We start from the raw sequence: 131,811 nt of genomic DNA on the forward strand, positions 1-131,811 counted from the left end.
CTTATTACAGCACAAAAATACATCAGCGACAGCACTAGCCAGAGCTCTAGAAGCTTTCAATTCATAACCAAATTTGAACACCAAGCTCCCTCTGCCCTTCACATGTTGATGTTTCAGGACTATTATCCCACAAAGAGGGGGTGGAACAACAACCAAAGAGGATCCTGGAAAGCCCTCTATGTGCTCCCAGGCTGCATTTCTCCAAACACGCAGCACTTTTGAGCGCCTGCAGTTGGAATTAGTAAAATTATTTCCAGAAGAGGAAAACTCTCCTATAGCAGCATATACCCTGCACCAGTACACATTACACTCTGACATGCTACTGCATAAGGCTCAGTTCAGTATCATGGAACTCCAGAGCTGGAAAATGTTAGGTGTTTTCCTTTCACAAGTTTATATCGGAAGAAAACATAACCCAGGGTCACTGCAGTGAGAGGGGAGGGCTCAGCTTCTGCACAGAAGGCATAGCCAAGCCCAGCAAATATAATGCAAAGCAATGCAGACAATACCTTAGGCATGCTAAGCATTGCAATACCATGTTATAGCAAGCTTCATTCTCTTCAAATAGTACAGGTGAAACTTTCACCAAAGGAAACACAGAAGCTCTTAGAGACAATATTTAGTTCCTAAAACACTCTGTAAATAAATAGGTAAATACTCTTATACACAAATGATTCTTAGACACATGTAAAGCACAAATAACATCACTCAGTGCCCAGAAGTGTACCACTGCAGCCATAAAGGCCTGTACAAGATAGTCTTGTGCAAAGTTCCTAACAAGCCCTAGACAGGACAGGCTGTTCTGAATACCAAAGTATTTTGGGCATCCCCAGGTGATGTCATACGCTGACTAGGACATGGTTTCATTCTTGTAGGATGAGGTTTCATTCTTGTAAGGCTGCTGAAGCTGAAATTTCTGTACTTGCCACAGAGTGAGGCAAATCCTGAATGGAGACAAAGGCAACGATGAAGTCCAGAAACCAGTGCTCCCAAAATGCCCCAAATACATAGTAACAAGTGTGAAAGCATGGAGGTGGCTAGTTTCAGATTAACGGAAAACCACAGGGAGCCATTAGTCAGCATTGGCAAGAGCATCCCCTATGAACACACATAGCACACAAACACCATTGTCAATCATTTAATCTCCACTGCGGCTCAAGAGAAGACATGTGGTTCCCACCAGGGTCAAAGAGCAGCACTGATGGTGGGGACATGTCAGAGTCCACAAACCAAGGTCCACGAACCCGTCAGGCACAACATCTGCAGGTCATACTAGCAGAAGGGGCACACTGCAGCCTCTGGAAAAGGGCCCACACGTGGTTCCCAGTGGTCATATGGAGTCTGCAGGTCACACTTGCAGAGGTAACATATTACAGCCACATACAGTGGCCATGCACTGTCTCTAAAGATCACAGCAAAAGGGACAGGTCACAGTCTGAGAAGTTGTGCCCACATCAGTGCCTGCTGGTCACACACTATCTCTGAAGACCACACTGGCAGAAAGGACATGTCACGGTCTAAGGAGCTGAGCCCAGGCATGAAGTGGGTGCAGGGGCCCTGCCCACCAGTGAGCTCTGTTGTCCTGTTGCAGTGGTGGAGCTGGGCTGGTGCCCACACGTTACTTGAGGCTGTAGAGCAGGACAACGCCCAAGAAAAAGAGGAGCCCAACCGAGAGGTCGGAAACGAGTCGGAAACGGCCTTGGGCCGCAGCCTCCTCCCGGCGGAGGCGCAGCTGCTCCCGCCGCGCCCGCAGCATCCGCTCCCGCTCCAGCTGCTCCCCGTAGTGCGCGCGGTAGAAAGCGTCGAAGTCGAAGGGCGGCGGGACGGGCCCCCGGCGGGAGAAAGAGGAAGCGGCGGAGCGGGCGGGCGGCGGCGCGGGGGTGAGCGGGCGGCCCGAGGGCTTGGGGGCGCCGCGCACGTCCTCGCGGCTGAGGACGCCGCGGTCGTACTTGCGGCGCAGCGCGGCACTGCCCAGCACCAGGTAGGCCTCGCTGACGGCGGCGAAGCGCTCGGCGGCGGCAGCGCTGCCCGCGTTGCGGTCGGGATGGTACCGGAACGACTGCTCGTAGTACGCCGTCTTGATCTGCGCCTGCGTCGCCGTGGGCGGAACGCCCAGCACCTCGTACAGGTCGCGGCGCGGCCCTAAGGCCTCGCCGCATCCCCGGTGCCCGGCGCGGCCCGGCGCCAAGCCGAGGCCCGGCGCGGCGAGCAGGAGGCGCCGCAGGCGACCGAGCGCCGCCGGCTCCATCGGGCCGCGCCGCCTCAGCGTCCGCGCGCCGCCATCTTGGATGCAGCGCGCTGTGCGCCGGCGCCTGGCGGTGACGTCGGGCAGTGCCGGCACGCAGTAGCATGGCGGGCAGCGGGCGCCGGCCCGAGCACCGCGGGCCGCCCGAGCTGGTGAGGCGCCGGGGCCGGGGCCGGGGCCGGGGCCGGGGCCGGGGCCGGGGCCGGGCCTCACGCCTTTCCCCTCCATTCTCTCGTTGCAGTTCTACGATGAAGTGGAAGCGCGGAAGTACACGCAGAAGTACGACGGGGCAGGCTGGGCTGGGCTGTGCTGTGCTGGGCTGTGCTGGGCTGTGCTGTGGGGCCCAGGACTGGGCCCGGCGTGCGATTTCCTGAGCCCCTCCCTTGCTCTGTATTGCAGCTCCCGGGTGATGGAGATCCAGGCGCAGATGTCGGAGCGGGCCGTGGAGCTGCTGGGGCTGCCCGAGGACCGGCCATGCCTCCTTCTGGATGTGGGGTGAGGGGGGCCCAGCGGCAGGGTGCAGCACACAGGCATGTGGGGATTCAGCCCGGCATGGCGCCGAGGGGGGCACTGGGTCCCCATAGCGCTGGTGTCTGCTGCGGACTAACAGAGGGGGATGTCACTGTTGTGTGATGGTTGTCCTAGAGCATTGTTTGGCAAGGCTTGTGATCTCTGTTACCACCCCTTCCTCCCTTCAGCTGTGGCTCTGGGCTGAGTGGGGATTTTATCTCTGAAGAGGGGCACTACTGGATTGGCATGGACATTAGCCCTGCAATGTTGGGTGAGAGGCCCCTCCTCCCCTTAAGCTCTCACTTCACCTCAGAGGTGATTGCTGAAGGCATGAGCTTGGTACCATGAGGTGTCTTCTGTGCAGATGTGGCTGTGGAGAGAGAGGTGGAAGGAGACCTTCTTCTTGCAGATGTGGGTCACGGCATTCCCTTCAGGCCTGGCATGTTTGATGGCTGTATCAGGTGAGTTTGTACACCTAACCAAGCTCTTCTGATACTCTGCATAACTACATATTTTGTATTGTATACATGGTCTGCTTATGTTGCATAACAGATGACTGACTGTCCTTATCTGTCACTCTGTTTGCTCCACGCCAACTTGACTCCAGCTCTTTAGGACAAGCTGCTGAGATTCTAGATTGTAGAAGCAGCAGTTTCCAAAGAGATGCTTGTATGTGTTTTGTGGTAGTGAGCTGGGAAGAGTATTGAAATAAATAAAGTGAAGTTGGGGATAATGTCAGGAGAGTTGAGACATGCACCTAGGATGAAAACCTAAAGTATTCCTGTGACATTGACCTAGGGACTGACCTCACAGCTGAGCTTGATGGTTGATTTTGAGGTGAAGGGGAAAGAAATAGTTCTCTTAGAGAATACCTCATAAAGGTACTGGACAGGAGTAGGGGCTGTCTGTTACTGATCTGAATCAGTTTGGGATTGCTCATTGTCAAAACCTGCATGGTTGCTTGTGGGCTATGCCAGGGTCCCAACCAAGCATTGAATTATTTGAGCACCTGGACTGGGGGAGATATCTGGTGTTTCATTGCGCTTGAATAAGCTTGAATAACTGCTGTACTATGTTGGGTTGTGGCATGGCTTAGGGAGTCTCAAGAGGGATTCCTGTAGTGTCTTGACTGCAGAGTGGAAGGCAAAATTACATGGAGAAAATTAATTAGTTTCCCTGATGCCTAACACGTGTTTAACACTGAAAGGAAGCTCAAAGGGAGGTTATGGGCTCTGCTAAAGAATTGATGGCTCGGTGTCTTGAGGGTCTTGCTCTCTTTCTCAGTATTTCCGCAGTGCAGTGGCTTTGTAATGCTGATAAGAAGTCGCACAGTCCTCCAAAACGCCTTTATCAATTCTTCTCAACTCTTTATACTGCCTTGGTAAGTGTCATGCTCTCTCAGTCAGGCCTCTGCCTATTTTTGTGTCGTCACTGTTGCCTTCTAGGAAGACTTTTTAAGTAAATGCTACTGAAATATAAGACTAGCAGGAGCACCTATTTCCTGTCTGCATTCCTTTTTGCATGGTGCCCTGTGTTTCTGTAATCCCTGCTGTTAGCTTCGTGCCCTGCTGTGCTGTGGAGAAGCTGACTCTGCAGTCTGAGCAGCTCTGCTGGGAGAGTTCTCTAGGAGGTTTTAGGCATTGGAGGCTAGGGACTGGGTGACCAGAGGGGAACCCTGTCTTAACAGGGTTGTGACTGACTTTATTTCCCATAGGCCCAAGGATCCCGAGCCGTCCTGCAACTGTACCCTGAGAATTCAGAACAGGTACAAGATATCACTTGGTGGGGAAAATGAACAGGCAGAGCAAGGCAGAAAACCTGTGCTGTTTGAGGCTTTGAATGCATGGTATTGGCCCACATCAGGTCTGTGTCTCTGTCCTTCCTGCCATCCATAAAGCTCTGCAAGAGCCAGGAAAAAAACAACAATAAGGAGAAAGCCCCACACAATTTCTGCCGCTTCACAGTTTGTTTTGGGCTGAGCCTTAAAATCAAAGAAACTGACAGGACTTGATCTAAATGTGCTGTGCTAGATTTTTGCCTGTGTAACTGGGTTTGAAGACTGGACTGTACTTGTCAGCACTGTACTATGATTCCCAAAGGCTGGAAAATCCAGCCTTGTATAACTCTCCTAGAGAGTCTGCTGCCCCACTGAATCCAGGCAAGGTGGAAGAGCAGGGAGAACAAAAAAATACTGCAGGCTGCTGCCTGGACGGAACTGCAGAGCTAGGGGCTTGGTATAGGGTTTAATAAAAGCAGGGTTGACCTGTCGTGTGCATACACAGTTAGCTGTGACTGAGCCTAGAAGTCTCTTGGGCTTTGCTTGTGGGTGAATAATGTTTGCATGTGCTTCTTTTTCCAGCTGGAGCTCATCACGACCCAGGCCATGAGAGCTGGCTTTACTGGGGGAATGGTGGTAGATTACCCCAACAGCACCAAAGCCAAGAAGTGAGTCCTGTCTTTCTGTGAATGGGCAATGTGTGGGGTGAGGCATAGCCTCAGCAGTGATTTTTACAAGCTGTTTTTCTCTTTCCCACAATTCAGTCCTGGGCAGAGGTGACAGTTTAGATCTGACTCAAAAATAGAAGAACTCGGTCTTGCTTGGGGACTGGGAATCACATGCTGAATGTCAGCTTCATGTTCCTCATATTTTTTTTCCCTTCAGGTTCTTCCTCTGTCTCTTTGTTGGGGCTTCTGGCACGTTACCAAAGGTGAGGAACTCTGCCTAGCAGCAGAAATGCCTTCCTGGCTGCTGGGTCATGTGGAAGAGCTGTGGGTGAGCAGGAGTCACACCAGACAACTGCATATGCAGATGTGGCTTCACTCTTACGTTTCTTTGTTCTCATCTGGTTTCTGTGCCACAGTTTCTGGGAGATCTGTTTACTCCTGTCCCAGTCCCTCCCCTTACAGAGCACTGTGTTTCCCTTAATTTATTTAGATGGCAGTGAGCACTAGCTCTGTCTGCACCAGGTGAAAGTTCCTAATTTTGCTCTTCAGGGCCTTGGTACTGAGTGTGCTGATGGACAAGAGATACAACAGGCAAAGTTCACCAGTGAGAGGTATTGTATGTGGGGTGAAGTTTCAAGTCCTCCCCAATTTCAGGGGATGTAAGTGCTCAGTTTTGCGGACCACAGTGCTGCTATGTGTGAAGTGGTGGGAGGGAAGGGACGGAGTGTACTGGGAGGACCGTTGGCAGCCCAGATGGGCACTGCTTTATCTTACTGAAGGGCCCCAGATACAAGGACTGTAACAGGTTGGTTTGACTAGAGGGCTTTGCTATGGCATCAGGGAGCTGCTGTTGATGCTTACCCTGGAACTTCAGCTAAGCATTCAGATTGAGGTGCGCTTCCTGTCCAGCACTCAGCTCTTTGTCTCAGCACTGTAGTATAGGTTGTTGGTGGTGTGGTGTTTTGTTTTTTGTTTGTTGGTTTTTGTTTGTTTGTTTTTGGTTTGTTTGTTTTTGTTTGTTTGTTTGTTTGGCGGGGAGGCAGGCTGCTGTGCTTGAAACCTGGTGTTCCCATCCATCCTCTGTCAAGTTCTTTGCTGTCTGACTGCGCAGCTGTGTCCTGTGTGGTTTCTCCTGCTGGTGAGGTCTCCTCCTATAGTAGTGGTGCAGGGAAGAGCCCCCCCCCTGCAGCCAGTGGGAGAGACAGAGAAAAAAAACAGAGGAAAATCGTCATGGCTGCTAGCAGCTGGTGGCTGCCATGTTTTCCTGCCTCTTACACTGCTGTGCTCTGCTTGCTTAGTCCAGGGGGTACTTCATCTTGGAAGGCAATAGCAGAACTGGCAACTTGTTGGGAAGCCAGAGGCTTTGTCTGCTTTGTTCAGAGTAGAGCAGACAAGGGGAAGGTGGCTGTGCTTAAGCACGCTGCTGGTATGTCACACGTGGCACAGAGGAGTGCTGGTCTGCTGCAGCCTGTGGAAGGTAGGTGTCCCTTGGCTCAAAGCTATGGTTGGTGGTAGCCTCCCTCCTTCTGTGTGTCTGGAGTTGGACTGTGTGGGCCTTGTCCACAGTGCTGCTGAGCCTCTTTTATCCCTGGGGAGTGGGAAAGCACCTGCTGTTTTTATGAGGCATGCCCAGGTCTGGGTAGAAATCTTCCAGGGCACAGAAGTGTTCCTCCCCAGCTGCTGTCTCTGTAGGACACGGTTCAGAAACACCAAGGGGAAGTCTGTGAAGAAAAGCCGGGACTGGATTCTTGAGAAGAAAGAGCGCAGGCGACGACAGGGCAAGTAAGTTTATTTGGGTCCTGCCTCAGCTGAGGTTGACTGTGCTAGACTGGCTTGCTGTCTGTCACCCATTCAAACTCCTGCCATGAACTAGCTTCCCTTCCCCTCCCTGTGTATCGCACTGAGTTGCTCTCTGCTTTTCTTCACAGGGAGGTACGAGCAGACACCAAATACACAGGTCGAAAGCGCCGCCCTCACTTCTGAATTGCTGCGGACACTGATGATGTGGAAGACGGTGTGTTGGCCTCTCCAGTGAGCCTCCTGTGAATGGCACAGATGGGCACCCCAGGCCTGGGACTTGTTGGAACAGGTCACTGTGGCTCTTGCAGGTGTAGACTGGCTCAGGTGCAGCCAAACTGCCAACTGCAAAGCTGCCAGACCTGTTTTCTCTGAAGGCAGAGTGGCACAGAGTTCTGTCCAATTGGTGTCTGCCATGCCATTGCTTATCTTCCCAATGGAGCAGTGAGCCAGAACATTATATCCAGCTTCTTCACTAAACAGTCAACAAGTAAGAAGTGTTGCTGGTCTCCTGTGTTGTGTTCTTAGTGCAGGGGAGCTGAGGTAGAAAACAGCACCAGGTTTACTATCAGCTTCCCCTCTGCCTGCAGGCAGGTAGCCAGGCAGCATAAAGGTGTGTGTCCCATGAGGGCCAATCTTCCTCTAGGCAGAATGGCAGAAATGTTATCTGAACTGTGGTGATTCCTCCTGCATCCACTTCAAATCAGGTCCACCCTGTATGCATTAATGCTCTGAGGGTGTTGGAATCTAAATTGCAACCATTGCTGCCTGTCACTCCCTCCCTTCCCTGTAAATAGAGGTGCCAGCCTAGAGCTTTACAGTTACAAATGTTTATTCTACATAAAAATTCCACAAAATGGGAAGCTGTTTTGCACCCAAAGCTTTGGGAGAAGGAAGGGAGGTTAGCAGGGAGGGAAAAGGGTGAAGGAAAAAAGAGGCAACAATACAGTGTCATCCAGCCCAGTGAGACAGAGCAAGCCAGGGTCAAGATCCACATAGAAAACAAGGACACTTAGCTCACAGTACAGCAACAGTACAACTCCACAGAGGGCTTAGAAAGCCTTCAAGTACATTACTAAAAAACAAACAAACAAAAAAAAACAACTAATAAAAATAAATCCCCAATCCCCAATTCAAGTGCTAGCTGTGTGTGCCCCACACTGCTTATAGAATACTGCATCAACATGCTCATGGTGCTAGGAGGGCAGGTGGCACTTGGAACAGAGGTGTCATAACCCAAAGGATAAGTGGTCTGAGGTTGGGGGCTAGAAAGAAAAAGTGAAATGTTACCTCAAAGCACAACCACGCTATTGGTGATTCAGTCTGTACATGCAATGACAGGCAGGTAAAAAGGAACTGAACGGGGCTTCCCATAGTGCAGGGGTAATTATTGCACCAAAACACCCTCCCCTCACAGCAAGGACAGTGAGAGACAGCCTGCAAGGCAGTGAAGGCAGCATGCTCCTCTGCCTCTATCATGTCAGAGCATGCAGCCATCACTGCCTGCATGAGCCCAGCAAAGTGCCAGTGGCAAAATCACAGTGCCGTCTGGCTCCTGCTGCTGGCAGTGGTGGTATCAACAAGGAGCAAGGGTCAGTAACCACACCAGTGCTGTTCTTGGCTTTGTGCCTTGACGGGGGTGGGTACTGACATCATCTGAGCTTGTATCACAGAAACCATTTCTTGGAAGAAAAAAGTCCCCTTGAGCTAGCAGTGGGCATTGCTGTGGGGTCAGAGCCTGAGATGAACTTTCTTGCCTGCCTGCCTAGGAGCAGTCTTACCAGTAGTGTTATTGCTTCCCAGAGGAGGGGGCCTAGTGCTCTCACTGGCTTATCACAGCAGTGTTCAGATTGCAGTGGCAGGCACCAGCACTGGGGCAGAAGCAGCAGGCATTGTACATAACCTCCACCTCTCTCTCCTGTAGCCAGATGTGCCCACAAAGATGTGCCACTGGCTATGCCAGTGCCTGCTTCCTACTCTGGAGGGGTCTCCAGAGCCTGCCTTCCCCTGCTTGCAGGGGTCCCAGTGCCCCAAGATATTGTGCTGAACGCAGGCTGCAGTGATGTAGCTAATATTAGATGTCACAGGACTGTGAAAGAAGGGGACTGTGGTCTTGGATGTTCTCATGGCCACAGGTGCTGGGGGCTTGGGCTGGGCAGGATGGGGGACTGGGCTGGACGCGCTCCCCAACAGTGACCGAATGCAAGCAGAGTTGTGTTGTGGGACCTTTGGTAATATTGACAGGGAGGGCTGTGCTCAGGGAAAGCAGGACTGTGTCCTGGCTACAGCCTGCTGTCCTGCACCCTACACCTGTGGGCACACTGCACAAGGCAAGTGCCAGTGCTATTACTAGCCAGGCAGGATGGCGGAGCGTGGGGTGGGAGCAGGGCTCAGCTCCAACCAGGCCTGCCCTCGCCCTTCCACTCCAGCTTGCATGCCTTAGCCCTCAGGGAACATGGAGGTGGGGTGCACTCAGCTGCCCCTGATTGGAACAGTGAGGCAGCATGCTGCCTGCAGCTGGAGTACTCACTGCCACCAAGTGCCCCTTTTCTGCTACCAGCATCTGGGCTCACGTCCAGCCTCCACCCTGGTGCATGTCTGCAAGCTTGGCACCAGCACCTACACTGCTCGGGCTCCTCCACAGTGCTTTGGGATTTCATGAGCCAGCCAGAGCACCAGACTCTCCTGAGGAATATAAGGGCTGACACCTGCTGTTGGACTGAGGCAGCAGCATGGGAGTAACAGGATGGTGGCAACAGGGCCCCTCTGAGCTGCCAGCAGGCAGTAGATACCGCTGACAGCATGGGGCACCTAGGTGCTGGCACAGCAGCCCACAGTGTACAGGTGTCTCCCAGATGGTCCCGGGGAAGAGCAGGCAGCAGGACACTGTGCCAGAAGGAGGTGGCAGGCAGATGCTCAGATGTGGCAGAGGTGGAAAGAGAGGTCTGGCCCTGCCCTGCTCAGGAGCTGGTGACGGAAAGGAGGAGAAAGAAGGCTGCTGCTCTTAGCTTGCAAGGTGTGGATGCAAGCCTTTGCTGCTTCCTGGGACTGTGATAGGAGAAAGCCCCCCTGCCTCCAGCCCCCAGCCCAAGGGTGCATATGTGGAGGAGTCAGGCTGAGTAAAGCCTTGCTCCCAGGTAAACACCACCTGGGGCTGTGGGTGTCAGAGCTGTCCTCAAACTCTGACAGCCTAAGCCCAGGCCTGGGGACAGCAAGAGCCAGGGCCACTGTGTGCCACAGCTGATAACAGAACAAGGAGGATTTGGAGCAGGGTAAGCAGCCAGTGGAACTTGGTGGCCTCAAACCACCTGTGGCCTCTTGCCCTGCCTGAGGTGCAGCACTGAGCCCCATGTGACTGTCCCCATCCCTAAGCATCAGAGATGGCCCCAAGCAGCACCACTGGCCAGCAGCAGCAAATCCAGCCTGAGGCACCTGCACTGGGGCAAGGGCTTGCACAGGGCAGAAGGCAGCTCCACCACTAGCAAAGCAGCAGGAATGGAGCACTGCAGCCAGGCATGGGCATGGTGGGGGGGGGGGGAGGCAGAGCCTGGCAGAGTGTACCCCTGGGGAAGTGCCCCATGAGTGAAGCAGCCTGAGGAAAAGTGTTTTGCAAACACTGATGTGGCTGACAGACACAAGAGCTCTGGCTGAAGGCGATGGGAAAAGCTGGGGAAAGTTGATTGGGCTCTGTGCTCCTGAGGACTCTACCCATCATTGGTCTCATCTTCAGGTGTGACTAACACAAACTGTCTAGCACAGGAAGAGCAGCAGTGCCCAATGGTACCTCTGTCCCCACCTGGTCCCAGCCAGCCTCTCAGGCTGGTGCAGTGATGAGAGCTCAGGTTCTCCCCATAGGTCCCCCTCACGCCCATCACTGTCCCCTGCACCCCGCCTGCACCCCAAGGCTGGTGCTCCCTCCACACAGACGTACCGCACACACAGCATCACAAACAACCATGCATTAGAAACTGAAATGCTGCTGGGAGGCTCCGGGGGCTGTGTGGTTCGCTCCGGTGTGGCTGCAGCCCCATGGCACGCGCGGCTCCATCCATCACAAACAGTCCCGTGGGGTGAGTCTATCCAAAAATACCGCCAAAGGTGGAGGCAATGACAATACCCAGGATCACACAGCAGATAATGATCATGATCTTCTTCTGCTCAGGTGTTGCAGCACCGGCAGGGAGAAAAGGGAGAGGGAACCATGAGTGCCAGGGGTAAGCTGGACCCAAGAGCTGGGGCCTGCGATGTGCCCCATCCCTGTGTGTCTGTGGTGGGCTCTGATCAGCACCAGGCGAGCCAGACAGGCTCTGGCCATCGCTGGGACATGGCTGGGTACCCAGGCTCCCTCTTCAGCACTGGACTGGCAAACCTGGTGGCCCACTGTATCCCCTGAGCTGCTAAACTGCTGCAGAGACATAGGAGCATGCTGGTAGGGCCAGGCTTGGGGAATGGGACAGGCAGCTGGCACTGCGCTTGGGGCCAGAGCTGTAACATGCCTTTTTCTACCACCTCCACCTTGTTTTGGCAAGGGACATGGATCCCACATCTAGCCTGGCCCATGGAATCCACCCTGTCCCTCCTCTTCCCACCAATGAGCACTCCTGCCCCATGACTCATTGACAGTGCTCAAGGAGCACCCTTACAGAGCTCTGCCTCAGTCCATGTCACCAGCAGGACCCATGCTGCACCCAGCGGTGTGGAGTAAAGTAGTGCTTGAGTACCCACAAGGCTGCACTTTGCTGTCTGCTCCTTTGTGTAAGCAGCAAGGCAGGCAGGGGTGCCAGGCTGGGACCTGGTCCATGGACAGTGTCAGAAGTGCATGCAGAGGAAGATATGACCCAGCCAGTGCCATGACTCACCCGTCTGGCTTTGCTCTGGTACTTCACTGCTTTTTTGGTGTCAGACACAGCCCGCTCCACGTAGTCCACAGAGTGTTCCACGTTGTACTCAATGCGGTCAATCATCTCACCCTGCAGAGTAGGGACAGAGCCCACACGCCCATGTGCACATACGTGAGCTCCTTCCTTCCCTGCTGCTCCCCGGCACCGTGCAGACATCACCCTGCCCAGTGGCCCTGCATGGGAGATAAAGGGATAATCACCTGCCTGTAGCAGGCACACAGACTGTGGACACCCTGGGGTGTGGGTCCAGACCATAGGCTTTGTCCAAGAGGGCTGGGACCTCTGTACACACGCCAGCAGAGAGGCAAGTAAGAGTCAAGCGGGTTCCCCATCCCAGTCCTGGCCTGGTGGCCACATGTCTTATGTCCCAGGTGAGCATCACAGCCACAACAGGATTTGCATCATCACGGTGCTGCACACTGGAAAAGCAGGAGGAGTGGCAGGGGAGGGCAAAGACCATACCAGCAGCACCATGTGGGGTACTCAGAAAGCCACAAACATGCACAGGTGACTACTTAGATCTGCACAAGCACCCTGCCAAGAGCAGAGATCCCTGAAGCAAGGCTGGTCAGTCTGGACCACTGGGTCCTGCAGGGACTCCTGCCCCACTCCTCTTCCAGGATACGGAGACATGGCCTGAGGCATCCTCACCTAGCCAACCTTCTCCCTTCTGCCCCCTCTTTACTGCCCACCAAGCGCATCTGGGTCCTACAGCAGATGGAGACTGTCTGATGGTTCATGTGAATGACAGGCTTTCCAGGGATGGGCAGAGGCTTGAACCCCAACACCCTTCTGCACAGCACAGAGAGAATCTGGGCTGCAAAGCTGAGGATCATGGCCAGCAACTCTGCAACGCTCTTTTCTGAGCTTTAACACCTGGCAGCACCAGAGAGGACAAGCCTTGCAAGCCCAGGGATGTTACCCTCCCACCCAGGTCAAAGCACTGACCCTTATCAAGCACCCTGCTGCTCTTGTCCCATGCCTGATATGCTGGCCTGGGTGCTGTGCCTAAAGCTGATGCTTCCCCTGCCCACTGGTGCCACTCCTAGGGCAGAGTAGACAGCTGCCAAGCACAGCTGTGAGTCTGATACCCCTCTGCTCTCTGCCTTCCCTGTGCCAGCAGCTCAGAGACTAGCCCCCCTCTTCTCCCCCCGGGGGTGTTGCAGGATGCTGACATGGTCTAGCAGTTACAGCAGGGCAGAAGGCCGCAAATCCTCCTAGAGTGCATCAAGCCTCCTGCACAGCTTCATGCCTCCAGTTCTCCCAGGGAAGGCTGATAAGGGATGGTGGTGCCCCTTCCCACACAGGGACCAGTACAATGTAGTGTCCTCAGGTAACTGTGCCCACACTGCCCTGACCTGCTGGGCTGTGGGGTGGCAGCATGGGTGCTGGCTGCAGGCAAGGCCACAGCAGCAGGCAGGGCCAGAGACAGTCACAGTGGCCTGTCACCCCTTGCCTCCACCTATGTGTGTGTATCATGGGGTCTGTGCCACCCATGGGCCCTGTGGAGGAGCCGGACATGGCCATGTGACAGGCTGTGACAGGCAGGTCTCCCAGGAATGGTGACAACTCCTGCTGGCAGAGTGGCATAAGGAGCCCGAAGAATGTGAGGATAGGAAACAGGACCTAGAGTCTCTGAACAAGGTGGAGGTGGCCCTGCATGGATTGGCACCTCCTCCCCCTTCCCCCCTACTGGGGCCAGCCAGAGGGGACAGAAGATGCGAAGGCCCTTCTCTTGGGAACAGCATGACAGCACTGCCAAAATCTTCTGACCCTGGGCCAACTGTCCCAGCCTGTCCCAGGAGCTGACAACCCAATGCCCTGCAGACATCAAGGGAAAACAGAGGAGACACACAGGGCCAGGTTTGCCAGCTGGTCAAGGGCAGGCCAGACAAACACCTCCATGCCACAGCCACCCTCACCCATTTTCCAAGGGCCAGCCCTGACGCCACACAAGAGCCACAGACATGCAGAGTGCAGCCATGCAGAGCCAAGCATGCAGCACTGGCAAGGGCCAGGCGGGGCTTTACCTGCCACTGACGTCTCCTCAGCCGCGACAGCATGGCAGGCAAGAAGGGGGGTGAGCAGAGACACCGAAGAGCATGCCCATCTGAAGGGCCATGCCCTGCAGGCTGGTGGCACAGCCTGGGGCTCCCCAGGCTCTGTCAGTGGGGCCCAGTGCTCACATGTGAGCCCACATGGGCCTCCCCAGAACTGCTCAGGCTCTGGGGAAGAAGAACCCATCCCCACCTGGGTGCCAGCCATCAGCAGGTGCCCTCCTAAAAGGCAATTCACTTCACCACCCGCCCTGAGCACACAGCAGCTCCTGTTCTGGGGCACACGACAGATACCTCCAGCCCTCGAGAGCTCACCTCAGCCCTGCTGGGAGCAGTGTAGGTACCAGGTGGCCAGATGCAGGTTTTCACCTCAGCACCCACCCTGAAAGGACGCCAGCACAGAGGTGCTTTCATGGGCTCATGGCTGCCCTCCCAAGCTATCTGCCCCAGTGCCCTTTCTGTGTCCAGGCAGAGCACATCAGTTTCTCTCCAGCCATCCCCTCCCCCCTACCGCCCCCACCCCCGCAGTGAGCTGGCATCTGGGCTATGGGCTGCAGGTCTCCTTACCTGGCTCTCCACCAGCATGGCCATGTCCATGAACATGTCATGCAGCTCTCGGATGCTGTTCTCCAGCTTGATGATCTCACTGTGCCGTGTCTCAATCTCATTCAGTGCCTGCTTGGTGATGTTTGAATCCATAATGATCTGCAAGAAGACAAAGCCAGTAAACATGCTCGGTCCTGCCTCTGTGCCCCAGATGTTGTCCCTCACCTCTGGGACCAGGGGAACCAAGAGAGATAGGGGAATGGTTTAAATGGGAGGTATCTTCTGGGGCAATGGAGAAAATGGAGCAAGATCCTGGAAGAGCACTCTGGGGTTTGGCCTCACAGCAACCATGAGGCCATAGCCAGGCCCCATGGAGCCACACAAAAGCCTTGGAGGCTGGCGCTGGACTCAGAGGGAACATTGCAAGCTGGCACCATCTGCCTGCCCATGAGGCCACTGGGCATGGCAGGGATCTGGGCAGAGCAGGGCCTTGGTGCAAGCCAATCCTCCTTGGGGTTGTGGCTGGTGCCAGAGTGTGAAAGGCTTGGCTGCCATATAGTCTCTAGCCCACAAGTACCATGGAGCAGGGAGAGCCTCTAGCCACCCCAGCCAGGCAGTTTGCAGCAGCCACCCCCCTGCCCTGCCCCAGCCCAGAGCTGCCCTTCCAGCCAAGACATAGTCCCTGCTCATGCAGCATCCTGCTGCAGTATGGGCAGTACTTGTCATTCCTGTGCTGGGAGCACATTAAACAGACAACTCCCAAGGGACAAGGACTGGGTTGGCTTTTAACCATGCTGGGCTTGAAGCAGGGCCAACCCATGGTGCTTACCCCAGAAGAGAAGATGGCTGGGTTGCCGCTCTCCAGCATGTCCTCCAGCTCCTCACTGGTGGTGGTCCTGCCAGCTGCAAGCAACATACATGGGTCACTTGTGAGCTCCTATCCTGGCCACAGGTCCAGCAACCCTACCACAGGGCTCTGTTGTCTCTGTGACATCTCCTAGAAGCAGAGCCAAGCTGCTCTTCTAGCCCTATGAGCTCAGAGGCCTGCTACAAGGATGCTGGCAGCCAGCATCCAGGAGGGATGGGAGAGCAGCAATCCAAGAGCAAGGATGGACTGCAGGGCTATCCTAACAAACTCTATCCCAGGACAGTCAAAGCCCACAAAGACATCCAGCTCAGCAGAGCTCACTGCCCTGACACGCCCTACTGCAGCTACTCAAAGCCTCATTAATGCCCCAAGGGTGTTTTAGCCCTCAGGGCTGCCTGAGTTTTAGCCCTGCAGCTGTTTAACAGAGAGATCAGACTCATTCCTTCTCCTGCCCTCATTCTTGGCAGCACACCTGGCCCCACTGTGGTACTTTCAGCCCCACAGCTCCTTTGCGGGCAATTTTCTCATCCTTTGATCACAGTTGCCTCCCACTCCCCACAGACGTATTCTTCATAGCTACAGAAGTGAGACATAGTAGTCATTCTGAAGGTTACAATAGTCCTCCAGAATAAGTTACTTCATTCTTATAGGATTCTATGATTCTAATAGCCAGGTGGTACCCATGAAATTGCAGTGCTAAACAGAGACAAACACTCTGGGCAGGCTTTTACCAGGGATGACACCTCCATAGAAGGTAGAGGACATCCCGTTGGTGCGACCAGGAGCAGATGGGGGCAGACAGGCAGGAGCAGCTAATCATAGAAACATAAAACAGCTTGGGTTGGAAGCGACATTGCAGATCATCTAGTTCCAAGACCCCTGCTATGGCTAGGGATGCTACCCACTAGATCAGGTAGCCCAGTTTCTCGTCCAACCTTGTCTTGAACACCTCTAGGATTGGGACATACACAGCTTCTCTGGACAACCTGTTACAGGGCCTCACCACCATCTGAGGGATGAATTCCCTCCTAACTTCTAATCTAAATATCCCCTCTTTTAGTTTAAAACCATTCCCCCTTGTCCTGTCATTATCTACCCGAGCAAAAAGTCGCTCTCCATCTTTTTTTTATAAGCCCCCTTTACATATTGAAAAACTACAATAAGGTGTCCTGGAGCCTTCTTTTCTTCAGACTGAACAGTCCCAGATCTCTCAGCCTGTCTTCATAGGACAGGTGCTCCTGCCCCCTGCTCATCTTCAGGCCCTCTTCTGGAACCTCTCTAACAGGTCCACATCTCTTGTGTATCATCTTGCACATCTCTTGTGCACATCTCAGGTCCCCAGACGTAGATGCAGTACTCCAAGTGGGGCCTCACAAGAGCAGAGTAGAGGGGGACAGTGACCTCCTTCAACCTGCTGGTCACATCTCTGGCCACATTGATGCAGCTCAGAATGCAGTTGGTTTTCTGGGCTGCAAGCGTGCACTGCTGGCTCATGTCAAGCTTTTCATCCAACAGAATCCCTAAGTCATTCTCTGCAAGGATGCTTTCAATGAGTTCTTCACCCAGTTTGTTCTCATGTCTAGGATTGCCCCCACACAGGTGCAGCACCTTACACTTACACTTTTGAACCTCATTCAGTTTACATGGGCCCAGTTTTCTAGCTTGATCACATCCCTATGGATGGCATCCCTTCATTCTGTTGTATCAACTGCACCACTCAGCTTAGTGTCACCTGCAAACTTGTTGAGGGTGCACTTGACCTCATTGTCCAAGTCATTGATAACAACACTAAACAGTACCAGTCCCAAGACAGATCCCTGAGGGATGCCACTCGTCACCAACCTCCACCTGGACATAGAGCCATTGACCAGCACTCTCAGGGTGTGGCTTTCAAGCCAATTACTTATCAACTGAATGGTACACCTATCAAAATCATCTCCTTCCAATTTGTTGTCCAGGATGTCATGTGAGACTGTGTCAAAGGCTTTACAGACTTCCAGGTAGGTGACACTGGTCACTTTTCCCTTTCAAATGATACAGTCACTCCATAGAAGCATTAAAGTTGGAAAAGACCTCCAAGGTCATCTGAGCCTTGATCCTGGATTTCACTTGGCAGGTAGAGGGGAACCAATGACAGGATTAAATGCAAGAAGTTTGCTGCAGGTTATATCATGTGTGCACCGAATAAATTTAAAACACTACATTGGTTCTCAATGCATTCTTTTCTTGCTGCTTTTCTGTAACTCCTACTTTTTGAGTTTCTCTTACCACTTATTTACATTTGTCTCCATTTTTTCCATACATGGTTGAGGAGGAGGAGAATACATCCCCATCGTCTCCCAGAGATGCAGCTGGGACCTGGGAAGCCCAGCAAACAGCATCCTGAAGGACAGTCTGATTTTTTGAAATCATAGAATCATAGAACCATTAAGGTTAGAAAAGACCTCCAAGATCATCTGGTCCATCCATCCCCCTACCACCAGTATGACCCACTAAAACATGTCCCAAAGCACCACATCCAACCTTTCCTTGAACGCCCCCAGGGACAGTTATTCCACCACCTCTCTAGGCAACCCATTCCAATGCCTGACTGGTCTTTCTGAGAAGAAATGTCTCCTAATTTCCAACACGAACCTCCCCTGGTACAACTTGAGGCCATTCCCTCTAGTCCTGTCGCTAGTCATTTGCGAGAAAAGGCTGACCCCCAGCTCCCCACAACTTCCTTTCAGGTAGTTGTGGAGAGCAATAAGGTCTCCCCTGAGCCTCCTCTTCCGCAGACTAAACAACCGCAGTTCCCTCAGCCACTCCTCACAGTACTTGTGTTTCAGGCCTTTCACCAGCTTTGTAGTCCTTCTCTGGACACACCCCAAGGCCTCGATGTCCTTGTAGTGAGGGGCCCAAAACTGAACACAGTACTCGAGGTGCAACCTCACCAGAGCAGAATACAAGGGGACAATCACCTCCCTGGTCCTGCTGGCTATACCAGTCCTGACACAAGCCAGATACCCTTGGCCTTCTTGGCTACCTGGGCACCCTGCCGGCTCATGTTCAGGTGAACATCAACTAACACTCCCAGATCCTTTTCCTCTGCACAGCTTTTGAGCCACTGTGCTCCAAGCCTGTATCATTGCATGGTGTTGTTGTGACCAAAGTGCAGGACCTGGCACTTAGCCATGTTGAACCTCATGCCATTGGCCTCTGCCCATCGACTGAACCTGTCCAGGTCCCTCTGTAGGGTCTTCCTACCCTCCAGCAGATTGACATTTTCCCCCAGCTTGGTGTTGTCTGCAAACTTACTGAGGGTGTACTCGGTTCCCTCATCCAAATCACCAATAAAGATATTAAAGAGGATGGGCCCCAAGACTGACCCTTGGGGAACACCACTCATGACCTGTTGCCAGCTGGATTTCACTCCGTTCACCACTACTCTTGACCCAACAGTCCAGCCAGTTCTTAACCCAGCAGAGTGTACCTGTCCATCATAGAAGGCTACCAGATTTACCATTGGTAAAGCCACGCTGGCTGTCTTGGATCACCTCCTTGTCTTGAATGTGCTATGATATTGCTTCCAGGAGGATCTTTTCTATGATCTTCCTAGGCACAGAGGTGAGGCTCACCAGTCTGTAGTTCCCCAGGTCCTCCTTTCTACTCTTTTTAAAAATGGGAGTGATGTTTTCCTTTTTCCAGTCACCAAGGACTTCACCTGGCTGCCAGGACTTTTCAAGATGATGGAGGGAGGCTTGGCAATTCCCTCTGGACCCTAGGATGCATGTCATTGGGCCCCATAGACTTGCACCTGTTCAGTTTCATCGGGTGTTCTCAAACTTGCTCTTCACTTACAGTGGGAGCGTCTTTGCTCCCTCAGCGCTCACGTACAGGTTCAGGGAAAAGAGAGACATGGGAAGCCTGACTGCCAGTGAAGACTGAGGCAAAGAAGTTGTTGAGTACCTCAGCCTTCTCCATGTCTGTTGTTACCAGTTCACCCTTCTTGTTTATCAGAGGGGTTACGATCTATTTGGCCTTTCTTTTCTGGGCAGTGTACCTACAAAATCCCTTCTTGTTATTTTTTGTATCCCTTGCCAAGCTCAGTTCCCTCTGTGCCTTGGCTTTCCTGATTTCATTCCTGTATTATTTCCATGCCACATGTCCCTGCTTCATGCCAATGCCTTTGCATTTCCTTCTTGCACCTCATTTTGAGCAGCAGGTCCTTGCACAACCATCCTGGTTTTCTGCCCTCCCTGCTTGCTTTCTCACACAGGAGAATGGAGAGTTCTTGTGCTCTAAGAAAAAACATATTTAAAGAGTTTCCAGCTGTGTTCAGCTCCTTTGTCCCTAAGGACAGTGTTTCAGGGGCTCTTGTCCACTGGGTCTTTAAATTACTTGAAGTTTGCTCTTTAGGAGTTCACGGTCCTGACTTTGTTCTGCCAGGCCAATATTCCTTGAGATCACAAACTCAATCAAAGCATGGTCACTGCAGCCCAGACTGCCTCCAAGCTTAACCTCTTTAATGATTTTGTTTGCACTGGTAAGCACCAGGTCCGGTAATGCTTCTCCTCTGGTTGGTTTGTCTATTACCAGGAAGTTACTCTCAACACACTCCAGGAGTCTTCTGGATTGCTTACAGCCTGCTGTCTACCTTTTCCAGAAGACATCCCGGTGGTTGAAGTTCCCCATTAAGATGGGAGCATGTGAATGCGATGCTTCTTGTAGCTGAAACAAGAAGGCCTTGTCAACAGGCTGCCCTTGATCAGAAGGCTAGTAGTTGACCCCAACCACAAGGTGCCCTTTATTGGTCCTTAACTTTTACCTACAAGATCCCAAACCTTTGAGCCTTTTTTGTGATACTGTTTTTTGTGCAGGTGATAGACTGAGCCAACTTTGTATGGTTGCCCTTTCCAAGGTCTTTACCATTACTCACACAGTCTCTTCTCTCCAGCCCTAGAGCATCGTATCTGTTGTGCAGGGGCATTTCACGGGCAAGGGGAGACTTATCCTGCTCCAAGAAGAGGTGAGGATCCAGTCTCCTTTGTCTTGTAAGTCATTCCAGTTTGTTGGTTCAGGGCTGGAAGCTTGTTTAACTTCCTCCTACCAGGACTTAAGGCAGGGCTGTTGATCAGCCTATGTCAGTACATAATAAAGCCTGTTAATCTCCCTCTCAGATTGCTGGATGCTACATGGCCTGGTGTGCACATATTGTAACAGAGCCACCTGTTTGAAAAGTTCATCCAGCTGGGCACACTTACACCTATGACATCTACCTATGCCTTCAGGACATAGTGGAACTTCCAGAGACTGGAGTTCCCTGTAACTGAAGGTCTAGGCAGCTCTTTCAATCCCCTTTTTGATCCTCTGTTTGGGTGTAGGCATCTGCCCAAGGAGGTTGCGGCCCCTCCATCTGGGTTTCAGCCTCAGACTGGCAGGTTCAGTGGGTGGACACAGTTTCTGCTGCAGTAGAAGGCCCTTCCTCTGCTGCTCCCAGAATAAAAAATGACCCATCCTGCGCCCTCCCATGCAGACTGCTGTGCCAATGGCCACGCCTGGCTGAGGTGCCGCACCATGGTTGCCTGCCCTGGGTGCTCATGCTCCCCAGAGGCAGCCTTTGTACCTGGGGTTGGCTGCTGCTGCTGCTGGCCCTGCCCAGCCCTCATCAGCTGCTTTTGTGAGGGCTGCTGGGTGCTGGCAGTTCCCTCCACTCCCTGGGTTGCTTTCACGAAGGAACCCCTCCTGAATGCCGTGGTCCCCCACTCCACTAGAGAACGTGCCTGCCCTGGAGCTGATCGCCTTAGCAAAAAAATGATATGACATAAAAAAACAGCGAACTCATAGAAGCCAAATGAGGTTTGCTCAATCTAGAAGAAGCCCTAGATAAGGCCAGTAGCTGCCACATGGTTACAGAGAGGCGAGGCAAAGGGAGTGCATCACTACTAGCACAGCCCCACTGAAGAGAAACCCCAGAAATGCAGTGAGTTCCTGCTCCTCCAGCCATAACCATGCACCAGTCCCTTCCTCTGCAGCATGGCTGAGGAGACAATGGGGCTATTTGGGGCTGGCTCCAGTATCATAGTCCAGGATGGAAACAAGCTCTTCCCTGCAGCACTCCTGACTCTGGAGACTTTACATTCACTGCTGTGTCAGGGCTGGATACACATAGGTTTATACCCAATTTCTCCCTTCTGGTATTTCCTTAAGGAAAGAAAGGAGCTTTAAGCCATGCTGCACAGCAGCATAGTGAATGCTGCTTCCCTGCCTGAAGATTTTCCACAGAAAAGGACACCTCCACACTTAATTTCAGGTCTCTTTTTCTTGTCATGAAACACAGAAACAAGAAGACCACCTGGAGCTCCTGTGCTTACTTCCTGAGGCCCTTATCACATGTAGGTGCTCTAAGCATCTGCAATGGAAGTGTGTTTCCGGCTTTGCTTCAAGAAACCAATGCCATATCAGCAGATGTTGATGGTGACAGCAGTCAGGAACACATTGGAGACTGCCGGCTCCAGGCAGTGATATCCATGCCACATGAAGGTTGTTTGCTGTCTCCTGGCAGCAGAAGGTTACTGGAAGAGAGAGCGAATAAACCCAACCACACACTTGGTGAGCAGGAGACTCCAGAAGTCTTAAATTGGCTAACACTCATTAGCTCTGATTCCCCATCAGACAAATGCGGTTTATGTCCACAGCTGGAACAGCAATGTGCAACCTTCTTACAAAAAGCAGATAAAGTGGGGAGCTTTATAGATGCTTTCTGGGCCATATGAGCAACAAGAAAAGGAAGGACAGTAGGATGCAGAAACATGCTGGGGTCTCTTGCAGACACTGAGTGGGACTTGAAGATTTAGGAGTCAGGAGGGCACACACTGATGTGTGCAGTGGGTAGCTGGGATAACTTTTCTGATCTTCCTCACCCATGCTCCTCTTTTGCCCAACATTATCAGTGCTGCACAGCTCCTTGATGCCTGCACTGAATATGTTCCTCTTCCTGGGCACACAGGCAAGTAAGAAGTGAGACAAAGGGAAGGCAGCAAAGGGAGAACTGAAACTCATCAGCTCTTCCAGAAGCCTCAAAGGAGCAGGTGGAGGGCCGTGAGAGTGCCCCAAGCATGGGGAACAGAACCTGCATATGACATGACAAGGCCCAGCACCTGGTGACATCTAAATCCATATCACCCCAGGAGTATCTGGGCAGAGCTGGATCCAGTGCTCTGCCAACACCTCCAGCAAGTCATACAGACCAGCAAGCAGCAGAGGAGACATTGCAGGAGGGAGAACAGGAGCTGCGAGCTGCACGTTGAAGCTGATAGAGATTCTAAAAGCTAGATGTAATTGAGATGGACAGGTGGAAATAGAAAGGAAGACTTTTACTGGGATGTCTGAAAAATACAGTTAGAAGACAGATAGATAGAAAATAAAAAAGAACAAGAGAAAAAACAATAGCCAGGAACGAAAAATGGAAATTCTTTAGAAAGAAATTTCTCTTTTACAGGTTTTGTTGAAACGAAATACTTTATCTTCAAAGTTAATTGCCCATGGCCAGGAAAGAATTTTATTTGTGACTAACAAATAATCTAAAAAGTTAATAGGATTTTTATTTTAATAACCAATAGGCATGGCTCAATAAGCCTGCAACAGTGCCCAGCTGGCTCTTGAAGTGGGAAACCAAGGCATAGACCATAATGGGACACTCTTCTTGGCATGTCTGGGGCTTTTTTGGGACAGGCAGCCCATGATTTAGGCGAAGAGAGAAAAATGGATTGAGCTTTGCCCCACTGTGCCTGGCTGGACACCAAGCTTTCAAGAATATGGGACAGTTCCTGGGCTATCATCAGTCCAGGTCACAGCAAGCTGTGCTGCTATGTGGGGGACTGGAGCATTCAGACCTCCCCAGGCCTCCACACTAAACAGAGAGAGCAGAGAGATGCAAAGTATTGCAGCCCAAATCATGCACTGAGAACCTGCTGCTGAGCTCAGTGAGCAGCACACCGGTTCAGCAACACTGATTCTCCCAGCTATGAGCCTCCCAGTAGTCTATTGCTCTACCACTTGGGGTCAAACGAATTGCATTTGATGGGCTCAAGGAGCCTAAAATGGAGCCTGCATCCCTCCCAGCGGTTCTGTAAGGAAGGACTACACTGAGCCAAATGGCTCAAAGGGGAACATAATCCACAGCTCATCACTTAATGGAGTAAATCTTCAAATCTGACTGCATACTGCAAGGAGACAAAATCACAAACTGAGCAGATGTTAGATATCAACATTAAAAGGTATAATAAAGATTATAAAGAGGAAGAAAAGGGACCATATGACAAAGCAAAGAAATGCTCCACCCATAAGACATAAGCACAAAGAACCATAGAGGGTGAGGAGCAGCAGACTGCTCCTCCATGTTTGGTCTGCAGCCCCAAAAAGAGAGGCAACCAGAACCAGACAACAGAGATCACCACCCTGCAGCAGAAGTTGTTCCTTAACAGAGCTGGCATGAGCTCATCCAGTGGTTCCCCGTTCCTGGAGTTGCTTGGGCAGGCATGGTTCCTTGTCCCCACATCTCCCCGGATGAACAGCAAGAACAAGCCGACAGCCCTTACATAAATGGTGGGTTTTAAATGTTTTCTTCAAGTTCTGGGCAATGTGGTCACAGGCATTCCAAAGGCTTCAGAAACCTGGGGAATGCTGAAATGCTGGTATGCCATCCTGCCTTGGCAACCTCCCCAGGGCTGTGCTAGAGAAGCAAGCGTGGCGTTGCTCCAGGGCAGGGTCTGAGACAGGAGCTGGAGTGACCCCAGCACACGTGGGGCCTTCACCAACTGGGGTGCAATCCCACAGCATGAAAGATGAGTGGTGATAACAGAGTCCAGCAGTGGTGTCAGACAAGGCAAGCTGTGAAATCAGATCTGGGGTAGCTCCAAAGTGTCCTGTCAGGAACAGCAGGAAATGGGACTGGAGACAGGACTGGAGACAAAGCTACAATGTAGGGCCAAGGTCTATCCAGGAGGCATGGCCAGAGAAAGACTGGGGACATGACTAAGACAAAGATCCAAAGTCCCAGGAGACAGAGCTGGAGACAGGTACATCTGCAACACATCTCAGATGTGAACTGGGTAGCCCAGGCCTGATCCTATACAGTTGCAGGATCCATGGGCAGAGGTGGAAGTCCTGGGAGAGGCTTGTCTTGATGACTAAGAACTGCTAGTGGCCCCCAAAGCCCTGAGAAGCTGCTGCTTTGCAAGTCCTCCTCCTAGCTCTGCTCACACCATGGCTGGCAACTCCAAGAAGCAAAATCTTTTCTATTTTAGCCCAATGGAAATGGAAATTTCTAATGGAAATTACCCATGGTAACCACACTCTGCTAGAGTCCTTCACCACTCCTGCTGACATGTTCCGACCCCCTTCCATCCTCCTGCAGGAGGGCTGGGAGCCTTGGCAAGAGGCTCCACCACCTCTGCATACTGCTCTGCCAGCATCTGCCACCTCTCCTCATCCCCAGGTCTGTGAATGGTGAAGTACAAGAGGATCTCCAGGCATTCAACATTTTTTTATACCAAATGTGAGCTCAGTGAAGCCTGTTCAGTAACTACAGATCAGGGCTTAACTCTGCAACCTGTGTGCTTGCAGGTCTGAAGGAGTTGTGTAATGCTGATGTGCCCCTGGGTTGAAACATCCTCCTTACCTCCCCAAGCTCCTGGAAGGCCTCCACAGCCTGCTTCCAGTCACTGCTTCAAGTTTTACAATCACCAAGGGCAACCCATGACATCCCCTTCCCAGCCCCACAGGCCATTTCTGCCACACTGACTCTCAGTGGGCAAAGCTGAGTCCCGTGTTCCGCTGCTGGTGGTTCTTCATGTTGTGCAAGTGCCATCAATCAGAGAAAAGTCTTTGTAGTTGCAAACAAAACTACCTCCAAACAAAACTTTCCATAACTCCAAAGGACAGTCCAAAAGCTTTTTTTTTTTTGTCAACTGGAAAATTTCTGGCAGCCAGAGATTTCTGAAGATTCATATAAATTAGGACAAGTTATCAAGCCTTCCAAAAAGACATCTCCAAGGACAAAAGCTCTGCAAGCTTTTTTCTAGCTTTGGTGGAAGATCATCCAGAGCCTGCTTGTGCCAAGCATGACCCAGCTTCAGCCTGCACAGATGCTTGTGTCCGACACACAATCCCAGAGCCAAAGGACCTAAATTCTTAATCAAAACATCTGACTTTTGTCAGATCTTGTCTTGTGTTTGAATTAATACATTCCTTTTACTGCACTAGAAAGATTAATTGGTTCATGTAACAGGGCCTGTTTTGCAGAAAGTCATGCTGGCTTCTCTGGTTGCTATTGGCTCCTTGCTCATGGCAGCCCTGGACCCAGGAAGGCAAAACAAGGCACAAACAGCACAAATTTACTAACCCTCATGTTGATTATGCTCAGCACTGAGTGGTCACTGGCACAGTGACAAAGAGGAGTGTGCTGAGTACGGTGCATCTCAAGGACCCACTGCACTGTCCCATTCAAGTCCCGAAGAAAGCTCTGAAGACAAGCAGCAGTATCAGCTCCAGGGGTTGCTATGTCTTGCAGGCAGAGACAGGACAGAATGCAGGATATGTGCCCTTGCCCTGTCTCTCACTGCCTCCTTGCTGTCCCATTCCACTCTTGCAAAGCACAGAGCAGTTAAAGGCCTCGAAGCATTCAAGGCAAAGAATGAGAGTACAGACATCATGTGGGTTAACAAGGAGCCAGGCAGTGCAGGCTTGACCAAAGGATGTAGCTGGTCAGAAAGTTTGCTTTAATGTTAAGACAAAGCATGAGGCCTGGAAGCTACACCTTGTCCACACCATGCAGCACAGCACTCACCAAAGACTTCCAGGGAAGTCTTCTGGGGTCCTGCAAGTCCACTGCCTTCTGGCTAGGTTTCACAGTTTGGAAGGCTATTGTTAGATGTTCAACAGCAACAAAAACGGATAAATGTGTGTCAGATACCTGTTTGATCCATTGTCTTTCCACATTACCACAAAATTACTGCATAACCACAAATGGGATGAAAGTGCTGAGTCAATGGAAAGTGCCTATAAAGCAGGAAGAGCCCAGGAGAAAATCTATGCCCTGAAATTTGGCAAAATACTGGAAAATTATGATAACTGGTCCTCTGCCTCCCTAGAGAGCTCCAGAATGCATCTTCCTCTCTCCTGGCATCTTTAGAAATTAAAGCTTTCCTGAGAAAAGCCTCTGAGAGTTGTCAACAGACAAAGCAGCATAGAGCTCTGCTATTGACTGTGAAACAGAGAAAGAAGCAAACTCAGCCCTTAGCTGGAAGGGGGAGAATGGCACAAGACAGGTCATGAAGCTCTGGGACAGGCAGAGACATGAAGCCATTAAGGAGACTTGCCACCAAACTCCCCTCAGTGCCACTGCAGGGGTTGTGGCCCTCGCAGGGATCAACTAGCTTCCCAGAGAGAGGGCAGGGGCGGCTTCCTCCGGGATGTGCAGGGATTTGGGGAAGCTCCATGGGGAAGGTGCTGGTACTGCAGCTTGCACTGGTCATACAGCCCATGCAAAACATCAGTTTGCAGAGTTCTGCACATCACGCTGTTTATAAATAGTAAAGACTGCCAGGTAGGTGCCTCTGGACTGCAGAAGTCCAACATGCCACAGCTGCATTAACTGTAACAAGTCAGCTGTGCTCAAAGCATCCCTCCTCCCCAGCAGCAAGGCTGCATGAGCACCCACCGAATGACACTAGGGCTCAGGCTGGACACAGAGAGAACCAGACACCTTCCCTGGAGGCTGGGATCCTCTGTCTGAATCAGACTTCCAAGCTCTCTGTAGATACAAATCTATACAACTCCCACAGGGATGGATAACGCTGTCCTGTCTATCTGTGCATGCAGAGGCAGCAAGTGCTGGGGACCCAGCCCACTTGGCTGTCCCCCAGCATAGACAGGTCTAGCACCGGCAGCAGTGGTATTGAGGGGAGCAGACTTCAGCTGTAAAAGCCTAAGCAGGATGTCACAAACTGCTGCCTGGATCCCTGCCCCGTGACCCCTTCTGCTCCAACAGGGAGGACTGCAGGTGCCAGCCTCCAGAGCTGTGTAGGCATTTTGACCCAAGAGGACCTTTGTAGGGTAGATGAATGAGTGGTAAGTTGTGAGATGGAAGTGCCACAAGGAACCCCATGTGAATCTGTTCAGGCTCCCATGTAGCACTGTGCATGCAGCTTCTCCTGCCCTGCCAACCCACCAGCACACATGGGGAGCACCATGGCCTTTCAGGCTGCTCAGGGCTACTCAAAGGAGCTACCTGCGTTGGACCAGCCCCAGGCTGTCCTACATCATGGGCAGTTCATGAAGCATCTACAGCTTGCACTTCTGCACATCAATTAACCCCGTCTCACATAGTGGGGTGGGGGCTAATTAGTTCTCTCAGTGCCTTTGGAGACAACAGATTCTTTATTTTTGGATCCTCGGTCTCACACATAACTTTTTGTTCATAAAAAACAGTCTCTATGCAGTACCTCCATGGCATCAAAGCTACACAAGTGCCATAGAAAGCTCCTCCAGGCCTCAAATCCAAATTCTCTGGGATCAAAACCTAATCACTTAAGATGTCATTCCTCATAATGGCCAAAATCGAGAGGAGAAAACAAAGGAGCAACACCTCCTGTTGCATGCAGCAATGACACTCAGGTTCCAGAAAGCACTAGTGAAAGCACGGCTCCAAGTTGCATCCGTGGGGATGCCACAGAGGGGGGACACATCTCAGCAAGAGGTGGTTGAGCAAGAACAGCCACCAAGGATCTGTCCAGCACTCAGCAACCTAAGGACACTGCATGCCTCTGTGACATCCTCTGTCTTGGTGTGCTTGGAAGCAGTGAGTGGGTAGGCGAAAAGGGGACAACTGCTAGGACTAGAACAGAAGCAGTGAGAGGAGAGGATACCCACTTAACCAAGTCAGACTCAGGGACTCAGCACACACTGTATGTGCAAGGTGACAGTAAGGACCAGAGGCATAACCTCTGTCATGCACAAGTTGCCTACACAAGGAAAAGAGGTAGGTCCTGAGGGGGCTGTGAAGAGCCCCAAGGGTTCACTAGTTAGTTGTTCTTTGTGAAAAACAGCATTGCCCGGGCCTATGACCCACTGCCCATGAAAGTGCCATGGCAGTATTCCTACATCATCGTTTCTTCTGCAACAAGCACATTCTGAGCTTTTCCCACTCATTATGTCCCTGCAGGCCCTGTCCCCAGACTTTACTCATCACCATGTCCCAACCAGCCATGACACTTCCAGCACCAGAAAGGAAAAGTATTCCTCTGCAGACAGCAGCACTTCAACAGAGAGCTATTTCTCTGCATGCCCACTACCATCTCTGCACCACACGGAGAGGAGGCGTAAGGCTGCCACGTACAGAACAAGTATGCCACAAACATCAGACCAGGAAAAGAAGCTGGAGTGACTATCCCATTTCCGGAGCAAGATGTAGAAGCAGTTAGGACAGAGAAGCTCACCAGCTGCCAGAAAGCCTCCACAGAACAGCTGATAAATCCCTGCTCTCATACTTTCAGAACCTTAGTGATTTACTGACTTTGCTGTCAGAGCTCCCAGCACTTCCATCAGTGGAAAACGAGAGCTACAGATTTCATAGATTTTTGTGCAGCCACCACTTCCCAGCTGAGCTCAGTTCAGCAGTGCTGGCTGTTACATGCAGGGAAAAGCACAGCTCTCTGTCCAGACAGCACTCCTGACAAAACCCCAGTAAGCTTGTCACTTCTTTTTGCCAACAGGGATTTTCTGCTGTCACCAGCCAAAGGAACCAAGCTTTCGCAAAGGATTGTGCACTGGGCTGTGCACAACACAGACTCCCATCCTCCACATGCATCTGCCTTACATCTCGGCCCCAAAAGGGAAGGCAGGTTCCTCACTGTCACTGACTAGGACACCTCCTCTGCACCCAACAACTGCACCACTGTGAGCCTTTTCCTCATGCCCTGTCAATGCTCTGCCAGCTCTACAGGCCAGCCCAGTTAGGATAGACAATGCACGGACAACTACTGCATAACTTAAACAGAGCAGCAGAGTCCTTCTAAAACCTGACAAACAAGAGGAAAGTTTCTTTCAGGATTCTTTCATGGTTTCTCTGCAGATGATCAAGGACCTGGCTAAATCCTTTCAAACCTTCTCCTCTCTTAAAAGGGAGGAATAGGGATACTTTAAATTCCTGTTATGTTGTAAGACACCCCTGTGGCTGGGTATCACCTACAGAATGACATTAGCTAACAAATTAGTCACTGTCAGCTGGAGCAGTGACACACATTCATCATCCTGCTTTACTTTAAATGTCAAGCTCTTGTTGAGCCTCATGTCAATCAATTCAGCAGGTGTGAAATATTCTTCTTATTATTATACATTATAAAGAATAATCTTAACAAAGGAAAGATTTGCACAGTCAAGTCTCCTTTTATCCTTCCACAGAAGCTACCCACTGCATCCAGATTCACAGGCATTTGCAGCTCACAAGGGATATTTCCACAAGTGACCTTCAAGGAAACCGTTAGGACTCAGAGATCTGCCTTTTTATTCATGCTGAATCTTGAAACGAAAAAATAATCATTTGTTTGTGAGAAAAAAATGGACTGTGTTTCAGACTTTTACATTTTAATCACAAAAACTCATGACACATGTCTGCTCATGAAATTATTTGCAAAATGTCTTTCAGTATCTACTCGCCCTAACTTCCCTCTTGTCTGCTTATGCCCCTAATTATGGTGGTGTTAAGATTCTTCGTTGCTGGGAGATGACCACATTTCTCTGAAGCTAACCATGTATCACTGATTCTCCAGAATAATCACTAGGAAAGCAGATTTTGTGGGCAGACAAAGACAGACTTCTCAGTGATGGGCTCTGAATTACACAGTGAAATCTTAAGGAGATCTGAGCGCCACAGTGGCTAAATGGCCTCAGAGGTGTCACCTGGGGCCCACCTTCAGCCAGAAGACACCACCACTGCAGAGAACTACCACCATCCTGGGGCAAGGTTGCTATAAGGGAAAATGTTGAGAACATAAAATGCCCATATCTCAAGAGCTCATTTGTCTGTTATTATATATATTTCAGCATACCTGAAATGAAAACCGCCCAGAGGAAAGTCAAGCACTGCTACTACCTGGGCAGGGACTGATGCCACAGATATACATGGGAGTCAGGAACTCCCACAAGCCTGTTGGAGTTCAAAATTAGCTGCAAACAAGAGAGAGAGAAATTTCTCTCTCTGTGGTCTCTATGCAGCATTTAAGAAAACCTTTGCAGTTTTTGTGCTTTGCAGGATGAAGACACACCTTTCCAGCCCTGCAGGTGAAGCAATGCTCTCAGTGCCTGGAGCAGAGGTGCAGTCTGCTTGCAACACTGGGAGGGATGACAGCATCTAGGACAACACCCACCTTGTGCAGACGCTAGATGGATGGAGCCAACTCCCCAGTAAGGCACTGCTATTTGCCTTTCTTAACCAGGGCAGCTAAATAAGTTTGATATGATTAAGCTGAAAACCTTTGGGCTAATGGTGGCTCTCCTCACTGCCCGCAGCCCACGTGTGCTCCTGCCAGCGCCCAGCAGTGCATGAGGCTTGCTGCCAGCTGTCTTAAGTGCCCACACCAGCAGCATGCATGGCCAACCTGGGGTGCTTCAGAGCTGTGCCGGGTGTGCAGTGAGCAGCATCCTGCAGTGGGGCATGAGCTCAAATCCAAATGTGATGAAAACCCAAACAGCAGAAGTGCCCAGCCATGTCAGCTGTAGGGACTGCACAGGTGTGGGAATCACTTGTTCCTCAGCTCCGGTGGGCACACCAGCATTACTGACTATATTTTTAACAATGAAACACAGCAAAATACAAGGGACTGTCACTTGTCTGCCCTGTAGCAGGAGCACATCCTAGCCGCTCCTGAGTGCATGCATAGCCCACGGGCACTTGGGCTTGGACACAGAAGCGTGTGCAGGTGTGGGCACCTCTGGCTCTGCCACAGTGTAGTGGGTTTACGTGGCAAGGTTTTGGTAGCAGGGGGCTATAGGGGTGGTTTCTGTGAGAAAGATCTAGAAGCTGCCCCATGTTTGGGAAGGGCCCCATTGTTTTCCAGGTCTGAGCCAATAAGCGATGTTGTTTGCGCCTCTGTGAGAGCATATTTAAGACAGGGAAAAAAACGCTGCGCCAGACAGCAGCTGGGAGAGTCAAGGGAGTGAGGAACAACGCCAAGGTCAGTGTATGAGGGAGGGGGAGAGGTGCTCCAGGTGCCGGAGCAGAAGTCCCCTGCGGCCTGTGGTGAGGACCATGGTGAAGCAGGATGTCCCCCTGCAGCCCACGGAGTACCATGGTGGAGCAGGGCTCCACGCTGCAGCCCGTGGAGGAGACCACGGTGGAGCAGGTGGCCCTGCACCGACGGAGGCTGCCGCCTGTGGAAGACCCCTGCCAGAGCAGATTCCGGGCCGGACCTGTAGCCCGTGGAGAGGAGCCCACGCAGGAGCAGGTGATCTGGCAGGAGCTGCAGCCCGTAGGGGAGCCAGGTTGGAGAAGTTTTCTCCTGAGGGATGGACCCCGTGATACAGACCCATATCTGGAGCAGTTCTGGAAGAGCTGCTGCCTGTGGGAAGCCCACGCCGGATCACTTCATCAAGGACTGCATCCCGTGGGTGGGACCCCACAGCACAGGGGACGAGAGTGACCGAGAAGGAGCGGCAGAGAAGAAGTGCTGTGGACTGACCATAACCCCCATTCCCCGTTCCCCTGCGCCGCTCGGGGGGAGGAGGTGGAAGAGGGTGGATGGGGGGGAAGGTGCTTTTGTTTTTTTTTTTTCCTTTGTTTTCTCACTTCTCTCGCTTGTTAGTTGTAGGCAATAAATCTTACTATCTCCTTATGCCGAGTCTGTTTTGCCCATTACAATAATTATTGCATGATTTTCTTGTCCTTATCTCAATCCTTGAGCCCTTTTCACATATTTTCTCCCCATTCCTCTTTGAGGAGGGGGAGTGAGAGAGCGGCTGTGGTGGAGCTCGGCTGCCCACTCGAGCGGAACCACGACACACAGATAGTGCAGGATGCAGCCCCTGGCCGCCCAGCTGTACTCCCCACTGCATTTACTCACTGATCTCCAGCTGTCTCTGAATCCTGCCCTTGCAGCGCTCCCGGTAGTCAGTCTGTGTGGCGTTGTACTCAGACATCACTTCTACGAACTTGCGCGACAGCGTTGAGTGCTGCAGAGGGAAGAGCAACAGAGGGGGTTCAGAACCTGGCTGCTTCCAGCATCCAAACACCATTTCCAGCCTGGCAGCCACTCTCAAACTGTATGAGAATTCAAGGTGGGCAACAGTGCATGACAAGGCTAGGACTGACCCTGAACCCTGCACCCCAGTCTAGGCTTTTTTCTCAGCCTCCAGAGTTCACTGGGGGTTGTGGCAGGCAGCAGCCCCCTTGAGGCCAACACAGGTGACTGGGCTGATCCCATGGCAGCTACCTGGCAGGGGACATTTGCCAACAGATAGCAGCACTGGAGTTGGAACCCCAGTGCCACCCAGCCCATGCCCCTGACTGTTCCTACAGCAGCACCGATCTGAGAACATTTTAGTGGGCTGTCAGAAGAAATGGGTAATGTGCTGGTAGAGAAGCAGGTCTAGTACAGCAGACAGACAAAACATCGCCCACCTGGTTCTGAACTTGTCTGTCCTGCTGGGAGTGGGTAGTGCTGCTGCCCAGCCTTTCCTGCCTGCTGCACTTCCCCAGGCACAGGCAGGGGCCAGCCACCAGTCAGGCTGGCGTGGAGCACTGGGCCGAGCAGGCTAGCCTGTTAGCATGTAGCATGCTCTAGGACAGCCCTGTTTTCCCTCCCCATACTGGAGGGCCCAGACATTCCCCATGCCCCCTAAACCTCCCCCAAACTCTGTCCACCCATCCACTTCAGGAATTTCAAAGACAACAGAGCCTTTATAAATTGCATCATAGAATGGTTTGGGTTGGAAGGGGCCTTAAAGACCATCCAGTTCCGACCACCTGCCATGGGCAGGGACACCTCCCACTAGACCAGGTTGCCCAAAGCCCCATCCAGTCTGGCCTTGAGCACTTACAGGGATGGGGCACCCACAACTTCTCTGGGCAACCTGTTCCAGTGCCTCACCACCCTCATAGTAAAGAATTTCTTCCTTATATCTAACCTAAATCTACTCTCTTGTGCTTTAAAACTTTTACCCCTTGTCCTATCACTACACCCCCTGACCAAAAGACCCTCCCCAGCTTTCCTGTAGGGCCCCTTTAAGTACCAGATAACCACTATACAGTCTCCCTGGAGACTCTTCTCTCTGCTGAGAGTTCTCAGCCTGTCCCCATAGAAGTGCTCCAGCCTGTGATCATGCTCATGGCCTCCTCTGGACTTACTCCAACAGTTCCACATCCTTCTTGTGCTGGGGGCCCCAGAGCTGAACACAGTACTCCAGCTGGGGTCTCAGGAGAGCAGAGCAGAGGGAAAGAATCACCTCCTTTGATCTGCTGGTCATACTTCTTTTGATGCAGCCCAGAATACGGTTGGCTTACATTTGCCGGTTTAGACACAAAGATGTTCTTTGGGACTATATCAAAGGCTTTGTACAAGTCACAGTAGATGACATTGGTTGCCCTTCTCTTGCCCCACAATGCTGTCATAGAAGGCCACCAAGTTAGTCAGGCATGATTTGCCCTTTATGAAGCTATGTTGCCTATCTCCAGTTGCCTCTCTGTCTTCCATAAGCCTTAAAATAAGCTGAAATAGCTCTTTACAGCCCTCCAGCCATTCATAAACAATGGCACTATTTATCTGAGTCTCACCACCAAGCTGCCTGCCACTGCAGTGCAGCTAACAGAATCATCTACGTTGGAAAAGACCTCCAAGATCACCGAGTCCAACCTTTGACCTAACACTAACAAGAACTCCACTAAACCATATCCCTAAGCTCTACATCTAAATGTCTTTTAAAGACCTCCAGGGATGGTGACTCCACCACTTCCCTGGGCAGCCTATTCCAATGCCTAACAACCCTTTCAGTAAAGAAGTTCTTCCTAATATCCAACCTAAAACTCCCCTGGTGCAACTTTAGCCCATTCCCCCTCGTCCTGTCACCAGGCACATGGGAGAACAGACCAACCCCCACCTCGCTACAGCCTCCTTTAAGGTACTTATAAAGAGCGTCGCCCCTGAGGTCGTCCCCGAGCCTCCTCTTCTCCAGGCTGAACAACCCTGGCTCCCTCAGCCGCTCCTCATAAGACTTGTTCTCCAGACCCCTCACCAGCTTTGTAGCCCTTCTCTGGACTCGCTTGAGCACCTCAAAGTCCTTCTTCTAATGAGGGACTCAAAACAGAACAGAGTACTCGAGGTGAATACTCCACAGTACTCGAGATAAGCCCAGCTTCGCACACAAACTGCTCACCCTGAATGCTGGTCCCATGGGGACACAGGGGGATGGCTGCACATCTGCCTGCAGAGCTTCCTGCCCACCTGGGGCTGATGTCACAGCAGAGCTGTCAGCCCCTGCACACAGATCACCCTCATTATATTAGTCTACTTTCCATTACCAAGGAAAGGCAACCAGATCCCAACTACAGCCAGTCAAACATACTGACCCCTGACAAGCATCACCCACCCACAAAGCTGGTGCTGCCCCTGGGTGGGAGCTCATCCCCCTTCACCCACCCAGAACCCATCTGTGCTGGGAGTGCCATACGATAGAGATGCCCACTAACAAGAGAACAGCAAACAGCGATGAAGATATTCCAGGAAAGCCAGGACAGAGCACCACATGCATCCAACATCCAAACACTTACACTTCATCAACAAGCCTTTTTCCCAACATTCCTGAAAACTGAGAAACTCAGAAAACTGAGCTTCTCATGCATGAGTCTCAAGGAAAGCTAAATTTGATGCTGTGTCAGGCAAGAACCGTTCATGACCTTCTTCATCCATGCAGCAGAAGTAACAGCATGCTGGAGTTTAAGAAGTGTTTGGATTGTGCACTTAGCGACATGGTCTGAATTTTTGGGTAGGCCTGCGTGGTGCCAGGAGTTGGACTCTATGATCCTTCTGGGTCTCTTCCAACTCGGGATATTCTATGATTCTATGATTCTGTGATTGATGGGACTGGCTACATATACCGCACAGCCTGAACAGTCAGCATTCCACCTGCAGGCGACAGACATCTACAAGCTGGGGCCAGCCAATGGTACCCAGGTGGGAAGATGCAAGGTGGGAAGCCAATGGTGCAAGGTGGGAAGCCACTGGATTGTGTTACCCCAGCCTCACACCCCACAGACTGCTCATGCAGCCAGACTCCAGAAGCAGGAGCAACAGGTGATATAGAAAAATGGTGGAGGGAGAAAGGAGAAGAGGAGACAGAAAAGGGACAGGAAAACAAGATATCCAGAAAGAATGTAAGGAGAGAGAACACTGAGAGTGACTGACAGGATGAAGGAACTCTTGGTAAAACAAAGAACTGTTGGCAAGCCACCAGAATGGCCTAAGCTCACAGTGAGTTACATCCCATGGACAGCTGAAACAAAGGGCTGTACCTGAGCTCTGCCCAGCTGGAGTATGCTTCAAAGCCTGTACATGGGCAGGACAGTGTCAATACAGCATGTCCCTGCACTCCCTGCACTGTCACTGCAACAGGCCAAACATGCATGATGCACACATGCATTCAGATGCTCCTACCAGGTGTCCATGTGTCCTGAGCAGCCCTGATCAACACACCCCTACCCCTACCTCCTGGGCACAGCACTGGAGACATCTTTAGAAACACCTGCATTTGCTTTGCAGCTATTCTAAGCAAGAGGCAGGTCAGCATTTATGGCAGACGCTCAGGCTCCGCCAATCTGATTCCTCTTCTGCTGGCAAACCTCACACAAAAGACCCTGGCAGCGTCAGCTTCAGCAAGCAGCCTCTGCTCGAGGCGCCCAGCCCAAAGCAAGGTCAGAATAGCTCCTGATCATCTTCAAGTCATAGCTACAAATCCTGCAAAGATGTGATATACTGTCCAAGTGACTCCTGTTCTGCCTTTTCAAAATCATTTTCCTAAAATCCAGTTCATTCTCATTCAGCTGAAAGCTATCAACATATGTTGATCTGCAGCCAAATACAGCCTTAGGTGTTGAAAGACATTCCTTTCTGCTAATCAGTATACCACACCACCTCTCTTTTACTTAAGTTATTCAACTTAGTGTTTATTCTGTCAGATTGTTATTTTACATTCCCACAGGCATCCCACATGTCTATAAAATGCATTTGATTTTGAAAGAACACAGTTTCACAAAAAATGCACTAGAAAAAGCATTTTAAATGGCTTTTAGTCATTAAATAATAAAAACTGCTTGAATATTCAGAGTAAATAAAAAGCACTTTCTTGCATTTGAAAGAAAAAAAAAAAAGTAACATTATGAAATGGGGTTGTTTCACATAGGGCCAGTAACAATTTACTCCTCAAATGTTGGGAAAGCAACCCACTATGCTGAACCACCAAGATGGATTTCCAAAGAGCTCATGCAGAACCAGCAGTCTCTGGGTACCTATGGAGTGCTACAAAACACCCACAAAGCATGTACTGAAACCAAAGACCTTGTCCTATAACATTTTTCTATTTAAGAGAAAGATATTTCTGAAATGCTCATCCTGTGCGGATTCCTGTGGGTCACCCCAGCCTTCCTCCAGAGCTCCCACTGGGTATACAGGGGAAGCAGAGTTCCTGCTTCTGAGATTCCACCAACTGGGTTTCTTTCACAGTGTATGAAACAGTCCAACCAAGGTGAAAATTTCCACTGCACCAGCTGGATAAACCAAGCCCAAAAGCAATTAAAGCAAAAGCTATTCTAAATAACAAATACTGACATTTGGAAGAATGACAGTACTAGTGTTCACTCTGCTATGAACTTGAAAAAACTTTCATACTTATAGAAACACTGAAAATACTGTCACCATTTCTGTGAACCTGCATCTCTGGCAATATTTCTGAGATGGGGATACCCTCAGGAGCTGCACAACTCCCTGTGACCCCAAAGTACCTGTATCTTTTCAGATAGACAGAGTGCTTTCTTCAAACTACTGATGTGATGTGGGGACAAACAGGGTGGTGTTAATATAATGAATTTAGAACATGAAAACATCTATTCCACAGTACAGAAACAGCTCAGGAGCCAGGCTGCCCTAGTGGCCAGTTTGCTGGTGCTCATGGTGTTTGGGACAGTCATTGGCTCTTGTCCTCATGGGGCACTTCAACTTCCCAGACATATCCTGGGCATGCAATACAGCTCAGAGGAAGCAGTCTAGGAGGTTTCTGGAGAGCGTGGAAGATAGCTTCCTGATGCAGCTGGTTAGTGAGCCTACCAGGGGAGGTGCCCCGCTAGACCTTCATTTCACAAACAGAGAAGGACTGGTGGGAGATGTGGTGGTCGGGAGCTGTCTTGGGCAGAGTGACCACGAAATGGTAGAGTTCTCCATTCTTGGAGAAGCCAGGAAGGGCACCAGTAAAACTGCTGTCTTAGACTTCCGGAAAGCAGACTTTGAGCTGTTCAGGACACTGGTTGGCAGAGTCCCTTGGGAGGCAGTCCTGAAGGGAAGAGGAGTCCAGGATGGCTGGGCGCTCTTCAAGAAAGAAATCTTAAAGGCTCAGGAGCGGTCTGTTCCCACGTGCCCAAAGACAAGCTGGTGTGGAAGAAGACTGGCCTGGTTGAACAGAATGTTGTGGCTAGAGCTTAGGAAAAAAAAGGAGGTTTATGATCTTTGGAAAAGAGGGCAGGCCACTCAGAGGGATTATATGGATGTTGTAAGGATGTGTAGGGACAATATTAGAAAGGCTAAAGCTCATCTGGAGCTCAATATGGCTACTGCTGTTAAAGACAACAAAAAATGTTTTTATAAATACATAAACACAAAAAGGAGGACTAAAGAGAGTCTCCATCCTTTACTGGATACAGGGAGGAACTTAGTGACAAAGAGATGAGGAAAACACTAAGGTGCTTAATGCCTTCTTTGCCTCAGTCTTTAGCAGCAAGATCAGTTATTCTTTGGATACCCAGTCTCCTGAGCTCGTGGAAGGGAACAGGCAGCAGAATGTGGCCCTCATAATCCACAAGGAAATGGTTGGCAACCTGCTACAGCACTTGGATGTACACAAGTCAATGGGGCCGGATGGGATCCACCCAAGGGTACTGAGAGAACTGGCAGAAAAGCTGACCAAGCCACTTTCCATCATTTATCAACAGTCTTGGCTATCGGGGGAGGTCCCAGTTGACTGGCAGCTAGCAAATGTGACACCCATCTACAAGAAGGGCCAGAGGGTAGACCTGGGAATCTATAGACCTGTTAGTTTGACCTCAGTGCCAGGGAAGCTCATGGAGCAGATTATCTTGAGTGTCATTACGCGGCACTTACAGGGCAACCAGGTGATCAGGCCCAGTCAGCATGGGTTTATGAAAGGCAGGTCCTGCTTGACAAACCTCATCTACTTCTATGGCAAAGTGACGCGCTTGGTGGATGAGGGAAAGGCTGTGGATGTGGTCTACCTTGACTTCAGTAAGGCTTTTGACACCGTTTCACACAGCATTCTCCTCAAGAAACTGGCTGCTCATGGCTTGGACTGGCGTACACTTCGTTGGGTTAGAAACTGGCTGGATAGCCGGGGCCAGAGTTGTGGTGAACAGAGTTATACCCAGCTGGAGGCCGGTCACTAGTGGTGTCCCCCAGGGCTCAGTATTAGGGCCAGTTCTCTTTAATATCTTTATCGATGATCTGGAAGAGGGGATTGAGTGCACCCTCAGTAAGTTTGCAGATGACACCAGGTTAGGTGTGTGTGTTGATCTCTCGAGGCTAGGAAGGCTCTGCAGGAGGATCTGGATAGGCTGGACTGATGGGCTGAGGCCAACTGCATGAAGTTCAACAAGGCCAAGTGCTGGGTCCTGCACCTGGGGTGCAATAACCCCAAGCAGCACTACAGGCTGGGAGATGAGTGGTTGGAAAGCTGCCTGGTGGAGAAGGACCTGGGAGTATTGGTTGATAGTCAGCTGAATATGAGCCAGCAGTGTGCTCAGGTGGCCAAGAAGGCCAACAGCATCCTGGCTTGCATAAGAAACAGTGTGGCCAGCAGGACTAGGGAAGTGATCGTCCCCCTGTACTCAGCTCTGGTGAGGCCGCACCTCAAGTACTGTGTTCAGTTTTGGGCCCCTCGCTACAAGAAAGACATCAAGGTGCTCAAGCAAGTCCAGAGAAGGGTGGTGAAGCTGGTGAGGGGTCTGGAGAACAAGTCTTATGAGGAATGGCTGAGGGAGCTGGGATTGTTCACCCTGGAAAAGAACAGGCTCAGGGGCAACATTATTGCACTCTACAGGTACCTTAATGGAGACTGTAGCAAGGTGGGGATTGGTCTATTCTCCATATTCTCCAACGTGTCTGGTGATAGGATGAGGGGGAATGGGCTAAAATTGCACCAGGGGAGGTTTAGGTTGGATATTAGGAAGAACTTCTTTACTGAAAGGGTTGTTAGGCATTGGAATAGGCTGCCCAGGGAAGTGGTGGAGTCACCATCCCTGGAGGTCTTTAAAAGATGTTTAGATGTAGAGCTTAGCGATATGGTTTAGTGGAGGACTTGTTACGTCAAAGGTTGGACTCGGTGATCTTGGAGGTCTCTTCCAACCTAGATGATTCTGTGATTGAGCCAGCACCAAGGATAGACTCATGCTCCTGTGGAAGAGGCCAGCACCCTCATCTGCCCCAGGACCACAGTTGGAGGACCAGCCCTGTCAGATCTTCTGGTACACATCCTCACAGGTCTTCCCTGCCTTCATAGCTTCAACATAGCCCAGACAATTTAAGTAGTCAAACAGCAGATGGGTACCCCAGCCCACATCAATGGACGGGAAGTGGAAGTTGTTCCTATGAAGGCTCCAGGTCCAATGGGGCTCTTTTGGCTGGCAATGACAACAGCAAAACCAGAATGAAAGTCCATAATCTTAATGCCTAGATACCACTGCTACTCCTACTTTACAACATGCTGACACGGGTAATCTAGCTTCTCATTTTTTCTTTTACTCAGTGATTTGCTCACAGCAAAGTCTGTATGAATGAGTAAAGCCCTTGTTGCAGAAATACCTACACAAGGATCACGCTTAATGTACCAGACATCTAAATCAGATCTCCAGTTCAACCTGTCCCAACTCCCACACACAAAAGCACTTTTCAGAAGCAGGGCAGCTTCTTTGGGCTTCATTCTAGACAGATCAGAGCATGCTGCTGAATGTATGGCACAAAAAGAGTTTTAAAATGACAATTTTAACACCTTGGTAGGCTTAGCAATTGCAAATTTTTCTCTCAGACTGATGATTTAAAATTAATTTCAATCTGGTTCCTACTGGTTTCCTTGGCTCCAGATAGCATAAGCAAGTGAAGGTGAGCCTGGCCACATGCCAGGCCCTGCACGCAACCCCTTCCCACTTTCCTGCACTAGGGAGGTGCAGAGATGGTTCCACTGTGCTGTGCTGAGCCCAGGCAGTAATGTGCAGCACCAGCAGCACTGAGGGCAGGCAGGATCTCAGACACTAGGAGAGAGCTGGGATCAGGGCCAGGTTCCAGGGAGCACAGACATGCTGCCAAGTGCCCAAGAAGGAGCTGGGAAAGCCAAAGCTCAGCTGGAACAGTGTCAGTGTTGTGCAGGACAGCAAGATGGTCTGCCAAAAGTACCAGTGAGCCTGAAGGAGCCCCATTGACTAGGGAAATGGCCAAGACAAGGGTTAGATTTTTCTCTTTTGCTTCAGTCCTCTTGGCCTCCTAGAGTCCTCTGCCAGAGACATGAAGAACTACCCACAGAGCAGGATGTAGGCTATGGGAGAGCTTACACCAGCTGGAGATACACAGGTCCATGGGACCTGGCCCATGTCACTGTAAAGGGCCTCTCCATCATCTTCAAAAGACAGCAGTGACCATGGGTGATTCCAGAGGATTGGCAAAAGGTAAACATTAGACCAAACTTTTGGTAAGAGAATCTGGGAAACCCAAGGCTGCTCGGCCTCCCCTGAGTCCTCCTGGAAGGACAAGAAGGTAATTGGAAACAACCAGTGTAGATTTACCAGGGGCAAATCATGCTGTACTAACCTGTTTGCCTTTTCCAATGAGATGCCTGGCTGTGCAGATGAGAGGAGAATAAAGAATGGTATATATCATGAGTTTAAGGCCTTTAGCACAGACTCACGCAGTATACTTATAGCCATTTTGATAAGAGATGGGCTGGATAAGGTAGATGGAAAATTGGACTGCTAGACTCAGAGGGTTGTGAACAGCAATACAAAGTCCAACAAGTGGCCAGTTCCTAATGACAATCCCTCCATGTGTGATGCTGGGGACTATATGTTAAAAAGATTCATCACCAAGCTGGCATGACAGAGTTGAATGCATTTTCAGCACATTTGCAGAATACATCAAATTGGGAATTTGGAAGGCAGGGCTGGCATTCAGGGGGACCTCTAAAGTCTGGAGAAAGAGGCTGACAGGAATCCCATGAAGTTCAAAGGGAAATGCAGGGTCCTGCACTGGGGACAGGAATGCACGCTGCAAGATGGGCTAGGGGCCAGGTGACCAGAAAGTAGCTTTACAAAAGTCCCTGAAGTCCTGGTGGAGAGAAGACCACGCCCATGAGTCAGCAGTCAGCAGTGAGCAGAAGGACAGCCAGCAGAACAAGGACAGGGATTACTCTTTCCACCTGCCAATTGTGAGACCACACCTAAAGTGCTGTGTTCTGAAAGGGGCTTCCCTAGAGAAGTCACATGGGAGTGAACACAGTTGAGGCCACTGAGATGGTCTAGGCTGGAGCACAGGCTGAGAGAAGCAGGTTAGGTCAGCTAGAGGTGACAAAGCTCAGGGGGATCTTAGAAACACCCTGGGAAGAGAGAAGATGGAACCAGACTCTTCTTGGAGGTGCACAGTGGCAGGACAAGAGGTGATGGACCAAGCTGGAATATGGGAAATTGCAAAATTTCCTATATGAAATTTAACTGGAAATCATCACAAGAGTGGTCAAACACTGGACGAGGGCCTAGAGGACCCATGGACCTGATGTCCATGGCATCTCCATCCTTAGAGATACCAAGAATGCAGCCTGACAATGCAACCTGATATGGCTGGCATGGTTCTGGGGCAGGGACTAAGATCTCCTGACTTCCCCTCTCACTGATACACTGTGATCCCATGATAAGGAACAAATCCAGATGGCAGATTTCTAGCTGGGCCACTGGCTTGTTGCTGGATGGCTGCGTCCAAAGAGGACACCTACACTTGCTCACAGACAGTGCCAGCTGCAATATCTCCATTACACTCCCTGTGGCAGTGAATATGTCCCATAGCACCAAAAGTCTGAAATTGCACAGCAGTGCACCAAATAACAGGGCAAAACCATCAAGGGCCATGGACATTTTCACACTAATTGTATATCCAAGCCAGAAAATTACAAATACAAATGATTAGCGGGGAGATGCTGGAGCTGCCCTGTAGGGAAAGTGGGATCAGCATCCTCCCAAACTCTACAACAAACTGGAATGCAGATAACTCTCAACTCAGAGCCAAGTCACTGCCTTACCATAAGCTCACCCCACACTGTTTCCCTGGGGACAGCTACAAAATTTGTGTTGGCACAGCTCATCCATCAGGCACTCACAGCCCAGCAGTGCCACTTGCCAGACCCACAAGAGCCATCAGCACTACTCACCTGCAGCGCATGATGACAAGCAAAGCCAGCAATGCAGCCCGAGGATGACGCTGCTCCGTGCCCAGCTCTGCTCCCAGCCTCCACCATCCTGAGTACATGCTGAACTACACACTGCTGTGCACAGGGTCCCAGCACAGGGTCAGCATCCATGAGAAGACAAACAGTCAGAGACTGACTGGATCACAAGCCCAAGCCCAGAAGAAGAGCATTGTGCTACATCATCCACTTCAGCATTGCAGTGCAGGGGCTCTGAGCTTTCAACTTGCATTGGGTCCCCACCAGGCTTTGATGGAAGGAAGCCTCACCATATCTGGAGGCACTGGGATTCAGGAGAGCAAGAGGAGGTAAAAGATACCCAAATTTCTTTAGTTCCTTCCAGGGGATGAAGGGAGATCGTGATTAAGAGCTCCAAGCTTTGCTGCTAACCCTTTACCGGAAAATGAGCTTTGGGACTGGTCCCTGGGGCTGTGCAGCCCTGTGTGCTCCTACTTTCCTGCAGGCTGTTTGGGCACACCTGTGTATCACATGCCTGGTCTCCACCTTCTTGCCACTGTCACCCACACCTGTATTTGATGGCAAACCACTCCTGAAAGGCGCATTGTGGAGCAGAGCTGAGAAGAAAGCTTGGTGGTGGTGGTTTCACAGCACTGCTGGAAGCACGCAGCAACAGCAGTGTCTTTGGAGTGGTAAAGGAAGAGGTGTTTTGGTTTTTTTTGTTTGTTTGTTTGTTTTTTGTTCTGGTAAGAGACCTGCTGACATCCCCACACACACTGCCCAGTTTGTGCAGAGCTGTGCCTGTGCCAGGGCCCCTCCCAGGGTTAGGAGAGAAGAGATGGCACACAGATGCTGTCCTGCTTTGCTGTATACTGTTTCACTCTGCTTTGCTTTGGCTTTGCTATGTCCTGCTAAAAGCAAGCCCCAGCAGTTGTTATTTCCAGTTGCTCTTGAGACACATTTCAAGCCTTTCTCTTGCATCTGTTTTACACAGCATAGTTTCCCCACTGCCTGAGGCTCAGCTATGACAGCCTCTCACCACCTGTGCAGGGTCTGGAGGATGCTGGGCTCTGTGCTGGAAGCTGCCTTTGCAGAATTAATTAGTCAGTGTTACTAGTATTGGTTAGGCATTGACTGCAGCATAGTGGAGCAGACTACACAAGTGGCTTTATGGGCTGAAAAGGAGTAGAAATACCCCATATCCTCTTGCTTCCCTGCACAGCACTTTGAGAAAGTATAATTTATATTTGTGTGTAAAACCTCTGCAAGAGAGGCACAAGAGGTGCCTGGATCCCCACGCATAGGCAATGAAGAGCAGTGCTGACAGCTGCTATTTGCATTATCACTTTAATTGTTTGCTAAAACAAGACCTTTGCTGAGGAACAAGGACTCATTTGTTTGCTCTATCTTTTTTTTTTTTTCCACTCATGTTTTGCCAGTATGACCAGAGAGAACAAAGTACCAGAGCTCACTCTGAAGTGAAAAAGAGGCAAATGCTGAAGAAGCACTACCAGAGCAACGGCTCCATTTTGTAAGGTGCTCTTCCACTGAAAGCTCACCAGTGTGTTGGCCAACCCGCAATAAAAACTACACAGCAGCACTGTGTGGTGAGGAATTAAAGTTTCAGCCCTGGGCAAGTTTGTTTTAAGAAGCTGTGACCATACGACACCTGTTGAAGGCTCATGGCCCTGCACCAACCACACAGACACCCCATGCATGCCCTGAACACAGTCTATCACAACTCAGTTTGCCCAGCCATCACAGCATGACTAACCCAAGGTGAATGGCTCAAGTATGGCTGAGCACTGGCTGAAAACACTGCAAGGTCACATCACCAACTTGGCGATGTGACTGGTAGGTCACATCACCAACAAGGCAGGGATGGGCAAGACTGCTTAAGACACAGAGGCTCAGCACCAGAGTGCAGCAACTAACCTAGTGAAGCTCATTAAGACTGCACAGAACAATAAGTTGATTTATTAAATAAAATGTGTTTCACTCACACTCACTCCTGGATTCACTTATTTTCTCATGCTCCGAATTCACAAGGCCAAAAACACACATGGCCAGCAGTGTTTGTGTGTGACACATCTTACGAGTCCTCCTCACGTGTCCTGGGATCTTTGTTACTGGTGGCCACAGACTGGCTTGGGATGTACCTTCTGTGCTCTTCAAGAGCTGACAGCAACACTGATCTTACACCCTTTCACCCTTACCTGCCTTGGGTCTTGAGGCAGCACAGCTGATACATAATTATGGAATTATTAAAATTGTCCAGGGCCTTTAGAGGTCCTTCTCATCTGTTCTGGAGTAAGATGCCCAGTGGTTTGCTACCTACCCTAAGCTTTCTTAGAAGCTGTATGTATCTGTGCTGGCATCTTGATAACCTTCTGCGTTGGGTGCCATCAACCCATGTCAATCTCTTCTTCCACACACACTTCCATTCAAATTATCTAAATCTTTCTATTACCTGTCTCTACAGGTAGCCACGTGCAATGCTGCATGGCAAACCCAGATAGAGTGGGGGGTCCTGAAAGACAGCAGGATCTGCTGAGTATGTTCCCAGCTGCCACATACAAGCAGGCTGATAGAAATCCTGAGCAGCGGTACCAGACTTGCCACTTCTACATGACTGGAAAGGCACAGAGCTGCTCCTGTTTTCATCAATCACCAATACAGATAACCTGCCAGGACCAGAGTCTGCCTCAATTCAGGACCAGAATTGGCTGCCTCTGTATACTGAAATGGTCTCTGCTGAGGGAAGATGTGCACCAGAAGCAACAGCCCTTTGTATCTTAGATCCCAAATCTTTGAGCACAGAGGTGTCAGGCTAATTCACCTCAATCTAAGTGCAAAGTGGCAAAGAGGAGCAAAATACTGCATGCTGGACTTCCCACAAAGAAGGTAAGGAGTTCTTATGGACTAGAGAGGACAAAGAAGTGCTTGTGCAGCTTTCTGAGGCATAAACATTTCAACAAGAATCATTGGTCCTCTGTAGCAAGGACCAAGCTAGTAAACACACAGAGAAGTTACAACCAAGAACTACATGTAAGAAGCTGGGAACTTGTGGACTGAGCAGGCAGCTGAGGTCACCTCGGAGTGACCCACCTCCCCCAGCACAACCACTGTGACAGCTGCACCTCTTGGTGGTTTACAGGGTCGAGGCCAAAAGTGAAGGTTTCAGCCCATACATGAGCCAGCAGCCAGTAGCTTTATAGACCAGGCTGCTTTAGCAAGCGCAGTGATGAAGTCAGACCCAATGCTGGGGTGCAGCAGCACCCAGGTGTCAGTCATGGCTTCAAACACTCAACTGTCTGGCCTTGATAACCCTTGCTCAGCAGGGCCAGATAAGCCCACCTTCATTGTGGGTCTCCTGGAGTATCACCACAAAGGCAGCAGTAGCTTAGTGAACGAGGAAGGGAGAAACCATGCTTGCTGGTTTGGTTGGGATAGAGTTAATTTTCTTCATAGTTGCTGGTAAGGTGTTATGCTTTCAGATTTGTAATGAAAACTGTGCTGATAACACCCCAGTGTTTTAGTTGTTGCAGAGCAAACTTACATGAAGCCAAGGACTTTTCAGATTCTCATGCTGCCCTGCCAGTGAGGAGGCTGGGGATACACAAGAAGCTGAGAGGGGACAGAGTCAGGACATCTGACCCCAACTGGCATAAGGGGTATTCCATAACTTAACAGCATCATGCTGAACAGTGAAGCTGGGGAAGTTGGCCAGGGGGGCTACTGTTGCTTGGGGACTGGCTGGGCACTAGTTGGCTGGTGGTGAGCAATTGCAATTTGCATCATTTGTTTTAGTTTGGCTGAGTTCCCCCCCCCCCCCTTTTTTCTTCTTTTTTCTTTTTTCTTTTTTTTTATTAAACTATCTTTACCTTGACCCACAAGTTTTCTCAATTGCCTTTCCAATTCTCTTCCCCCACCATCCCACTGAGGTGAAGTGAGTGAGCAGCTGGGGTTAAGCCACAACACCATGCTTGAGAGAGCCCTTGCAGACACACTTCCCCACTGTGCCCATGGCTTGGGGCACAACAGGCATGCGGGGCTTGGGGCTAGGAGGCCAACACTGAGCACACCTAATGCCTCTCTAAAAGGGCTTGATGCCTCCTGCCACAAGAGCATCCAAGGCTTCTCATCAGCCAGAGCACGAAGGCAGCTGCCCACAGGGAAGAGGAACATATGCTGATGGAGGCGGGGCTGCTAGAGGGGGACCCTCCCCACAGGCTAATGGGATGGGAATCATTGCCCTTGCAGGCCTGAGGAGCAACTGAAGTCAAAAGCATCCAGAACTGCACACACCACCCCTTGTTACAATGTTGGCTAGGCTGAATAAAAGCAGCCCAGTGCTGCCAACATCTGTTTGGCATGAACTCTCTGAGATCTGGTATGGGAGTCTCGGCCTTCATGGGCCCAGTGCCTCCCCTTAACTAGAAATGGAGAAATCCACCACACAACAGCATGACCTGCAGGAACAGCCCAGAAAAAGAGGCTTAGCTCTTTTAGATTAGCGAGCGCGTCACCAAAATATTTCTTCTCATGTCACCTTTGAAAGCTTTCACATGTTTATCAGGAAGAAATGAGGTTAGGGATGATTTACTGGCAGGCACGTTTGTTTTTTTCTTTTCGAAGTATTAGGGTTCTATTTGCTTGTCCGTTTCTAGTTAAGATTTGTGCAGCAGGGAGCTGCTCCACAGAGGACAATATGTGAATGACAGGAGAAATGCTCATTAAATGATTCATGTAATCAAGTCTCTAACTTTCCTTCTGGGAGATGGAGGATCCAAAGTTATAAAAGATCATGTTCTTTTGAGATCACTTCCCCACACAAATTAGCCCACATTTTCAGCCCATTACTGAGTAGTATGGTCAAGTTACACCATCTGTAAATGAAATACTTTTTTTGCTTTGTACACTTTTTCTGGAGATAATTTATCTTGTCTTTGTCTAATGTCATTTCATCAAGTTAAACTAGTTCAACTTTTAGAACTCAAGACGTAGCCAACAATGTATAGACTTAATGTACAGACCTGGAGTTAACAATGTGCTAGGAGGTACAGTGCCAGGAACCACCTACCCTTCTGTGCATGCCACAGACAGAGTATAGCAGCTCTAAGGCTGGCAGATGTGCTGGAGCCAAAATGCCAACACATACCTATGGCTGATCCAGATAAATCTGCACCACTGCCTGATCCAACAAAGCCACTGGAGCCATGGCTTTGGTCTCTCCTGCCTCTATCCCAATGTACCCTGCAATAATGGGACATCCAGGACAGTGCACAACTGCATAACTTTAACTTCCACACAAAATCTGTAAAAGCATGTCCCATTTTCTAACGGTACATGTTATTTAGGAACCAAAGCTCTGGCTTCAAAAGCAGTTGGAGACCAACAATAACCCTGTCTTATGAGACCTCAGTTCATCAGTGGTCAAATGCTTCTGTGTTAACTTGAGACCTGTAAGAATGCCGCAGGATGTCCAAGTGGGGTGTGATGCTTGCTCATCTCCCCTGCCTCCAGTTCACCACTATGTCCCTTCCCTCAGCACTTCTCAGGTGCTTTGCACAGCTCTCCCTAGTTGTGCCTGCCTACTGTTTCCTGGAGGAAACTTTCTTTTGACAATTTCTGCCAAGTTGTCGGCCTTGCCATGAGCAAGCCTGTTGATTGTGCTCTCTGTTGCTGTTTTTGAAGTCTAGTACTCGAACCCACTGCAGACATCACAGAGATGTTTGTGATCTGTCCTCACAGGCCAGGACCTAAGCAGTGCTCAGCAGAGCCACCTGCAGTGGCTGTAATCAGCTGTTTGTGAGAGAAAAGCCTCTCTACAAGGCACTCCAACATATCTTTGATTAAACATTTCATGGAATCACAGAATGGTTTGGGTTGGAAGGGACCTTAAAGATCATCTACTTCCAACTCCCCTGCCATGGGCAGGGACACCTCCCACCAGACCAGGTTGCTCAAAGCCCAATACAACCTATTCTTGAACACTTCCAGGGATGCCGCATCCCCAGGTTCTCTGGGCAACCTGTGCCAGTGCTTCACCACCCCCACAGTGAAGAATTTCTTCCTAATGTCTAATCAAAATCTACCATCTCTTAGTTTAAAGCCATTACACCTTCCCCTATCACTTACACTCCCTGATAGTCCCTCCGCAGCTTTCGTATAGGCCTCCTTCAGGTACCAGAAGGCTGCTTTACAGCAAGGTCTCCCAAGCTACTTCTAGGCTGTTTCTTGACTTTGAGGGGAGTAGAAAGGGAAATATTCAAAATTATAGAATAATTTAGCCTTAAACGGACTTTAGGAGGTCATGCAGCCTAACCTGCAGCTCAGAGAAGGATCAGTGACTCCCATTTTCTAGTGCATGTTGGACTTACAGAGCCCTGTGTCCCTCAACCCTCATCTCTTGTAAAGCCAACATTACCCATCTCCCTTGGTTGCAGACAAGAATCAAAAGAAGCATGACCCCCTGTCAAAACTGAGCATAAAGCAGCCTCAGGACCTACTTGGGTGGAGGAAAGGGAGGTGCACCCCTTCATGCCTCAGTCTCATTAACAAAACTCAATTCAGCATGTTAATCTCATGTAACATGTTCATTTCTTATGGAACAATTTTGTGGCACTCCCCTGGAAAAGCTTTGGCAATAAACCAAGTCTCTACCTCTGTATCTGTGGATAACCCTGTTAACAAGCCCACTGAAAGAAGGTGCTCGTTATTGGTAGTTTCACTGGAACAAGAGGGAGAATTGCATCAGCCCTTCAAGTCTACCATTTCACAGACTGCAAGGCTACACAGAGATGGAGCAGTAACCACAGCCCCGGCAGGGAAGAACATTCCCAACAGGCTGCAGGCTTGCACTCTGGCAGATAACCAATCTTTTTAGATTGCCCCAGTGACACCAGGGCAGAAACTCACCTGAGTTTTCCTTATCCTCAGGTCAGCAGATGACCTGTTCAGTCCTTCTTCTTGTTCAATGCTCTGCTCAATACCTGATTAGGGAAGAAAGACATGGATTATTTTAGGCTGTTTAGAAAAGAAAAAGAGGTTCTATGGCAAAGTGATTTTAAAAGATGGAAGCCTGTGAACTGGGGAGCATTTGGCACTGAGCAATCCCCAGTTTCTGACTCCAGCCTGTTGGTTTAGCTGGGCAGCACAGCGTCATTTCATTAATGCAATGCACACATTCCCCTTCTAACCCACTCCCTCCATTTTCAGCAATTATCCATTCAGGCAGGAGGAATCAATGACTGTCTCCATAGGAGTGGCGGGGGCTTAGGCAGGGCGCAGGACTGTGCCCAGGCACCTGGGCACCTGGGCACAGGAGCACTGACCAACATGAGTCCTCTTCACCACCAGCTCCTGCAGCTTCACCTGCACGTGGTCAGGCATGCCAGGCAGTGTCCCTCCCCAGCTTTTGTATAGGCCTCCTTTAGGTACCAGAAGGCTGCTTTATAGCAAGGTCTCCCAAGCTACTTCTAGGCTATTTCTTGACTTTGAGGGGAGCAGAAGGGGAATTATTCAGAATTATAGAATACTTCAGCCTTAAATGAACTTCAGGAGGTCATGCAGCCCAACCTGAAGCTCAGAGAAGGCATGCCAGGAAGTGTTTGTGAAGACTCAGAAGGTGAGGGCACTCATCTCTCTGGAAGGCACTATCCTTTACGTGCATTACAGCTATGCCTGGCCACAGGACCGACTCTGTGCTGTGAAGAGCATTAGTCACTCCCAGGCTGGTAAGCAAGGTTTTCGGCAAAACTGATGTGATGTTCAGCTCTGATCTCTGTACTTTCTGGTATTCAGACAAAAGGGAACACAGTGCTCTTCTCCCCCTGCTATGCAGGATGAGGAAATACAGAGTTAAAATGTCTCTGCAAAACACCAAAGCTCAAGACTTCTCCAGGTCAGCCCTGCACAGGAGAGACCACAATGCCCAGGCTGGAGAGAGGGCCTCATCTTGCTGAACATTCGCCTTCAGCAAAGCAGAGATTTGTCCTTTTAATTATGCCATAGTACAACTAACTGTGATTAATTTTTCACTTGCCCTAAGACTACAAATAACAGCACATGGGAGCGCTGCACAACTCAGTGCCCCACTGGGGCCCAGGCAGGGAGAGGGCATGGTGTTGCACAGTAGGTCTGCCACAGAGGAAGAGAGTGCAAATCCCCTCACAGTCAGCTCAGAACATGCTAATTCAATAGCTCCTATGTTACGATCTTTACAGGGAGTTTAAAAGCCTGGAAGAAATCTCCAATCTGTATGCTGGCACAGCATACAGAGCTATACACCTCCCAGTAGATCAGTGTGAGCTGGTGGCACTCCCTAGGTTAGGCTGAAATGCCCCATTCCTGATGTAGACATCTCCACAGCTCTCCAAGCCCGACCCTGGCAGCTTCCATGCTGCAGCACAACCCACGAGCCCAGCACAGGACAGGTCCCTCCTGCAGCAGGGGCTCCCCAGGGCCAGCCAGTGCGTCAGGGACACCACCAGCAACGTGGGCATTTCTGTGCTTGTCATGTGCTGGTCAGTGCAGGTGGCTCCACAGCACCACTCTGCAGACAGCAGCAGCACTGAAGCTTCTAAGGAAGAGTGGGTCTAGGGAACATATCGTGGTGCTTGCAGAGGGAGTCATACAGCACAGTGTGCTCTAGGGAAGTGCTAGAGAATATCATCACAAATTCTGCATTTCCTCCTATTCTCTTCTGGAACAAGCATCTGTATCTGGGGATATCTCGAAAGGTTCCATCCCACACAACCAGACAGCCGTGGCACTTGTCACATGCATACCCCTGCCTGGGAGAGTGACTGGATGCTGCCTGCACAGCACATTTCATCAGCAATTGGTCTTCCTCAGCATTTGTCATAAATCATTCCCTGTTCCCAAGGAACAGTATTGGCAAACATTGTACATTTATAATAATTAATAAAATCACATTTTCCCAAGAAGCTGGTAATTAGAATTAGCCACTGCATGAGCAGTATCTCTCCTAAAGAAGTCAATCCATTGTCAGCAGATGGTGTTTTTGATCATTCCTGACTGTTTTCTTTCATTGATCATGCTGGTCATGAGGTGATTTGGGACAAGGCACAAGGACTAACAGTCTGCTTCTCCAGGTAAATACAATACTGGTCAGTCTTTTCTAGAAGAAGAAGGAAATGGGAATCAGAACCTGTTCTGCAATTCTTCAGGCTCTCAAAGCCTCTTAAAAACAAAACAAAACATGTATAGAAAAGGATTTTTTTTTGGTGCAATAGCATAAAAACCTGTGATTTATAGAGTATGTTGTATGTCCCTGAAAGAAACCATTAGTGCTTAGCTCTTCTTCCAGTAACTGCTGTGAAGTCTGAAGTAACCACAGCAGCAGCAGCAGCTGGTGCCACCGCTCCGTTTGGAGGGGACAGCAGTGGGGCACCTCCCAGAGTGCCCCCTGAAGAAACTCTGTTCTGTCACTTTGCACAGGGAGAGCTCCTTGGGCGCTCTGGATGCAGGCTTGCAGGCATCACCGCAGCAGGACATACTACACCCTGTCCCCACCTAGGCTCCAGAGATCTCAGTACTGTGAGGCTACCCAGCCAGAGGGGCCCTGCTTCTTTGGAAGGGATCCCCTGGTCTGCAGAACACATAAGCTGATACCTCAGTTTCCATCCTGGGTCTAGGTGAGATCACGTCTCAGGAGGACAGAGGGAGCAAGGGAATAACAGAAGTGTAAGTGCTCCTTCTGGCTTCCAGACAGGCCACAGTCACACTAGTGGAGACAAATCTGACAAACAGCCCCAGCCACATCCAAGTCCTCCATGACTGCAGGGCTCCCACAAAACCTCAGGATCAAGGAAAATGCTGTCGGTGCAGGGGAAGCACCAGCTCCTTGTGCAGCCCTTCAGGTACAGCCAGTCTCCTGCACTGAGCTCTTCCAAATCCCACATGGTCCCAAGACCAGTGCCAACAAACCTGAGCCCTGCCAGTGCAACCTGCGTCCTGCCCCGAGATGCCACCATCCCTGGGGTCTGATCTTGGATACTCAGACTCCTTCAGCAAAATGGGTTCAGCCAAGTGCTCCAGTGCAACCACAGCCATCTGCGTGTTGACAGCCACATCGTCCTCCCTCTGCTTGTCAAAGAGATTGATTCTTCTGACTGCAGAAACTGTGAGTCACACCACACTCTGTCCCCATGCCACCCATGGCAGAAGACACACCAAGACAATGGAGCATACTAATGAGACAGGACAGCCTTCCCCACGCCCACAGCTTGTTTCTCGCCCACCACCAGCCCCACAGAGCCTCTGCATTGGGACCCTGTGGCAGCACAGCTGGGACAGCAGGAGGCCCCACTACTCAGCGCAGAGCTGTCCTGCTGCCACTGGTGAGGCAGTGTGCACTGCAGATGGAAAAGCAAGGGATGACGAGACCAGCCCTGCCAACCCAACCCCTCTGGCCTTGCCACAGGTGTGCTTGGGCTCCAAGCACACCAGGAGAGCCCTATGGCCTGCCTGCCAATGCTGGCATAGGCTGGCCTGAGACTCCGCAGCAGGGACTTGTGCATAAGCCTGCTGGGCGCTCATGCCCCTGTTCCCTCACCTTTGTCCTGGGACAGAGACTCAATGGGGTGACTCCATAAAAGGCAAACAGAAGTAGCTAGAGGATGCTAGAGAAGGGAAGGTGATGCATATTCCCAGGTGATCCCCACAAAGCAAAGGTAGAAGCTACCTCTGGCTGTCCCTTCCCCAGGTTGCCTGAGCACACACAGATAGGACTGGGCTGCAACAGGGCTCTGTTTGTAACCTGCCTAGAGAAAAACACCCCAAAATTCCCTTGGCCTGCAACAAACTCAAGCTGCTGCTGGCACAGGCTTGAAATGACAGCCAAGGCCCCATGGTAAGCTGAGCCAAGCCAACAGGCATTTCTGGTCATGGCACATCCCCAAAACCTATGTTGTTTCCACACTCAGCACACAGTTCATTCTGAATGTGATCACTCCCCAGCAAAAGTAATTTTTGTTAGACAGCAAAATGCAGGGTAAATCAGCTGTTCCAGGTGAGATTGGACCCATGGAGAGAGAAGAGCAGCATGTGTCCACTGATGTTTGGGGTTACTCTTGCTGTCAGGATGAGTTTGCATGTGGTTAAGAGAGCTGAGATAAGTGAACATTAAAGCACAAGAGGGATGAGTAAGCAGTGCTGGCCCTGGGGACACAGAGCAGGAGGCAGGGAAGCAACCTGAGTACAGGAGGGCAGCAATGGTATCCCCTCCCTGTGCTGAACCTGCCAGCCCAGAGGCTGTAAGGCAGGAGTGCAGCGGGCATACCCCCTTACCTGGTGCCCCATAGCAGCATCACAGGCAAATACTCACTCTTTAGCTTGGAGCGCACTTTGTTCGCTGTCTTTTTTATGTCAGACATCAGCTCTTCCAGCTCTTCCTTTGTTTCTGAGGAGAAATAAAAGAGCAAACATGGGTGTGTTGTAGACATTGTTAAAATCTGTCCCCCAGTCCCACAGTATATGGGGCCCAGAGCTGACAGCACTGCCCCTTCCTGGCTAGCAGAATTGGTGGAGCACCTCCACTCCATGGACCCAGACAGATTCTCCTCCCAAGTCCTGAGCCTGGCCATAACCCAGCTGGTGGCCAGGAAAACCAGGGGACAGAGAAGCCATACTGCAGGACTCCTGCCTGCACACCAAGCTAAACTCCCACATGCTCAGGGCTGTGCAGAAAGTGAAATGGAAGAGATACACAAGTGACAGTGCTGGTTCCTGCAGTGAAGAGAAAATCTTGGCTGCACACCAAAGCCCTTCTGCACACCAAGTGCCACAGTGTGGGACAATTTCCCTAGGGCTCTGCCACACTGGCAAGCCCTCCCCAGGCCATTATAAATAGTTATGTCTTCCTCAGGGAAAGTCTGGTGTTCCTGTGCTCGCTTTCCCTTTGCTCAGCAATAGGGATTTAGCTTGGCCATGCCTAGGCTCTCTTCTGCCCTGCAGCCAGCAGCTATCATTGACACTGTCTTAATAATAGCCAGTTTGTGCATATTCACTCCCCAGCCTGAATTCACTGCTTTTGACAAAAATCTGTGAGCTGCAGTGGCACAGTGCCAGGAAACACTCCCAGTCCCACAGCCTGTATCTCAGAAATGGCTCTGGGGAGCACAACAGCAACAGGACTGTAAAACAATTCCATATTTCAGTGTGAAGGAACACAGAAGATGCAAATAAAAACAAGTGCAAGTACATCCTTTGTCTCTGTACTCATTTACATCCCTATGTACCCACATCCTCCTGTGTGACCAGGCCAAAGCACTGGACATGCGGCTTCAGGCTCCCACTGGGAGAACAGCCCTATCAAGTGAAGGGAGCCCATCATTGAGTCCCTGTGTATCTTCAGGTCCTTCTCTCCAAGATTACAAAGGCTTTTACAGCAGTGATTCTCCTGGACTGTCAGGAATATTGACTTGGGTACAGGGAGAAGGAAACTAAAGCATATGACATGCTTGAGAGCAGTAAATCAGCTGAGAAAGCCCTGACTAACTGAAGAGGTTTGGCACAGGACTATCTATCTATGCTCTCTCTTATGCACAAATGTCAGAGATCAGGCAGTAATGCTCTGAACTCATCATTAAAAACACTGGAATTACTATAGTGTCTCTAGACACTTGTGTCTTGCAGGACTTTTCATTGCCACAGCATCTCCAAGCAACCATCCCTGCTTGGCAAACCTGGATTAGAACAAAGCTCCTTGATCTCCATCATGATCCTCTCCCAGAAACCAGAGTGTCCTTGATGGAGCTGAGATGTGCACCTCATGGTTCCATATTTCAGAAGTTGCCAGACCCAGGCAAGAAGCACAGCAAAGCTGGAGCAGGTCACATACCTCCTGTGCCCAGCACACAGATACCCGTCTGTGCTCGGCCTGCATAGACCTTTGCTTGATGCACCTGCAAAAAGGGCACATGGCAAGAACCTCCTGCACTCCAACAGCATCCCACTTCAGCATGGGACCAGCACATAGGTGCAGAGCAGACACAGTGAGTCCCTCTCTGTGCTCATCCATAGGCTTGTGGCAGTTAAGCTGGCTCAACAGGGTCATGATTCTGTGATAACCCTGACCTGACCACGAGACCAGCTGACCCCAAAAGTCACCTGCAAGACCAGCACATCACAGTGTCTCAGGATGCAGATACTAAAGAAAGTACAAACTACCTGCCATTAAAATATGATTTCTCAGAAATCCTGCTATCCTACCACTCCCTCTTGATTTTGATGGGATCAAGACTTAATTAAATAGAAATTTCTTTAATAAAGTGTAGACACATTAACTGAGTCATTTCAATGACTGTGGTGGCTTTGATGCTGTACGCTTCTAGCTGGCAGTCACAGGCTTGATTAGAAAATCATGATGATGGGAATGTACTAGGGGAAGATCACATCCTATCGATGCTTGTACACTTTTCTGACTCAGAGCTTAGCTTTAGCAGTGTTGGGAAAATGAGGAAATGAGCATGTCTGCAAATACCTTCTCCCAGGCTCCGGGAATTTCTAAACAAACCAGCTCAGCAGCCTCACTGGAGAAAGTGGTATGATCACATATTAGACAAAGATCAAGCTCAAAGGCATGGAAAGTAAGAGAACATTTTCAGTTTGAGTTCTCATTTAAATTACTACTTTTTTTTTTTTTCCCATTCTTGAAAGTACTTGTAGGGCTGCCATGAACACAAGGACAGTTGAGAGCTGGAAACAGGAACATGAAAGGGGATCCCAATGCCATCTGCAGCTGCCCAGAAGGAGGAAGGATAGAAGTTAGAACCATGCTCTCCTTGGAGGTGCAATGGAACAGGACAAGCACTGATGGAACATGGGAATTTCCAATTAGATTGGAAAAGATTGCCATTGTGAACACAATCTGGACTCAGAGATTATATGGGATGTCCATCCTTAGAGCAATTCATCACATGACTGGACATTGGCCTGAAAAACCTGACCTAATGGCCCTGCTGGGGTGCACAAGACCAGGGACCTCCAGGGGTTGCTTCCCACCTGTATCCATCTTTGATCTTATGAAACAATTTCACGCAATTCACTGCCAAGTACTTTCCCCTCCCCATGTTGATCTGGGGTGAGGGACATGCCACAGTAATGCCATCAGCTTGCAGGGGCACCCACAGTACCAGCAGCTGAGGCAGATGATGGGCCAGGCAATTAGGTGGAGGGGCACAGGACAGTGGGTTGTGCACTTTTGTGGGAAAGGCTGAAACTGCCTTTCCTCAACACATTTTCAACAGAACATCAAAGAGAAAACACTCCTTCTGGATGGCTTCCAGTCACAGGACTTGTGAGGATTACTTGGCGATCTGGCAGGCACAGGCTTCCCAGACAATTATTTTCGCACTGATGGTGTCTGTTTAAGTGACTCACTCAAGTCTATTGAACTGTTCATGGAGAGTAACATTCAGCAACAGGATGCTGAATTACCACAACATCACCACTGCTCTGGCCAAGGCCATCCTGCAGTGGCAGGCACAGCACACAGGGACAAGATGTGCTGCCCAATGGCAGGGCTGGGTTCCCTGCACCCCACACACATCCTAGAAGTCAGAGCTGCTGCCCTAGGGCTAGGTCCCACTCCTTGAATGGTGGAATAGCAGAACATCCCAAGTTGGAAGGGACCCCCAAAGATCACCAAGTCCAGCTCCTGCTGGCCTGGAGCACAGCACAGGAAGAGGGATGTCCAATGGCAAGCGGAGGCTCCTACAGGGGATGCTCTCAAGGGACTTGTGCCTACAGCCAAGCACTGGACACTGAAGTTCATCGATAACGGAGGGGGGAAAAAGTTATCTGGACAGCAGCAGTGGCACAGCAAGGGCATCACAGCACCAGATCTTCCCTTCAAAGTTAATCATGGGCGACTGAAACCCACTCACCTGTATGCTGGGAACCTGCAGCGCTTCTGAGCATCACCCCAACACTGACTACATACACACAGTATGGTTCTCAGGCATCTGAGCTTCCTCACTTCCTTGTTACTTGGATTAATGAAACATCACCTCTTGTGACCTGGAATTCTTTACTGATAACCAACCAATGCAATCAACAAAAGCACAATTTTAACTCATACCTCAGTTAACTAACAAAGCCAGAAAAAAAAGGATCTTTTTTGGTAAAGATTTAACTATTTCGATAAAAAATTAAAGAAAATCCTGACCACAGTTCCCGCAAGGACATTTTTTAAAAAACTAACTTCTCTTGTCTTAAAACTCTTCTTTCATTTCTTGAAGGTTATCCTTGGCATGCCTGCTTATCGTGGCATTTACATTTGCAAAACATTGGATAGTTCTGCAGAGTGCAAACAAAGATGAAGCACAGGACCTGGTGATGGCCTGGCAGCCCACACAAACGATGTGGTCTCTGGACAAGCCACAAGCAAGATGGAATCCTCCTTGGGGCCTACAGAGCTGGTTGGAACTTCTTCTATAGTGTTTTATGGCCTTAAAGTAATAAAAATGAAAACATCAGAACTGGCTAGAAAGGCTGTTTCAGCCACAAGCCTTCACACTGTTGTGTGGAATGCACAAACCTCCTGTACTGGCTGCCCCACTCCCAATGGGAAGGGCCAAGCCCATGAAGAAAGAGCAGCCTTGGACACGCACTGCAAGAACCTGCCCCTCGAGTGGGTGCAGCAGAGCCAGCATGACCTGAGACATGGTGGCATTCAGCATGGCAAGTGAACAGGACACAAGTAGCATCTGGGCTGCACTCCCCATCTCCAGGAAAGCTTTCCTGAGTTCCTGAATGTTCCAGGTCATTACCAGAGCATCTCCCAGCAGTAAGTGTGGGCAGCTGGTCAGGCTGGCTTGGCAGTGAAAGCACCAAGAGGGCAGATATGCCAGCTGAGAAGTAACTCAGAAGTAAATGCCCTGCATTTGTATATGCACTTTCTAGATAAAGTCCCATTTGCCCAAAGAGACTTGGGATATCAACAAACCCTATACAGTCGTTAAGTTTTCAAAGGCCAATGTTCCTTCTTGGAAACCAAGTTGAAAGTCTAATATTGCAACTTATTTATTCAAGCTAAGTAAAACAAGAAGTAAAAATTAGATATGTATAAAATAGACATGTAAAAATAGACAGTGGGCAGGAGACAGCTGCCCACTTAACTTCCAGCATTACAGGAAGGACAAATACTGCTTGAGATGCATCAAGGAGAGGTGCTGCTGGGATTCAGTGTCAGTGCAAAATGTCACAGTGCTTTTACATGAAAGCAGAACAGCGATGATGGGCACAAAGGTTAAAAAAGCTCTTAAAGATCCCCTGGAACTAAAGGTGCTATCCTGAACACCTTGCCTGTACTGTCCAACAGTGTTTGGATGTAACCTGCAACAGATTAAAATCGTAGCCTTTGACTTTTTTTCTATTTTTTTTTAATTCACTAATGAAAGAAGCAGGTGAGCTGTTTAACTGATATTTGTAGGTAATTCAAAGCTACTTACCAGTGGGACTGCACTAATAAAATATCGAGATATGAGCGCTGATGAATCCTGTTTCACACACCCAGGAAACTCAGCCTGCTCCTCACAGGCTGCCCATTCAGCAAGGCAAACACCCAACTGCAGCCACGACAAGCATGGAAGTGTCCACATGGGTTCACTGTCAGGACCAGGACACTGGGTAGCTCTGCATCAATACCTGGGCTTTGTGATCTGCAACCACGCACAGCCTCAAACCCAGAAACCCACTGTGTAAAGCTCCTGGGGAGTCCTCATGCATGGCTATCCTCTGGCTGCTCCTGCTGCTCTTGTCTGGGCTTGGAGACAGCTGACCCAGGTGCCACGTGCCCAATGTTTCTTTAATCTCAGAATGTGCTACACATTATTTGTTTCATCAGCAATCACTCTGGCTGTTTTTTTATAATACAGCAGCACAAATTATGGGGTTGAATTTTGCTTGTAAAAAAAGCATTTTGTTTTTGTGATTAACTTGTGCAAAAGGTGGAGGAAATAGAGATGGTGCAGCTCAGTGCCTTGCTGTATTTCCTCCTTTCGGGAAACTGTTGGGTCTTGATTTTCTTTCCAATTACTCAGAGACAAAAGCAACAGGTTTTGTCTGGTGATGAAGAGCTAGAAGTGAAGGGGAGCCATGAAAATGGCATAACCCAGTCTGGACATTTGCGTGAGCTGGAATTCAACTCATGTAACACCAGGGCTTCTGAGGCCTGTCCCACTTGTGGAGCCACCTAACAGGACAGCCACAGCAGAACAGCATGTCTAACATGTCTAACATGTCTAACAGCAAAGCAAACTGGAGCCACAGCTTGCCTCTGGCACCCCAAGCCTTTCACATCACAAGCCAGGTACTCCAGTTTGTGGCTCCATAGGACCTGCTGTTTAGAGAATAGAGTACAATGCAAACTGAAGATCATAATTCTATTTGCACAGTGGTGAGACCCTCCCAAAATGTGGCTTAAAGCAGATAATGAGTCTGATGAAACCGCAGCACCTTTGTACAGAAGCACTGTTCTGGTGTGTGCTATGCAGGGGAGGGCAGATATTTGCCAGTCAGCTAATCCTGGGGATTCAACAGGCAGTAATTCACCTGACTCATGCAGAAGCCGTCTCCTCCAGGAGCACTGAATAAAGACAGAAAGATTTAAGATAACAAACAGCTCTGAATGGCTGCTCCCACTGTCTGCAAATGCAACCATCCAAAAAAACTGAGTCTGTCAGAGGTCTCCAGCCCTCCTAGCACCTGCCATTCCAGGAGTACTCCTCTGATAGATAAGCAACCTGGTCCTTCCGTGACCACGAGCTGGGTGGATGCCTCCTTCCAGCCTTCCTCAAACAGTGTAGACCGTGGTGGGATAAGGACTAAGAGCAGAGCTGACCTGATCCTCAGCAGGCAAAGGTACAATGTGAAGCTGATCAGATCTATTTTTAAAATGCCTTGCTGAACTGCAGTAATTGTATTATCCTCCTTTAATTCTCTGTTGATCGAATTCCACTTCAAGTAGTCCATTATTTTGCCCAGAAGCAATGTCAGGTTAATCAATCAATAATTACCCAGCTCATTCCATTTATCTTTTTTTTTTTTTTTTTTTTTTTTTTTTAATTAATGCTGTCCCACCTTCTGAGCTCCTGGTGCCTATCAAGTATTCAGAGACTTATTGGAAATCAACACTAATGGCAGTGGCACCATCTTACTCATCTCTTTGAAAGCTTTCTAATCAATGATTACAGGTAGGTTAGATCCAGCAGGGCCTATTTTTGGTACCTAATGTTTAGCAACCATCCAAATTGCTGTGAGAATGTAAGAATTTAATCATCATAATATATCATGTTATCTCAAACATTAAAAAAAAAAGGCATTTCCATTACGTTTCCATCCTTTCTGCATTATTCAACCATTTTCATTTATTACTGCACTAGAACCACTGATAGTTTTCTTTTTGTTTAAGGACATTTGAGTGACATCCATAAGTGACACCCCTCCATAAGAAGGGTCATAAGGAGGATGCAAATCAAGAGTCTGTGGGTAAGGATTAAAGGGCAGGCCAACAGGGGTGGTATTGTGGTGGGTGTTTAATATGGGCCACCAAATCAGGAATCAGAAGTGGTGGGTGGGCGAGGAGCTCTTGGGAAAACTTAAACAGAAGAAGAAAGTGTACATGATGTGGAAGAAGGGACAGACCACTTGGGTGGAATATAGAAACATTGCCAGATTGTCAGAGAATGCAGGGATGCAACGAGGAAAGCCAAGGCCTTGTTAGAATTAAATTTAGCAAGAGACGTCAAGGATAACAAGAAGGGCTTCTTCAAATACATCAGCAACAAAAGGAAGACTAAGGAAAATGTGGGTGCACTGCTAAATGAGACGGGTGCCTTCGTGACAGCAGATACAGAGAAGGTGGAGTTACTGAATTCCTTCTTTGCTTAAGTACATGTATTCGCTGCTAAGGCTATCCCCCATGCACTACTGAGCCCAGAAACAAGAGAAAACCTGGAGAGAGGAAGACTTTCCCCTGGTTGAAGAGGATTGGGTTAGAGGTTGTTTAGACAATCCAGATACCCACAAATCTATGGACCCCAATGGGATGCACCTGAGGGTGCTGAGAGGGAGAGCGTTATTGCTAAGCCTCTCTCTACCATCTTCAAAAATCTTGGAGAACAGGAGAGGTGTCTAAGGACTAGAAGAAAGCCAACATTACTCCAGTCTTCAAGAAGGGCAAGAAGGAATACACAGGAAGCCACAAGTCAGTCAGCCTCATCTCCATCCCTGGAAAGGTGATGGAGCAGCTCATGCTTGAGGAGATCTCTAAGCACATGGAGGAAAATAAGGTGATCAGAAGCAGTCAACACAGATTCATCAAGGGGAAGTTGTATTTAACCATTCTGATAGCCTTCTACAATAACATGACTGGCTGGAAAGGAGAGCAGTGGATGTTGTCTGCCTTGACTTCAGCAAGGCTTTCAATGCTGTCTCCCATAACATCCTCCTGGGCAAGCTCCAGAAGTGTGGGATCCACAAGTGGGCAGTGGGGTGGATCAAAAATTGTCTGGATGGCACAGCTCAGAGGGTTATGCTCAATGGTGCCGAGCGTAGCTGGAGGCCTGTGGCTACTGGTGTCCCCCAGGGGTAAGTACTCAGTCCAGTGCTACTCAACTAATTCATCAGTGACTTAGATGAAGGGACAGAGTGCACCCTCAGCCAGTTTGCAGATGATACAAAGCTTGTCAGAGTGGCTGATGCATCAGAGGCCTGTGCAGCCATTCAGAGGGACCTGGATAGGCTTGAGAGGTGGGCAGAAAGGAACCTCATGAGGTTCATCCTCATGAGGTTTAACCCTGCAAGTGCACGGTCCTGCACCTGGGGAGAAATAACCCCAAGCACCAGTACAGGCTGGGGGCTGACCTGCTGGAGAGCAGCTCTGTAGGGAGGGACCTCAGGGTCATGGTGGACAATAAGTTAGCTATGAGCCAGCAGCGTGCCCTTGCAGCCAAGAAGGCCAATGGGATCTCAGTCTGCATCAAGAGAAGTGTGGACAGCAGGTGGACAGTGGTGATCCTCCCCCTCTACTCAGCACTGGCAAGGCCATACGTGGAGTATTGTGTGCAGTTCTGGGCTCCCCAGTACAGAAGGGACATAGAACATCTCGAGAGGGTCTAGCATAGACCCATGAAGGTGATTAAGGGATTGAAGCATCTGTCCTATGATGAAAGACTAAGTAAGCTGGGCCTGTTTAGCCTAGAGAAGAGGAGATCGAGAGGGGATATTATCAACCTCTATAAATACCTGAGGGGATAACGTAAAGAGGATGGGGCCGAACTCTTCTCGGTGGTGACCAGTGATGGGACCATGGGTAATGGGTATAAATTGAACCACAGAGGTTTCATTGCCATATGAGAAAGAACATTTTTACGGTTCAGGTGACAGAGCACTTGAACAGGCTGCCCAGAGAGGTTGTGGAGTCTCCTTCTTTGGAGATATTCAAAACCCGCCTGGATGCCATCCTGTGTAACATGCTCTAGGTGACCCTGCTTGAGCAGGGGGGTGGACTAGATGATCTCTTCCAACCTCAACCATTATGTGGTTCTGTGATCTGGGGAACTACAGGCCCATCAGCCTGACCTCGGTGCCAGGAAAGGTGATGGAACAGGTCATCCTGAATGCAATCACACAGCATATGCAGGACAACCAGGGGATCAGGCCCAGTCAGCATCGGTTCATGAAAGGCAAGTCCTGCCTGACCAATTTCATCTCCTTCTATGACCAGGTGACCCACCTGGTGGATGAGGGAAAGCCCGTTGACTTAGTCTACCTAGACTTCAGCAAAGCCTTTGACATGGTCTCCCACAGTATTGTCCTGGAGAAGCTGGCAGTCCATGGCTTGGACAGCTACACTCTTTGCTGGGTTAAAAACTGGCTGGACCATCAGGCCCAAAGAGTAGTGTTGAAGAGAGTGAAATCCAGCTGATGTCTGGTCACCAGTGGTGTTCCCCAGGGGTCAGTGTTGGGGCCCATCCTCTTTAACATCTATATTGATGATTTGGATGAAGGGATTGAGTGTGACAACACCAAGCTGGGGGGAAGTGTCGATCTGCTGGAGGGTAGGAAGGCCCTGCAGAGGGAACTGGACAGGTTCAGTTGATGGACAGAGGCCAATGGCATGAGGTTCAACATGGCTAAGTTCCTCTGACAAGGAACTCATGGCAGTCATCGTGGACACCACAGCCAAAGCCTTCATGGTCCCTTCCCCAGAGCAGGAGGTCCAATCCTGCCTTCACAGATGGACTGCACCCAACACACCCACCAGCATGACAGCAACAAGGAGCACTAGACTGAGGAGAAAATTGGAAATGCCAAAAGCAACAAGACTGCAGTGACCAGCAAACCCAGGAAGCAACTCAGCAGCATAACAGTAAACTCACTTGCTCCCTGTCTCACAGCACCAAAGCCCTGGTACCTTCCTTGCTCAGCAGCTCTCAGAGAAGGGCAAGTTACATCAGACTCATTTTGCTCCTGCAGAGGAGTTAGTCTGTCTCCCTTAATTATGGCATCCCCAGCCTCTCTTTCTCTGCATGCTGGAATTCACCCTCCCCTGCCACTTAACTCTCCAGATTTCTTTATTTGCCAAGATTTGCTTTCCCATTTGCAGAGCTGCTCATTCTTCGCTAATTACTGAGCATGACATCAGGCTCTGCCCTACAAGCTTTCACACTTTGCCACAAGCATCTGGTGTTGGCAGCTGGCTGGCCAAACACTGCTACCGGTCTAATCATTTGCATGCAAACTTAAAAATCTCTTTAAAATTTAACTACTGTGCAAGCAAAGCCATCTGCATAAGGTGAAGTACCTGCAGTCTCCTAGCAATTCCCCTGCTGACACGGGGCTGTGCAACTTTAACAGGGGCTTTGATGAACAACCCAAAAGTCCTGGCTGCAGCCCAACACCTCCATGCTCCAGAGCAACAGCCCCTGCATGGCTCCTGCTCAACCAGCCACTTTCTGAGGGACTCAGACAAGGATGTGCAGTCACACACTTCTGGCACAAAAACAACCTCCCACAAGAGCACTGACCAAAACTCACACTCCCATAGGATGTCATTAACCCTAGCATGACCACAGAAGCCCTTCTCACCAGCTTGCTAAGGAACAGACATCCTTCTCCCTGCAAGAGTGGCACTTCTATTTTTACATAGCAGGTTTTGTACTCCCTTGGGGGAATCCTCATACTGGGACATCTTCTGAACATCTGTGGCCATGCCTTGGGCATCCTGAACACTGTGTCACAGGACATGGCTGTGGTCCCCCACCTCATACACTACAGTTGTGGTACATCCCAGCCCTCCTTGTCAAGCTGACACCAAACCCTCCCAGAGCCTCTAACCCAGGCTCTACAGCCTTTTTCCATGCTAGCCTTTTTCCATGTTAGCCTTTTTCATATTTCTGGCTGCTCTGGGAAAAAAGCACGCAGCCCTTGCCTCCACTTCCTTATCAGATGTGCACGCTGTTCTGCAATGCAGCAGAACCTGCTCTCACAAGGAAAGTAACACTTTCCTGTAAGACTACAAGGCATAACTCTCAGCTATGAGTGAAAGACTGCATTAATGCACCCAGAAAACACTCAGGAAAGACAACCTCCAGCTGTTACAGAGGCAAAAAAGGCACCGCTGCTGAGACTATTTCAGTGAGGCTGAATTTAACACTACTCAGAAGGAAAATTAGGCTGAAGATAAGTTTTTAATCAAAGCAAAATTTGCAAGGAAGGAAAAGCAGTGAGGAGAGTGTCTTTAATATTCCTGTAGTACAAAGGAGTTTGGCTAAGCAGGGCAACATGGGTATACCACACCTGCACTGCCAGACTGAACACTGAGAGCAGACAATTAAATATTCAGAGTCAGATTGAGAAAAAAATGATGAACAAGTTCCATTCAGGAGTCAGTCCTTGGTCAAGTTCAAGTCAGTGTTTTCATTAAGAGCTTGTAAGGCTGGAAGAAAATTCACTCACATCAACTCACAGAGGAGGCACAGAAGAGCTGTGCTTGCCTTACATATATGATTTAAAAACACACTTGATTAATGACAAAACCAAGCTAAAAACCAATTACAGCAATACTGAAAAAGGACATACCTCAGCTGGTTCCAGAGGAAGGCAGTAATGCCCAAATCCAGGACCTTATATCTGGTCATCCACTTAGAGGACATTACAGAGAGTCAGAGAGGAAGGCAGCAGATGATGACAGGACAGTATGTGTGGGAACTGAAGGTGTTATGCTTGGGAAACAGCAACTGAGCAGGATTCAGGTAGACAACTGCCCACCCACAAGTTCAATGCAGTACTGTGACAGGAGGACAGAAACGGTCTGCAGCATGCTGAGGGTAGACAGTGAGGACAGAAGGGGATCATGATCCCACCTCCAAACACAACGTTGACCCTGCATCCCAGCAGTACTTCCACATTTCCTAGATGATGATACACCAAGAAGAAAAAAAAGTAATCAAGTGTCACCGATGCTAGGAAGCAGGATTTGATCTAGGGAGGTAAGAAGATGCTGGCTGATTGCTGCATACAGGTCCTGGCCAATAGAAAAGCTGACCATACATGCGACAGTCTGAAATCTACCTATACTCAGCAAAAGATCTAGTTAATCCAATTTTCTGGAGGAAGTTCTCCAGCTGGTGTTCACTAATGCTTGGCTGGCTTGTTTCTTGTGGTCTGTTGATACTTAATCTGTTGTCCAATACCCTCCTTCTGGGGTAAAGGTCTGGGAAGATCCAGATTTCCCACACTGTGGAATAATTGCCTGAGGTGACTCAGAAATTAAACAGATATTCACATTTTTAAGAAAAGGTAAAATACTGAAGAAGCTTCCAGGGTGGAGTGCATCTGCACTACAGTTCCCTAGGCCTTAGATGTTAATCACATGGGGGGAACTTGGTGTGATGACTCTAAGAGGAACAGTACGGAGCGTGGAGCAGAGTGGAGACAGGGAATGGGTTGCAGAATGTGGGACACCTGTGCACAATGGTTAAGGAGGGACATGCTCTTCTCATGTTTATCCCAATCTGTGAACTTCTGCTGAAGACCATACACTAGCCATGTCCGGACATGGCCCACCTAATAAAGAAGATCTGTGTCCCCAAAAAGTTTTTGATCTACAGCTCATGGTCAGGTCCAAAGTAATCACCAAACCTGCACTTTTACCATGTGGGGCTCTTTCTCTTTCATGGAGCACGTATCCCCCAACTCCTTTGGCATGGGGGGATTCTGGTCTCTTGCTTTTGACCTGCCACAGTCTCCAGAGGTGACACAGAGGTCCCTGCCAACTTCTACCATCCTGTGGTTCTGCAAGGATTTTTTTTATTATAAGGGTACCAAGCACTGGCACAGAGACCCTCCATTCTTGTAGATATTCAAATGCCATGTGGACATACTCCTGAGCAACCTGCTGTAGGTGACCCAGCCTTGAGAAGGGAGTTGGACCAAATGACCTCCAGCAGTCCTTTCCAACTTCAGCTGCTCTGTGATCCTGAAAAATTAAGGAGCTGTACCGGCCTGTGCTGTATCAGACCAGAACAAGCTAAGTTGTTGTGCTATTCTGCAACTCTAGGACATATTTGAAAAGCAATTGTCTTTCAGAAGGTTACATGACTGCCATGCAGCACCACTGGCACTAGACTCCGAGCTGGAAAATAAGGATCAGTAAGGGGGACAGCCTGCACCTTGGTGGACACAAGCAAGGGGAGCTTTCTTATCTGGATACTAGCTGTCTAAGGCTGGTAAACCAACTGGCTGCCTCTTTCTCTGTGTATTGCATCAAAAGGTTAAGCCTCCTGGCCATAGCTTGCACTGGGAATATGCATCCTTCCATGGCTAAATCTTGACATGGTTTCCATGTTAAAACTAACAATCAATCTCTAGACATAGAAACAACGAAGCAGAAACACAACAAAGCACACAAACAGGACTGAATTATCACATTCTGGCAGCTCCTGCAGTTCTAAGGAGAGGAAACAGGACAGATGCAGAAGTTTCTGAGCCTTGCAAACTTCACCAAAGTTTAATCCAGTCTTACACACTTCATACAGGAAGAGAAGATGGGACAGTATTTGCCACCTGGGCTTACTGTGCTCACACTTCAGAATTGGGACTATAAATAACTAAGCACAATTTTCCCAAAACTTAGAGGAAAATAAAGTTGGTGAGGTTCTGCTTACGTTCAAATTGCTTTCTCACCAGGCTGCTTTCCTGTAGCATCCTTTTAATTTTAAGTTATTAAAAGCCCTTGCAGTACTCTCAAGACACAGAATTATCTCCCAACTTGGGAGCTCCAGGTTCCTTTCAGTCACAGTGAGATATATAATCCACACATGGTACCATTACTATAAGCACAGTCTTTGCAAGAACCCAGATGGATGTCAAGAATAAGGCACTTCTTACAGCTGTAACATTTTAAGAGATGTTAACATGCCTTGCATGAAAGTGTCCTAATTTCTGGCTTGGGATGAGCACACAATAGCTTCATGAGTCACTCAGCTGCATTCTTCCAAAATCCTACACCTATAAAGAAAAATCCTGGTTTCTCACATACCTAACATGCTTATCAAAAAGGGCACTATAAAGGCATGGACAAGACAGTTCTGGCCTTTCTTAATGATTTAAAAACTTTAAGCTCAGTGGAAAAAAACAATACTACATCATTTCTAGGAGCTTCACAAAGAGCACTCCTCACCTTAGGATGTCACGCTCCAGGACACAATAGTGTCACCTCCTCCCATCATCACAGGCTGATACTTTTACAGGTAACACTGCATAAAGGTAGGCCTTAGTCCCAAAAACTTAGGATTCAGCATGTGCTTTGAATTGTCTTTCATCAAAAAACTTCTCATTCTCAGTCTTGTCAATAGACAATAGAATGGCAACTGGACAGGAGCTGCACTTACCTTCCCATGCAGAGTTATTTTGGACTTAAAGGTCAAAATGCTACTACCTATGTACCACTAAAGGTCCTGAAATCCTCTGGCAGTTACCTGAACAATCAAATGATGGATCACTCACTATTAAAGGTGCACAAATAAGTGGTTCACAAAAGCTAATAATAAATGTCTGCACAAGATGTTCTTCAGCTGTGCATACATCAGTATTTATAGATTAGCAGCCAAGTTTTCACAGAATCACAGAACTGTAGGGCTTGGAAGGGACCTCGGAAGATCATCGGGTCCAAACCCCCTGCCAAAGCAGGTTCCTCAGAGCAGGCTGCCCAGGTAGGTGTCCAGACAGGCCTTGCCTTGAATATCTCCAGAGAAGGAGACTCCACAGCTTCCCTAGGCAGCCTGTTCCAATGCTCCGTCACCCTCACCGTGAAGAAGTTCTTTTGCATGTCAGTGTGGAACTTCCTGTGCTCTAACTTGCAGCCATTGCCCCTTGTCCTATCCCCACAAACCACTCAGAAGAGTTTGGCTACATCCTTCTGTCCCCCACCCCTCAGATATTTATATACACTGAGGAGATCCCATGTCAGTCTTCTCTTCTCCAGGCTGAACAGACCCAGGTCTCTCAGCCTTTCTTCATTAAGAAGATGCTCCAGGACTCGTATCATCTTTGTGGCCCTCCGCTGGACTCTTTCCAGGAGATCCCTGTCTTTCTTGTACTGGGGAGCCCAGAACCAGACACAGTACTCCAAGTGAGGCCTGACCAGGGCAGAGTAGAGGGGGAGGATCACCTCCCTTGACCTGCTGGCCACACTCCTTTTAATGCACGCCAGGATCCCATTAGCCCTCTTGGCCACAAGGGCACAGTGCTGGCTCATAGTCAACCTGTCATCCACCAGGACCTTCTCCTCAGAGCTCCTCTCCAGCAGGTCGTCCCCCAGCCTGTACTGATACTTCGGGTTGTTCCTTCCCAGGTGCAGAACTCTACACTTGCTCTTATTAAATCTCATTTGATTTCTTCCTGCCCATCTCTCCAGCTAGTCCAGGTCTCGCTGAATGGCAGCACAGCCTTCTGGCGTGTCAGCCACTCCTCCCAGCTTCGTGTCATTAGCATACTTGCTGAGGGAAGACACTATTCGCTCATCAAGGTTGTCGATGAAGATGTTGAACATGACTGGACCCAGCACTAACCCCTCGGGAATACCGCTAATCACAGGCCTCCAGCCAGATTCTGCTCCGCCAATCACCACCCTCTGAGCTTGGCCAGTCAGCCAGTTCTTAACCCACCTTACTGTACACTCCTCTATCCCACACTTTCTCAGCTTTGCTGGTAGGATGTCATGGGAGATAGTATTGAAAGCCTTGCTAAAGTTAAGGTAGATGACATCCAGTGCTCTCCCCTTACCTACCCAGCTCGTGATCCCATCATAGAAGGCAACGAGGTTGGTCAAGCACGACTTCCCCTTGGTGAATCCATGCTGACTACTCCTCATAACCTTCTTCTCTTCCAATCGCTTGGAGATGGCATCCAGAACAAGCTGCTCCAATACCTTTCCAGGGACAGAGGTGAGACTGACTGGCCTGTAGTTTCCCGGATCCTCCTTCCTGCCCTTCTTGAAGACCGCAGTGACATTGGCTATGCTCCAGTCTTCAGGCACCTCACCCGTTCTCCAGGACCTTTCAAAGATGATAGAGAGCAGTTCGGCAATCACATCTGCCAGCTCCCTTAACACACACGGATGCATCCCATTGGGACCCATGGATTTGTGTGCGTTGAGCCCACTCAGATGCTCCCGAACCACTCCCACGTCCACCAGGGGGGAGCCCTCCATTTCCCAGACCCTTTGTCCTATTGCCAGGGGCGAGGAGTCCCGGGGGAGTATCCTTGAAGCAAAGACTGAAGCAAAGAAAGCATTCAGTATCTCTGCCTTCTCAGTGTCTCCCGTGACCAGGACATCCCCCTCATTCAGCAAGGGACCCACATTATTCCTAGTCTTACTCTTGCTGTTTACATACTTGAAAAAACCCTTCTTAATTATCCTTTATCTCTTTTGCAAGCCTCATCCCTAGATGGGCTTTAGCCTTCCTCGTTGTGTCCCTGCAGGCCCTGACAACACATCTATACTCCTCCCAAGAGGACAGGCCCTTTTTCCACATTTCATAGACCATCCTCTTCCTTTTGATCTTATTGATGAGCTCCTTGCTCATCCATGCAGGTTTCCTGCCCCCCTTCCCCAATTTCCTATTCCTCGGGATGCACCGATCCTGAGCATGGAAGATGGAAGAAGTGCTGCTTAAATGTAGCCCAGCTCTCACAAGCATCCTTGCCTTCTAGCAACCTATCCCATGAGATACTCCCAAGCAGGTCCCGGAAGAGGTTGAAGTTGGCCCTTCGGAAGTCCAGGGTATCAATCCTGCTTTTAGCCTTACTTCCTTTGCCTAGTTTCATCTTGAACTCCACCATCTCATGGTCGCTGCATCCCAAGCTGCCCCCAACCTTCACATCCCTAACAAGGCCATCCCTGTTGGTAAGAATGAGATCCAAGAGCACCTCCCGCCTCATCGGCTCCTCCACCACCTGTGTCAGAAAATTGTCCTCATCGCATTGTAGGAACCGTTTGGACTGCTCGTGCCTGGCTGAGATGCTTACCCAGCAGATGTCTGGGTAATTGAAGTCCCCCATGAGGACCAGCGCTCATGATCGTGAGGTTACTAGCAGCTTCTCGTAGAAGGCCTCATCGACTTCCTCCTCCTGATCTGGAGACATGTAGTAGACGCCCACCACTGTGTCTCCTATACCAGCCCACCCCTTAATTCTTACCCACAAGCTCCCCACCTGTCCTTTACCCTCCCCCAGCTGGAGCTGGGTACACTCTAATTGCTCCCTCACATAAAGGGCAACCCCACCCCTAAAGAGGACATAGCTGTCAATGACAGCATTCCAGTCATGCGAGCTGTCCCATCACGTCTCAGTGATCACAATGAGATTGTGGCCCTGTGACTGAACACAGATCTCGAGCTCATCCTGTTTATTTCCCATGCTCCGTGCACTGGTGTACAGGCACTTTAGGGAAGCAGCAGGTACAGTTACCCCTGGGGGGATGCAAGAAGAAGATACTGGACAGGGGATCAGGAACGCTACCTTCTCTGAGGAGCCCTCAGACAATCCTATGGGAGAGCTCAGAAGTTTTTCCCTGTCTTCAACAGTGACAGTAGTGACGACTTCCCCCAGCCCTTCTCTGTCACCTTTAGCTTCCCTCCCTTCCCCCATAAAACCTAGTTTAAAGCCCTGGTAATCAGCCCAGAGAGCTTGCTCCCCAACACACTTGTGCCCCACTTGCTTGGTTGGTGTCTGTCCGTAGCCCACATACCTGGCCTCTCAAAGGACAGCCTAAGATCAAAATACCCAAATCCCTGGTCCAGACACCACCCCCTCAGCCAGTCATTTACCTGTCCTGTTCTGCTCCTTCTATCTGCATCCCAGTCACCCAGCGGGAGGACAGAGGAGAACACTACCTGCACCCCCGATCCCCTCAAAATCCTCCCTAGGGATGCAAAGTCCTTTTTAATATTCTTCATTTTTCTAATAGCGGCTTCCTGGGATCCAACCTGAATGACTACATGAGGATAGCAGTCCTCCGGTTTAATGAGTCGTGGCAGAGCCTTCCTAACGTCTCTGACACGTGCCCCAGGAAGACAGCACACTTCTCTGGCTAGGTTATTTGGGAGGCAGATAGGAGCCTCAGTGCCCCTCAGCAAGGAGTCCCCAATCACCAGGATTCTCCGCTCTTTTTTTGTGGCACAGGTTACAATGCGGTGCTCCATCTGGCCCTGATCCTTATTTTCTGCACTTCCCCCAATCTTGACTCTCTTCTCAGGGTTGCTTCCCAGGTTTGGACTACCGTCCAGACCCTCAGCCTCTTCCACAACCTCCCTGAGAGCCTCAGATCTATTTCCCAGGGACAGCGTGGGGGTAGGTGGCACCGTGGGTGTAGGGGGCAGACGTCTCTTTCTGCTCCGAGCCGAGACAAAGGCCCAGCCCCTTGATTCTTGCGGACAGTCTGGCCCTCTGTTCTGCATGTGTTCAACGGGGGCAGCCTCTACCCCTTGTCGGGACATAGGAGAGGGCTGCTGAGGAACAGCAGGGGCGGGGAGACCCCTCCTATCTGTCACCCTCAGAGACTCCCCCAGGCTGCCGATTTCTCGCTGCAGCCCAGCCACCTGCTCGAGGAGTCCCTGAAGCAGGGCACACCTGCACCCGTTTTGACCTGTTGGATTCTACACCATTTGACTAATTATTTACCTCAATGCTGATTAATCATCTATTAACTCTTCATGAGCTCTTTTACCAGTAGGGTACACTCATGAAGTAATTCAATAAATGCTTCTAGCATCTACAGCTTCATATTATTAAGAACCAAAACCTTTCATAGGACAGTCCCAGCCCTGAAATCAAAGGAGGCTATATCCCAGCTGCATTTTATCTTCTTTCCCTGACAGTTACTCGGCCTTGCTTGAGCCACCATTATCCACTATGTGGTGCTCACAACAGAGTGATTCTCCAGATGCTGCCCTTTTTTTTTTTTTGTTTTAAACTTATAACCAAAACAGCTCTTTTATTTGTATTTTTGTTAATAATCTGATAACTCAATTATGAAAACAGAGCTCTGCTCCACCTCTGTGGGTCCTGGAAACTCATTAATCAATGCTAAGAGATTGCAAGAAGCTTAAACCTATTAAGCAGGCAAAGCTGGCATTAAAAGTAAGCTCAAGATTTACATGTATGCTGCTTGTCTTCAGAAAACAATTCCCTTCAGCAGACCCAGATGAGCTCTGGCAGGCAGGACTGGTGGGGAAGTCTCCAGGGCCACAGGAGAAGCACAGTCACTGAAATGGAAGTGTCTGGGCCACATACAAGCTGTGCTCTCATCAGAGAGCCTTGAAACCTGGTGCAGTCCAGCCAGAATCTCCACAGCCATCCTGCCTGAACTGACAATAATTTTTCCCCATTTTCCCAACACATGGGAACTATTTTCTTAAAATCAAATGTACTTACTAGTAAATTGATGTTAGTATTTCAGGTAGCATGTACAGACTTCGATATTGCAGGCTCCACATGTGGATGCTGGCACAAGGCATGTATGTTTTGCTGCAGGGCTGCCAGCTGCAATTGTCAGGAACTCAAATCCGCCAGCTCTCAGCAGGGTGCACATACCTGGAGTCCATCCCCAAATGATTCAGGCTCCTGCTGTTCCTGCTGCAATGCTCATCCCCTTCCCATATGAAGTACCTGCATCTGCATCCATGAGCAATGCACAGATTCCCCATAGCTTTTTGAATCCATTTATATTTGCTTTTTATTTTGTCAAAGGATTTCCATTTTTGCTTAATATGAAGTTACAACTCATAAGATTTCCTGGATGGTAGTAACTCCATGAGAAAAAAAGTCCCCAAATAACCTTGTACCAAGATCTCCTAGCCCCTTTGCACTGCTCTGATGCTCGTAGTCTGTCACCTCCTGAGCCTGTATGTCCACAAACCCTTCCATCTTACTCCCACACAGGTGTGGTCTTTCCACACACCACTCAGCTTAATTTGCTTAGTGAATTCAGAACTTAGACTTGTATTTTTAAAGGAATTTGGTTTCCCACATCCAGGTGACAAGTCTGTGATTTGAGTTCCTTGCCTGCTTGCACTGTGGTGTTACGTGGCTGCCACGTGGGGCCCACTTCCCCCAGGAACATCACCTTCTTGTCTGGAGCCCAAAACATTCGTTTTTGTGCCCTTAGAGGAGTGTGAGACAGATGCTACCAGCTGCTGATCACCAACTCTGAACTGCACTCTGGGGGAAACCCACCACCTGAGCTCCCAACAACAGAATGATGAAAAACAGAGGTGGATGAGGTGGGGGTGTCACTTCTTCATCACCTCTCTACCATACAGCATGCCCAGCTGTCCTGCAGCTGCTTTAAAACTCCAAATAACCCTGCAGCCAAGCCCTACACACCATGACACCCAGAACACACGACACCTTTTTTCATATGGACCCCATTAACTGTTTCCATTCAAAACGTGGCTGCTGTCTCCCAGTGACACAATTGGCATTAGTAATGAGAACCAACCATGTACCCAAAGTCTCCATCAAGTAACAGGCACCAAAAGCCTGCTTATGAAAGCAGATGTAGAGCCAAGATGTAGAGCCAAGTCCTCCAGCACTCCCGGGCTCTGAGGAACCCCTGCAACAGCCATGATTTCAACAGCCACAACCACACAGGGTTCAACAACAGAATGAAGTCCCCATCCATCTCACACATCTGGTTTCCTCTCACTATTCTACCTTGGATATTCTGGGCAGGAAAGCATACCTCTATGGTCTATGCTGACAGCAGTCGTGCTAGGAAAGGGACACTCTGCAACTCTCAACAGTTCAGCTGAACTCACCAACAAGAGCAAATTCCCCAGATCCAGCATGCACTGAATGTACCAGCCTGAGTACAGGCAGCATGCACATTGCTTGCTCCTTCCCCAGCAAAACCACCACAGCCTTCAGATGCTTCGTACTGAAAAACAGAAGTGCATTTCCTCCTGTGCACCAAATGCATCATGCCAGTGATTATTCAGCTTCATCACACACCAGACACAGCCAAGCTAGAGGCAAAACCCAGTTACTGGCATTAGGGGCTGAGGAGAAGACATCCTCTCCCAAAGCAACCATACCTCTCTAATCTCTCAGCAGTAGAGTATCCCTTGAGTATCAGAACACCCTGGTCATGCTGCTGAGCTCAAGGAACAGCATCACCTCTCCTCCCCCCTTTCCCAAGCTGCTCTCCTCTCTTCCTGCCAGGCAGAACAACCTTGGCACCATGCTGCACACCAGCCCCTCCACCCTGCCAGCACCATTTTTCTCCCCACCCAGCTGCTTTAACTCTCAGCTTGCATTTTGTGTTGAGGTTGGCTGTTTTTGTATCAGATATAGAATGCACACTTGCTGCTTTTTTAAACTGTGCAACTGAGTCTGTTCTGTCCTGTCTTCTCTCCCATCACGTATTTGTGCTGTACCAGACGCAAGCACAGGACATTAACAAGACACGCACAAAGCCATGCTGAGGATGGGGAGACCACTTGCAGCCAGGTAAGGAGAAGAGTGGAGCAGCTAATTGGCATGTAGCCGGCACACCTGAAGAAGAATCAGGGCACTGCGATGAAAAACGTGATGAAGTGGTAGTAAAAGAGGTGCATCCAAGGAGTTTGCCAAAATAACAGAGAACAATACCAATCAGGCTATGATGTCTGGTGATGGAAAAGACCATAATGGTGAAATATGGCAGAGTGACAGAAATATTTGATAAGACCCTGACAGCATACAGCATCAATATAACTGGCAGCAAAATCAAACAAGATGCATCTTCCCAGGCTGCAAGGCTGTAGGCTTCAACAGCAGCCTACATGGTGTTTCCTGCTCTGCTACCTGTCTCCCTGCTTTTCCCTGCGTTCCAGCTGGCCCAGGAAATGGGATGAAGGCAGCAGGAGATACTTCATGAAAATGGAGCTAGAGTCTGTAGCTGCTGGATAGCCAGTCCCTGCCACGCTGCTGCATGTCACCATTCCTACTGCAATCAGGCCATGAGACTTGGATGACAGAAGAATCAGCATCTGCCAGGTGCTGGGAAGTGAGATCTCTTTGCTGCTGAACTAGGCACCTACCCAGCATAAACTATTCATTTTGAGAAACTTTCCATTTAGCAAACAGTAAATACAATTCCCCTGAGTCAGTAACCACTGGCAGGTACTCACTCACAGCCCTGTCAGAGCACTACCCATAAAAAACAACCAGCTTTTCCAGACCCACATTAACACTTAGAATCATAGAATTATTGAGGTTGGAAAACAACTTTATGGTCATCAAGTCCTTCCATTACCTAACCCTACAGGTCTACCACTAAACTATGTCCCTAAGCACTATAGCCACATGTCTGTTAAATACCTCCAGGGATAGTGAACCCACCACTTCTCTGAGCAGCCTGTTCCTATGCCTAACCACCTTTTCTATGAAGGAATTCTTCCTGGTATCCAATCTAAACCTTCCCTGGTGCAACTTGAGGCCATTGCCTTGCATCATATCAATTGTCACCTGAGAAAAAAGAGCGATACCCCCCTTGCTGCAGCCTCCTGTTAAGGCAGCTGTGGAGAGTGATGAGGTCTCCCCTCAGTCTCTTCTTCTTCAGACTAAATGATCCCAGTTCCCTCAGCCACTCCTCATACATCTTGTTTTCTAGTCCCTTCATCAGCTTTGTTGCTGTTCTCTGCACGTGCTTGAGCAACTCAATATCCTTCTTATAGAGGGGCACCGAAGTGAACACAATATTTGAGGCATGAGCTCGCCAGCGCTGCATACAAGGGGCTGTCAGTTCCCTTGTCCTGCTGACTATGCTATTTCTGATGCAGGCTAGGATGTCATTGACCTTCTTGACCATCTGGGCACACTACCAGCTCATGTTCAGCTGGCTGTCGACCAGTAATCCCATTGCGCTGTCACCACATGGTGACGAGGTGTCCAGGGTGCACAGTCACATCTCCACACAGCCCCCTGCACACAAAGGTGCAGAGAACCTACAACATGTACCAGTGAGCACCAATTAATCACCCATAGAGATCAAGCCCTAATAGTTAAGCAGAAAAATGCAGGGGAATAAGCCAAATGACAGGTTAAATGGATTTTTTTTCCTTATGAATAATCTCTAGCTCATACCAAGCAACTGTCCCAAATTATGGCAGTGTTTTCCCTTGGTATTTCATTTCCCAGTGTCTCAGTTCCCTGCCCTTATATCTGTTACTTAAACCTGTTCAATGAATTAACTTTAAAATACCTCAGGGTCCCTTTTCTGTAGCTCTGCTCTAGCTTGAAGTAACAAAGTCGAGGGCCAGCACCCACAAAGAGGGTCAGCCACCACGGACAAAAAGCACATCAACAGGGGGCACATGCGAAGCTGTGAGACCCTTCCTCTCCAGCCAGAACCTAGAGAGTTACAGAATAACAGAACCACAAAACAGCTGAGGGTGGCTCAGTTGGGCCACCCAGAGCAGGATGCCCAGGACCACATGCAGGCACCATCTGATGATCTTCGAGGAGGAGACTCCACAACCTCTCTGGGCAACCCGTGCCAAGGCTCTGTTACCCAAACAGCACACAAGTGCTTCCTGATGTTCAGAGGGAGTCTCCAGTGCTCCTTGTTGTGCCCACTGCCTCTTGTCCTTGTCCTGGTCAGCACTGAAAAGAGCCTGGCTCCGTCCCCATTGTATAATTATGGACTGGGCCTGCTCTTCTCTAGGCTGAAGAGTTACAGATTTCTAATCAGAAAGCATCCCTTCAAGCATCTTGGTGGCCCTTTGTTGGATTGTCTCCAGTACATCCAGGTCTCTCTTGTACTTTGGGGCCCAGAATATGACATAGTACTCCAGGTGCTGCTGGGGTTGCTTTTTTTTTTTTTTTTTTTTTGGTGGGGGAGGGCACTGGGGTTAGAGCAGAAGTGCACAGCCCACCCACCCCACAGCCTGCATCCCCACAGGCAGGCCCTGCTCTCTGCTAATGAGAAGAATAAAAACAACACTGTGCCTGGCATTGCCTCACTGGAAGAATGCATCAGCCTCCAAAGAGGCAGCCAGAGGGGAGAGAGCTCCGTCACCTGCTGCAGCCACACCAATGGGCCCTGGGGAGCACTGTGCACGTGGTAGGGACCTGGGGGGTCCCTGCAGACCCCTTGTAGCCACCACTGCTGTCTGGCAATGGCTTGGACACGACCTTGGAGGCCAAAGAGGTGCTCTCCTAGGCAGAATGGCTTCTAGCATGGCTGCTAAATCACCGCTGATGTGAAGTGACAGAAAAGCAGAAATCTTGCCAGAGGAAGAGCGCGGGGATTTGCATACCTACTGGTATGGAGGCTGCTGGGATGGGAACAGATGTAGGCACGGGCACAGCCAACCCATGACACATGAAGGGAATTAAAGGCACACCAGAGTGAAGGGAGGGAGGTTTAGAGACCAAGGCCCACAGCTCAGCTTGTTCAACCAACAAGCCACTAATTCTTTGTTAATCCCAAACATGTTGAGCTTTTACAAAGGCCATCCCTGTCTGGAGCCCTCCAGAGGTTTAATGAAATCCTAGACATTCAGAAAGTTGATGTCTAAAGCAGGATTTCTCTTGCTTTGCCAGGCAGGTGCACATTACAGCACACTGCAGCAGAGCCTGATTTATCTTCTGAGGAGCTGCTACAAGCTCCTGCTCATGCCTCATCCTGCAGAACCTTCTCTTTCATAGCCAGGTGCAGGATTTTGAAGGGCTCTAAGAAAATAAATTGCCTTTAAACAAATTTAAGTTGGCAACTTGGATTTCCATGACCCACAGCCTTGCCACAGGCATCAGGCTTCCAGACCAGAGCAGTGCAGGGAAAACAGCTGCAACTGTTCTGAATAGGCAGTTTGCAATGCATTGAGGCTATGACAAAACAGAAAGAGATAAATGCTTACCCTCCTAGCTCTCAGGCCCAGATCTCACTGGCACAATAGCAGAACTCAGGCTTTTCCAGTCTACAGACTGAAGCTGCCCTGACACCTAAAGTTATTGCCCATCTACAAGCTCCCTGGCACCTTTTCATCCCCAGACTTAAAAAGCAACAGCAGTCATTCACTGTGCATTCCCTGAGCAAACAGTCAGCATCACCAGCAGTACACTCAAGTGTACTGTCTGACTCAAGATAAGCTAGTGTCTTGTTGAGCCCATTTCCACACCAGGGCAGAAAGGCAGGGACACTGCTCCAGCCTCTGGGATATGCATCAGACCAGCACCTCCCTTCAGGCCTGGAAGACTTCCTTCTGTTTCTGGATCCCCTATATCAACACCTAAAGCTGAACAGACGGGAGGTGCAACTCAAACCACCCAATCCAGGCACCTTGGAAGACAGCACAACAGCCTGACAAGTGAAACAAAACAAAGCCTAGGTCCTAGTCAAGCTTTTGGACAGCTCCCAGCCAAAACCACTGTCCAGCTCAGAGGTTGCAGCTGCACCCAGTTAATGTTCCACTGACACCCATGCCATGTGGCCAACATGCAGGCAGCGGAGCTGACAAATACCTGCACAGATATCCACATGCACCCTGTGAGAGAGTTGGCAGACGTCCACACAGGGAGCAGTGACTGCTCCAGATTCACAGCTCCCAGGCACTTGCCTGGAGGCAGGCTCCCACCACTGAGCTCTCTGCAGGGTTCCCATTAACAGCAAATGGGCAGCAATACCCCCCACAGTGAATAATCACCTTCCTGGATTGCAGGAAAGTTATTTCCAACCACCACCGTGCAGCTGCCAGTGCACCCATCTCACAGTGCAGGACGTGCAGCCTGGGGCACCTAGACCCCAGGGCAGGGCAGCCACGCTGAGCACCAGGTGTGCAGGCAGCAGCCCTTGGGATCAAAATCATGCAGTAGGAGCATGGCAGCCACACACCCAGGAGAGAGGGGGCTGCTGTAACATGCCGGAAGAGTAAGCAGAAGTTACATGTTGAAGGTAGGTGGTGTTGCAAGGTAATAAACTAACAGGATTTTGGGGGGAGTTTAGAGGAAAATAGGAGGTATTTTCTTTGTGAATATTTTCTCCCAAAACGAACACTGGGAAGATTTGGAAAAATTCAAGAACTTGATTACTGCAGCAATTCAACTAGACACACTTCAGTATAGTGCTAACTGCTTTCTAAAAAACAAACATGATTATTTTCCAAACCTTCCTCTAAAAACATTTTTTTTTCTTTATCACATTGCTATATTAGGCCACAATTCTGTTAAGTGCTATTTTTGAGCACTTAATAAAATACTCTTCTTGGTTTCCAAGCTGAGAGTAGAGATTCTCTCTGTTTTCAGGATTCTTCTTACTTGCCCTTTCAAGAACTCTGGTCTTTCCATCCCTCTGTGTGAGTATCGAGGTGCAGCGCAGCCCCACCACCATGCCATGGGATCAGCACAAACCATGGGAAATTCAGCCAGGGAAGGTGTCAAGCCTGGTCCCATGCAGGGAGTCCTGAGTGTGGCTACAGGTTAGGCAGCAACGGGCTGGCAATGGCCCTGCTGAGGGAAAGTAGCCTGCAACATGCCCTGGTAATGGGGACATCGGCCATAACCAAGGCTGTGCAAGCAGGAACACGGCCAGCAGAAAACATTTTTCCCCCTTTACTCAGCATTTAGACCCCATCTAGACTGGTTTGTTCCCCATGACACAGAAAAGACATTGATAAGGCCAAGCAAGTTCAGCAAAGGGGGACCATGATGCTAACAGACTGGAGTAATTGCTTTGGAGGATGAAGGGAGCTGGACTTGCTCACTGGGCGAGGAGATGGCTCCCGGGGAACCTAACAGCAGCCTGCCAGCATCTACAAAGCCTTTAGGAAGATGAGGCCAGGCTTTTAACAGTCATACACGACGACCAGCAGAGTGAGCACAACAAGCATAAACTGCAGCAAGTAGGATTCATGCAGAAATGTAGGAAGAATCCTTCTCACCATGAGGACAGTGAAGCACTGGTCCAGGCTGCTCAGTGAGATGACACAGCTTTCCAAAGCCACGTTCACGCCAGAAGAAATCACAGCAGATTCAGGAACTCCCCATTTCTGATTGCTGCAGCTTGGCTACAGCCCAAGCAGTAAAAGGGGCCACTTCTAGCAAACACCAACCCTTCCTCAAATAAAGTCTCCCATTTCACAGCCACTATCTCTACTCCTTACTGCAAACCTAACAAACCAGCTCCATACTACATCCAGACCACCCTGTGCCAGAGCCCTGTTCCTCACATTCCTCCCAGGCCAAACCCACACACTCTCCCTGCAGTGCTCAGGGAAGTGTTGGCATTGTTGTCGCAACCACCGATGGAGGCAGATGCCTACCACACACTATGTTAATGCCCACTGGCCAACAGCTACCACAGTCTGATCATTTAATGACTCCCATTTCCAACAGTCAGCCTTGCACTACATACATCCAAATGCCAGTGGCTACAAATCCAACTTCTTCTAAACACCTACTACATCAAAACTTCCACAAGCACCAACTCACATCTTATTTGAAGAAACAAGGGGCTGAATAGCTGTCTTCCATAGACGAGTTCAATGCATTAATTACAGCATCCTCTGGTCTGAGTTAAGTCCCCTTCCTTTGCTAGGGGAGTAAGTAAGTACATAAGTAAGCTGAGACAGTCCTGTGACTACCAACCCTTCCTGGCCCTTCACCCAGAAGACTTCTTATAGAAGACTGCTGCTGCTGCTCACTGAAAAACACCTGGGAGCCTGCTCAGGACCCATGTAACCTACCTGGCTCCTCTGCAGCTCTCAGGCACCCTCCTGAGTGAACCTGGGTCTGCACCAGAGGTCACCACATGATGCATTGCCTGGCTTTCTCCCACACTACACACAGTTGCTGAACACATCTCTCTTTTGCTACAAATAATGACATCTTTTTTGCTGCTGGAAAACCAAATTAAGATTGCTCGAAATGGCAACTTTACAATTCCTCCTGTATCTTCATACTTTAAAATCTCTCAGGGTCCTTCAGCACTCTGATTTCCTGCTTTGTCCACCTGTTCCCTCCTATTACCTAAAATCTCTACTTTAGTCCACTCGTTCTCCTCCCCCTCTCTCCACCTGAAATATAACCATGTACATTGCCCAGCCACATGCCACAGGCAGGAAACCATAGAATCTTCAAATGGCTTGTTTTGGAAGGGACCTTAAAGATCACCTAGTTCCAACACCCCTCCCATAGGCAGGGATGCCACCCTGGTTGCTCAGGGCCTCATCTAACCTGGCCTTGAACACCTCCAGAGATGGGGTATCCAGAACCTCTCTGGGCAACCTGTTCCAGTGCCTCACCACCCTCTGAGTGAAAAATTTCATTCTAACCTCTAATCTAAATCTCCCCTCTTTTAGTTTAAAACCATTCTCCCTTGTCCTGTCATTGTCTACCTGATTAAAGAGTACTCTTCTCATCCATCAGAGGGGGTACGCTCTCCTTGACCTTTCTTTTCTGAGCAATGACTTCTTTTCTGAGTAATGACTGCACAAAGACACACACACAACTGCTATTTTTCCAGCTGCCCCAACCCAGACATGTTTTTACAGAAGCATGTAAACAGAAGCTGTTTCCAGCAGTTTCCACTTCATTGTCCCAGACTTCACGTCTAAACAAATCAGTTTTCCCTTTGCAAAGCCAGTTCTTGTAGTCCCCCACAGCAGGAGCCACTCACTACAGCAGCACCTGCCACACAATCCCCAGGTATGAAGCCAAACCACGGGTGACAACGAGGAGCTAGGCGATCAATCCCAGGGTCTCTGTCCACCCCCTTCTTCCTCCTCCTCCGTGAAGGTGGCTGGCCATGCCACACAACCCCACAGCCACAAGCACCAGCCAGACACAGGCTGCTCTTGGCATGCCTAGAAAGCACAAAGCCTCCCTAGCTCTGCAACACGCAGCAGTGCCAAAGTAATCCACAGTAACAGGATTTACGGCTTGCTCATCTCAGTCCTACTAAACTCATTTCAGCAAATAATGGATTATCTCCATCTGTCAGCACCAAAACAATGGAGATTTAGCAAGAGAAAGCTGAGATCCAGCTGCAAAGGATACGCTGCAGTGTTTGGATGTGATCTTCTGGAGGGCATTGCACTCCACCCCGGAGACTCTGTTTTCCTGTCTGCAGAGGCAGCACCCCCAGATGCCTGTAGTGTGGCAGCCCCAAGCAAGGGCACACTGCCAGGCACAGAGCCGTTCTTCTGGGTGACAGGACAGCTCGTACCACAGGGATGTACCTCTCATCTGGCTCCCCTGCCAGCTCTGAGCCTGACAGCTAAAAGCACAAGAAATAACAGCAATTTTCAAGCTACATCGAGTACAGAAGCGGGGGGGGAGGGAATCCAGGCTGCTATAAGCAGACAAGAGAAACTCAACCATGGGCCAGAGTCAAAGCAAACACCATTAGCAGGTCTGTCCTCTCTGGACCTACATGCTGCTCAGTACCCTAGGCACAAGCTGAAAGGGCAACTGCTGCTCCTGCAGGCCCCTGCAATGCACGCATGCAGGAACTGTGCCACTGTAGCATGTGCTCTCATGTCACCCAACATCTGCCTGTTCACACCAGTACTGCTCCCCAGCTCAACACCTGCCTGGATGCCAATGGAGTCCATCAGGGACAGGGGAGGACAGCTGTGTGGCCAGGTGCCACCGGCAGCCTCCCAGCCTGCTGAACCAGTGCCATAGCCCCAGCCTGGCCAACCTACTGAGGAAGATGATCTAACTTCTCTGGTGAACACTGCAAGAGGTGCAGCTGCAGCGTCCCCCCTCATTTTTCTTCCCCTTCACTTCTTCTTCCCTATTTCCAGCCTCCTCAGGCCAAACATCAGACCTGGGCTTGGACCACAGGGGAGCACAGACTGCCTCACCATGCCTGCAGGACCACTTGCTCATCTTGCTGCGGCACCAAAGTACAGCTCAGCTCAAGGAGCAGCAAGCACTAGAAAGCACAAGCTAAGCCAAAGAGGGGCAGAAGTGGAGTGGGGAGCAGGGGTTAATTGGGACACAAACAAGAGTAGTCAGTGGAAGGGCACCTGAACGTGTGACAGCCAGCAACACTGCAGCAGGGCCCAAGGGAGTGATGGCCCTGTCCCCTCTGACTCCCAGAGCTGCTGATCTGCTGGCTCTGCCCTGCATCTTACTCACTCTGCCTCACAGTTCACCCTGTACTTGTAAGTAAAATTATTTCACACAGACAGAAGAGGAGCAATCTATGCCCAATCCAGCACTTGGATTACCTTAGCCACTCCATTTCATAAGAAGTCCAGCTCATGATCCTGCTGTCATGCAGGCAAGTCTGGGACCCAGCATGTCCTGCACAAACACAAGCAGAATAAAAAGCACAACAGCAAAACTACCAGAACAGTCCTGCAGGTTACCAGGTGGCACATTCCTGCCTGCAGCTGCCCAGCAGGTAAACACTCAGCACAGCACCAAGCCCTTCAGGAGGGTTCCTGAAGCCCCAGGGGACCTGGGCATTAAAGTAACATGTAGATTAAACCGCTCAAGAAGTAACAAAACCAGGGGCAGCATTATTATACTGCCTACACTGCTACAAATTGCACAGAGCCAAAGAGACATGGGAGCTCTCCTTTGCTACCTCTGGCAGTAAAGGTGGGCTTCTGCTCCAAAACATACTTCCTACAAGGATGCTGACAAGCAGAAGTGCAGTGTAACAGGGCCCAAGGGTGCACAGCCCAAAGGAGGTAAGTTTTTTTAGCAGAAGCATTTTCACCAAAGCATCCCATCTTTACTGCAATCACCTTGTGACAATGAGAACACATCTTCCAGGAGGACCACTAACTGTCTGGTCTACATTAAGCCAAAAATAATTACAGAGCAGCAGATTCTTTTTGTTGTTGCCATGAATCAGACTACAGTTAATTGATATTTACTCTGCATTCACTCAGTGTTACAGATCATCCAGCATTGTTCAGGATGACAGAGCAGACAATAGGCACCAGTGATCACAAAGCCTAGGCATGCAAGGGAGCTTAAAGTAGCTGCATGGTAAAAAGGCAATCTTACCTGGACTAACGCATGGCACATCAAGGGGACACAAATAGAAAAGCTACATGGGAAAAGAAGAGTGAGGACCTGGAGACTGTCATGGAACAGCCAGCTACAGGAGCTCAGGGCAGCTGAGAAGTCTGATCCCAGACTGTGCAGACATTCAGGTAAAATGAGGGGAAAAGCTCCATGCCAGCAAACTGAGCTCCAGGGTACAAGAAAGACAGTCCTCCAGCAGAAGGAGGGAGACCAGGAAGGCAGTGATTGTGTAAAGCCCTTGTAAAATGAACAAACTGTTGCACAGACCTGACAGGATGAAGCAAGAAGGGCAAACAGCTACTTAAGCTAACTATATTTGTTCTTGTGATGACGTTGGTATTTAAATTGATCGTAAATAGACTCAGGCTGGAAATGAGAAGATGGATCCTGACCATTGAAGGTTAAATCCTAGAGTGGCCTTTCAACAAGAATTACTGGGACAAGAACCAAAACTAGTTCAAGATGGAGCTGGAGAAATGCAGAAATGCACAAAAGGACTATGAAAAGCATCTCTGTGCGAGACAGACAAGATGCAGTAACCCAGAGACAATACCTGAGCAAAGCCCTTTCCTTAGCAAATCCTGGGCATTCACAGGATGATAGAATGGTTGGCAGGGACATCTGGATCCACCTGGTCCAACCCCTGCTCAAGCAGAGAAACCCTAAGCAGGGTGCCCAGGACCACATCTAGGCAGCTTTAGAAGATCACCAAGGAGGAGACTCTACAACCTCTCTGGGCAGCCTGTGAGAAGGCTCCAGCACCCTCACAGCAAGGAAGCGCTTCCTAATGTTCGGAGGGAACCTCCTGTGCTCCACTTTGTACACCAGTTTGTCACCTCCCTCAACCTGCTGGCAGCACTTTGGCTAATACAGCCAAAGTGATACCATACCATCAGCCTTTGCCTAAGGGCACGCTGCTGGCTCATGGCCAGCTTGGTGCCCACCAGGACTCCCAGCGCCTTCTCTGCCAGGCTGCTTTCCAGCTGTGTGCCCCAGCCTCCCCTGGGGCCTCGGCTTGTTCCTCCCCGGGGACAGGACTCTGTGCTTCTCCTTGCTGAATTGCAGGAGGTTCCTGCCAGGTTATTACAGTAGTGCTATAATAACCATGGGCATCACAAGCACAGCTCTGCTCAGGACGTCCAAGACAAGGCAGAGCAAGGCCCTGGAGCCACTCTGCAGCAACCAGGTGACCAGAGTTGCATTTCCAGGAAGATTTTCTGCTTCAGAGGAAAGGAAGCTTCCTCTGAGCCACAGCAAAATCTTTTGGAACCACCCAAAACTCAAACCATATTTCTGAGAGCATTGTCCAAATGCATCAGCAGCTCCTGGCCTCCACTTCATAGCATGGAGAAATGCAGCTTCCCAGTGTCTCCAAGGGACCAGAAGACATATGCAGATGTCCTACCTAAAGAACAGCATGCTTAGAACAGGTGCCTGCAAGCAGCCCCCAGGGCCAGGTGCTGTGCAGGACTAACAGGAGAGCAGCACAGTATCTGGTGGTACTTCCTGAGCACCCAACAGAGGGCTTGACTGAACCCTGTCCTACACTGATGCTTTTTAGAGATAGGATCGGTGAGATCAGCTGCAGGAACACGTCTCAGGGATCACTTTGTGCCACTCTGCCCAGCTCTTCCCCTACCAGACCAGCTGTGCTCCCATGTCCACATTGCTGTGGAGCTCCTGGGCCAACTCCAGCTTGCAAAGGAGCACCCCCTCCCTGCCTTCAGTCACCTCTCAAGCTTCCCCATTTCACACCGGATTTGCTACTCTGGGCAGAACCATTGGCCCATCCCCTGCTGCATCAGCACCGAGCACACAGGGATTGTAGAGGGGACCACTCCTGCTCTCCCTGTGTGCAGAGCTACCTGATTTTCTCATTTCCAGTGAAGCAGTTCAGGCTTCATACTGTGTCCTGCAATTCACACAGGCCCAATTACCAGCGGAAGAGTCACTTTACCCACCCACCACCGCTCCGAAATACAGTAGCCTTCCCCTTTGCAGGCACTGGGACTGCAGCCTGACCTACCCCAGCACCAGGTTCTGCACCAGAGCTGCCTGGACAGGCAGCCCTGACAGCACAACCCAAAACAGACACGAAAGTCTGTGGACAGCAGCACCCTTCCACTGCCACTGATGCCAGGCTGACACGTCGTCCTGTGCAGCACTGAAGGGCCAAAGTCCTTTGCCATCCCAGCCCCGACGCTTGGAAAGCACACTCCCCCTTGGCCAAGCTGTTGCCAGGAAATGCACAGCAAAAACCCCTGCAGCTGTGCAAAATATTGGAAATTATCTATAGAACATGAGAAATGAGATACGAAATATAGGAACTCATTCATCCCACAGGATGGATGTCAGGAGCAAACCTGCTGCCCTCCTGATAGCAGGGTCAGGATCCTGCTCCCCATGGCATCATCCCCGCCTTCCCCCTAACATACATGCTCAGAGGAGAAAGAGGAGCTGGGGACACAGGCAGGCAAGATGCTGAGAACCGGGGCAGCAGATGGCACCTCCTCTCACGCTGTCCCCAGCAGTGCCTGAGTCCTTTCCATACACAGCAAAGTCAGCACAGCAAAATCACAGAATCACAGAATCACAAATGATGCAGCTTCCAGCTCTGGCACTTCTCACCTGCTGCAGGAGGACGTGGCACATGAGCAGCAGACACCATGGCCCCATGTCCACTGCACTGAAAGCAAGAGAGGGTGCTACAGAGGAAGAGGACACCCCCTCCCCAGATGAGCAGGGTTCAGTTAAATGAGGACTTTGATGAGAGAGCAGCTCTGCTGCTGAGCCCTGCCCTGCTCCACGGAAGGGCTGCACCTGGCTCTCCACAGGCGAGCACTCTGCACAGGGCGGGGCGGAGGGGGGCCTCTTTCACATCAGCCAAAAGCATGTGCTAAAAGAGAGAAGAGTGAGCGCACACAGAAAATACCTCACCATAGTCCTGGCCAGTTTTGGCTTGGGCTCCCCACACCATGGTGGTTTGTCTTCCAGGAGCCTGCCCAGGCTCACCCCAAACATGACAACTCCCACCAGCACCCTGCGGTGAAGAGCCCCACACACACAGAGCTTAACAGCATGTGGCTGAAGAATCCCTCTTCTGGAGGGGGGAACCTGTCAGCTACTGGCTATATTTGTGCCCCATCCTCTTCCCCAGTCCTGCACCAGTAGATGCTGTCCAATCCTCTGGGTCCCTTCATGTCCATCAGATCCACTCCACACCTCACCAACCCCACTGCAGGTTCAGGAGCTGAAGCTGCCTTTACCATGCCCCTTTATGTCACCAAGCACAAACACCACAGCCCTTCCCATGCCAAACACCATGCACCGCCAGGCCTGAGCAGGATGCAACCAGGGCAGGGGAGGAACCTGCAAGGTGGCAGAACAGGGGTGAGGGCAGCACAATGAGCAGCAGGAACACATCAATTTGCTTTCTGGGCACAGAATGTGCCCAGACATCCTTTGACAGGTCCCTTGTTCTGTGCCTTTTTTGCAGGTGCTCTGCCTCCACCTCCAAGGACTGATGAAGTCTGCAGTAGCTCTGATGTCCAGCCCCAGGGAAGCCAGGAAAAGCAACAGCACAGAGGGCAGAGGAGTGAAGACAGCTCTGAGGACAGGAGAACAAAACCAAGCTTTTTACAGAAATCCATGCCTTTTTTCCTCTCACACCTCTTTTCCCAAAGGAGCATCACATGAGCCTGAAGCCTCCAACCTGTTGTATAACACAGCACAACTGCAGCTCAGGGTCTTCAGGGAAACCTCCCCTCTGCCCAGGCTGAACCAGGCACCAGCAGGAACACATGCCCCAGAAAAATGACTGCACAGTGGAGGCAGAAGTTAAGGGGCCACAGAAAGCAGCACCAGGGGAGAGCAGCTCCAGCAAAAACCAACCACAGTCAGTAGCCTTCCTTCCTTCAGGCAATGCCCCAGCAGCATCTCCTCCACACAAAGCAGGCTTTCAGCTGTGACACGTTGCAAAAGCACCTGGTTGCAAAAAGCCCTGGTGAGCCCCGAGGTTATACTGACAGTGAAAGCACAGAGCCTGTTCGGAGAAATCTAGCCAGAGCCTAGACATCAAGACAATCCAGAATTGCCTTTTTAGCACTGGATAGCTTTGCTTCCTCATGTTGGACAGAGGTGAACAACTACAATTAATCTCCTTGACCACCTGGAACATCCCTCTGCCAGAAGTAGTTCTGTTAGAAGTTAGAGGTCAAATAACTTGCATCTCCTTCAGCAGACAGAATCTGAACCAAGTCATGTGGGAACTGTACCCTGGTGTCTGAAGCTACCACCTCGAGTTCACACAGCTTAAATCTATAAAAACAGGGGGTAAATGTACATGCAACTGAACCTCCCCTTCTGTTCTTGCTGCAGATCAGTAATGGACCTGCTTCGAGGTTTGAAATATTTATCAGGTCTTCTGAAGTTTGCGGAGCTGACAGGCTGAAAGACCTTCAGATTTGACGATTTATGTTCCCGGAGGTGATTCATTCACCAAACAGCATCTATTATATAACAAAGCACTTGAGGAGATCATGAGCATGGAAGCAAGGAGGAAAGCTGTGCACAGAGAAGATGAATGGCAGAGAAGTCCATCCTGACTGCTCCAGAAAAACATCATTTAATTCCTCTCAATTTGGTGGCTTACTGTTCAAAGCCACCTCTTCTGGGAACCAGCCCAGACAAAGGACCAAAGCAGCAACAGCCTGCTTCTTCAAGCACCAGGAGTAGCAACAGATGCAGCAGCCCACTGAGAAGGATTTTAGGAACAGATTTAGCAGAAATTTATTCAAATCAGGAGAACAGCCCCTCTCCAATGAGGAATACAGCCCCTTGGCCGCTCCAAGGGCCTCTCCAAGCACATCCCAAGCCTGGACATGAAGCTACAGAACCACTGGCCATGCAGCGCAGAGCTGCTGAGCTGGGAGATGTTCCCCATCCCCCCACAACCACTCTGCCCTGGGCATAAGCATGCTGGAGCTGCAGGCGGGTGGGCTGCCACCTCACAGGAACGATGGCAAAGCGAGACAGATGCCCACCCACAGGGCACCAAAATAAGCACAGGCAGCAGTGGCACGTGGATCCAAGAACAGCCTGTGCAGCTAGAAGAGAGATCAGCGGGAGGGAAGAGATGAGCCCTACAGACACAAGGCTCGAGCCCAGAACCTCCAACCCAGCTCAGGGCAGGTGGGCACATCCCGGTCTCAGGCAGAGTCCTGGCCACCTGAGTCTTCTGCAACAGTAGAGCACATACAGTATAGCACTGAGGTCATGTTTGCCTAAGTATAGCTATTTAAGACACAAGTTCCACCTGTACCTTCTTGATGCACCACAGTATTACAGAAAACCGATTACTTAACAAGGTAGAAGTTCTCATTTGTTGCCCAAATTGCTTTTGGCATTATATACTGAATTTTCTGCAATGCCAAGGCATAATAATGCTGTACAGAGATCCTCCTGCAGCTTCCACTGAAGTTGTGACAGCCCAGAGGTCCAGCACTGCCTGCAGTTATGTGTAACTGATACAGAAGGGAATGCAGAACAAGCACTTTGTCTGGGCAGAGTAAGAAAACAACAACCTGGATACAAAATTGTCATTTGCTATTTTCAGCCTCTATGCTGCCCTGTCCTTCAGGAAGTCTCCACCAGCCACTCTGAAACCTCACTTTCTCTCTCAAGGTCAGAAAGCCATCAGCAGTCCTTCCATCTCCCTTCCACATAGGCCCCATTCCTCCCTCATGTATTGGGTTTGTGTGGCAATGTTTTGGTAGTGGGGGAGCTGCTGGGGTGGCTTCTGTGAGGAGAGTCCAGAAGCTGCCCTGTGTCTAGCCAGCTCCAAAAGGGACCCACTGTCAGCCAAAGCTGAGCCAAAAAGCAAGGTTATGCCTCTGGGAGAGGCCAAGAGAGACAAGAGGATTTCTGCCTGTATCTATCTACTGCACAACCAGCAGCGCACAGAGCAGCCACACACAGGCCCAAGCCCTGCAGAGACACAAGCAGATCCCAGCTCACTCACTCTCATCAGGGTTAGGCGAAGCAAGAATGGCACTGTGCTTCCTCTTCACTTCCTCCACATTCTCTGAGATTTTATCAATGAACCCTCGAATTTCTTCTACCTGTGGAGACAGAAAAGAACAAGACAGGTATCCTGTGAGAGGCCTGGACTTTTGGAAAGGGGCATGATTATTAAACCCTATCCAAAAACAACCATGGTATGGCTGAACCACAGCGAACATCCTCCTGGACAAATATTTTCCATCTGGATTCTTAAACTGTAGGACTGATGTGAAATCAGACAACTTTCCATATCACAGCAACCAGCTTTGCAGTCAGAGCAAGGTAATATAGACTGTGTTTCCCATATGCTTTGTCATACACTAAGAAACTTGTAGGGTATATCCAAATGAGCATCAGATCTATGAATTTCCAGACTCAGCATTTCCAGCATGGAGTGTGTTGTTCAAGTTACATAAGTCAGGATTCTTCCCAGCTCAGTCACCCAGCTCCAGGGGCTGAGAAGTCTGTTTTGAGCCTCACCCCAAATAGTAGGGAAGCCAAATGATACTGTGCCTCTCTGTACTGGCATTTTCCCTGCACTATAAGAAAACATGCCAGCATCATGGACACTGAGAACCTGTACTTGTGCCTTCTGCCTGCCAATCTGCACACACTCCAACTCCATCTTTTTCTTTGACTCATACCACCACTTTGCTCATCTTCATCCATCTGTATGTCATATTTTTCATTCCACACTCCATTGCCTGCACAGATACATTTTTACACCCCCTACACACATGTCATACTAAAGGTATGCTAAAAATCCACATGCATATCTTACAGCCACCCACATGCCAGAAAACAACCTCATGTTTGGTAATGAGAGGCACAAAATTACATCAATCCCATGCAGAAATTTTTACTCTGCAGAGGTGCTTTCTGGAGATATTTTAGAAACTGTTTGATTTCATGGCAGTCTAGAGGCATGTACACTGCAACAAGAAAGCCTCCTACAATGCAGCCTGTGTCCACAGGCTCCCACACTACCACTTGGTGGTTAATTGCCTCAGCTGCCCTGTTGGTTTCTACAGGAGCAGGTGGAGCAGCAAAGCAGCCCTTGGGTTAGGTACAACACAACAAAACAACCTCAGGTCTGCATGGAAGCCTGGCTCCCACTAGTCACTGCTCTCAGTGTAAGCCCTGAGAACCCAGAGCCTGAGCACCACCTGAGAGGCATCAGCCAAGGCAGAACACCCATACCCGCACTCAACTGCTACCTGCCTGCCATGGGAACCCATATCATTGACACACAGTCTGCTCCAGCATTTACAGGAAGTTTTGAACTGGTGTCAGAGCTGCACTGGAAAAACAAAACTCACCTGTTCAAAGAACTCATCCATGAAGCGGTCCCGGTCCACACTAACAGTGACTTCATCATCATCATCACTATCCTTCGCCTGCAACAAGATAGGAAGAAGTATCAACAAGTGCTTCCTGCAAATCTTGCAGATCCATTTCAGGAGATTATCTTGGGTGAATTTTCCTCCTCACCTTGCTCACTTGCTCCTGTGAGCTGGGACAAACACCAGTGAGAGAGGCACTACCACATCAGAGCACTGCAGGGAGACCAGAAGAGTAGATAACATCCAGCTCCAGCAAAAACAGTACAATGAAAAGTACCGCTGCAGCTGGCTGTCCCACCACTTGGCCTTCTGAGTCAAGCATGGAAGATTTATGATACCTACACATTTACAGCATACCTGAAGGGAGAACTTTATGTGCTCATTGAGCTATTCCCAGCTGTGCATGAGCACAATGGCTCCACAAACAGCAGTGATGAGAAAACACAACAGATGTTAGAATGTAGGAAAGAAGGGATGGAACAGAAAATACATCAGAACTAGTAAAACCACAGCAGACAAGTGACGGGGTGTCCTTGAGAGGGGTGGGAGCAGAATGTGTGTCACTGTCACCTCACATCCCAAGAAGACAGAGAACACAAGCTTGCAGTGGGAAGAAAAATTAGTCTTGATGTCCTCTGTGTAAGGAGACACTTAAAAGATAACATGTAAAGCCAACAGATGACAGAGGGAAATGGAAAATAATTGGGTAGAAAAGTTTCTTATTACTCTGTCTTCACTAGAGAGAAATAGCCAGTGGAAAGGATAAAATTTAAGATCATAGAATCATAGAATGGCCTGGGTTGAAAAGGACCTTAAAGATCATCTATTTTCAACCCCCCTGCTCTGGGCAGGTTTGCCAACCACTAGAGCAGGCTGCCCAGAGTCGCATCCACCCTGGCCTTGAATGCCTCCAGGGATGGGGCATCCACAACCTCCCTGGGCAACCTGTTCCAGTACCTCACCACCCTCTAAGTGAAAAGCTTTCCTAATTTCCAACCTAAATCTCCCATCTTAGTTTAAAACCATTCCCCCTTGTCCTATCACTATCAACACATGTAAACAGGCATTCCCCCTCCTGTTTATATCCTCCCTTCAAATGCTGGAAGGCTGCAATGAGGTCTCCCCGGAGCCTTCTTTTCTCCAAGCTAAACAAACAATTTCCTCAACCTTTCTGCATAAGAGAGGTGCTCCAGCCCTCTGATCATCTTAGTGGCCCTCCTCTGGACCCGTTCCAAGAGCTCCACATCCTTCTTATGCTGGGGGCCCCAGGTGGGGTCTCACAAGAGTAGACGGGGATAATCACCTCCCTCTCCCTGCTGGCCACCCCTTTTTTGATGCAGCCCAGGACACAGTTGTCCTTCCAGGCTGCAAGCGCACACTGCTGGCTCATGTCCAGCTTCTCATTCATCAGGACTCCCAAGTCCTTCTTTGCAGGGCTGCTCTTAAGTTCTTCTTCTTCCAGTCTATATAAATACCTGGGACTGCCCCAGCCCCAGTGCAACACCTCAAGTTGAACCACATTAGGTTATCATAGGCCCACTTCTCCAGCCTGTCCAGGTCCCTCTGGATGGCATCTTTTCCCTCTGTTGTATTGACTGCACCGTCAGCTTGGTGTCATATGCAAACTTGCTGAGGGTGCACTCGATTCATACAATTGTAGAATTCCACCGTCTGTGTCATTGATAAAGATGTTAAAGAGCACCGGACCCAAGACCGACCCTTGAGGGACATGACTTGTGACTGGCCTCCACCCAGACATAGAACTGTTGACCACAACAACCCTTTGGCTGCGACCAGCCAACCAATTCTTTATCCACCTAAAACAGAGGACTGTCTTTACTCATCTAATAATTGTCACACATTTTGTCAGCTGTTACCCAGGCACTCAACACTCTTTGGCCACTCCACATCTGCAGCGACCTAACCAATACAGTCAGTAGACTTTGAAGAATTCCTCTTACACTGAAGAATGTCAGATGAACTGCCTATTTTTTCCCCCTAAAATTATCTTTTCAACCTAGGATGACTGATTTGGGTGGATTCTTCTAGAGAAGGTCCCAGCTTTCATTCTTGCCACTGCTCATGGCACCTTTTGCTTTGGTAACCAGTTCATGAAAGGCACATTCACAAACATAAAGATCTGAGAGATACTGAGATCACATGAAAATCTCATCTTGACAAGTAAAAACAGGAATGTTGCTGCCCAAACCCAGTATTCACTCTGTGGGCATGAAGAGGTGTGTAGTGTCCCCCAGGGCTCAGTACTGGGGCCAGTTTTGTTTAATGTATTTATCAATGATCTGCACAAGGGGATTGCATTGGGTTTATGTGGCAAGGTTTTGATAGCAGAGGGGGTTGCAGGGATGGCCTCTGTTAGAAGACTCCAGAAGCTGTCCTGTGCCCAGCCAGCTCCAAAAGGGACCTGCTGATGGCCAGAGTTGAGCCAGTGAGCAAGGTTGTGCCTCTGTGAGAGCAGATTTAAGGAAGGGAAAAAGAAAAAGAAAAAAACAAAACTGCTGCACAACAGCAGCTGGGAGAGAGAGGAGTGAGAAACAGCCTTGCAGACCCCAAGGTCAGTGCAGCAGGAGGTGCTCCAGGCACGCAGCACAAGTTCCCCTGCGGCCCGTGGAGAGGCCCCTGGTGCAGCAGGCTGTCCCACTGCAGCCCATGGGTCCCACATGGAGCAGATCTCCACACTGCAGCCTGTGGAGGAGCCCCCAGTGGAGCAGGTGGATGTGGCCTGGAGGAGGCTGCAGCCCATGGAGAGCCCCCGCAGGAGCAGGCCCTGGGCCAGAGCTGCAGCCCATGGAGAGGAGCCCATGCAGGAGCAGGGGCCTGGGGCGAATTGCCACCCATGGGGTACCCGTGCTGGAGCAGTTTGGTCCTGGGGGATGGACCCTGTGGTACAGAGCTGTGTGGGAGCAGTTCTTGAAGAGGTGCTGCCTGTGGGCAGCCCCCACAGGCTCAGTTCAGGAAGGACGGTATCCTGTGGGAGGGCCCCCACAGGGAGCAGGGGCAGAGAGGGACCGTGAGGGGCGGCAGAGACAAAGCATCAAGGACTGACCTCAGCCCTCATTCTCCATTTCCCTGCACCACCCGGGGAGGATGTAGAAGAGGGTGGATGGGGGGAAGATGTTCTTAGCTTGTTTTGAGTTTCTCACTGCTCTAATCTGTTAGTGATGGGTAATAGATTATATTAATCTCCCTGTGCTGGGTCTGTTTTGCCCATGATAATAATTGTTGAGTGATTTCCCAGTCTTTATCTCAACTCTTGAGCCCTTTACATCATATTTTCTCCCCCATTTGCTTTGAGAAGGGTGAGTGAGAGAGCAGTTGTGGTAGAGCTCAGCCGCCCGGCTGGGTAAAACCATCCCCAGGAGTCAAGTGCACCCTCAGTAAGCTTGCAGACAACACCAAGTTAGGCAGGAATGCTGACCTGCTCAAGTGTAGGAGGGGTCTGCAGAGACACTTGAATATGCTGGAATGATGGGCTGAAGCCAACAGTATGAGGTTCAATAAGGCCAAGTGCCAGGACCTGCACTTGAGTCACAACAACCCCATGCAACACTACAGGCTGGGGGAAGAGTGCATGGGAAAGCTGTCTGGTGGAAAGGGACCCGGGGTATTGGTTGATAGCCAGCTAAATATCAGCCAGCAGTGTGCTCAGGTGGCCAAGAAGGCCAACAGCCTCCTGACTTGTATCAGAAATTGTGTGGCCCCCAGGACTAGGGAAGTGACTGTCCGCCATACTTTTCTCTGGTGAGGCCACATCTCAAATACTGTGTTCAGTTTTGGGCCCCTCCCTAAAAGAAGGACTTTGAGATGCTGGATCATGTCCAAAGAATGGCAAGGAAGCTGGTGAAGGGTCTAGAGAACAAGTTTTATGAGAAGTAGCTGAGGGAACTGGGGTTATTTAGCCTAGGGAAAAGGAGGCTCGGGGAGACCTTATCACTCTCTACAGTTACCTCACAGCAGGTTGTAGCAAGGTAATGATTGGTCTCTTCTCCCAAGCAGCAAGTGATAGGACAAGAAGAAATGGCCTCAAGTTGCACCACGGGAGGTTTATGTTAGATATTAGGAAAAAATGTTCACCCAATAACTAAAAGCCAGTCACCCTTACCTCATTCCCTGGAAAGGTGATGAAACAGCTAATCCTGGAAACCATTTTCAGGCACATGAAGGAGAAGAAAATCATCAGGAGTAGTGAGCATGGATTCACAAGGGGGTAGTCATGCCTGACCAACCTGATAAGCTTCTATAACGAAATGACCAGCCTGACGTATGATGGAAGAGCAGTGGATATTGTCTATCTAGACTTTAGGAAGGCCCTTCACACTCATCCATTAGATCCTCAAGTATCTATGTTGATGTATGGGCTGGAAGGACAGACAATGAGGTGGGTTGAAAACTGGCTGAATGGCCAGGCACAAAAGGTAGTGATCAGTAGCACAAAGCCTAGCTGGTGGCCAATAACTACCAGTGTACTCCCAGGGGTCCATACTGGTTCCAGTCTTGTTTGATATCTTCATTAACAGTCTCAGTAATGGAGGAGAGTGTACCCTCAGCAAATTTGCAGGTGACACTGAACTGGGAGGAGTGGCAGATACAACAGAGGACCATGCTGCCATCCAGAGGGACCTGGCCAGGCTGGAGTAACAGGTGACAGGAACCTCCTGCAGTTCAGCAAGGAGAAGCGCAGTCCTGCCCCTGGGTAGGAATAAGCCCAGGCCCCAGGACAGGCTGGGGCACACAGCTGGAAAATAGCCTGGCAGAGAAGGCCCTGGGGGTCCTGGTGGGCACCAAGCTGGCCATGAGCCAGCAGCGTGCCCTTGGGCAAAGAAGGCTGATGGTATCCTGGGTTGCATTAGCCAAAGTGCTGCCAACAGGTTGAGGGAGGTGATCCTTCGTCTCCACTCAATGTTGCACCTAGAGACCTGTATCCAGTTCTGAGTCCCCCAGGACAAGTGAGACATGGAACTACTGCAGAGAGTCCTGTGAAAGGCCACAAAGATAATTAAGGGACTGGAGCACCTGTGCTATAAGGAGAGACTGAGAGAGCTGGGACTGCTCAGCCTGGAGAAGAGCAGGCTCAGGGGGACCTCATCAATGTACATAAATATCTGAAGGGAGGGTGCAAAGAGGACAGAGCCAAGCTCCTTTCAGTGATGCCCAGTGTCAGGACAAGAGACAATGTGCACAAACTGGAACACAAGAGGTTCCCTCTGAGCATCAGGAAACACTTTATTCCATGAGTGATCAAGCACTGTCACAGGCTGCCCAGAGAAGTTGTGGAGTCTCCCTCCTTGAAGATCTTCAAAAACCACCTGGACATGGTCCTGTGCAACCTGCTCTGGGTGGCAGACCCAGGTTGGACCAAATGATTTCCCGAGGTTCCTTCCAGCCTCAACCAGCATGTGATTCCATTTCCTGAAGCCTGGAATTCAAGAGCTGTTCATCTGGACTTCTACACCTCCTTCCTGCAGCAGCCAGAGCTGGGCCCTCATGACCCAGGCTTGGCAGGCACAAGTTGCCTGCACAGTCAGCCTGGGACATGGTGAAAGCCACCAGAACAGGAATGGGTGAATCCATTTAGATTTTGATGGAGCTGGTCAAGATTAAGCTGAGGATGAGCACCTAGAGCTCACTCTTGCTCTGACTTGGACTCTTCCCTGTGCTGCTGCTTTGCTGTAAAAATACACCATTGTGCTAAAAGTATGGACCCAGAGAACAAGGTCTACAGCCTGCTGCCTGCACATGTTCTGGCTACCAGGCAAGCCTTTACCCATCTTAACTTGGTGAGAGCCCAGAAGCCCCCCACAAGGTAATGTCCTTTGCAACAAGCAGTATCCAGCTTCTTCCCTGAAGTTTTTCCACTTTCAAAATTCAATAGTTCGCTCTTGCATCAGGGAGTAGAGGTATATGCAAACCTCCTCCACTCCACACACACAGACATTGCTGTTCCAAGTGGTACTGTGCAAGTGGTCACAGCTCCCCATGGAGCCAGGTGCACCCAAGCCTGCACAGCCAAAGAGCATGCCAAAAAACATCAGGCCCTGCTCCATGTGATAGAAGACAACCCTGATAGCACCAAGGGGCACGTGGTGCCAAGCATGGAGCTGGGGCTCCCTGGGGACACACTCCCAGGGTTGCTACTGAGCTGAGGCCAGGGCCGGGGCCACACTTTCTGCTTCAGATTTGGCTGCCATACAGGACCTGTTTGGTTCCCACAATGGAGGGCAGCTGACCTCCTCCCAACCCATCAGCAGCACCACTTGTGCAAATTCCTCTGAATTCCTCACAGCAGTTGCCCAGAAAGCCCTATCACAGGATCAGCTTGCAGGAGAAGCTAGCCCAGCTCCCTTGGAGGTGAGGGAACAAGGCTCCAGCAGCCAGAGCAGCAGTGCAGCATGGGGGCTGCATCCAGCAGCAACCATGAAGCCCTGGATCCAGAAGTAGGATTTGGGCATGGGCTCTATGAAACCCCAACGCCACTAAGCAGCCAGACCACAACCACCTACTCTGAGTACCTCTGAGCAGGATTGGCACCTGGCATCCTCTCCTCCCTCCATCCCTCTGCTATTGCTGATCCAACCTCGCCCCAAACCCTCATTAGTAAACTAAAGGGTACCACCCTCAAGCTTCCCAGCTCCATCACCGATTGTATTATTCATTAATTTGACGCTCCAAGCAAAGCCAGCACATCCCTTGCAGCTGTACGCCAAAGTCTGCAGACCTGCTGCAGCCCTGGGGAGTGGCCACCCTGAGACCTCGGCCTCAGCTAGCCCCTGCCTTGGCACTGCTTGAAAACCAAAAATGGAAAAATGCAAACAAAAAGATAAATACGTTTTTCCTTTTCAAATATCATCCATGCCCAGTGGCAGCCTCTCAAGAGCCCTCCCACCTCCGTGCACTGTGCAGTCACCTTCTCCCCAGAAGGTGACTGAGGAGGTTAAAAAGCATTATCTCTAAAAGCTACCAAAATCCTTTGGATCCACGTTTGCATTTTGGTTTACATGTGACTAGAAATACTGCTTGGTTTGTGCCATGCTTCATTTTCAGCATCGACTGTCTGACTTTAATTAAGACAGACTGCACTGCCAGCACAGCTGGCTGCTGGGGGAATCCAAAGCCCAACATACAGGCAGTGGCAGTCTCATACCCTTTACTCCTACACAGACCAAGGGTCAGTTTGTCAGAAGATCTCCATCTGGGCACACAAAAACGAGTGCGTTTTCTGCCTTCTTTGTGCTGGTGTTATCCTAAGCAGCACAAATGTCATAAGTTCCCATCTACACTCTCCCTAGGGATCTCAGAAATACAAAATGCAACCAGATCCAGGGGACACAAGCACCAAGTGGCAGAAAACACACCCCTGGTCAGGAAGCCGAGCCTCCAGTGTCAACACTGCCCCAGGCTCATGGCAGCCTCCTTCCCACCACGCTGCCCAGACTCTCCTGCCAGTAAGGTCATCTCTGTTGGCCACTGCAGCCAGTAGCAAGACAGTCTCAGCACAGAGGATTTCATCTATGGGGTTTCTTCCTCATTAACTCAGTGCAGTTGTTATGCTGATGGACAGTGTTTTGTGGAACTTTCTCACAGTAGGGTTGTTACTCCAGTTAACCTCCTGCACCATTCAGCCCCTTACTTCCCCAGTCCTACCACTCCTTTTCTGTGTTCTTTCCAATTGGGCTTTCTACCGCCATGCCATAAAGCACACAGATGCTTTTTACCATGGGGCTGGCTCATCCCTGGACCTCCCAGTGCACAGCCTGCTGGCCCTCTGCACCATGACATGCCACCACCACAGTTAGTTGTCCTGACTGGAGATTTCCCTCGCAGCATGGGGGTCACATGCTGCAGCCCAGACTCAGTGTACAGCACCCAAAGGCTCTGCATACTGGGCAGCTTTGTCAGATGCCATGTGTCCTGTCCACGGCCTGTCCACTCCCAAGCATACCCAACGCACCCGCCATCCATCCAGAGCACCCACCCTTCCAGGGCCATCAGGACATGCATGTTGGGAAGCAGGAGCAAGCTTCTACAGTCCCACACAGGGAAATCCATCTCCATCACAGCTTCTTCTGAACCTTTCCACATTTTTTTTGTTTTCATTCCAAGAGTATCTTAATTCTCAGGAATTTTTAGCCCTTTACCGAAGCCTGTGAGGAAAGCATTCTCTATCACTAATTTTAAATGCAGACTTCCAATGTGACCACACAGGCTACAGGATACTAACAGAGGAGGAAACACTGAAGGTTAACATGCCTCCTGCCTAGATGCCCATTCCTCATTGCCACTAGCCTATCTCTTCCATATCTGGAATGGTCCTGGCTCATTGCACACAGGAGGCTATGTTCCTGCCTGTTCTCATCACACCCTGCTGATCACTGGATCCTGCCATTTGTTAGGCCAATAAATCCTGGACGAAAACAACACACAACCCAAAGAGAGGGCTTCTGGCAAAGCCACGCACAGCCTTGTTAAAGGCCCTTTTATTTTCAAATCACCTTCTCCCCTCCTGCACCACAGTGTTGATGCATAGGCAGCATGATGGTGGTTATCTAGGCCAGGTGCTGCCCTACTGTGCACATGGAAAGCAGCACAAAAGCCCGGCTGGGGGCCCTGCAAAGAGGAAATTACAAGGATGGAGCCTGATGGCAGGAAAGGCATGTGTCACTACTGTGAAGTCACTGCAGGCTGGATAAGGGCACCATCTGTTCAAACCACATCACTGGAAATACCCTCAGTGCTATGCCACGTCTAATACACGATGTCCAGCTGTTTCCCTGCCCCACTGCCTTCAGCCCAAAAGAGAAGCAAAGAAACTTCCCCATAAGAAACATTACCAAAAGCTGCCACAAACAGACCACTAGTGCAGGCATCCCGGATTCTCAAAGCCATGGTCAGTAATCTCGAAAGCTTTGGTCTAGGTCAATGCTACCTGCAGGCTGCACTCACCACCAGCAACAAACAATTCATTGCCTTAAAAAGTCCAGTCAAGCAAGGAACACATGTTCCCAAAGCCACACAAGTACTCTGTGCATGCTACTGCTGCTTCACCCTGCTGTAACAACCACCCACCCAACTCCGCGCCTGCCCTGCTCAGGACACATTTGCAGCACCCAGTGACAGAAGCCACCCTGCCTCTGAAAGCCACAAAAGCCTGGCTGCCAATGCACCTCTGCAGGGCAAAGTTGGTGCAGGCAGTACAGGGTTACTTCTGCAGACACCGCTTATCCCAACTGAGTGCTCCTGACCTGGCTCCGTGCTGCAGGCAGGCAGCCAGCCCGTGGTCACCTCAGCTCTGCAGTGGCTTACAGGGAGAGAGGAAGAGGAGCCATAATGAAGCACAGTGAGCCTAAGTGTCTTTCAGGGAGGGCAGCTCTAAAATCAGTTGACAGAAGATGATGAGCCCAAGTGAATTAACATAGTTAGCCAGGTAGCAGGCCACGCTTAGCACTGTGACCCTGAAGCCCCACAGCATCTATGTGACAAGGCCAACGGCACTGCCTGCCTTTGCACATGGAAACCAGTGAGTAAGGCTGATCCCTTCACTACACAGGCTCAGTGAGTGTGCTCTGAAGCACAAGCATCTGCTCCAAGAGGCTGAATGATTTCCCTTCACACCCATACCAGCTTCAGACAGCTAAATACTGGCCTGGGAAGACTGAAACCCAAGGGGGGGCAGAGCCAACACCAAAACCCTCACAGCAGAGCAGGGGATGGGAAGGGTGTCCAGAGCCCTGGCTCTGTGGGTTTTGTAATAGGCACACTGCTAATAAATTCATTATCAAGGGGATTACATCCCTCTGATTCAAACAAGCCTCATTCCTTCAGCAGATGCTTTCTGAAAAATGGCAGAGAACCACAAAGCAACTGGAAAGACTCAAAGACTGCTCTCCCCTGAAAATTAAGAGGCCCAGGCAACAGGCAGGGAGAGCTGTGACATGACAGCAATGAGGTCTCTTATCTCTGCAAGAGGCACGTGCAAGTTTTTTCTCCTGCTCTACTCTGCTAGCATTACAGATCAATTTGCCTGCACCTGGATGTATAGGTGGAGCTGGCAGTAGAGCTTCACAAGGGCAGTGGCTTGGCTACCTACCGCTGGCTACCTCTGTGCCCTGAGGGACAGTGCCAAGCCCCATCATCTGATGAGCCCCATCAGCAGCACCCCCAGCCTGCAAGCCAAACTCTTCCTAGGAAATGCCTGCACCAGGCAGCACACGGGAGGCAGCCAGCCCCTTCCCTGCCTCCTGCTACCACATGTCGTGCATGACAGTGGGGTCCCATGTCATGTGCTACCTCATGTCCACCAAAGGTAATGCAAGCTTCACAAAGGCACAAAGGAAGGAAAAAAAAATGCCACAACAACTGCTGCCTCCTTTTACAGAATCACAGAATGCACGGGGTTTGAAGGGACCTCTGAAGATCATCTGGTCCAAATGCCTGCCGAGCAGGATCACCTAAAGCACCTTGCACAGGATAGCATCCAGGTGGGTTTTGATTATCTCCAGAGGAGGAGACACCACAACCTCACTGGGCAACCTGTTGTAGTGCTCTGTCACCCTCCCAGTAAAGATGTGCCCCCTCATTTGGAGTCAGAACCTCCTGTGCTTCAGTTTGTGCCCATTGTCCCTCGTCCTGTCACTGGGAACAACTGAGAAGAGACTAAAATCATCTTCTTGACACCCTCCCCTCAGATATTTATACACATTAATGAGGTCTCCCTCGGTCTTCTCGCATAGTACGTCTGTGCTAAATGCACAAAGCTCTGCTGTCAGCAGGGCTCAACATCAGGGGTGCCGTGGGGCCGTGAGACCAGGGCTGGCGTGTGTGTGCAGGGCTTCTAGAGTCACGTGGTGTGCCATCCCCCAGGGAGCCAATGGGTCTACTAGGGTGTGAGGCTTTGCGATCTCTGGGGTGCAAGACAGGTCCAAATGGTAAAATGAATGTGAGGAGAGCAGGAGGAGGTGAGGGATAGCAAGCATCAGGCCATGAAGGTGGTGTTTGGGAATTCCTGGTCCTTGAGTGCTCCATTTCTTGCTGAGTGTGGCTTGCTTCCCCCCTGTTGAAGTAGAGAGATGGCTGCGCAAACCTGGTTGGGTGGGGGTCCCTGTCTCTGGACAAATGCCATGTACTCGGCACTGTGCGCAGTTAAGAAATGTGTGTCTAGGTGATTTCAGGAGGACAGGACTCAGCTTTCAGCTTTTCATGCAGACAATTAGGTTTTCTAATATTTATAGATCTTTGATGACCATGTTAGTTGTTATTCTCTAACAGGGCTGGGAAGGACCATTTGTCGGTCGACAGATCCTTTCCTTGTTTCCTACCAGAAGGTGCTTGCCTGATGTCTTATTATGCAGTGGCCTGAGAAAGTGGTCCTTGAGATGTTGAAATGGATGCTGCTCAAAGAGCATGTTCAGGTGCTGAGTGGGGAGAGGTTGACAAGGAGACTGCGCTTGTGGGATGCTGTCCAGGCTTGTCAGGTTTCCATGCCAGCAGAAGCTTCACCAGTGTGACAAAGACCTTCTTTGGAGCAGCATCAGGAGAGAAGAGCAGCCTGTGTCTGGCTGAACCCTCACCCCAGAGGCAGAGATATGGACCTCATGTACATGGCATTTACCTGCTGGTGGGACTGTGTGTCTGTTTGGAATTGGGTACACATGCAGGGGTTTGTAGGGCCAAAGCCTCGGTGGTTGCTTGTAGCCTACAGCAGTACATGACGTGAGTGTAAAATTTCTGGTGATCTTCTGATTGAGTCTGAAGACCCTCCTTCCTCAAGTGACATTCATTGAGAACAACCCCGTGGGAGGTAGAAGAGTTGCTCTTTAATGTCTAGTGTTCATTTCCCATCATGCTGCGTTTCAGAGCCGAGGCATGTCCCAAACTGTGGCAGTCACTTTCCTGGCGCTGGCTGGCAGTGGAGGCAGTGCAGCCCTCATGCCCAGCCTGCTGGCAGTGGCAGCAGTGGGACTTTGTGTGGCTGGGAATAGCACATCTCTGTGGGCTTCTTCCATGTCAGTGGGAGAGATGTGGGGATGTGGCCCGCTTGTACACGTTTCTGTTCCATAAAACTGGGTTTGCCTTTCTCAGGAGGTGTCCATGCATTTGTATGATAGCATCCTTCCCACAACAGGATGGAAGCACCTCATTCCTGTCAATGTTGCGTCCCTATTTCATGTGGCCTCCTGTGTGTGGAAGCTGTGGGGAGGAGTACGTTAAAATAAAAGCAGAAAGCAAGGCCAGCCTCAGGTCTGGCTCTGCAGATCCACACTGTTTTCTTCTGCAGCAGCTAGAATCTGCATCTCAGCCCCCTTGTATGCTTTGACTTGCAACTGGGCCTTGTGCCATCTCTTGTCATTGGTAATACATTGATGCTCCTGTAGATGATTTTTTCTCTTGCAGGTACAATAGTAAAGTCGTCTGAAGTTGCTCTTTTTAACAGGAGTTGTGTGCCTTTGTTCTCTGTTTGGACAGGGAGATGTTTCCGTAGCACAGAATTGTCAAACTCCAGTATACAAAACTCACCATTGACCCTGTGAATAGATGTATTTGCTTATTTAAATACTGTCTTCTTTTCCTTAATTTTTAATAACCCTAATAACCCTTTATGTATGTATTTATTTATTTATTTTTACTCCTCTTGGTTGCATACCATGCTTTCAAGCTCTTCTGTTTGACCAGAAGGGTGATGTCGATAATTCAGCTCCACTCTGTCCTTCACCCATGTTGGAGCCGGGCTTGTTGCGTGGAGCACCAACAGAGCTGTGTGCTCCATGTGACATCTGCAGCAGCCAAAGCTGCACAGGCTGGCTGCAGCTTTGTGGCGCAGCTGGGGAGGCAGGTGGTGGTCCTTTTGTGGGATCTGAAGGGAAGAAAGCTGCTCAGGAAGGGTGTGTACTGACCACCTTTGGGCCATGCCTGGCCCTGCTGTGTCCCCGCGGTGCTGCTGTCTGCAGCAGGGCAGCTGCTACATTGGCTTGTTTGTGAGGTCTGCAGAACTGGAGGAGGTGAAGCATGGGTAGTCACTGTTCCTTGGGGTCTACTGGCTGTATGAGCAGGATGTGTGCTGAGAAATGACCGATGTGACATGAGCGAGCCCACAGCAGTGCGTGCGCCACCGGACTTGCGTGCTGTCCTTTTGGAGCATAGTTCTGCTCCCCAGCAGTTGTGGGATCCCACATGCAGGCATGTCTCTGCTGCTGTGACAGCCCTGCTTTGGGCAAGCCAAGGAACAGCTGAAATCAAGAAGACCCCCTGACATGCTTTCCATAGTCTGGTATGCAAAGCCCATGTTGAGACCCCAGTCTCTGGGTCATCTCTGGACAATGTTTCATGTCCCCTTCCTGGGAGGTTTGCAGAGAAGTGGGAACACAGGAAGTAGGATAGAGGCACAGGGGGGTATGGAGTCATGGAGGCCTCAAGGGGCCTGCCTGTGCCGTGCCCTCGCAGGAGGCACAGCACAGCCAGCACAGGGCATGCATCCCTTTCACGTCTCACAGTCCCCGGTGAGTATCACACTGTCACTGTGGCCCCTATGGATCACAAGGAGTGGCCACATCCAATGGGCAGCCGCAGCCTGAATCCCGAGGTGCTTACGCTGTGCAGGGCAGCAACTGGCACTGTCCTTGGGGTGAGCTGAGGGCCCGTGGCAGAGAGGATGCCTTTTTCCCTGTCTCAGCCTCTGCTGGCACCATCCTTGGAGGGGCTGGAAAAGCAAGACGCTTAGTCCCGGCGTCCTGGGGAAGGGTGGCACTGTCTGCTTGAAAGCTCTTGTCGAGACTCTGGGGGCTTGGTGGTGCTGCTGAATTTAGCCAGAGGTCAGAAATATTCCTTGCCACCTGAAACTTTGTGCCACAATGTGAATGTGATGTGATCTTTTTGGGCTTCAGTAAAGCTTTTGACACAGGTTCCCATAGGATTCTACTGGACAAAATGTCCAGCATACAGCTAAACAAAAACATCATACCATGGGTGAGCAGTTGGCTGATGGGCAGGGCTCAAAGGGTTGTGGTAAATGGGGCCACATCAGGCTGGCTGCCAGTCACCAGTGGGGTCCCCCAGGGTTCCATTTCAGGGCCGGCCCTCTTCAATGTTTTTATAAGCGATGTGGATGTAGGACTAGAAGGTGTTTTTGAGCAAATTTGCTGATGACACTAAACTTGGAGAAGCTGTAGACTCTGTTGAGGGTGGAAAGGCCTTGCAGAGAGATCTGAACAGATTGGAGAGCTGGGCGATCACCAACCGCATGAAGCTTAACAAGAGCAAGTGTCGGGTCCTGCACCTGGGACGGGGCAACCCTGGCTATATGTACAGACTGGTTGATGAGACGCTGGAGAGCAGCCCCACAGAGAGGGATCTGGGGGTTGTGGTTGATAACAAGATGGACATGAGCCAGCAGTGTGCCCTGGCAGCCAGGAGGGCCAACCGTATCCTGGGATGCATCAAGCACAGCATCACTGGTTGGTCGAGGGAGGTTATTGTCCCGCTCTACTCTGCGCTGGTGCGGCCTCACCTCAAGCACTGTGTGCAGTTCTGGGCAGCACAGTACAAAAAAAAACCATTAAACTGTTGGAGAGTGTCCAGAGGAGGGCTACAAAGATGGTGAAGGGCCTAGAGGGGAAGACATATGAGGAGCAGCTGAGGTCACTGGGCCTGTTCAGCCTGGAAAAGAGGAGGCTGAGAGGAGACCTCATTGCAGTCTACAGCTTCCTCATGAGGGGGAGTGGAGGGGCAGGTGCCGGTCTATTCTCTTTAATGACCAGTGATAGGACCCGTGGGAATGTTGCCAAGCTGTGGCAGGGGAGGTTCAGGCTAGACATCAGGAAGAGGTTCTTCACCGAGAGGGTTGTCACACACTGGAACAGGCTCCCCAGGGAAGTAGTCACTGCACCGAGCCTGTTGGAGTTTAAGAAGCATTTGGACTGTGCTCTCAGTCATACGGTCTGAATTCTGATTTTTGGGTAGACCTGTGTGGACCCAGGAGTTGGACTCAATGATCCTTGTGGGTCCCTTCCAACTTGGGATATTCTATGATTCTATGAATGCAGAAAATGAGGCATTGCGTTTGCAAGCCATATATATTTGCTGTGCAGAGGAGGTTTAAAATGGTTTGAGCCAAGGGGGTTTAGACCAGTTCTCATTGTTCTAATTGCAAGTGTCATTTCCTTTATGTGAGCTACTCAGAAGCTATACAAATGTTTATTTTGCTATGTATCTCCCAGTTAACAAGATTGCTTAGGAAATATGCAAAATTACCACTACAGGCGGAACATGTATGGTAGGGCTCATTAAGCTAAATACTATGATAAATTGCTACTTCCAGAAAATTATGTATATTAACAAAAAGGAGGAGAGTAAGCACAAGTGCAGGACCCAGGAAGACTGAGTGCGCCATGCTGCCTTGGCTTCAGATGGTCACCTGAGTGAAAATGTAGGAATGGTCATTTGGATGTCCTCTGACTGCTGAGTCTGCATTATCATCCTTAAGGCAAACACATGGGGAGCAGGTGGCTTGGGAAACAGAAACAGGGCAATGCGGTGTGAATATCAGACCAGGCATAAGGCCAAGGAGAGCGTTTTTACTTAAAGAAATATAAAGAGCCAACTCTGGAAGGGCAAAGGTTGGAATGGCTTTCAGAGCAGCAGGGGCAATGTGCTGCAAACAGCCTGTGCATGTGCCATCAGCGAGCGGAATGGCTGGCTGTGGCTGCAAAGGATGAGCCCCTGGGGGTGGCACTGAGTGACAGGGGATGAGCCCATGGCCAAGCAAGCACTGCTGGCTTTGCCTGGGTGGAAGCGTGGAGCAGAGTGGTGGCAGTGAGCTGATGTTGGGCTCTTCTGGCTCGCTGCAGGTGGTGCTGTCTGAAGGGTGGGCACTTTCCCCCAGGTGGGGACCAGTGTGTTTGCTGACAGCTGAGGATGGGCATGTGGCACATCTCACTGTGGCATCTGGATAGTGCAGGTGTGAATACACAGGCACCATCTACCACTCCTGCAGCAGGTGCTGCCTTTCTTTGCTACACTTCTTTGCACCTTCCCTGTGCTACTGATTGTGAAAGCCAGCAAGTCACATTGTGGAGAAAGCTTCTTTGAAGCCTCAAATTTGCAGGACTGACACTGGTGCTGTGCACAGTGCTTCAGGTGACAGGCTTCACTGGTGAAGCATCCAGTGGCATCTTTGGGGTTTGGTTTGTGATGAGTGGGTTCATTGTGGTTTACTTAGTTTTGGCACCCATCTTGAACTGCATACCTGTGTTGTCCATTAGGAATGTTATAAATAAATACTATTATTTGCTTCTTTTGCAAAACAAAACAGCAGCACAGCAAGCTCTGCCTTCCTCACAGCACCAGCCAAAGTTCTAAAAACATTTTGGCTTTCCTGCAGTGCTTTTCTCTGTGAGGTGTTGAGTGAGCTGGGCAGCCTTGAGAGGAGCCCGCATTGTCCTGCCTCATTCTGAATACCTGCACTGCCATCCCAGTCAACTCCAGCTGGGGTGGATTGGCCTCGCTGTGAGTGGGTTGCCTGCTGAGTAGGACACTGAGCAGTGTGACTCTTGGCATTATCTTCTGGGAAAGCTGTGTGCTGCTGTACAGGGAAGCTGATTTAGCTGATTGGGTATGGTGTATTTTTAGGCAAACATCTTCCTTTGGGTGTCAGATCTCAGTCGCCAAGCTGCGGTATTATGGTACTGGCACTGCCAGTGGAGAAAGGACAAACTTGTCCAGGTTCTTTTTGTAAACCAGGGGAAGCTGATGGCAAACCTCTGCACTGGGGGTTAGATTTGTAGAGAGTGTGTTAAAGCTGATGCATTTCTGGTGAAGTGGCTTCAGCAGTAGCTTGAGGTGACTTGTGTGGCAGAGGTCACAGAATGGCTGAAGTTGGCAGGGACCTCTGGGTACTTCTGGTCCAACCCTGCTCAAGCAGGGCCACCCAGAGCACATTGTCAAGGACCACATCCAGGTGGCTTTTGAAGGCCTCCAAGGGTGAGATCCACAACCTCTTTTGGCAGCCTATGCCAGTGCTTGGTCACTCGCACAGCACACAAGTGCTTCCTGATGGTCAGACAGAGCCTATTCTGCCTGTGGTCCAGGCACTGGGCACCTCTGAAAGGAGCCTGGCTCTGTCCTCTTTGCACCCTCCTGTCAGGTATTTATGGACATTGATGAGGTCCTCCCTGACCTCCTGTCAAACCTGAGAGTGTGTCACGTTTTTAGAGGCAATTCACGTGGATGAGTGAAGCCACCCAGCTCAGGGGGTTACCAAGTCCACATCTGGGTTTCCTTGGTCCTCCATAAGGCAACAGGCTGTCCCCTCACCCTGGAGGCCGGTGCCCTCTCTGCTGCTGGGCGCAGGGATGGCAGCACAGCAAATCTGGGAGAGGAGGAGCCGTGTGAAAATGTTCCTGAAGGGCAACCCTGGCTACTCTTGCCTTTGAACCAAACGTGTGACAGTAATGAAGACACTGAGCCAGGTGTGACAGTCCATTTTGTCTTGGAACCAGCTTTCCTGGTTATTTTTGCTCATCCTGTCCGTTGACCCTGTCTGTTGGCCTGCACAGCTCTCCGAGGCACCTCAGTGCATTCCCTGAGGCTGTTGCTGTGTGCACATGGGCACATCAAGGCTGTGCTACTGCCCGTGACCTCACTGACCTGTTTCACAGCCACAAACAATGTGGTTTGGCTTTGCTGCTATTGGACTGTTGTTGCTGTGCTACAGTCCTGAGTGGGTTACAAATTCCAAATTTCCTGCCCAGAATTATTTGTGAGGAGTTTAATGTTAATTTGTTCTTACACCAGTGTTTCCCTTTAATTGGGAGAGGTTTCTCCTCCCTGCCGCATTCTGTGCGGAAGCCATTGGGCTGTCTTTGCTGCCGCTGTTTGGCACAAGAGAACAGACTGAGTCTGCATCACATCAGTCTGCTGCAGGGCAGAAATAAGCTTTCTTCATGAGTCTTTCCCTTAATAGTGCAGTGTTTCAGTTTTTAGTGGATGTTTACAGGCTCAAGCTTATTTTCATAAGGACTAACTTAAAAAAAAATAAATCTTCTGTCCATGTTGTGTGAGTTTTCTGATGTTAGCTTCGGCCATTTCCCATCCTGCTGTGATGTCTGTTAGAAATTCTTTAATATTAAATCTTTCTTTTTGTCTGCTTTTATTTTCAGATCTTCCATCAAGTCCTGTCAGACATGCAGTATGTGATGTACAAAACAAATGTTCATTTCATTTTTCCAGAAGACATTTCATCTTTGCCTTCTGGGAGGACTGGTGTCTCTCCTGAATCGTGCTTAAGCTTCCTTTACAATCTAGACAAAGGCACCAAAGAAATTCATTGTCATGTTTATAGCCAGTGCAGTCTCATTTGACAGTTGTCGTTTTTATGGACTGCACTGATTTTCTCATCTCTTCTGGTGAAATCAACCAAGGGGGCTAAGGTGCCAGCTACATCGCTGCCTCTGCCTGAGGCTTTATTTCAAGCAAATATATATGGCTTGCAAACGCAATGCCTCATTTTCTGCATTCATAGAATCATAGAATATCCCAAGTTGGAAGGGACCCACAAGGATCATTGAGTCCAACTCCTGGGTCCACACAGGTCTACCCAAAAATCAGAATTCAGACCGTATGACTGAGAGCACAGTCCAAATGCTCCTTAAACTCCAACAGGCTCGGTGCAGTGACTACTTCCCTGGGGAGCCTGTTCCAGTGTGTGACAACCCTCTCGGTGAAGAACCTCTTCCTGATGTCTAGCCTGAACCTCCCCTGCCACAGCTTGGCAACATTCCCACGGGTCCTATCACTGGTCATTAAAGAGAATAGACCGGCACCTGCCCCTCCACTCCCCCTCATGAGGAAGCTGTAGACTGCAATGAGGTCTCCTCTCAGCCTCCTCTTTTCCAGGCTGAACAGGCCCAGTGACCTCAGCTGCTCCTCATATGTCTTCCCCTCTAGGCCCTTCACCATCTTTGTAGCCCTCCTCTGGACACTCTCCAACAGTTTAATGGTTTTTTTTTGTACTGTGCTGCCCAGAACTGCACACAGTGCTTGAGGTGAGGCCGCACCAGCGCAGAGTAGAGCGGGACAATAACCTCCCTCGACCAACCAGTGATGCTGTGCTTGATGCATCCCAGGATACGGTTGGCCCTCCTGGCTGCCAGGGCACACTGCTGGCTCATGTCCATCTTGTTATCAACCACAACCCCCAGATCCCTCTCTGTGGGGCTGCTCTCCAGCGTCTCATCAACCAGTCTGTACATATAGCCAGGGTTGCCCCGTCCCAGGTGCAGGACCCGACACTTGCTCTTGTTAAGCTTCATGCGGTTGGTGATCGCCCAGCTCTCCAATCTGTTCAGATCTCTCTGCAAGGCCTTTCCACCCTCAACAGAGTCTACAGCTTCTCCAAGTTTAGTGTCATCAGCAAATTTGCTCAAAAACACCTTCTAGTCCTACATCCACATCGCTTATAAAAACATTGAAGAGGGCCGGCCCTGAAATGGAACCCTGGGGGACCCCACTGGTGACTGGCAGCCAGCCTGATGTGGCCCCATTTACCACAACCCTTTGAGCCCTGCCCATCAGCCAACTGCTCACCCATGGTATGATGTTTTTGTTTAGCTGTATGCTGGACATTTTGTCCAGTAGAATCCTATGGGAACCTGTGTCAAAAGCTTTACTGAAGCCCAAAAAGATCACATCACATTCACATTGTGGCACAAAGTTTCAGGTGGCAAGGAATATTTCTGACCTCTGGCTAAATTCAGCAGCACCACCAAGCCCCCAGAGTCTCGACAAGAGCTTTCAAGCAGACAGTGCCACCCTTCCCCAGGACGCCGGGACTAAGCGTCTTGCTTTTCCAGCCCCTCCAAGGATGGTGCCAGCAGAGGCTGAGACAGGGAAAAAGGCATCCTCTCTGCCACGGGCCCTCAGCTCACCCCAAGGACAGTGCCAGTTGCTGCCCTGCACAGCGTAAGCACCTCGGGATTCAGGCTGCGGCTGCCCATTGGATGTGGCCACTCCTTGTGATCCATAGGGGCCACAGTGACAGTGTGATACTCACCGGGGACTGTGAGACGTGAAAGGGATGCATGCCCTGTGCTGGCTGTGCTGTGCCTCCTGCGAGGGCACGGCACAGGCAGGCCCCTTGAGGCCTCCATGACTCCATACCCCCCTGTGCCTCTATCCTACTTCCTGTGTTCCCACTTCTCTGCAAACCTCCCAGGAAGGGGACATGAAACATTGTCCAGAGATGACCCAGAGACTGGGGTCTCAACATGGGCTTTGCATACCAGACTATGGAAAGCATGTCAGGGGGTCTTCTTGATTTCAGCTGTTCCTTGGCTTGCCCAAAGCAGGGCTGTCACAGCAGCAGAGACATGCCTGCATGTGGGATCCCACAACTGCTGGGGAGCAGAACTATGCTCCAAAAGGACAGCACGCAAGTCCGGTGGCGCACGCACTGCTGTGGGCTCGCTCATGTCACATCGGTCATTTCTCAGCACACATCCTGCTCATACAGCCAGTAGACCCCAAGGAACAGTGACTACCCATGCTTCACCTCCTCCAGTTCTGCAGACCTCACAAACAAGCCAATGTAGCAGCTGCCCTGCTGCAGACAGCAGCACCGCGGGGACACAGCAGGGCCAGGCATGGCCCAAAGGTGGTCAGTACACACCCTTCCTGAGCAGCTTTCTTCCCTTCAGATCCCACAAAAGGACCACCACCTGCCTCCCCAGCTGCGCCACAAAGCTGCAGCCAGCCTGTGCAGCTTTGGCTGCTGCAGATGTCACATGGAGCACACAGCTCTGTTGGTGCTCCACGCAACAAGCCCGGCTCCAACATGGGTGAAGGACAGAGTGGAGCTGAATTATCGACATCACCCTTCTGGTCAAACAGAAGAGCTTGAAAGCATGGTATGCAACCAAGAGGAGTAAAAATAAATAAATAAATACATACATAAAGGGTTATTAGGGTTATTAAAAATTAAGGAAAAGAAGACAGTATTTAAATAAGCAAATACATCTATTCACAGGGTCAATGGTGAGTTTTGTATACTGGAGTTTGACAATTCTGTGCTACGGAAACATCTCCCTGTCCAAACAGAGAACAAAGGCACACAACTCCTGTTAAAAAGAGCAACTTCAGACGACTTTACTATTGTACCTGCAAGAGAAAAAATCATCTACAGGAGCATCAATGTATTACCAATGACAAGAGATGGCACAAGGCCCAGTTGCAAGTCAAAGCATACAAGGGGGCTGAGATGCAGATTCTAGCTGCTGCAGAAGAAAACAGTGTGGATCTGCAGAGCCAGACCTGAGGCTGGCCTTGCTTTCTGCTTTTATTTTAACGTACTCCTCCCCACAGCTTCCACACACAGGAGGCCACATGAAATAGGGACGCAACATTGACAGGAATGAGGTGCTTCCATCCTGTTGTGGGAAGGATGCTATCATACAAATGCATGGACACCTCCTGAGAAAGGCAAACCCAGTTTTATGGAACAGAAACGTGTACAAGCGGGCCACATCCCCACATCTCTCCCACTGACATGGAAGAAGCCCACAGAGATGTGCTATTCCCAGCCACACAAAGTCCCACTGCTGCCACTGCCAGCAGGCTGGGCATGAGGGCTGCACTGCCTCCACTGCCAGCCAGCGCCAGGAAAGTGACTGCCACAGTTTGGGACATGCCTCGGCTCTGAAACGCAGCATGATGGGAAATGAACACTAGACATTAAAGAGCAACTCTTCTACCTCCCACGGGGTTGTTCTCAATGAATGTCACTTGAGGAAGGAGGGTCTTCAGACTCAATCAGAAGATCACCAGAAATTTTACACTCACGTCATGTACTGCTGTAGGCTACAAGCAACCACCGAGGCTTTGGCCCTACAAACCCCTGCATGTGTACCCAATTCCAAACAGACACACAGTCCCACCAGCAGGTAAATGCCATGTACATGAGGTCCATATCTCTGCCTCTGGGGTGAGGGTTCAGCCAGACACAGGCTGCTCTTCTCTCCTGATGCTGCTCCAAAGAAGGTCTTTGTCACACTGGTGAAGCTTCTGCTGGCATGGAAACCTGACAAGCCTGGACAGCATCCCACAAGCGCAGTCTCCTTGTCAACCTCTCCCCACTCAGCACCTGAACATGCTCTTTGAGCAGCATCCATTTCAACATCTCAAGGACCACTTTCTCAGGCCACTGCATAATAAGACATCAGGCAAGCACCTTCTGGTAGGAAACAAGGAAAGGATCTGTCGACCGACAAATGGTCCTTCCCAGCCCTGTTAGAGAATAACAACTAACATGGTCATCAAAGATCTATAAATATTAGAAAACCTAATTGTCTGCATGAAAAGCTGAAAGCTGAGTCCTGTCCTCCTGAAATCACCTAGACACACATTTCTTAACTGCGCACAGTGCCGAGTACATGGCATTTGTCCAGAGACAGGGACCCCCACCCAACCAGGTTTGCGCAGCCATCTCTCTACTTCAACAGGGGGGAAGCAAGCCACACTCAGCAAGAAATGGAGCACTCAAGGACCAGGAATTCCCAAACACCACCTTCATGGCCTGATGCTTGCTATCCCTCACCTCCTCCTGCTCTCCTCACATTCATTTTACCATTTGGACCTGTCTTGCACCCCAGAGATCGCAAAGCCTCACACCCTAGTAGACCCATTGGCTCCCTGGGGGATGGCACACCACGTGACTCTAGAAGCCCTGCACACACACGCCAGCCCTGGTCTCACGGCCCCACGGCACCCCTGATGTTGAGCCCTGCTGACAGCAGAGCTTTGTGCATTTAGCACAGACGTACTACGCGGCAGTGACAGGCCATCATGGCCTGCTGGCATTATCCCCCTGAACAACCACTGCTCAGACTCACATTGGTGGGATCTGAAGGCTCCTCCTCACCCCCTGCAGCAGCAGCCTGGCCCCATCACAGGTAGCTGCTCCCCACTCCAGCAGCTGGGGATCCCCAACAAACACCGCTGCAGAGAAGATGCAGTTCTGTTGCTGGGAGGACACACCTCCTGCAGGAGGCCAGAGTGTCTTTAGGGCTGACCTAGATGTCATGTTGAATCTCTTCATGCAGCAAGGCGGGGTGCATTTCTTCCTGCCCAGTAACACAGGGACAAATCCCAGCTACAATAAGGTGACAACACGACAAGAGGACCTGGCTTGCCAAGCAGCCCCTAAAACACCCAACAAAGCAGAACAGCGCTGACACAGCACAGGTCGGGAGTACTCAGGAGATAGGGTTGTGCCATCAGCCACGAAGGACACCCCACATGCCAGGACTTCAACACACTACGGGGCAGGTGTTAATCTGCACTCGTCAAGCAGAGGGCCAAATCCAGGCTCAGGGCAAACAGGTTTGCTCCTGTTGGCCTCAATGGCATGTGGGAACCACCTACAAAGAGCACAGAGCTCTGCTGGTCATCTTCCACAATCAGGCCTGCAGGTTGTTCCTCCTCCATAGCAGAGTACACTTTGCAAATGTAAGTTTCCCTGTTCCAAGGCAGTTCAGAGCAGGCCTGGGAGTGCTGCCACCTCCAAGCACCAGATATGCTAAAATGAGTTTGAAAACAATCAGGGTCCAAAGGTTCAGAAAAGACACAGATCAGCATGTTGAACGTCAAGCATCATTTTAAAAATCCCATTAAGATAGGAAGCTCATGTTCTGCACAGCAGCAAAAGCCCTGCATCCCCTCCTCAACTCCAAAAAAAACAGCTTTTTTCTTCTTTTAAATCATCTCCCTGGCAGAATTTAGATGCTGTATTAAAACAGGGAGGAATTGCCTGAGGCTGTTAACAAGGCTGGCTACAGGCAGCAGATCATTAGCACAAAGTGGGCCCCAACGCCCCATACCGGAACACACCCCTCCTGCCAGCACGGCTCTATACCAGAACTTCTCATGTGCTGCCCTGCTCATGCAGCCCTGGCAGGCTCTAAGCCAGCCACAGCACACACCTCTGTTCAGCCCCGGGGCACCTACACACCCCGAGCCGAGCACTGTACCCAGCAGCCCCACGCGGACCCCTCTGAGTGCAGGGGCACAGGCAGTGTGTCCCCCTACCCTCCCCCCCAGCAGGTGCCAGAAACAGCCCCAGAAACGCTCCTGCACGCAGGGGCTGCAGACCCTTCAGTGTTATGGCTGGAGGTACTTCATGCCACCGCTGAGTAAGGATCATCTGCAGGAGAGATGCAAAAATCTCCTAATGCAAAAAGCAGCATGGTTTTTGTTTTTGTTTAAGATATTTAAAGGAATGGAGAGATTTTAAAATACTCTACAGCATCACTTCTCAGCCAGCACTGGCTGCCAAGAAGACACTTACAGAGCTGGGTTTCACTATTATTATTAAAAAGCCTATTTTCCAATTCTGTTTCCACAGCCTGCACTGTTCATGGAGAAAGAGTCCCTTGTTTGGGTGCTTTCCAAGCACCCAGGCTGAGCAGGAAGGGTGCAGATTTTCTTTTTATAGCCCCTTTCTCCTCAAGCATCTACAGCCACCCCCTCTTCACCTCACTGGCGTCACCGGTAGGAGAGCTCTGTATTCCTGGCACCTTCCAGACAAAGCCAGCCTCCCATTTCAGGTGGCCTCAGCTAGGTCTCTCCAGACAACACTCAGCCCCAATATGCATCTTTGTCTGGAGCTACGAGACCTGCCAGCCCAAGCAAAACCCTTGGTTTATGGCACAGTGCAAAACCTGAAACAGCCAAGCTGGGAATGGTTATTTTTAGAGCACAGGACCTGCCAGGTGAATGTTTGCTGACGCTCCTGGTGCATTTCTGATACTGTTTCAAGTCACCCTCATGCAGTGTCACAGCCGCATCACCCATCTCATTCCCTCCTCTCTCACAAAGCATCCTGCAGTGCCCTGCCACGGGGGACGAGCACCCATTCCATGACAAGGGTGCCAACTCATGTCACCCACCCGCATGGCCACACCTGAACGGCTGCGCAGCTCCAGGCTCTTCCCAGGCCAGATGACATCAGCAGAGCGAGAGGGATGAAAAAGCAAAACGCGAGAGGAAAGGAGAGGCCACCGCCTGCAGGGGCCATGGGACAGCCCCCGCACCCAGCAGCCCACATAGCCTACACCCAGTCCAGGTGGAAGCGAGCCGTTTTTTGGCCACGGGAGCTCACCCGGCCTCCCGAACAGCTGGCACACGGGGCAGGACCACAAGGCAAGATGCCGTCCCGCAGCGGCCGCGACAGCCAAAAGTGTTCGGCGAGCAGCGGGGCCGCAGGTGCGGCGGCGGCGGGCGCTGGACGAGCACCTCGAACGAGCACCGGGCACCAAGGCCTGAAACGAGGCAGCGGCGGACAGAGGCGCCGCGGGAGCCCTCAGGGAACGGCCGCACTGCCCGGCCCGCGGGGACCGCTCCGTGCCCCGCGCCCCCCGCACCCGGCTCGCCCCGGGGCGGGTGGGGCCGGGGCCCCCTGCCGGTGCAGAGACACGGCCCGGAGGGGTTGGGGGGGGGGGGAGGGGAGATCGCGGCCGCGCTCCGCAGGCCCCGGGAACCCAGGACGCCCCCGGCGCCTCCGCTCAGTACCGGGGGCGAGGCGATCCCCGTCCTGCCGCGTGCCCCCCACTTACAGCGCGCAGCTCCCCGGTCCGGTCCTTCATCGCGCCCCGCCGCCGCTCAGCCCGGCCGCCGCTCGGGGGAGGGGCGGGCGCGGCACATGCGCGCAGCCCGGCGGAGCGGAGCGGCCCCCGAGACGCTGGGAGCGGCCAGGGCGGGGGCGCAGCTCGCGGGGGGGGTCTCACGAGAGCGGCGTGGCGCTGAGGGGTGCCACGCGTGGGGGTACGCTGGGAGCGGGTCACACCTGGAGGGGTCGTACCGGGGGGTGCAGCAGACTCTGCAGCCCAGAGGGCACCCGCAGGAGGGGCTGGGACAGCAGTGGGGCAGGGCAGGGTCCCCGGGGGCCCTGGAGCTGGGCTCTGGAGGAGCCTTGAGGCGACCCAGGCCCAAAACAACGGCGCCAGGTGGCTGCTGGGGGAGGGGCCTTGCCACTGTCGGGAGGCTCCCCTGTGCCCACCGCCCACCTCACTCTGCCAGCAGGGCACAATAGGAGGCTCTGGGGCAGCCTGAGGTGGGACAGAGCTCCCCAGGATTCCTGGGACAAGCAGAGCGCTGGGGTACACCCGGTGAGGATGGCTGGATCTGCTCCTGCCTGCAGTCCTTCACCAGGGAGAAGCTCCAGAGGCACCATGGCAAAAGGCAATGCTACAGGAACAGCCTCTGGGTGTTGCAGCAGCCATATGTCAGCCAGGCATTATCATCCCAGCAAAACTCTGCCCCTGTTCCCTGGGAAATGTCCACTCATCACAAGTCAGTGCCATGACAGAGACTTCATACAGACAGTCCCTGAACTGCACTATTCCCCCTTCTCGGCAGGGCAGGGGGAGAAATTAAGGTTATAAAGCTGGTAGCTTGTGATATGTATTTGGAGACTGCTCACTACCATCACGGGCAAAACTAACTTAGCTTGAGGAAGATGGACTTCCCCAGCCACGCTCCTGACTCTTCAGCCTCCCTCCCCCAAGCAGTGCAGGGGAATGGAGGTGACAGTCAGCTCATAACCCTTTGTCTCTGCTGCCCATTCTTCCCTCAGTTCTCCCCCTGCTCCAGCACAAGTTCTCTCCACGGGCCTGCTCCTGTGGTGGCTCTTCGGGAGCTGCAGCCTTCTTCAGGCAAGAGCCACGTGCCGTACAGGTGCTCGGGGGACACAGAAGGGGTCCCCTGCAGTGCTCCCATCACCCCAACAGGGGCACATCACTGCCCACGGGGCTTGTGCCCCGTGCAGCCATTGCGAGCTTTTTTTCTTTTTTTCCTACTGCACCACAGCTTTTTTTGTCAGTTGACTTCGGTCTTGCGGGATACTTGCGGTTCTTCCCTGCCGCCCGCTTCCGCTCAGCGCTGCCCTCAGCTCCGACGAGGGGACGTGACCTCCCCAGTGCCTCCGCGAGCCCCGGCACCGTGCGCGCGTCCTTGCGCGTGCCCCGTCCCGCGGCTACAGCGCGAGGGCCCGCTGGGGGCGCTCGGGGACGGCGGCGGGGCCGAGCCGGGCCGAGCCCCCCGAGGCAGTGCTGGGGCATGGCGCCCTCTGGCGGCCGCGACGAAACCCTGCTGAGGCGCCGAGCGGGGCCGGTCCGGCTCCAACGCCTTGGCCACGGGCCGCCAGGCTCAGCCCCCGGGCCGCGCAGCCCGGTGCCCATCTCCCGGCCTCTCCCCCTCCACGCCTCGGAGTGGGGCCCCTCCGGAGCAGGGACATGAGCGGCAGCGGGCCCAGCAGCGGGCTCTGTGACGAGGCAAAGGGACCTTTGCACGGGGCCCTGTCACGAGCAGCCTGGATATTAGGCCTCTGCTCTGCACAACTGCATCCAGAGCCTGCAAGGCTTCTCCTGCAGGTGTGTGGAGGAGAGCAGGGTGCTCAGGAGCCCACGGGAGGACTTGGCCAACAGCTCTTCTCCTGCCAGCTTTGTCCCAGCTTTGGCAAGGGCCTGGGAAAACCCTCAGCCCTGCGGCCCAAGCCAGGAGCCTTGGGAGCTCTGCAGGACAGACAAGAGGTGCTTGGTTTCTGGCTATATCCCTCCTGACACCTTGCTGGGACATTAGCAGGAGGGTTTTGCCCATCCTGGTGCTGTGGATTTGGGTCTGTTGCCAGTTTGGCAGTTTAGCCAGGGGCATGAGATAAATAGCAGGGAGAATGGAACCAGTGCTGGGCAGGAATCTATGCCAGAGAAACAGTGACTGTTGATTTAGGAAAAAGGTAATTTTGACCAGACAAGATATACAGTGGGCCTCCATCACACCCATGTTGCTCTGTCAGGTGAGCCATCTCACCCCTCCCTGCTCCCAGTCCCATGCCTGGAGCAAGACAGAGCAGACTGTCCCAGGACTTGTCTGCTCTGCAAGTCTTTGGGGACACTCAGAGCCCTGACCATGGCAGGGGCACAGGTGGAGGCCTGACTGACCCGGGAGGAGAAGTGACAGGAGAAAGCAGTTGTTAGGGAGCTGGGCTGGATCCAGCATCTGCTGGTGGTGAGGCTGCTGCAGCCCCATGCCCCTGTTCTAGCCAGCAGTGAGGCTGAGCATGCATTTCTGCTGAGCACATGCATGCACAGCACATACATACATGCACGGCTGGCCCCACACACCTGACACACAGCTGGTCCCCCAGAGACAGCTCTCACACTTACCATCAGCCCCTGCTTCAGGGCCACCCCACCCATCACCCAGGTCCACCCACATCTCCACATGTCTCCACAGGTACACACGCTCCAGGGGATGCACTGCCAACACACCAGCCCTCCCCACTGCATCTGACCCTGGCTGCTGCACTCACACCCCATACACATATGTGTACACAGAACAGAGAGCCCTCACCCAAAACAAAGTTAGAAATGGAATTTAATAAGACAGACTATGCTGATCACTGGCATAGAGCACAGCCAGACAAGCATTCTGGCCAGCAACCTGTCCACATGCAACCAGCCTTTTTTGCCCCCATATTCTACTTTCCCATTCTTGGTCTTCTCCACATCATTCAGATCCACCCCTTTCCCCACCTTTGGTTCCTCTCTTAAACATCATATACCATGTTCTGTACAATGTCCACATGCTCTTCCCCTGTATTCCCTGCCCTCAGGCAGAAATAACACTTTGTGCTTTCATGCCCTAGCCCTGGGGCCGAGGCTCCACAGGAAGGGCCTGGAGAAGGTAGCCCTTCCTGAGCCCTAGTTTGGGCTCCTGCCTGCCTTTGTGTCACTGTGCTCCTCCAGGTTCCTGGAGATAGACTCTGACGGGCTGGCAGCCCCTCTGAGGGGCCTGGGAGTAGCTCTGCAGGGTGTTACTTGGGGTCCCCGCCTGCCATTGTCTCTGTGCTCCTCTGTGGGTGTGCAGAGGAGCTTTACCACACAACCTACCAGCAGGGAGAGTTCTCTTCAACAGGAACAAGGCTTAATTTAATCAAGTTACAAGAGCGCTGTGCATTTCTAAAAGAGAAATCACCCCCTCTGCCATCACCCCCATGAGCCCTCCCCATGGCTGGAGCTGTGGAGCCCACCTTCTTGTTCTTTTGTCTTCTCTCTCTGCCACCCCCAAAATGTGCCTGGGGAGGCTGGGCAGGCCCATCAAGGAGCTGTCTCTACTGACAGCAGCTCCCCCTGAAGAGCAGCACTGATTTAGTCCCCAGGCTCACACTTGCCCACACAAGCTCCCTTCTCATCTGGGAGGAGCTGCAGCAGTGAGTGCAGACCCACTCACTCATCCACCAACTGCACATGAAACCGGTTCCATGTGAGGGGAATCTGTGCAGCTTGGCTGCTTTGCTCCCACCTGTGCTATATGTGAGCATGCACACAGCTGTAAGCACTCCTGGTGCAACTTTCTCAGCACTCCATCCTCAGCACCTTCTCCAGCCACCCCGAGGGTTCCCGCTTACAGTTCTGAGCATGGCGTGCATGCTGTGACACACTGCTGGTGCCTTCTCACATCCCCCAGAGCCCATGCTGCCATGGGCAGCCTTCTCTCCTCCATAGACAGATCTGCTCCATGCATACTGGGGCTCTGATCACTCTGAGAGGGCCAGTGTCCTTCAGAGTGTGCTGTGGCCCATTGGCTTCTGTGGAGAGCTGGGACAGTCTTGGTCAAGGTGTTCCTGCAGGTAAAGGGACCAGTTTTTCTCTCAGAGGATTTGAAGCTCTTGCTCCCATCACAAACACCTACCAGCTCCAAAAACAGTTCTTTAGTCAATTGGAAAGAAGTGCAACACACATCTGGGTCTGTCTTTGTGTCATTAGACATCCATGTACCTTTCAAGAGCTCTAAAATCGAAGAAAAATTGTAGACACCTCAGCTGGGAGCACAGAAACAAGGGTCTCAATGAAAGGAAAGGTCATACTGGTGGAGCTTAAGTGTTGGGCTTAACTGTATGTCTTACCTTGTACCAATCAGCTGTTACAGCACCTCTCATATTTTTGTACTGCACTGATTTGCTGCAGCTTGTTAGGGCAGGGTCTCACTTCACTGTGTGTTCATGCACTGGTGGCACAAAAGGCCTAGTTGCTGCCAATCCTTCTAACACAAAGAGTGGTCTCACCCACTGTTGGAAGGACACACACAAAGCCAGCAAAATGCAGCAAAGAAAGCCCAGCCTGCTGGCTCATGCAGACTCTTTGCTGGCTTAGCCATGCCTGCTGTCCATGCACACTGTGGCAGCTCAGCTCTCAACTGCCCACCACAAGGCCTCACACCTCTCTGTCCCTATCTCCACCACTGCTAGCAGCTCATTGCCTCCTGCTATGGGAATTGGCTGCTCCTGGGACAATTCCACATGCCCTGTGCTCACTGCTCCCTGAGGCAGGTCAAAAGCCTTCCAAACCCAGCTCTCAATCCTCACCTCTCACAAAAGCCAGGATGCCATGCTCTGCTTGTCCCAGCTGAGATCATGGATTGGTCTGACCATGCTTTTGTGTGTCATCACACTGCAGAGTCCTTTTCCCTGCTAGAGCTAATGCTGAACAGCTCATTTTGCCTGTAATCTCATGGCACTGTGGTGGCCGCATGGCTTTCAGCTCTCTCCACCTTGCTGCTGCCCAGAAGATCTCCAGTACCAGTTTCAAGATGTCAGAGCAGGGACCCCTGCCAGCAAGACAGCTCAGCATCCTCCTTCACGACAGCCTTTGAACTTCCATGTGAAGCACCCTTTTTAGTTAAGTCTTATCAAGAGGATCCCACATAAACATTTCCCTCCTCTCTTAAGCTCCGCAGAGAATCATAGAAGCCAATATTCCCACTCTGTAACCAAGTCCCTTCCAGTCTCCTACACATCCTTTCCCATGTGCAGCCCAGCAGGGGCTCCCTCCACTAAAAACTGCAGATCCCTCTCCCTTCCAGCCAGCTGTGGACCATGCACCCTTCCTCCAGTGCTACGTGCCCTCACAGGTGCAGAGCTCTCTCTCATCTGTGGCACTAGAGAATGCTACAGGAACTTGTTCTGTTGAGCAGCGAGAACTGGAACCGAGACAACAGAACAAACACCTTTCAAATACCCTCTCAGAGCACCATCTGACCCCAGGAATTCAGACTCAGATGTGGGGGGGGACTAGATTCCTAAGAGCCCTGGAGACACAAAGACTAACTGGAAGAAGCTCAAACAGCACTTCATTTGTACAAGCAAGAGGGACCACGATAAAGGAAGTCAGACATCCCCTTAATTCTAACAGTGCCTACTTCTGCAGCACTTGATGTATGTAAGAGCTGTCAGGTGAGTCAGGCACCTGACATCAACTGAAAATGCAGCACAGAAACCCAAGGAAGCTCATATATTCCTCATACATGAAAAATTACTATGGTATTTTGAGCAGAGATTGCAGGAGGATGGCTGCTGAAGTATGCGACTGATCTAAGATTGATCTTGCTGTTTCTGAGGACTTGTATCCATAGAGACTGGATTGTGACTGCAAATGGAGTGATGAGCTTGGATGTGCACAACAAGGTGGTGCAGAATAAATTCTCGCCAAAGCATGCAGACATGCAGAGAAAAGGAAGCTGTTGGCCCTCAGCAAGGCTGAAGGTGCAGACAAGACTGAAGTACGGACTCTGCATGACAGGAGCAGGAGCTTGCAGGACTTGCAGCTTGGCTGAGACTTAGAAAGCAGCTGAAGCTGTTCATTCATCTTGCAGTCACTGCTGCCACTTCAGGGGAACTACTGTCTTCAGAGGCAAAGGACAGAAGTCCTGCAACAGTTGCCAGAAGTAGTATGTCAAGGAATATACTGGAAAACTGCTCGGTGAGGGTGAAGACTGGAGCCAGTAAGCACAGCAGTGCTGATAGAGCCAACTAGACTCACTTAGTGCCAAGAACACAGGCCAAGAGCAGGCAGTAGGTCATTAAGATAGGCCACTCTGCACCACCTGCTGCCCCATGCACGGTAAGCTTCACACCAGTGCCCTGCTGCCCATATGTGCCCATGCCAGCACGGACATCCTGGGGAGGAGCAGTGCAGAGAAGGGCATACATGACTGCAGTCACAAGTGGATCCAGCCAATGAGCTGCAGGTTCCCACTCCCCATGCTAGGAGAGCAGAGATAATTTGAACAGAGATTACACAAAATGCTTGCCTCCATGCCAATAGTCATTAAAAAGTTGCTTTTGAAAAGCTAATATTGTCTACTGTCTCATATGCCCAAGTGACAGGAGGATGTTTTGCCACCTTCTTTATGATAGCAAGATTTCTGTCTTAACACTGCCTTTGGGGCAAGAGTCCAGCCCAGCCTGGCAGGAGTGGGGGAGTTCAGCAAAAACAGAAAGGAGGTAAGGAGGGGAGAGAATCTGTGCTAAGACTTGCAGAGATTGAGGGAAGGTTTATGTAAATATCTGTTGTGCCAGATATGAGAAAAACTTTGCCCCTGAGGGATCCCTCCCCAGGCTGCTGTTTTGCCTAGCCCATGCTGGTAGGGCATCCCAGATCCACATCACCTGGCTGTTCTGCACACCTTGGACTGTCTCAGTGTTTCTGCACAATCCACAATGCTCGGCAAGACAAGGAACCACAGGAAGGCATTGATGGCAGAGGCTGGTGTCATGGTGAGCGCAGCTCAGTGCTCTCTCAGAGTGGAAATGCTTCAGTGGTGCAAAAGAAGGGGTCAGATTGGCTTTTCTGCTAATAATCAGGGCAAGGGTTGGTAGCTGGGAGAAAAGACAAAGCAGAGACAAACCTTCATAGAATCACAGAATGGTCTGGGTTGGAAGAGACCTTAAAGACTGTTGCAGTACTAATCCCCTGCAGGGACACCTGCCACTAGACCAGGTTGCCCAAAGCCCTGTCCAGCCTGGTCTTGAGCACTTTCAGGGATGGGGAATCCACAGCTTCTCTGGGCAACCTGTTTCAGTGCCTCACCACCTTCAGAGTAAAGATTTTTTTCCTTATGTGTAATCTAAATCTTCCCTCTTTTAGTTTAAAGCCACTACTCATTCCAGAAAGGAATAAACACAGGTTTCTATGTACATGGTACTGGAGAAGATAAAGGATGGAGGAGAAGTGACCAAGGAACATGGAGGGAATCCAGCCCTTGCAGGTACAGCTAAGGTGGAAAACGTTGTGAACAGAACTAGAGAGAATCCAGCAAGCCAGACTCAATGTGCTTCCAGCAGCAGCAAGAAAAATGGCCATTTACTTTTGTCAACAGCTTGCCTGATCTCTCAGACTCACAATGCGGTCTTCAGAGCCATGAGAGCACCACAGTGCTCACAAGATTTACAGCAGAGAGAACAATGTATCACAGACTCATTGGCAACCTGGGATGGGAACACCCCAGAGAAACAATAACCACTGAGTAGGAATCACACACACACTCCCTCCTCTGCACACCTCCACCAGCAGCCTTACAACAGGCTTTGCTCAGCTCATCCACAAGCTGACACCGTCAACTGCTGTGCCCCAGAAAATTCACAAGAGAAAAAAAAATCTGTGAGGGACGATGGATAGTCTCCATCATAGGAGAGGCAGAACTCAAGGAGGAGGTCGAGAGGTTGAGGGATATCAGGGAGTGTGAGCGGGAGATAGATTGGTGGAGCAACTCCCTGTGCGGCCTGAAGGACAGGTACCGGGGTGAGACACCCCAAATGGGGGTGGACCCCCTGCCCTGTTGCTGTCCGGCAGAGGCAGGGGACCTAGGAGTTGAGGAGGAATGGAGACAGGTCCCTGCTCGACATCGCAGATGATGCCCCCCCCTACTGGCCCCACCTTCCCAGGTGCCCTTACACAACAGTTTTGAGGCCCTGGAGCTTGAGAGACTGGTAGGTGAGGAAGAGGTAGGAAGTGCACCCAGGAGGATGCCTAGGGTGAGGAATTTGACTCCACACCTCAGGACTGCCTCCACCAAGACAGAAAGACAGGTGATTGTTGTGGGCAACTCCCTTCTCAGGGGAACAGAGGGACCTATTTGTTGGCCTGACCCTACCCGTAGGGAAGTCTGCTGCCTGCCTGGGGCCAGGGTCAGGAACATTGCCAGAAAGCTTCCCAACCTGGTTCGCCTCTCTGACTATTATCCTCTTTTAATAGTCCAGGCTGGCAGTGATGACGCTGAAGAGAGAAGCCTGAAGACTGTCAAATGGGACTTTAGGGGACTGGGAGGGTTAGTGGATGGAGCAGGAGTACAGGTGGTGTTTTCGTCCATCCCTGCAGTGGCAGGGAGGGGTACAGAGAGGACACAGAAAGCCCACCTGGTAAACACGTGGCTCAGAGGCTGGTGCCAACACAGAAATTTTGTTGTTTTTTTTTGACAGTGGGGCGCTTTACTCGGCACCCAGCCTGATGGCCACAGACGGGTCCCTATCTCTAAAGGGAAAACGGATCCTAGGCCAGGAGCTGATGGGGCTCATTGAGACGGCTTTAAACTAGGTAAGAAGGGGGACGGGGCTGAAACAAGGCTTGTTAGAGCTGTGCCAGGGGGAACAATGGCAAGGCCAGGAGAGAAGGCAATGGCCCAACTGAAGTGCATCTACACTAATAGATGCACTTATCATTCCCAGCCTCAAGTTCCATGACATCAAAACTCTCTCTGATATAGAGAGCCACACCACCACCCCTTCTGAAGAGCCTATAGCCAGACATTGCAGCACTCCAGTCACGAGAGTGGTCCCACCACGTTTCTGTGACAGCAAACAAGTTGTAGCCTGCCTGCCACACGATGGCTTCCAGCTCCTCCTGTTTGTTACCCATGCTAGCACACTAGCAGTGTGCTCAGGTGGCCAAGAAGGCCAACAGCATCCTGGATTGCATAAGAAACAGTGTGACCAGCAGGGCTAGGGAGGTGATCGTCCCCCTGGACTCAGCTCTGGTGAGGCCGCACCTTGAGTACTGTGTTCAGTTTTGGGCCCCTCGCTACAAGAAGGACATGGAGGTGCTTGAGCGGGTGCAGAGAAGGGCAATGAAGCTGGTGAGGGGCCTGGAGAACAAGTCCTACGAGGAGCGGCTGAGGGAGCTGGGCTTGTTCAGCCTGGAGAAGAGGAGGCTCAGGGGCGACCTTATCGCTCTCTATGGGTACCTCAAGGGAGGCTGTAGCGAGGTGGGGGTTGGCCTGTTCTCCCACATGCCTGGTGACAGGACGAGGGGGAATGGGCTTAAGTTGAGCCAGGGGAGTTTTAGGTTAGATGTTAGGAAGAACTTCTTCACTGAAAGGGTTGTGAGGCACTGGAACAGGCTGCCCAGGGAAGTGGTGGAGTCACCATCCCTGGAAGTCTTCAAAAGACGTTTAGATGTAGAGCTTAGGGAAATGGTTTAGTGGGGACTGTTAGCGCTAGGTCAGAGGTTGGACTCGATGATCTTGAGGTCTCTTCCAACCTAGAAAATTCTGTGATTCTGTGATACTGTAATGCATGCAGCATGGGTAACAAACAGGAGGAGCTGGAAGCCACCGTGTGGCAGGCAGGCTACAACTTGTTTGCTGTCACAGAAACGTGGTGGGACCACTCTCGTGACTGGAGTGCTGCAATGTCTGGCTATAGGCTCTTCAGAAGGGGTGGTGGTGTGGCTCTCTATATCAGAGAGAGTTTTGATGTCATGGAACTTGAGGCTGGGAATGATAAGGTTGAGTCCCTATGGGTTAGGATCAGTGGGAAAGCCAACAAAGCAAGCATCCTGGTGGGGGGTCTGTTATAGACCGCTGAACCAGGATGAGGAGACTGATGAGGAGTTCTACAGGCAGCTGACAAAAGTTGCAAAATCATCAGCGTTTGTTCTTGTGGGGGACTTCAACTTCCCAGACATATCCTGGAAGCACAACACAGCCCAGAGGAAGCAGTCTAGGAGGTTTCTGGAGAGCGTGGAAGATAGCTTCCTGACACAGCTGGTTAGTGAGCCTACCTTGGGAGGTGCCCCGCTAGACCTTCTCTTCACAAACAGAGAAGGACTGATGGGAGATATGGTGGTTGGAAACTGTCTTGGGCAGAGTGACCATGAAATGGTAGAGTTCTCCATTCTTGGAGAAGCCAGGAAGGGGACCAGTAAAACTGCTGTATTGGACTTCTGGAGGGCTGACTTTGAACTGTTCGGGATGGCAGAGTCACTTGGGAGGCAGTTCTGAAGGGCAGAGGAGTCCAGGAAGGCTGGGCACTCTTCAAGAAGGAAATCTTAATGGCACAGGAGCAGTCTGTCCCCATGTGCCCAAAGATGAGCCAGCAGGGAAGAAGACCGGCCTGGTTGAACAGCGAATTATGGCTTGAGCTTAGGAGAAAAAAGAGGGTTTACAATCGTTGGAAAAGAGGGCGGGCCACTAGGGAGGACTATAAGGATGTTGCAAGGCAGTGCAGGGACAAAACTAGAAAGGCCAAAGCTCATCTGGAGCTCAATCTGGCTACTGCTGTTAAAGACAACAAAAAAAATTTTTACAAATATATCAACGCAAAACACGACTAAGGAGAATCTCCTTAGTCCTAACTTTCCCTCCGGTTGCGGAGGGAAAGTTAGTTACAAGAGATGAGGAAAAGGCGGAGGTGCTTAATGCCTTCTTTGCCTCAGTCTTTAGTGGCAAAACCAGTTGCTCTCTGGATACCCAGTACCCTGAACTGGTGGAAGGGGATGGGGAGCAGAATGTGGCCCTCACTATCCATGAGGAAATGGTTGGCAACCTGCTATGGCACTTGGATGTACACAAGTCAATGGGGCCGGATGGGATCCACCTGAGGATACTGAGAGAACTGGCAGAGGAGCTGGCCAAGCCGCTTTCCATCATTTATCAACAGTCCTGGCTATCAGGGAAGGTCCCAGTCGACTGGCAGCTAGCAAACGCGATGACTATCTACAAGAAGGGCCGGAGGGTAGACCCAGGAAACTATAGGCCTGTTAGTTTGACCTCAGTGCCAGGGAAGCTCATGGAGCAGATTATCTTGAGAGTCATCATGCGGCACTTACAGGGCAACCAGGTGATCAGGCCCAGTCAGCATGGGTTTATGAAAGGCAGGTCCTGCTTGACGAACCTGATCTCCTTCTATGACAAAGTGACGCACTTGGTGGATGAGGGAAAGGCTGTGGATGTGGTCTACCTTGACTTCAGCAAGGCTTTTGACACTGTCTCCCACAGCATTCTCCTCAAGAAACTGGCTGCTCATGGCTTGGACAGGCGTACACTTCGTTGCGTTAAAAACTGGCTGGATGGCCGGACCCAAAGAGTTGTGGTGAACCGAGTCAAATCTAGCTGGAGGCTGGTCACTAGTGGCGTTCCCCAGGGCTCAGTATTAGGGCCAGTTCTCTTTAATATCTTTATCGATGATCTGGAAGAGGGGATTGAGTGCACCCTCAGTAAGTTTGCAGATGACACCAAGTTAGGTGTGTGTGTTGATCTCTCAAGGCTAGGAAGGCTCTGCAGGAGGATCTGGATAGGCTGGACTGATGGGCTGAGGCCAACTGCATGAAGTTCAACAAGGCCAAGTGCTGGGTCCTGCACCTGGGGTGCAATAACCCCAAGCAGCACTACAGGCTGGGAGATGAGTGGTTGGAAAGCTGCCTGGTGGAGAAGGACCTGGGAGTATTGGTGGATAGTCAGCTGAATATGAGCCAGCAGTGTGCTCAGGTGGCCAAGAAGGCCAACAGCATCCTGGATTGCATAAGAAACAGTGTGGCCAGCAGGACTAGGGAAGTGATCGTCCCCCTGTACTCAGCTCTGGTAAGGCCGCACCTCAAGTACTGTGTTCAGTTTTGGGCCCCTCGCTACAAGAAGGACATCGAGGTGCTTGAGCGAGTCCAGAGAAGGGTGACGAAGCTGGTGAGGGGTCTGGAGAACAAGTCTTATGAGGAGCGGCTGAGGGAGCTGGGCTTGTTCAGCCTGGAGAAAAGGAGGCTCAGGGGCAACCTTATTGCTCTCTACAGGTACCTCAAAGGAGGCTGTAGCGAGGTGGGGGTTGGTCTGTTCTCCCACGTGCCTGGTGACAGGACGAGGGGGAATGGGCTTAAGTTGCGCCAGGGGTGTTTTAGGTTGGATATTAGGAAGAACTTTTTTACTGAAAGGGTTGTGAGGCATTGGAATGGGCTGCCAAGGGAAGTGGTGGAGTCACCATCCCTGGAAGTCTTCAAAAGACATTTAGATGTTGAACTTAGCGATATGGTTTAGTGGAGGACTTGTTAGTGTAGGTCAGAGGTTGGACTCAATGACCTTGAAGTCTCTTCCAACCTAGACAATTCTGTGATTCTGTGATCTCCATCTTCATTTAAAGAATAGCTTGGACAAACATCTCAGGCTGATATTAAGTTAAGGTGACCTTGCCTGGACTAGACCTCGGTGTCCAACTTGACCTTTCTGTCTTTCTAAGGTCAGAACAAATCATAAAAAATACACCTTTCCCACCTACCCAAAAGGCTGATCCTCACATTCTCAAACACCTGGAAAGCATAAAAGAACACAAAAGTTTCTCTTTGACATACTACAGACATCCTCACAACTGTTTTGGAAGTCATTTTTTTTTTTTCAACATTTAAGAAACTGTGAATGAATTATAGGTCTGCTACAATCACAGACTTTCTGATTTTCTGTGCTACTTTAGAACAAGATCTTCACAGATGAGAGAAAGAGAAGTACCTGTGGTCTACACAGTACTAGGGTTCACTTAGAATACTGCCTGAAACAAAGCAGTAAAAGAAATTCATTCCAACTAAACCAGTGATTTCAATACAGGAAAAGGAATATACAGACACTTATTTTTGATTGATCTAATGAAGTGTGATTTTGTATTCTTTTGTACTCTCAG

General features: G+C 50.5%; 3 protein-coding genes across 3 annotated transcripts; 1 reads left to right on the plus strand and 2 right to left on the minus strand.

Moving 5' to 3' along the window:
• Positions 1-370: 370 nt before the first annotated feature.
• On the minus strand, positions 371-2,325 carry DNAJC30 (DnaJ heat shock protein family (Hsp40) member C30). Its single transcript, XM_084299738.1, has one exon. It carries the CDS (start codon positions 2,246-2,248, stop codon positions 1,619-1,621), a length of 630 nt encoding a protein of 209 aa, XP_084155864.1. The 5' UTR covers positions 2,249-2,325; the 3' UTR covers positions 371-1,618.
• On the plus strand, positions 2,274-7,488 carry BUD23 (BUD23 rRNA methyltransferase and ribosome maturation factor). The gene is made up of 13 exons (XM_084299737.1): positions 2,274-2,397; positions 2,487-2,524; positions 2,645-2,740; positions 2,944-3,026; positions 3,120-3,216; positions 4,040-4,136; positions 4,470-4,520; positions 5,115-5,200; positions 5,418-5,463; positions 5,750-5,811; positions 6,893-6,982; positions 7,129-7,214; positions 7,309-7,488. The coding sequence occupies exons 1-12, from the start codon at positions 2,350-2,352 to the stop codon at positions 7,181-7,183; spliced, it is 849 nt and encodes a 282-aa protein (XP_084155863.1). The 5' UTR covers positions 2,274-2,349; the 3' UTR covers positions 7,184-7,214; positions 7,309-7,488.
• Positions 7,489-11,003: 3,515 nt separating this feature from the next.
• STX1A (syntaxin 1A) lies at positions 11,004-118,717 on the minus strand. Its single transcript, XM_084299889.1, has 10 exons — positions 118,658-118,717; positions 93,024-93,101; positions 91,664-91,763; positions 54,431-54,505; positions 49,999-50,072; positions 32,469-32,577; positions 15,331-15,404; positions 14,523-14,660; positions 11,857-11,967; positions 11,004-11,151 (listed from the first exon to the last, which is right to left on the minus strand). The coding sequence occupies exons 1-10, from the start codon at positions 118,685-118,687 to the stop codon at positions 11,074-11,076; spliced, it is 867 nt and encodes a 288-aa protein (XP_084156015.1). The 5' UTR covers positions 118,688-118,717; the 3' UTR covers positions 11,004-11,073.
• Positions 118,718-131,811: the final 13,094 nt, after the last annotated feature.

This window comes from Netta rufina (assembly GCF_964035555.1).
Source record: "Netta rufina genome assembly, chromosome: 21".
NCBI lineage: Eukaryota > Metazoa > Chordata > Aves > Anseriformes > Anatidae > Netta > Netta rufina.

Coding starts and splice junctions, on each gene's coding strand:
- STX1A (XM_084299889.1), bottom strand. CDS start 118,687: ATGAAGGACCGGACCGGGGAGCTGCGCGCT. Junction 93,102..118,657: donor GGACCGGGGAGCTGCGCGCT/GTAAGTGGGGGG, acceptor ATCTTGTTGCAG/GCGAAGGATAGTGATGATGA. Junction 91,764..93,023: donor TGGATGAGTTCTTTGAACAG/GTGAGTTTTGTT, acceptor CTGTCTCCACAG/GTAGAAGAAATTCGAGGGTT.
- BUD23 (XM_084299737.1), top strand. CDS start 2,350: ATGGCGGGCAGCGGGCGCCGGCCCGAGCACCGCGGGCCGCCCGAGCTG. Junction 2,398..2,486: donor ACCGCGGGCCGCCCGAGCTG/GTGAGGCGCCGG, acceptor CTCTCGTTGCAG/TTCTACGATGAAGTGGAAGC. Junction 5,201..5,417: donor AACAGCACCAAAGCCAAGAA/GTGAGTCCTGTC, acceptor TTTTCCCTTCAG/GTTCTTCCTCTGTCTCTTTG.
- DNAJC30 (XM_084299738.1), bottom strand. CDS start 2,248: ATGGAGCCGGCGGCGCTCGGTCGCCTGCGGCGCCTCCTGCTCGCCGCG.